The sequence below is a fragment of the Crinia signifera genome, chromosome 3 (genome assembly GCF_055691185.1).
Source record: "Crinia signifera chromosome 3, ASM5569118v1, whole genome shotgun sequence".
In the NCBI taxonomy this organism is placed as follows: domain Eukaryota; kingdom Metazoa; phylum Chordata; class Amphibia; order Anura; family Myobatrachidae; genus Crinia; species Crinia signifera.
The window spans coordinates 186,245,460-186,389,638 of record NC_139219.1 but is presented as its reverse complement, the minus strand read 5'-3'; the positions used below and the strand labels follow the sequence as shown (position 1 = coordinate 186,389,638).

Genomic DNA, 144,179 nt, shown 5'->3' with positions numbered 1-144,179 from the left:
AGGATAAATGTCAGAAATACTGCCTGGTAACAATCCTTTTATCAAGCCTTGTTAACAGATGATAAAAAAAACCTGTGATATTCTTGTAAAATGACAATGAGCAGAGAGCTTTCTGATCACATTTGAGAGTTGCTGTAAGATTGAAAAGATTATCAAATCAAGTTAAAAAAAGAAATGTTGTTTCCTAGTGATACTGTAGCTATCCGTGGAGTTCTTTCTCTTTTTAAAACTTGCGTTTTGTGTGACTTTATTTCAAAGAATTCAGAGAAGGCTGTAAATGCAATTAACCCAAAGAGAAAACCATACGCTGTAATCTCACTGTTTGTTCTCAGGAAGAAGGAAGACATAGTCTTTGTACTTATTGGGATAAAATAAGTCTCTGTACTGTGGAATTAAACACAATGTAATGAGATAGAGATTCTAAAGTTCTCCTAAGTTTTCGGTATATAAAATATAAAATAAAGTCCCTGGTGAGCGTTTGTCTGTCTGTCTCCTGTGATGATCTTGATAACTGCTGGATGGATTTTGATGCGGTTTTCCCAATTTTCTAGATCTTTTGGTGAGGGAGGTTAAGCATACAAAACATCAAACTATGGCAAAAGGAAGCTGCACGTTGACTACTTTAGTAAGAGTGCAAATTTCAGTAAGAGAATGGAAGTGGCGCTGCAGTAGCTGTGCGCTCATAGAAAGTTTCAGACTTTGCAAACTCCTCTTAGCAAATCCTTCACATGTGCCCTCACCCAACTGTCCTTATTGCTCCCCATTATACTGCTTGGTACATCCCTATATGCACCTACCATCCACCCTACCCATATGTACCTCTGAACCCTGTCTCACCAAATGTTCCTCTGACCCAACTCCCCATGAGTGCCTTCCCATATGCACCTATTATCTCCCCTCCCCATATATACCTCTGAAGGAGGTCCGGAGCATTTTAATTGAGCGTGCTGCTATGCCCAACTAGAGCAGAAATCCGACTAAAATTATGCTGATTTTAGTGTGGCGAAACAACATAGCAGCCGGCACTTAAGAAGGAAAATGATGGTCCTCATGACTAAACAAGTTGCAAAAACCGGCATTCTATGACATAACAGTGACGGCCATAGGTGCCGAAACCGTGGGTGCTCTGGGGCCTGAGCACCCACGGAAAGTGAGGAGCACCCACGGGCCACGGCAGCAGAGTCCCAGCAGCTGATATGCTGTCAGCAGCGGGAGTCCCTGCGGCGGATGGGAACTAGTAGCGGTTTTAATACTGCTGCTTGTTCCCATCTACCGCAGGGACCCTGCTGATGGTATATCCGCTGCTGGGACCCAGCTGCGGCGCTGCTGCTGCCAGGATCCCAGACGGTGAGCAGCAGGTGAGTCCCGGGGGAAGGGGGTGTTGCGAGGGGCTGTTGGAGCACCCACCGGAAAAAAACATAAATTGGCGCCCCTTGTGCCGGCTATAGAATAGTTCTAGGAGCTCCTTCTTGCTGCTATTCATACTGTGCTGCATTGAATTGTCCCCATAGATAGATTACTCAGAATGATATAAAGCAAAAGGTAAATGTGCTCCTGCCCACATTAGATCACTGTCTCATAGGTTTGTGAACCTCAGCCACTTGATATATAAGGAAGCAGAATAACTATTGTACAACACGTGTGTGTCGCTATTAGAAAGAGGCAGCATTATCAGCATCCTATAATGAAAGCAGTGCTTGGTGAATGGCATATCTGTGCAGCTATCAGTGGTCTGACAGAGGTGAAATGCATAATGACAGCAGACGGTGGAGACAAAACAAGAACAACACTGTAGAAATCTCAAAATAATCATAAATGTCCTTATCCAGTATAATAGCGAAACCTCCATACTTTCTGTGGAGAAGCCTTTCTAGAAAATGCACCTTGTTTATATGCTATATAAATGAAAATCGGTCCTGATTTCTACAGAGACATAGCTCATATTTTAAATATCAAAACCAGCAGCTAATTTTGTTTAAGCGTAAGTAGTTGTGATGCTGACAGGTTCCAAAGTCCATTCACAAATCCCATTGCAACATTCTAAATGAGTATTTTTAAAATTACATAATCACAGGTGTTATTTATTGTAGAAATTCACTAATTTTTATGTGGCTTATTTATCATTGAGTGATAATACACATTGTAAATGATAAACCTTCTAGCGTATAATAAATAGTTATTTATCCAATCAGCTTCTAACTGTCATATATATGCACGGTGAAGAAAAATTCATCAGACTTTCATTTTTTTTGGTGAGCAATTGATTTGGATTTAACCCTGCTGTTTGGGGTTTTGTGCAATAACATTTTTTTGGTACTTTTTTTAACTGTGGAGAGTATGTTGACTAGAAGAAATGGTTTGGAAGTTCAAGACTCCAACTAAGGTGCAAAAGAAACCTTTATGTGGTTTCTGCCCCATAATTACATTGTGACTAGGGTACCCTGACCATCTTTTGTGATATTTAAAAGTGTCAAAGAAACCATTAAGTGTCTGATAGTTTTCAGATGTATCAGTGAATGGGGTATGCTAATATATCATCTACACTGGGTGAACATTTCTTTGGTGGTTGCTGGATAAACTGCATCTCATAGGACAAAGAAAGCTTGATCTACACAATCGTTACATAATAGAGTGTGAGTTTGGGTACGCCTATACTGCACAATACTCCTAACTGGGGAAGTATGGGTGTAAACCATTAATCAGATAGGATGATGTTATACAGTATTTGATTATCTAACATGGTACAATGAATGAATAGAGCTGAGGGAAACCATAGGATCACTGACCTCATCTTCGCCATAATCCATGAACCCATATACATTCATTCTTAATTTTACCGGGGCCCGAACGTCCTGTTGGTGCCCCTGTAAAAGGGACATACTGTTTACAATTATTTATTTTGTTAGGAGTGTCCGGGATAAAGTTTTCCATTAACGTGTGTGTTTTTATATTTGCTGGAATGTGGTAATGTTCCTTAATTAAATGTGACTCTAGGCTGCTCATATTGCACCATTTACTAGGTATCTGTCAGACCTCTTTTTATTTTCCAAACTGTCATGTAGTTAGTTTCGAGTTTTATCATTCACTAGTTTTACCACTATGCTTCTGGTGCAATTTAACAAACTTAGCTTTTTGGAGATTGTCTCCATTATCAAATGCCATCTACAGTATGTTGAAAGCCAAGAAAGATATGGCTAGAACTTCTCCCACTATCCTTCACAATTATATTTATTTAAGCAGGCATGGCCTAAAGCAAGGGTGGGGAACCTTTTAGGGGCCAAGGGCTGTTTGTATAAGGGAAAATGCCTCGGGGGCCATACATAAAAACAAAACACTTACAAATTGCCCTGTGGCAGCCGTCCCACGCTCCGGCGGCTGCCGCAGTTTAAGAGTCGCTGGTCTGTTTGGTCCGGCAGCTGTTCAGGGAGTCAAGTACAGGGGAAATCTTGCGAGAGGTCAGAGCTCTCGCAAGATTTTCCCTTTACTTGAATCCCTAAACAGCCGCCGGGCAGGTGGGCGGGCCACACAGACTGCCTGCTTGGGCTGTATACGGCCCACAGGCCGGAGGTTCCCCACCGCTGGCCTAAAGGCCAGGCAGGCAGGCAGGCAGACAAAGTGGTATGGCTGGGCATGAACCTAGCAGTTTTGCTATAACTATTAATATTCAATTACTTTTTGGCTGGGGCAGCATGTTATTGGATGTAATGCCCTGGCTGTGGTTTCTTGGTAAACTGTCCAGAAGCTTAATTTCATATCACGTGAATCAGGTCTGGCTTAAAGATGGAGATCATCCCCTTTCTGGATTCTCCCTCCTCATTGCCAATTTCTGTCCACCTTCTTCCTTCACAGCTGGAGCAGGTCATTCATTAAAGTGGGAGTTACTGAAGGAGAGTACTACTCCCCTCCCTCCTTCACTTCCCTTCCCAGCAGCACACATGGTCTTTCTCCATGTGACAGGTGTGCAATGGAAGAGAGGGAAGTAGTAGCCTACAGTTATTCAGGCCACAATGACAGCCTGGTCTGACGGCCTCTACTGGTGGGTCTTATGCAGTCTGTGACCATATTTTTGGAACCAGGACCAGTCCAAGAACCCGGGGCTGGTTTCAGAAATATTGGGGACCCTAAGCTTGTTGTCACCCATATTTTTGGAACCATTACCGGCTCAATGAGTCTGGGGCTGGTTTGGCTCAGGAGGGGGGACTCCACGACGTTTTATTTTTTCACATTTTTTTTTAGACAGAACCATGCACAGATCTCAATGGTCCATGCATGGTTCTATCAAATTCGCTAGTCTGAAACTGGTCTATTATTTTGCGGATTTTGGACTGAGTGGTCAGACAGCACCGAGTGTTCCAGACCACTCAGACATTTTTCCGTATGAAAGCAGGGATATGGGCGGGCAGCAGACATCCGGCTATGTCAGCTGGAAACGCCCATGAAACGCGTGGTGTACAGATATGGTAATGAGCCCAAACAGCCCTTCACGCCCCTCTCCACCCCCTGCTCGGATGGTTCCATATGATAATTTTCTGCACGGACTTCACGCCATGTTTGTACGTGTGAGGGTTCGCACATGCGCAGATACACCTCTGCACATGCGCAAACACCAACCATCGGCTGTCCGTCCACACTCGGAGCCATCACACTCAATCAGAATAAGGGCCCATGTGCTGTGGAATTTATTTTACAGGGTTTTTTATCACTAGTTATCCACCACTGCTGTCATATATTTTTTTTAAAACACATTTTTATTAAGAAGTTTTTCAATGTTACAAAATGTTAAATGAATAAAATAAACATCTGTACTGAAGACATCACAAAACTGTCTGTTTTTGTTACAATAGCGTTAACGTTAACACTGACAGCTTGGAAACATGTAATAAACACTGTTACATATCTTGTCAGCTCATTCCAGGAGGGTCTGTAATAAACGCTGTTACATATCTTGTCAGCTCGAACCAGTCCCAAAGTCAGGCGAATCAGCAATCCATTTTTTTCTCAAAAGTAAATTGGCCCACTGTAGTATTGGTTACGCGGCCATCATTGCTTCCATGGAGAACAATGATGTATAGTTCCAATATTTATATCACAACGTGTTTTATAAACTGAACACAGACATTGTAATGTTTCTAATATAAACTAAGAACTTCAAAATGGGGGGGAAGGAGGGGGGGGTGAGAGGGGGAGGGGTAAGACTGACAAACAGGGGTGACAAGGACTTAATAGCTTAACATTGTCTACTGTCCTATGTCTAAGTAAAGAGTGGGTACTCAGGTGGAACTGTTATGATTAGCATGCAGCACGCCAGCACTCGACTCTTCCAATGGGTCCATTAGTTCTATTCAGGGCTCGTCAGGGCGTAAGGCAATCTGGCGTAGCAAAAACCAGGTTGTGTTCTCAAAGATCTTCTGTATGGCCGTTTGTACGGTAATGTTTAAGGTTTGTATATAAATATCCCATTTGGTGTAAAAACGTGCCACACCTTTTTCAATATCACACACGGCAGCCTGGCGCTCAAACAAATAATATATTAAGAAGGGATTTTTTCAATTCTGTCATTGAGGGGGCAGTGCCATGGATCCAATGGGTCAAGATCAATTTTTTAGCCAAAACTAATATCAAAGAAATTAATGTTATGATTCTTTTTTTAGGTCCTAAGGTCCAATTACGGAATAGAGGAAAAGTATGGGGAGCGGGTTATACGTCAATTGTAAGGAGAATAGTGTGTTCAGGAAACCCAACAGCCTCCTCCAGAATTTTTTTTATTCTGCTGCACTCCCAGAAATTGTGGAAGAATGTGACGCCTCTCATTTTACATTTAGGGCATAGACCCAGATTGTCAGGGATAAAATGACTCCTCTGCTGCTGGGATACATAAGCTCTGTTGAGGAATTTGAGATGGGTTTCCTGAAGTGAGGCAGATTGTAAATATTTCAGTGTATTTGGGAAATTTTTCAGTAAGGTCAGGATCGGGGGAGCGGGGGAACTGACGTGATATCTGCCTTCCATCTAAGCTCGATTATTTTATGGTACAACTATCAATAGTTGACATAGGTTTTTGATCCTATATCACAGAATATTATGTGGCGCTAACAATGATAGGATCGGGTCAAGGGTAATTTAGGTAGTGTATGATTTAGATTAGGATTGGGCATAGTGCCGTGTCTGCAGGTACATATAGAATTGGACTGTTTGTGATTTAAACAGCGCTTTTGAACCCAAACATAGAACAAGCACACTTTCTCTTTAAATATTTAAACATTATCTTTTTTAAGAATAAATGTTTAAATATTTAAAGAGAAAGTGTGCTTGTTCTATGTTTGGGTTCAAAAGCGCTATTTAAATCACAAACAGTCTTTTTCTCTTTTCCAAAAGGGCTGAGCATCCCTTTTTGAAACAGCAGCAGGTTGAACCTTAAACAGGTTTTGTGCGCTCAGCTTAGAATATCTTGTTTCCTAGCTTTTGAATCCCACATATAGAATTGGGATCTATGGAGATGAAATTTAGTGGTCAGGTTATCAAAGGGTATAATTGAGCCGCCAGGGTCAAAGACATTACATATAGCTGATATACCCTTTTTTTGTCATTCCAAGTATAAGGGGTTATCCAGGCCTGGAGGAAAGCATGGATTGCCCCAGAAAGTGGGGTAGGGTGAGCTAGCCGGGTTCCTGCCAAACCATTTGTTTACTGTTATCCACATTTTATAGACTTCACGGAAGAGAAGATTGTCTATAAAATGTGGATAACAAAAAGAGAAGAGAATTTTACTCCGTGGAGCATGTAAGACTGCTGCTGGGGAATACGGGTGGAAGATTGCTTTCTCTAGATTTTAATTAGTATAAGACGAACGACATAAGAGCCAGCCTGTGGCATATCAAAATAGAGATGCTTGGGAGAATATTTGAGCATGGGAGACTAAAACCTCCCTCAGGTTTGGGAAGGTATATCCTAGACATTGGCATCCTTGGTTTCTTCGCTGACCGCTCACCAGATAAAATTGGATACCATTGTATCATAACGAGATAGTTTAGAGAGGGAGAGGGGCAACATCTGTAATAGATACGACAGTTTGGGGAAGATCACACTTTTAATGATTGGGATGAGTGGGAGTTTTGCTAGTGTTTGTAAAACAGGTTTGAAGTTGGCCACATATAAAGAGTCTAGGTGGAGAGGAATCATAATTCCTAAGTATTTAAGTGGAGAGGTACATATCTTAAATTGTTGTAGGGCTGGGAAAGTCTCTGCATAAGACGAGGGCCACGCCTGGGGTAGTATGTGTGATTTACTGTAGTTGACCTGAAATCCTGAGAATGTACCAAAATGGTCTATTATACTCATAACTGCCGGGGTGATTAGATTGTAAGCTCCTCCGAGTAGGGCCCTCTTCCCTCCTGTTGTCAAAGCCCACTTCTCTTCACATTTCACTCACAGCTCTCCTTTACTCCAACACTCAGTGACCATCTTCGTCTGCATACTCCTCTCCATCATTGGCATCAAGCCTCTAGTTGTATGTTGATTGAGTCCTCACTACTTATATCCAAGCTGTAATGTGTATTGATCTGTGGCGCTCTTTATTTGTACTGTATTTTTGTTATTTATTCAATGTTATGCCAAGTTTTGTTTCCCTGTATTGTTCCTTTGTACGGCGCTGCGAAACACTTGTGGCGCCTTATAAATAAAATTATAATAATAATAATAAAGAGGAGCATGTCATCAGCAAACAAGCTTAATTTGACTTCTACATGTCTTACTTTATTACCAGTGAAAGATGGTGAAAATTGAAGTTTAATGGCCAGGGGTTCCAGTGCAAGGGTAAATAAAAGTGGGGAGAGGGGGCATCCCTGTCGGGTACCTCTAAGTATGTGAATGGGGAAGACAGGTAATTATTGGCTAAGATCTGGGAGGATGAATTAGCATATAGGTTACGGATTGCATTGGTGAACACCCAATTTTTGCAGTGTTGTAAAAAATAAATAGATGGTCCCATGAGACCACGTCAAAGGCCTTTTCAGGAATCCAATGACAAAATAGCTTTTGGGTCTGGGGTTCCCAATGTCCGCAACCACTGCAACACTGATAGAAGCCAGTATTTTAGTGTAAAGTTTATAGTCCGTGTTGATGAGTGAGATAGCGTGGTAAATTGATGGGAGTGTGGGATCTCGACCAGGTTTTAAAATGATCTTTAGGAGTGCAGAGTTAAAGTATGGTGGTGGGGTCTCTCCTTTAAGGAGTGAATTACATAGGACAGTTAAGGGGGTAGTCAGTTTAGGGGCTAGTATTTTATAGTATTCACTGGTCAGGCCATCAGGGCCTGGTGCCTCCCAGGTTTTAACTGTCCAATAGCACGGGTCACCTCCTCTTCGATGATCTCTGTTAGTAGGGCGTTATTTCGGTCTGTTTCAAGTGTGGGCAAGGTGGTTGTGGACCAAAAGGAGGATTTGTGGGATTGGTCTGCCGTTAGGGGGGAGGGGAGGAATGGGGGTGAATACAACTTGGAATAAAATTTGCATAGTACTGTGGACACTTCCTGGCCTCTATACACTAATGTACCGCTGTCATCTTTGAGGGAAGGAATGTTAGTTGGAGGGTGTTGGCCTTGCAGTAGATTAGTCATTAATCTGTTCAATTTACCGCCGAATCTATGATATTTACTCTGTGTCTGCAAGGACAGTCGTATTTCTATCTTTGACATAAGGTTATCAAATATTGACTTGGCCTGATTGAATGCTATCCTGTTTGGGGTTGTGGGTGATGATTTGTAGCACTGGTATGCAGCAGTAACTGCAGCTTGAGCTTCAAAGTATAATTTAGTGCATTCTTTGCATACATGGGAGTTGAAGGAGATTATTGCTCCACGCATCACCGGTTTGGAAGCCTGCCAGTATAGGAGGGGGGGAATCTGATTCCGTTGTTAAGTTATTGTGTTTGTATTCCATTCATGTGGATTCTAAAGTGACTTGAATTTAGTGGAGCTAGCTAAATGAGAGGGGAATGGCCAGTGAAAATATGGGCCTCTATCCTGCGCTGAATGGAGGCTAATCCAACAGGCGGCATGGTCCGATACGGAAATAGTTTCTATACCAGGGTCATGCACCTGGGGAATGCCCTTGTGGAAAGTAATATGTAATCTATACGGGAAAGCGTGTTGTGGGCTGCTGAAAGACATGAAAATTCCCTCTCTACTGGGTTACAGGATCGACACACATTCTTCAGGTGGAGGCTGGACATTAGGAATTGCATGCCATGTTTGGGGGGTATTGAGTGAGCAGTCGTCTCACGATCTATACACTTGAGGCCACCACATTAAAATCACCCGCTAACACAATTGTGGTATCCATATAAGGGGTAAGTAGGGTAACAATATTGCAAAAGCACACCTTAGAAAACACATTGGGGCGTATCAGGATCAGCTGAGTGAATCTGGATCGGAGTCTATTTCCAGCCCAAAATAACTACTCCCCTGGACTTGGAATTATAGGGTGCCGTCGCCAGCAGCATCCACCCCAGCGTGTTCAATTTTAAGGTTTCAGGGGGGTGAAATGTGTCTCCTGTAAAAAGGCGACTTCCGCCTGTATTTTATGAAGATAAAGCAGGGCCTTTTTAAGTTTGGAAGGTACATGGAAGCCACCAACTTTCAATGTCACTATTTTCAAGTCATCCATACCACGTTATTGCATGGGAAAGAATGTACGGTCCCCGCACAATCCCAAAATACCACTCTGCAAAGTCATCAATGACAATTTATACAAGACTAAACAAATAAGGGAAGAACAAAGAGGAAGAAGAGATGGGAGCAGGGGGAAAAGGGAGAATCTGGGTAGCCAGGGCCAAGGCGACCATGACAAAGGTAGTTAAGGTTAGTGCGGTTATGGTATACATATTTGCCTGTCCTCAGCCCTTCAGCTGTGATTTTATATCTTGTACTGCTTGTTGCAGCTTGGTAGCATGTGCATCCAAGATGGGGTTAATTGTGCCCTGTATTGCCCTGACCATGTCTGCATAGGTCAGCAGGGCTTGCTGAGGTAGTGGGGTTTATGGGATTAAGAGTTCTGGCTGTGTGAGAGGGGGATTTGGCATCTCACTCTCACTTACTGTGGCTGGTACCTGCAGATGCACAGGGAGCACTTTCTGTGCTGCGTGGAGCAGCCGGCGGCCATTTTGGAGGTGGCACGCGGCTGTAGAGAAGGTTCGCGCTGCGGCTTTCCCAATGGTGGCATCGCCAGGAATTTTTCCATCGGTGGCTAGGGTGGTGCTCCAGGGGTCACCGGTAATCTGCGGCGGGCTTCTGACAGCTTCTGAGCAGCATGCTGGGGCTGGCTGGGGCAGCAGCGGAGCTCATAGCTTTGCTGCCGCTCCCATTGAAGCCGGAAGTCTGCTGTCATAATTTTTATCTCATGCAATTGATCTCCCATTGGTTATAATTTACTCTCATAGGACATTTTTATTCAATTTTTTTTTCATTCTACAGAGAGATATACAGTAATATAATCTGTGAGCAAGTTTCAAGTGACTATATACAGTGTCTCTCAGCTTTAATAATCTGGCAATGTCATAAAAATATGACAAGTCACTTCAGTCACTGACTGGTAATGCTGTAAGGCTATTTTTACCAAACCAGCTGTAATTCTATTGGTTTTAAGATTGTAATCTGCTATCTTGGTAGCCTGATCTGCAAAAATACATTGCAACAATACATTATCGTTCTGAAAACTGAGAAATCCTGACAGACGCCCCGGGGATTTCTGGTTCAGGTCATCTAAGAGCAACATAGTATTGATTTTGTGCTCTAATTCCCCTAAACGCAGTTTCATAATTGACTGATTATAGACTAACCACCAAAGATACTGCTGTCTATTGTAGTACTGTACATTGCTTCTAAATATTCTAACAAAAATTAAAAGGTCATGGGAAACACAACAAACTGTTTTGTATATTCAAAAATATAACTGAATCTTATTATACAGTGGGGCAGATGTAATAATTTGGCCTACACATGTAGTGATCCCCGGGCATTTTCTAAGAGATCTTGGATACAATGAATAACTATAAAGTGTAGTTTGGAATCTTTTAATATGATATAAAATATATATAAAAGCGAAGCGAATTCGCAGCTTTGGAAGTCCACCAAACCCCGTCTTGCGAATGGTTTCGCATGCACTGGCTGTGAATGGATGTTTTACATAAACATTCATTCGCAGCCTGCGGGGGGTACACCCAAATCATTCAATGGTCGTCGACCATCGAATGATGTGGAAGGCACACACACATCTAAGGTTGCTCAGAGCAACCTTAGATGTGCATGTTGACTCTGAGAGAAGTAGAAGGGCAGCTGACATCTGGTGACGTCAGCTACCCACATCCTGCACCCGTGTCATCTGTCCATTAGCATGAGAACGCCCAGCGTTCTCATGGGAATGCTCATGAAATGCTAAGCGTTCCCATATGCAAATGGATTGGCCTGCGCATGTGCATACGCTCTCCATCGATGCCCATGCGAATATTTTGGTCCATGCAAACAGACCAGAATAAGGGCCTATATCTGTGTTTAAGATTTTGTTTATGCTTACAACAAAAGTACTGTATGCGTCACTCTGTATGTGTGTGTATTTAAAATGCAGTATTATGCTTTTCAGATGATCGCTGGGCTACAGGATCGCTGAATACTGATCACACATGGTAACTAGAAATGTAAACATACAGTACAGTCTACCTTCCACATGGAAATTGCTTTAAATTTACTAGAATCGTATCACACATTCACTCATGCTTTAATTGTTGCTGTTACTATAAGGTACTGGGTGGTACAGTATGTCCCCAAGCTGCACAGGATGCTAAACTGACTGATCATAAAGTGGCAAAAAATAAATTAAATTTTTGGGAGGAAATGCTTGTAAAGCAGAGCACACAGTGAGCTCAGCTGCATCAGTTGTGAATGAGCTGCTATAGTACACTATCCATTGTGACCTAGCAGGTAAGGCTATGGCATGCTATGTGCATGCATTGTTCCACAGCAAAACCCAATGTTTTTTTTTCAAACTTTTTTTACACTTAATCAGCCCGGTGACCACAGCCCAGGGTCACCGGGGACAGCACCAGGCTTCAGCCTTGTCAGGTAAGTCCTGGAGGGGGGGCTTTATTGGGGGGGGGGGGTTCCCCACTCCCCGAGGACCCCTGGCCAGGCTGATTGGTCGATAGGGATGAATGCTTTGGCCGGGGGGACTTGTATAAAAAGTCTCCCCCCCGGCTGTGGCATTACCCTGCTGACTGGTTGGGCCTGGGGTTGGTTCTTAAAATACGGGGGACCCCTAGTCATTTTGTCCCCTGTATTTTGTGAACCAGCCCAGGCCCTGGAGCCTGGGGCTGGTTTAAAAAAAACGGGGAATCCCTATTTGCCGGGTTTCCTGATTTTTTATTACCAGCCCCGGCTCTTTCAGCCTGGTGCTGGTTACGCCCGGGGGGGGGGACCCCACGCCGTTTTTTTATTTATTTATTTTTCTATATTTTTTTACACAATGCAGCCTGCACAGATCTGACTGATCCGTGCAGGCTAAAGCCAATTACTCCAGGAAAATGAAGTGTATTTTTCCTGCCGTATTTGCCTGGCCATTTGCGGCCGTTTTACGCTTGGTAAATCAGGAATCACCATTCTTTTGAATGGTGATTCCTGTTGTATTCTATCGGTGGTGTATTCATTCCTATTTGTAAATACAAATACGAATGTCCCATCAATACGAATACGAAAATTCTTATTTTTGGCAAAAATAAATTCCAAAAATATGAATACGCCCCAAAAAATTCTATTTTCCTATGAAAATACGACTTTTTTCTACGAATTCATCTTAGTAAATTTCCCCCAAAGAGTATAGCACTTAAATTCAGCCCAACTGAAACGCAAATTTGAGTAATAATAATGGGTCAGTGGAAGGGGGTAGATAATCATATCTGGGAAGGAGGGCTTAGTGTCTCCTAGCACTGAGTGTTGTTACTCGTCTCTGCTCAGCAAAAGTTGGAGGTAAGATGTCATGAAGAGGGTTGTGCCTAAACAGTAGGAAGTTGACATAAGTGCTGGTTCTGTGGGAATTGAAAATCTGAGATACCATTGTTTCTAATTTGAAATCCCACTGTAGTTTGCTTCTAGTAGTGGGTTAATTTTGTACCAAAAGCATTTCTCAAAGATGGTCAATATGGTATGCCTCGAAGTTTCATCCCACGAGTTTAGAAAGCAGTCCCACTTTTTGTGAAAGGAGTCCGATGATGTGGAGTCATTCAGAATAAGAGTCCTTAAATCAAAATATACAAGTTGAAGAAGTCGTAATTGAAGTTCTTGCAAAGATGGAACTGATTTCTTTATCCAATGGCATAATATCAGTTTATTTGCCATGGTGAACATTGTGACCATAAAGGGGATATGTTTAGAGCCATGCGGGCCTAAATCCCATCTGTCAAACTTAACCCCTTCACGACATTTGACGTATATATACGTCATGGCCGGGAAGTACTTCCCGACACATGACGTATATATACGTCATGGCTTCTAACTGTCACTGCGTCTAGAGACGCAGTGACAGAGGGACGATGTCTGCTGTCCCTGACAGCAGACATGTCCCTGCATGCCCAGGGGGGGCTGCGATGCCACCCCCCCGTCGGCGATCGATGTGATTGGCTGTTCAGTGTGAACAGCCATTCACAGCGTTTTCTGTGTCACCGGCGAATAACGTTCGCCGGTGACACGGGATCGGAGGTGATTGGTGCTGTAAAGTACAGCACCAATCACCGCGGGGTGTAAGGGTGACACTGGTGTCACCCCACCTCACCCCGCCCGCCCCCAAAGGCCGTGATTGGTTCGTCGGACCGACGGACCAATCACAGCCATGGAGGGGGGTTTAAACTAACGGTGACTGCACTGCAGACGCCATTCCGGTCTGGAATAGCGTGCAGTGCGGTCACCGTGCCCAGCTGCCGCCATATACTGACCAGAACCTTGCTCAATACTTACCTGATCACTGCTTGGGATCTTGCTTCATCTTGTGACTTCCTGTGCTGTGTTGTGCTGTGTTGTGCTGCTGCAGTGTCATCGAGTTAGAGAGAGAGAGATAGAGAGAGAGAGAGAGATAGAGAGGCCTAGTGACAGAGAGTGCTATATTTTGTGCTGCTGCAGTGTAATAGAGTTATAGATAGAGAGATAGAGAGAGATAGAGAGAGATAGAGAGAGAGAGATAGAGAGATAGTGACAGATTGTGCTATATATTTTTTATATAACTAACTGCTGCCCCCCCTTTTGTGCTGATCAGTATAAATTAACTGATCAGCAACTTTTTGGGGGCGCAGGTTTTTTTTTATATATATATATATACCTGTCAGTGCTGCTGCTGCAGTGTCATAGAGTGATAGATAGTGAGAGATAGGGCCTTATTTTGGTTCATTCTTTCTGACAAAATCCTTCTTAGATGGGCAAAACCATGTGCACTGCAGGTGGGGCAGATGTAACTTGTGCAGAGAGAATTAGATTTGGGTGGGGTTTTACTTCAAAGTGAGATCTATATTGCAGTGTAAAAATAAAGCAGTCAGTATTTTCCCTGCACAGAAACAAAATTACTCACCCAAATCTAATTCTCTCTGCACATGTTACATCTGCCCCCCCTGCAGTGCACATGGTTTTGTCCATCTAAGAAGGATTTTGTCAGAAAGAATGAACCAAAATAAGGCCCATAGAGAGATAGAGAGATAGAGAGATAGAGAGAGATAGTGACAGAGAGTGATAGAGACTGCTATATTTTGTGTCTGCTGCCCCCCTTTTGTGCACCCCCAGCAACTTTTTGGGGGTGCAGGGGTTATTTTTCATATATATAACTGTCAGTGCTGCTGCTGCAGTGTCATAGAGTGATAGATAGTGAGAGATAGAGAGATAGAGAGAGATAGTGACAGAGAGTGATAGAGAGTGCTAAATTTTGTGTCTGCTGCCCCCGCCTTTTGTGCTGATCACTATATCTGAGGTGATCAGCAACTTTTTGGGGGTGCAGAGGTTTTTTTTTTTTTATATATACCTGCCAGTTGCTGCCAGTTGCACTGTCAGTTGCACCAAAGGTTGTGCACCTGCTGCCCCTCACTGGTAATCAGTGTCGCATCACTGATCACCTTTTTTTTTTTTGTGGGTGCTGTGGGGTCTTTTTTTAATTTTTTTTTTACACACACTGTGATTTTGTGGGTGTCCTGTGGCCACTGTGCGCTGATCAGTGACGTACATCACTGATCATCTTTTTCGGCACAGGGTTGATCTATTTTTTTTTTTTTTTTATCAAATTCCTGTTGCCTTTGAGCGCTGTTCAGTGACGGACGTTACTGACCAACATCTGTGCTCAATTTTTGGCGCAGGACCTTTTTTTTTTTTTTTTAACCCCTTCAATTTTTTTTTTAACCCCTTCAATTTTTTTTTTTTTTAACCCCTTCAATTTTTTTTTTTTTGTATAAAGTATTTTTTTTTTCTGCACTACATACACACTACACACTACATACCCCCCGGGTTGAAATAAAGTTTGTACCCCCCCCTACACTATACACGTGTTGAAACATTTCACTACCAGTAACACAAAAATAAAAATGTCATCCCAAATGTCATCCCAGTCATCCAGAAGAATGTATTCAGTGGAGGAGGCATATGCCATGCTTGCCTCTGACTCTGACACAGCCAGTGAGGCAAGCGGGGAATTTGAAGGATTCGTCTTAAGCTCCTCTTCCTCCTCTGGTGATGAGGGACCCCCTCAAAGACGCCCCCGTAGAGCAGCTGAGACCCCCCCCCCAATAATTGATCTCGTATGGACCCCACCACCAGACAATTTTGAGCCCCAGGTTCCTGAGTTTTTGGCCATGCCAGGAATCCAATTTGATTCCACAGGTCTCAGAGAAATTGACTTTTTCAAATTATTTTTCTCTGATGATTTTATAAATTTAATGGTGGACCAAACTAATTTATATGCCCAGCAGTTTATTGCTCAAAACCCCACGTCATCATTTGCTAGGTGGACCCCTGTAGATGCAGTAGAGATGATGACGTTTTGGGGTCTGGTGTTTCATATGGGCATAGTAAAAAAGCCACAAATTAGGCAATATTGGAGTACAGATGTTCTGTACAGCACCCCATTTTACCGTATGGCCATGCCCCGGGCTCGATTTGAGACGATCCATAAATTTATACATTACACCGATAATGCACAGTGCCCACCCAGAGATGATCCCACCTTTGACAGGCTATTCAAAGTCAGGCCGGTCATTGATCATTTCAGTGCCAAATTTGCAGAGCTATACATCCCTGATAAATGTATTAGTATCGACGAGTCCCTTATACATTTTAAAGGAAGGGTTAAATTCCGCCAGTACCTTCCCAGTAAGAGGGCAAGGTATGGCATAAAAATGTATAAGCTGTGTGAAAGCACCACAGGGTACACCCACAAGTTTAGGGTATATGAAGGGAAGGATTCAAGAATTGAACCGCCAGAATGCCCCCCCTCCCTCGTAGGTGTTAGTGGAAAAATTGTCTGGGATTTAATGCACCCCTTCCTGGATAAGGGTTATCACCTCTATGTGGATAACTTTTACACCAGCATCCCCCTGTTTAAGGCCCTTGGTTCAAGAGGTACAGCAGCTTGCGGTACTGTGCGCAAGAACCAAAGAGGCCTCCCCAAAACGCACATTGCCCAAGTACTAAGAAGGGGTGAAAGCAGGGGAATATGCACCGAAAATATGTTGTTGGTCAAATATAAGGACAAGAGGGATGTCCTTATACTGACAACAATTCATGGAGACAGTACCACCTCCATCCCTGTACGAGGTACCAGTACCCACACCTCAAAACCAAATTGTATCCTAGATTACAATAAGTACATGGGCGGAGTGGATCTTTCAGATCAGGTACTGAAGCCGTACAGTGCCCTGCGGAAAACAAATATCTGGTACAAGAAGCTGGCCGTGTATATCATCCAGATGGCACTGTATAACGCTTACGTGCTATTCCGTTCTACCGGCCAGAGGGGGACATTTATGCACTTTCAAGAGGAAGTCATAAAGGGCCTAATATTTGGGAACCAGCAGGCAGAGGGCCCCAGTACTTCTAGTACTGGCCCCCGTATTGTACCAGGGCAGCATTTTCCCAACGAAATCCCCTCCACTGCAAGAAAGGGCAGGACACAAAAAAGGTGCAAAGTTTGCTATAAAAAGGGAATAAGAAAGGAAACTATTTTCCACTGTGAAACTTGCCCCGACAAACCCGGCCTATGTATAAAGGAGTGTTTCAAAATATACCACACATCTATGGATTATTAGGTTCATCATTTCACCGTGCTTCGGGGGTCTTGCTAATGCCACATAGCACCCACCATTCATTCCACCAGAATCTGAGCTGCAAAATCCAAAAATCACTCCTTCCCTTCTGAGTCCTGCCATGCACCCAACTGGTATTTTTTGGTCACATGTGAGGCATTGCCGTACTCTGGAGAAATGGGGGCACAGATTTTGGGGTGCTTTGTCTCCTTCATTCCTTGTGAAAATGAAAAATTTTGAGCCAGAAGTACATTTTTGTGTAAAAAATGTAATTTTTCATTTTCACAGCCCAGTTGTACCAAAATTGGTGAAACCCCTGGGGGTTTGAAATGTACACTATACCCCTAGATGAATTCCCTGAGGGGTGTAGTTTGCAAAATGGGGTCACTTGTGGGGGGGTTCCACTGTATTGGTAATGCAACATAGCACCCACCATTCATTCCACCAAAATCTGTGCTCCAAAATCCAAAAATCACTCCTTCCCTTCTGAGTCCTGCCATGCACCCAACTGGTATTTTTTGGTCACATGTGAGGCATTGCCGTACTCTGGAGAAATGGGGGCACAGATTTTGGGGTGCTTTGTCTCCTTCATTCCTTGTGAAAATGAAAATTTTTGAGCCAGAAGTACATTTTTGTGTAAAAAAATGTAATTTTTTATTTTCACAGCCCAGTTATACCAAAATTGGTGAAACCCCTGGGGGTTTGAAATGTACACTATACCCCTAGATGAATTCCCTGAGGGGTGTACTTTGCAAAATGGGGTGACTTGTGGGGGGGTTCCACTGTATTGGTGCTTTGGGAGTCTTGCTAATGCAACATAGCACCCACCATTCATTCCACCAAAATCTGCGCTGCAAAATCCAAAAATCACTCCTTCCCTTCTGAGTCCTGCCATGTGCCCAACTGGTATTTTTTGGTCACATGTGAGGCATTGCCGTACTCGGGAGAAATTGGGGCACAGACTTTGGGGTGCTTTGTCTCCTTCATTCCTTGTGAAAATGAAAAATCTTGAGCCAGAAGTGCATGTTTGTGTAAAAAAATGTAATTTTTCATTTTCACAGCCCAGTTGTACCAAAATTGGTGAAACCCCTGGGGGTTTGAAATGTACACTATACCCCTAGATGAATTCCCTGAGGGGTGTACTTTGCAAAATGGGGTGACTTGTGGGGGGGTTCCACTGTATTGGTGCTTTGGGAGTCTTGCTAATGCAACATAGCACCCACCATTCATTCCACCAAAATCTGTGCTGCAAAATCCAAAAATCACTCCTTCCCTTCTGAGTCCTGCCATGCGCCCAACTGGTATTTTTTGGTCACATGTGAGGCATTGCCGTACTCGGGAGAAATTGGGGCACAGACTTTGGGGTGCTTTGTCTCCTTCATTCCTTGTGAAAATGAAAAATCTTGAGCCAGAAGTGCATGTTTGTGTAAAAAAATGTAATTTTTCATTTTCACAGCCCAGTTGTACCAAAATTGGTGAAAACCCTGGGGGTTTGAAATGTACACTATACCCCTAGATGAATTCCCTGAGGGGTGTACTTTGCAAAATGGGGTGACTTGTGGGGGGGTTCCACTGTATTGGTGCTTTGGGAGTCTTGCTAATGCAACATGGCACCCACCATTCATTCCACCAAAATCTGTGCTGCAAAATCCAAAAATCACTCCTTCCCTTCTGAGTCCTGCCATGCGCCCAACTGGTATTTTTTGGTCACATGTGAGGCATTGCCGTACTCGGGAGAAATTGGGGCACAGACTTTGGGGTGCTTTGTCTCCTTCATTCCTTGTGAAAATGAAAAATCTTGAGCCAGAAGTGCATGTTTGTGTAAAAAAATGTAATTTTTCATTTTCACAGCCCAGTTGTACCAAAATTGGTGAAACCCCTGGGGGTTTGAAATGTACACTATACCCCTAGATGAATTCCCTGAGGGGTGTACTTTGCAAAATGGGGTGACTTGTGGGGGGGTTCCACTGTATTGGTGCTTTGGGAGTCTTGCTAATGCAACATAGCACCCACCATTCATTCCACCAGAATCTGAGCTGCAAAATCCAAAAATCACTCCTTCCCTTCTGAGTCCTGCCATGCACCCAACTGGTATTTTTTGGTCACATGTGAGGCATTGCCGTACTCGGGAGAAATTGGGGCACAGATTTTGGGGTGCTTTGTCTCCTTCATTCCTTGTGAAAATGAAAAATTTTGAGCCAGAACTGCATTTTTGTGTAAAAAAATGTAATTTTTCATTTTCACTGCCCAGTTGTATCAAAATTGGTGAAACCCCTGGGGGTTTGAAATGTACACTATACCCCTAGATGAATTCCCTGAGGGGTGTACTTTGCAAAATGGGGTGACTTGTGGGGGGGTTCCACTGTATTGGTGCAACATAGCACCCACCATTCATTCCACCAAAATCTGTGCTGCAAAATCCAAAAATCACTCCTTCCCTTCTGAGTCCTGCCATGCACCCAACTGGTATTTTTTGGTCACATGTGAGGCATTGCCGTACTCGGGAGAAATTGGGGCACAGATTTTGGGGTGCTTTGTCTCCTTCATTCCTTGTGAAAATGAAAAATTTTGAGCCAGAACTGCATGTTTGTGTAAAAAAATGTAATTTTCCATTTTCACATCCCAGTTGTACCAAAATTGGTGAAACCCCTGGGGGTTTGAAATGTACACTATACCCCTAGATGAATTCCCTGAGGGGTGTAGATTGCAAAATGGGGTGACTTGTGGGGGAGGTTCCTAACTTTTAGCACTTATGGTGCCTAGAAACCTACATGGTGCCTAAAAAAAAATCTCATAAAAAGGAGGCTCCAAAATCAAGTAGGTGCTCCTTCTATTATGAAGCCTGTGGTTTGGTCAACGTGCACACTAGGGCCACATATAGGATATTTTTGAAAACAAAAGAATTGGGGGAATCAATTTTTAGTCACATTTCTCTAGTAAAATCTACTGTATTCGTTAGAAAAATGTATTAAAATTGAAACTCTGCAAAAAAAAAGAAATTTTGAAATTTCACCTACACTTTGTTTTAATTCCTGTGAAACACCTAAAGGGTTAACAAACTTCCAAAATGCTGTTTTGAATACTGTGAGGGGTGCAGTTTTTGAAATGGCATCATTTATGGGGGTGTCTCACATACAAGTCCCTCAAAGTCACATCAGAACTGAACTGGTCCCTAAAAAAATCAGTGTTTGAAATTTTCTTGAAAATTTGAGAATTTGCTAGTCATATTTGAAGCCTCCTAGTGTCCAAAAAAATGAAAAGGAGGTTGAAATAATGATTGCAACATAAAGTAGACATATGGTCTTTGTTAGTTATTAACTATTTTGAGTGGTATGATTATTTGTCTCACAAGCAGAAAATGTGACATTTTGCATATTGCTAAATTTTCCATTTTTTCACGATATTTTGGTATTTTTCACAAAAAAACACAGACTGTATCGACCAAAATTTACCACTAACTTGAAGTACAATGTGTCACGAGAAAACAATCTCAAAATCACTGGGATAAGTAAAAGCAAAAAAAAGTTATCCCCACTTAAGTGAGACATGTCAGATTTGAAAAAAAGGGCTCTGTCATGAAGGCACAAACTGGCTCTGTCGTGAAGGGGTTAAACATTAAACATGGTATTTGTTTCCTAGCAGGGCGCCCAGATTTCTTACGTACGAAAACGTAGTGAAATCGCATCTCATCGCATCGCATGGTAGGTTTTTACCATGCGATGTGTGCGATGCGATATTTGATTGTACAAGCACCCATGCCATGAGATATGATGAGTGCTTACAATGAGATGTGATGGGTGCTTACAATGATATGTGATGCTACGTGATGTGATGTGTGCATAGTATGTGATGTGTGCTTACAATTGTAAGCACCTGCACCTACGCCATTGTTTAGCATCAACCCCAGTATCCACGCCACCCCGAAGCGTGGGGAGCGCAGCGAGCCCCGCGAGGGGAAGCAGAATGCGTCCTCCGACCTTTTCATACCCCCACTATCCACGTCGGCGTGGAGTTGATTATAGATAGTGTCGGGAGTGCAGCGAGCCACCGAGCCCGAAGCGTGGCGAGTACAGTGAGCCCCGCGAGGGGATGCGGAATACATGTAAAGTTATCCGCGTCCGCTCGCCACGCTTCGGGCTTGGTGGCACGCTGCACTAGCCACACTTAATTTTATTCTGTTAAAAAGCATTTGGATACTTAAAAAGCAATCTTATAGCTTTGGTAAAGCATTTGTCAAGTAACAATAAAACAGGTGGTACTGTAAAAAATAAGAGCAAAAATATGAATAAAAGGCACGGATATAGTCACCCAGAGTTCGTATGGATTCCTGTCTAGTGTTCGTTCCTATATTGATTTTCCTTTTTGTGTCCCAAATAGCAGGGCCGCTTTTCCAGGGAAGAACTTTGTGGGGGAGACTGCGCTCTCCTGCCACGGGAACACTTGTTGATATGGGGTTCCACTTTGTAAGCTGGCTATTTGTAGTCCCAAATTGGGTGTTGGGTAATATTTTAGTTCAGTACTTTAATTTTGTTGTATTTACATGCACAAATACATTGGATTGCTGTTAATATAACATTCACAATGGTATTATTACTGTTTTAATCAAATATTTTCTGCTGCCTTTCATACACATGTACTTTTCATGGTTAGGTCATTGGATTGATATATAGGACAAAATGCACTGTACTGTGTATCAAGAAAACCTAATCTTATATGTGGCTCAATTGTAAAGCTAAGACAGGTTTACAGCTATACTATACATATAAACAAATAAAGTACACACACACACATATATGTTTTAAGATATATATATATATATATATATATACACACACACACACACATACATGTGTGTGTGTGTGTGTGTGTGTGTGTGTGTGTGTGTCCAAGTCATTCTGTTTTGGCATGCCATGACCATTTCATCTTGCCAGGATTCATATTGATTATCTACTTAAATGTTCTGGAGCATAGTTTAAAAATAGCAGCAATTTTCTGATTTCTTTTCTGCATGATGTATTTATTTAGCCTGAAGGTTTGTAGGCGTCCCCACAGCTGTTGTTGTAAAGAGGACATTGTGACATTTGCCATGAGCAGTAAGAGGGCACCAAACATTCATATCACAAACCATAGTAAATAATATAAACTGTATATATTTTTCTAATATATTATTAAAGTATCCAGCATGTTATTCATTCAGGAAAGAAAGGACAATCGTGCCTTCTACTGCAATAGCTGCCAAACACTCTTTCCACAACACTCTTTCTTCAATTAATCAAATATATCACATAAAACAATGCTAATAATGCATGAATGACATATGTAAGGCACACACCCATGTGATACAAAGAAGAGTGCACTTCAGTAGTATAAATTAAAAATGCTTACCTGTTGGTCTCAATTCCCTACCTTAAGATGAAGTATCAACACTTTTCTTTCCCTCCTACTCTACTACATTTGCTCTTGATCCTACACCCTCACAAATAAGTAAAGCTCTGTCTCCTGTTCTCATCCCTACCTTGACTAAAATATGTTCTCTCTCTCTCTCTCTCTCTCTCTCTCTCTCTCTAATTATACCTTTCCTTCAATTTTCAAACATGCAGTGATCTAAAAAAAACAATTCTGACCCAAACTGTCTCTCTAACCACTGTCCCATGTGTCAGCTTCCATGCCAAGCCATGCTACAGTACTTGAGAGACTTTTTCACACACTTTCTTAACTTTCACAATTTATTGGAACCATTCTATCAGGCTTTCGTTCCCAACACTCCACAGAGACAGCACTGACTAAAGTAGTGTCTAGATCTACATTTCTAATGCTTCTAGATTTCTTGCAGCACTTTATTGTACCTTCTGTGGTGTGCATCAATTTAAAGGCCTATACCAAACACTTCTGAATGAATGGTCTAATGTAGTTTAAAATAACATAAGGTTCGTTATGACTGCTACAAGTCCATCCTGGCATTAGTCCTTGCTTCTACTCAGTGGGTCCTATATGTATATTTGTTCACCAGGTGCTGACAGCTGTATAATCCTGGAATCAGCTGCTGGCACGGGATTGTATCGGCCTATCAGGGAAGGTTGTGACTTTGTGGCAGGCAGACAGGTGGGTGAATGTACATGATGCTGCACTATAAATAAATAAAATAAATCCTCAATGATAGTGGGGGCATGTGCCTTGGATTCCCCCCTAAATATGTTTGAGTGCATGTGTGTACGCGTGCATGCATGACCTCTGTGTGTTCAAACTTGTAATAGTAACAATAATTATTATTATTATTTATGTGGTGCCACAAGGGATTCAAAGTGCCTAACAAAGTACAAAAACAAATAAGCAAAACAATAAAACAGTACACAACATGGTAGAACATGGTTCATAAACACTGTACATCAGCAATCATACCACTCAAATAAGCAGCAGGGTGGCAGCAACTAAGGGTTAGGTGCCATTGTAGGGAGTTTGGAGTAAATAATAGTATACTGTACAGTAAGTAAGGGAATGAGAAACACATGAGAGAAGAGGGCCCTGCTAGTAAGTGTTTACATTCTAAAGGGGAGGGGCAGATAAACAGGAGTAATGGTGCTTATACACGGTGCAATAGCAGCGTGCATTCCGATGAGATGGGATGCGCGCTCCCGCAGGCATCCCATTGCACAGTACAAAAAGTATGTGCTGCACATACTTTTTGCACTGCTTTCGGATCACATGCACTTTGCATGCAAAACGCATGCCATGCGATGCGATCTAGCCCATAACGCATTCGATTCTCGCAGTGTGTATGGGCACCTTAACACAGATGGGGAAGACAGAGAGCTTGTAGCAGCCGTTAAGAATAAGAGCAGGGTTGCTTTGATGAAGAAGTGGGTCAGAGATGACTCTAGAGGCAAAAAGATATGATGAGCTCACCTAAAGCAGAACTACAAAGGGCAAATCAGAACAGTCCCAGAATTGACCAGTTTCGACCATACCATTTCTCAGCAAATTACCTTAAAGAAAATAAATCATAGTATACCCATTTTCCAAACTTTGTGGAATTCTTAAAAGTAAATAACAAACGCATGATAAAATATGACAAAATTGCATACAGTACAGTAAAATATTAAAAGGTACAGTATAGTAAGTTGCTGTATCTATTGGTTCCTCCTGCCATGATGGGATCTATTGAAAGCTAGCTACCTAGTAACCATTAAACAGGACTTTTAATTAACTTGTGGAAATCACTAATACATAAATTACATAAGGTTTAACACAATACAAAGTTCTTTTTTTTCATATTACATAATACACTGACATACAAACAGCAATTAATAACATAACACTATTTTTTAAAATATAAACAATGTTTTAATATGCAGCTCCAAATCGCAGCTCCAAGTACTAATATATTGGGACAGGAGTACAACCTCATTTATTCTCCAGGTAATAAGGAATTAATATATCTCAAATATAGGAGAAAAGAACACACAAAATGTCATTTTTTAAATTGCCCTATATAACATATTTAGTCTGGTCCAGAATGTATATATTAAACAGGAAAAAATGATGCGGTAGCTAGCAGAATAAGATTAAGCCCATTTTTTGTATTGAAATTTAAAGAGGACATATACATATTTAGAGGACATATAAATATATTAATTTCTCATCAAGAATTACTATATTCAACAAGGTTACAGTATACAGTAGAAATAGACAATGTCTAGGTTGGCAGTCACTAGATTGACCACTAATGGTCGACACCTATAAATAGTTGACATACCCTAGGTCAACAATGAGCGAAGGTGGACCCAAGCTTTAGGTCGATCATGTCCATGTCGGCCTTAAGCTTGCATCGACCTTCTGTCATTGTAAACCTAGGGTATGTCGGCCATTCTTAGGTGTCGACCATTAGTGGTCAACCTAGTGACTGTCAATCTAGACATTGTCAAGGAACCGAATACCATTCACACATTGTTACATTCAACAACAAATTAGCATGGCAGCTCCCAGTATAGCATTTGTGTAAACCCTATTATATGTGTCAAAAAGGACATATAAATATAATTAGTTAAATAGGTAGTGAGTATGAGCTGCCTTGCCGGTAATGTTTGTAAAGTGGTGAGTGATAAAAATGGAGAGTAAAGATGATGAAGATGAATCTGTTTGGGGAAAAAATTATTAAGGATACGGAGATATGGGTGAAAATTTGCTTGTATTTATTAATAAAATAATAATAATAATAATAATAATAGAATAATAATAGCAATAAACACAAAGTTATTTTGAGTGTGCGGGCTCTATGTTGGATACCTTATGCGGTTTAATTGGTGTTTCAATACACCTATATGGGGTCCCCAGTGCTGGGAATTTACCAAAACAAGTGTCAGTATGGGAGATTCCTGAACGGGGTAAAGGGGGTCTGTACTAGACGTCTTTAAGCTTCCGTAGGTCCTATTGGTAGGTCCTACGGTCTCCCGCAGTGATTTGTTATGAACATTTTGGTGGTGGGAAGTGGTAGTTAATTATGAGGCGGAACAAGAGGGGTGCCTTGTTGGCTTAGGGCGATTCTTGTTGAACCCCTTTACAATCCCATAGGTTGTATGAACCTATGTCCTCTCATTGTACTGCCTCTTTAATATGTCTTAATATGTACTGTGTATATGATCCTTTTAATGAAGAGGGTGGTCTACATTTGAAAGAGATAAAGTATTGTATGTGGGTAATTAATAGATGAAATGATGTATAGGTATTGGGTGGTCAGTATCGAGGTAGAAAAAAAGGTTAATGGAAAAAGAGAGGAAAGGGGAATGAAAATTAGGTGAGAGATACATTTTCTGGATTAGTATTAATATTGTTTTTATATTCTTGGGTATTTAATGTTTGCTTGCAATGCGCTGTTTGTGGTGACTTATGATTGGGGTGGTGAGTGAGAAGTTGTGAACAAGCACTCTGCTTATCAGCTTTCTCTGCTTATAGCGTCTATCAGCATCACCCCCATAGTCTCCTTCCATGCCTGTCAGACCCACTCTGTCACTAGTATTGTTAACCCCTTCCCGACATTTGACGTACATTTACGTCATGGCCGGGAGGTACTTCCCGACACATGGCATAAATGTACGTCATGACTTTAAACTGTCACTGCGTCTCGAGACGCAGTGACAGAGGGACGATGTCTGCTGTCCCTGACAGCAGACATGTCCCTGCATGCCCAGGGGGGGCTGCGATGTCGCCCCCCCATCGGCGATCGCTGTGATTGGCTGTTCAGTGTGAACAGCCATTCACAGCGTTTTCCTGTGTTACCAGCGAATCAGACGCTCGGTAACACAGGTGTCAATCACCGCCGGGCGTCAGGGGGCATGAGGGGGTCATCGGTGACGATGACACCTCACCCCACCCTCACCCCACCTGCCCCCAAGGCTGTGATTGGTCCGTGGGACCCACGGACCAATCACAGCCAAGGCGCGACATTTAAACTAACGGTGACTGCGCTGCAGACGCCATTCCGGTCTGGAATAGCGTGCAGAACGGTCACCGTGCCTGTCTGCCGTGAATACCGACCTGATCCTTGCTAATACTTACCTGATCCTTGCAAATACCTTACCTGATCACCTGCTCACTGCTTGTAGCGTGCTGGATGCTTCCTGGATCTGACTTCTTGTGACTTCCTGCTGCTGCTGCAGTGTGATAGAGAGATAGAGAGATAGAGAGAGAGATAGAGAGAGATAGAGAGAGATAGAGAGATAGTGACAGAGAGAGCTATATTTTGTGTCTGCTACCCCCCCTTTTTGGGGGTGCAGGGGTTTTCTATATATAAATAACTGTCAGTGCTGCTGCTGCAGTGTCATACAGTGATAGATAGTGATAGATAGTGATAGATAGTGAGAGGTAGAGAGATAGAGAGATTTGTGTCTGCTACCCCCCCTTTTTGGGGGTGCAGGGGTTTTATTTTATATATATAACTGTCAGTGCTGCTGCTGCAGTGTCATAGAGTGATAGATAGTGATAGATAGTGAGAGATAGAGAGATAGAGAGAGATAGTGACAGAGAGTGATAGAGAGTGTATATTTTGTGTCTGCTACCCCCCCTTTTTGGGGGTGCAGTTTTTTTTTATACATATAACTGTCAGTGCTGCTGCTGCAGTGTCCTAGAGTGATAGATAGTGAGAGATAGAGAGAGATAGTGACAGAGAGTGATAGAGAGTGTATATTCTGTGTCTGCTACCCCCCCTTTTGCGCTGATCAGTATAACTGTGCTGATCAGCAACTTTTTGGGGGCGCAGAGGTTTTTTTTTTTTATATATACCTGTCAGTTGCTGCCAGTTGCACTGTCAGTTGCACCAAAGGTTGTGCACCTGCTGTCACTCACTGGTAATCAGTGTCGCATCACTGATCACCTTTTTTTTTTTTGTGAGTGCTGTGGGGTCTTTTTTTAATTTTTTTTTTACACACTAGGGGCCTTATTTTAGTTCACTCTTTCTGACAAAATCCTTCTTAGATGGGCAAAACCATGTGCACTGCAGGTGGGGCAGATGTAACTTGTGCAGATATCATTAGACTTGGGTGGGGTTTTACTTCAAAGTGAGATCTATATTGCAGTGTAAAAATAAAGCAGCCAGTATTTTCCCTTCACAGAAACAAATTAACTCACCCAAATCTAATTCTCTCTGCACATTTTACATCTGCCCCCCTGCAGTGCACATGGTTTTGTCCATCTAAGAAGGATTTTGTCAGAAAGAGTGAACCAAAATAAGGCCCACTGTGATTTTGTGGGTGTCCTGTGGCCACTGTGCGCCGATCAGTGACGTACATCACTGATCAGCTTTTTCGGCACAGGGTTGATCTATTTTTTTTTTTTTTTTTATCAAATTCCTGTTGCCTTTGAGCGCTGTTCAGTGACAGACGTTACTGACCAACATCTGTGCTCAATTTTTGGCGCAGGACCTTTTTTTTTTTTTTAACCCCTTCAATTTTTTATTTTTAACCCCTTCATTTTTTTATTTTTAACCCCTTCATTTTTTTTTTTTTTATTGGTATAAAGTATTTTTTTTTTCTGCACTACATACACACTACATACCCCCCGGGTTGAAATAAAGTTTGTACCCCCCCCTACACTATACACGTGTTGAAACATTTCACTACCAGTAACACAAAAATAAAAATGGCATCCCAAATGTCATCCCAAATGTCATCCCAAATGTCATCCCAGTCATCCAGAAGAATGTATTCAGCGGAGGAGGCATATGCCATGCTTGCCTCTGACTCTGACACAGCCAGTGAGGGAAGCGGGGAATTTGAAGGATTCGTCTTAAGCTCCTCTTCCTCCTCTGGTGATGAGGGACCCCCTCAAAGACGCCCCCGTAGAGCAGCTGAGACCCCCCCCCCAATAATTGATCTCGTATGGACCCCACCACCAGACAATTTTGAGCCCCAGGTTCCTGAGTTTTTGGCCATGCCAGGAATCCAATTTGATTCCACAGGTCTCAGAGAAATTGACTTTTTCAAATTATTTTTCTCTGATGATTTTATAAATTTAATGGTGGACCAAACTAATTTATATGCCCAGCAGTTTATTGCTCAAAACCCCACGTCATCATTTGCTAGGTGGACCCCTGTAGATACAGTAGAGATGATGACGTTTTGGGGTCTGGTGTTTCATATGGGCATAGTAAAAAAGCCAGAAATTAGGCAATATTGGAGTACAGATGTTCTGTACAGCACCCCATTTTACCGTATGGCCATGCCCCGGACTCGTTTTGAGACAATTCTTAAATTTATACATTACACCGATAATGCACAGTGCCCACCCAGAGATGATCCCACCTTTGACCGGCTATTCAAAGTCAGGCCGGTCATTGATCATTTCAGTGCCAAATTTGAAGAGGTGTACATCCCTGAAAAATTTATTTGTATCGACGAGTCCCTTATACATTTTAAAGGAAGGGTTAAATTCCGCCAGTACCTTCCCAGTAAGAGGGCAAGGTATGGCATAAAAATGTATAAACTGTGTGAAAGCACCTCAGGGTACACCCACAGGTTTAGGGTTTATGAAGGGAAGGATTCAAGAATTGAACCGCCAGAATGCCCCCCCTCCCTCGTAGGTGTTAGTGGGAAAATTGTCTGGGATTTAGTGCACCCCTTCCTGGATAAAGGTTATCACCTCTATGTGGATAACTTTTACACCAGCATCCCCCTGTTTAAGGCCCTTGGTTCAAGAGGTACAGCAGCTTGCGGTACTGTGCGCAAGAACCAAAGAGGCCTCCCAAAAACGCACATTGCCCAAGTAATGAGAAGGGGTGAAAGCAGGGGAATATGCAACGAAAATATGTTGTTGGTCAAATATAAGGACAAGAGGGATGTCCTTATACTGACAACAATTCATGGAGACAGTACCACCTCCGTCCCTGTACGAGGTACCAGTACCCACACCTCCAAACCTAATTGTATCCTGGATTACAATAGGTACATGGGCGGAGTGGATCTTTCAGATCAGGTACTGAAGCCGTACAGTGCCCTGCGGAAAACAAAAATCTGGTACAAGAAGGTGGCCGTGTATATCATCCAGATGGCACTGTATAACGCTTACGTGCTATTCCGTTCTACCGGCCAGAGGGGGACATTTATGCACTTTCAAGAGGAAGTCATAAAGGGCCTAATATTTGGGAACCAGCAGGCAGAGGGCCCCAGTACTTCTAATACTGGCCCCCGTATTGTACCAGGGCAGCATTTTCCTGATGAAATCCCCTCCACTGGAAAAAAGGGCAGGACACAAAAAAGGTGCAAAGTTTGCTATAAAAAGGGAATAAGAAAGCAAACTATTTTCCAGTGTGACACTTGCCCCGACAAACCCGGCCTATGTATAAAGGAGTGTTTTAAAATATACCACACATCTATGGAATATTAGGTTCATAATTTCACCGTGCTTCGGGGGTCTTGCTAATGCCACATAGCACCCACCATTCATTCCACCAGAATCTGAGCCGCAAAATCCAAAAATCACTCCTTCCCTTCTGAGTCCTGCCATGCACCCAACTGGTATTTTTTGGTCACATGTGAGGCATTGCCGTACTTGGGAGAAATTGGGGCACAGATTTTGGGGTGCTTTTTCTCCTTCATTCCTTGTGAAAATGAAAAATTTTGAGCCAGAACTGCATTTTTGTGTAAAAAAATGTAATTTTTCATGTTCACTGCCCACTTGTATCAAAATTGGTGAAACCCCTGGGGGTTTGAAATGTACACTATACCCCTAGATGAATTCCCTGAGGGGTGTAGTTTGCAAAATGGGGTCACTTGTGGGGGGGTTCCACTGTATTGGTGCTTTGGGGGTCTTGCTAATGCGACATAGCACCCACCATCATTCCACCAGAATTTGTGCTGCAAAATCCAAATATCACTCCTTCCCTTCTGAGTCCTGCCACTTTTTGGTCACACATGAGGCATTGCCGTACTTGGGAGAAATTGGGGCACAGATTTTGGGGTGCTTTTTCTCCTTCATTCCTTGTGAAAATGAAAAATTTTGAGCCAGAACTGCATTTTTGTGTAAAAAAATGTAATTTTTCATGTTCACTGCCCACTTGTATCAAAATTGGTGAAACCCCTGGGGGTTTGAAATGTACACTATACCCCTAGATGAATTCCCTGAGGGGTGTAGTTTGCAAAATGGGGTCACTTGTGGGGGGGTTCCACTGTATTGGTGCTTTGGGGGTCTTGCTAATGCGACATAGCACCCACCATCATTCCACCAGAATTTGTGCTGCAAAATCCAAATATCACTCCTTCCCTTCTGAGTCCTGCCACTTTTTGGTCACACATGAGGCATTGCCGTACTCGGGAGAAATTGGGGCACAGATTTTGGGGTGCTTTGTCTCCTTCATTCCTTCTGAAAATGAAAAATTTTGAGCCAGAACTGCATTTTTGTGTAAAAAAATGTAATTTTTCATTTTCACTGCCCACTTGTATCAAAATTGGTGAAACCCCTGGGGGTTTGAAATGTACACTATACCCCTAGATGAATTCCCTGAGGGGTGTACTTTGCAAAATGGGGTGACTTGTGGGGGGTTTCCACTGTATTGGTGCAACATAGCACCCACCATTCATTCCACCAAAATCTGTGCTGCAAAATCCAAAAATCACTCCTTCCCTTCTGAGTCCTGCCATGCACCCAACTGGTATTTTTTGGTCACATGTGAGGCATTGCCGTACTCGGGAGAAATTGGGGCACAGATTTTGGGGTGCTTTTTCTCCTTCATACCTTCTGAAAATGAAAAATTTTGAGCCAGAACTGCATTTTTGTGTAAAAAAATGAAATTTTTCATGTTCACTGCCCACTTGTATCAAAATTGGTGAAACCCCTGGGGGTTTGAAATGTACACTATACCCCTAGATGAATTCCCTGAGGGGTGTACTTTGCAAAATGGGGTCACTTGTGGGGGGGTTCCACTGTCTTGGTGCTTGGGGGGTCTTGCTAATGCAACATAGCACCCACCAAAATTCCACCAGAATCTGAGCTGCAAAATCCAAAAATCACTCCTTCCCTTCTGAGTCCTGCCATGCACCCAAATGGTATTTTTTGGTCACATGTGAGGCATTGCCGTACTCGGGAGAAATTGGGGCACAGATTTTGGGGTGCTTTGTCTCCTTCATACCTTCTGAAAATGAAAAATTTTGAGCCAGAACTGCATTTTTGTGTAAAAAAATGTAATTTTTCATGTTCACTGCCCACTTGTATCAAAATTGGTGAAACCCCTGGGGGTTTGAAATGTACACTATACCCCTAGATGAATTCCCTGAGGGGTGTAGTTTGCAAAATGGGGTCACTTGTGGGGGGGTTCCACTGTCTTGGTGCTTGGGGGGTCTTGCTAATGCGACATAGCACCCACCAAAATTCCACCAGAATCTGAGCTGCAAAATCCAAAAATCACTCCTTCCCTTCTGAGTCCTGCCATGCACCCAAATGGTATTTTTTGGTCACATGTGAGGTATTGCCGTACTCGGGAGAAATTGGGGCACAGATTTTGGGGTGCTTTGTCTCCTTCATACCTTCTCAAAATGAAAAATTTTGAGCCAGAACTGCATTTTTGTGTAAAAAAATGTAATTTTTCATGTTCACTGCCCACTTGTATCAAAATTGGTGAAACCCTGGGGGTTTGAAATGTACACTATACCCCTAGATGAATTCCCTGAGGGGTGTACTTTGCAAAATGGGGTGACTTGTGGGGGGGTTCCACTGTATTGGTGCAACATAGCACCCACCATTCATTCCACCAAAATCTGTGCTGCAAAATCCAAAAATCACTCCTTCCCTTCTGAGTCCTGCCATGCACCCAAATGGTATTTTTTGGTCACATGTGAGGCATTGCCGTACTCGGGAGAAATTGGGGCACAGATTTTGGGGTGCTTTGTCTCCTTCATACCTTCTGAAAATGAAAAATTTTGAGCCAGAACTGCATTTTTGTGTAAAAAAATGTAATTTTTCATGTTCACTGCCCACTTGTATCAAAATTGGTGAAACCCCTGGGGGTTTGAAATGTACACTATACCCCTAGATGAATTCCCTGAGGGGTGTAGTTTGCAAAATGGGGTCACTTGTGGGGGGTTCCACTGTATTGGTGCTTGGGGGGTCTTGCTAATGCGACATAGCACCCACCAAAATTCCACCAGAATCTGAGCTGCAAAATCCAAAAATCACTCCTTCCCTTCTGAGTCCTGCCATGCACCCAACTGGTATTTTTTGGTCACATGTGAGGCATTGCCGTACTCGGGAGAAATTGGGGCACAGATTTTGGGGTGCTTTGTCTCCTTCATACCTTCTGAAAATGAAAATTTTTGAGCCAGAACTGCATTTTTGTGTAAAAAAATGTAATTTTTCATGTTCACTGCCCACTTGTATCAAAATTGGTGAAACCCCTGGGGGTTTGAAATGTACACTATACCCCTAGATGAATTCCCTGAGGGGTGTAGTTTGCAAAATGGGGTCACTTGTGGGGGGGTTCCACTGTATTGGTGCTTGGGGGGTCTTGCTAATGCGACATAGCACCCACCAAAATTCCACCAGAATCTGAGCTGCAAAATCCAAAAATCACTCCTTCCCTTCTGAGTCCTGCCATGCACCCAACTGGTATTTTTTGGTCACATGTGAGGCATTGCCGTACTCGGGAGAAATTGGGGCACAGATTTTGGGGTGCTTTGTCTCCTTCATACCTTCTGAAAATGAAAAATTTTGAGCCAGAACTGCATTTTTGTGTAAAAAAATGTAATTTTTCATTTTCACTGCCCACTTGTATCAAAATTGGTGAAACCCCTGGGGGTTTGAAATGTACACTATACCCCTAGATGAATTCCCTGAGGGGTGTACTTTGCAAAATGGGGTGACTTGTGGGGGGGTTCCACTGTATTGGTGCAACATAGCACCCACCATTCATTCCACCAAAATCTGTGCTGCAAAATCCAAAAATCACTCCTTCCCTTCTGAGTCCTGCCATGCACCCAACTGGTATTTTTTGGTCACATGTGAGGCATTGCCGTACTCGGGAGAAATTGGGGCACAGATTTTGGGGTGCTTTTTCTCCTTCATACCTTCTGAAAATGAAAAATTTTGAGCCAGAACTGCATTTTTGTGTAAAAAAATGAAATTTTTCATGTTCACTGCCCACTTGTATCAAAATTGGTGAAACCCCTGGGGGTTTGAAATGTACACTATACCCCTAGATGAATTCCCTGAGGGGTGTGGTTTGCAAAATGGGGTCACTTGTGGGGGGGTTCCACTGTATTGGTGCTTGGGGGGTCTTGCTAATGCAACATAGCACCCACCAAAATTCCACCAGAATCTGAGCTGCAAAATCCAAAAATCACTCCTTCCCTTCTGAGTCCTGCCATGCACCCAAATGGTATTTTTTGGTCACATGTGAGGCATTGCCGTACTCGGGAGAAATTGGGGCACAGATTTTGGGGTGCTTTGTCTCCTTCATTCCTTGTGAAAATGAAAAATTTTGAGCCAGAACTGCATTTTTGTGTAAAAAATTTAATTTTTCATTTTCACTGCCCAGTTGTACCACAATTGGTGAAACCCCTGGGGGTTTGAAATGTACACTATACCCCTAGATGAATTCCCTGAGGGGTGTAGTTTGCAAAATGGGGTCACTTGTGGGGGGGTTCCTAAATTTTAGCATCTTATGGTGCCTAGAAACCTACATGGTGCCTAAAAAATAATCTCATAAAAAGGAGGCTCCAAAATCAAGTAGGTGCTCCTTCTATTATGAAGCCTGTGGTTTGGTCAACGTGCACACTAGGGCCACATATAGGATATTTATGAAAACAAAAGAATTGGGGGAATCAATTTTTAGTCACATTTCTCTAGTAAAATGTACTGTGTTCCTTAGAAAAATGTATTAAAATTGCAAATCTGCAAAAAAAAATAAAATTTTGAAATTTCACCTACACTTTGTTTTAATTCCTGTGAAACACCTAAAGGGTTAACAAACTTCCAAAATGCTGTTTTGAATACTGTGAGGGGTGCAGTTTTTGAAATGGCATCATTTATGGGGGTGTCTCACATACAAGTCCCTCAAAGTCACATGAGAACTGAACTGGTCCCTAAAAAAATCAGTGTTTGAAATTTTCTTGAAAATTTGAGAATTTGCTATTCATATTGTAAGCCTCCTAGTGTCCAAAAAAATTAAAAGGAAGTTGAAATAATGATGGAAACATAAAGTAGACATATGGTCTATGTTAGTTATTAACTATTTTGAGTGGTATGTTTATTTGTCTCACAAGCAGAAAATTTAACATTTTGCAAATCGCTAAATTTTCCATTTTTTCACGACATTTTGGTATTTTTCACAAAAAAAAACAGACTGTATCGACCCAAATTTACCACTAATTTGAAGTACAATGTGTCACGAAAAAACAATCTCAAAATCACTGGGATAAGTAAAAGCAAAAAAAAGTTATCCCCACTTAAGTGAGACATGTCAGATTTGAAAAAAAGGGCTCTGTCAGGAACGCAAAAACTGGCTCTGTCAGGAAGGGGTTAATGTCAAACCACACTGTGCATACTGCATAATTTGTGTGCAAGAAGCTGGTCCTCTGTATTTCTTCAGAGTCCCGTAAAAAATATATTTTCACGTATATGATAACAGTTATTACTGCTGCTGCTCTGTTGGTTGTGATTTACAAATAGAAACTATTTTTATGAATCAAAAAATTATTATATAAACTGTGTTTCTCTACCACAGATTATCTGTAGGTCAATTTTTGGAAGTAAGAAATAAAATAAACCAGAGAAAGGATTGTTGTTGAAAACACATTCCATGTAGTACTTCAGTTCTTATTTTGTTTCTTTAGCTGTGATCTGAGGGTTGGAACAGCAGCCTTTGTGATACACGACACAAGCTGTTGTAAACTGGCTAACACGTGGTGTGTATTTTCCCTGAATTGCGCAGTGTACTTTAGCATGCCAGATTCTTTTTATAGTCGAAGAAGAATAATGATTTAAGTTGAAATCCATTGCTCTCATGTAATTCAGTTAGGAAATTACAGGGTAATACCATTTTTTTAATGCATTGGTTATACTGTATGATAAGGGACCTCAAGCTTCGCACTGTATAAAGTGTCCATTAATGCATAAAGTAATTGTACTGTAAGTCATATTCACCCACTAATTGCATTCTAGAATAATGGTCATGATAGTATTGGTTAGAACAGTTATTTTCACCTTCAGTCATAAAATGGGTACTTATGTAATATCTGGGCTCACGTTTTTCATATGAGACCGCGTCCCCTCGCGGGGCCTCGCTGCGCTCGCCACGCTTCGGGCACGGTGGCTCGCTGCGCTCGCCACACTATATAAAATCAACTCCATGCGTAGTTGGATAGTGGGGGTATGAAAAAATGGGGTGCATTTAACATGGGAGCCCAGATAATACATAAGTACCAGAAAATATATTACCTTACCAGTGATTTCTTCTAAACAGCACATGTGGATTAATTAATAAGTATAATATCATTATAACATGCTTGGTTAACTGTTGACGGATCTACACATGTCCCTATGAGACCATCCAAGAACTTGGTCTATTGATAAATTCTTGGAGCACAACCACTCACATAGGGTGTACGATAGCAATGCCTTATGTGAGAAAATGATGGGGCAAGGTCACACAGACACTATGGAAACTTGTGAACCTCTGATGCTGGAAAATCAGTGCTCTGAAGCAGTGACATGCTCAGGGTAGCACTAAAGGTGAAGACAGAAAATTAATCTGGTGTCATGCCAGGAAGATTAGTGAAAATGCGTAACTATTTAGTACAGTACTTTGGAAGTGGAATAGCTGTGGTTCACTGGGAAAACAGCATTTGCTATTCACTTTAGACATCACCCTTGTAATCCTAGGTACATCTTACAGCATCAGAGGCAGAACTCTGAGAGACAATGGAGTCATCTGCCACCGGGCTCCTGCTCCCAAGGGGGGGCACCTCTCCTCCCTTGTAAGCATAGGCACCGATTCTGTGGGTGCTCAAGGGCTTGAGCACCCACGGAAATTCCTGAGCACCCACTGGCGGCCGCACCCCCCAGTCCCGCCGGCCGCTGCAGCACTGCTGTATCTTTAATTAATAAAAGAGTTCATACGGTACCTGCAGGCGGCCGCCCTACTACAGGACACTTCCGCCCTGTGAAGTCCAGGCCCTGCGCACTATTACGCATCATGCGTGAAGCCGACACTGAGCTGACCCACCTGGCGCCTTCTCCGACGCCTACCTCATCCCCCCACCCTGCTCGCTCTTCTCCGCGCGCGTGACGCATCAGTCACACACAGTGCGCCTTGCCCTGCCACCTGCTGCAGCGTGCAGCCGCGCCAAGAAGGTCTGGAGGGAGAGAGCCCAGTCTGAAGGCAGCCGCGGCACCAGCTTACCAAGTCCCTGGTCCCAGTCAGAGTCACAAACATTGGGCGGCAAGTATTAACATGCAGCATATGCACCCCAGATGTGTGTATATATATATATATATATATATATATATATATATATGTAACTTGTTTAGTTCATCAATAGGCCCGATGTAGCCTATACTGTTTATTTGAATATTGGAGACAACTTTGCTGCGTAATGTAAATTGGTATTATTTTGTGGCCACGCCCCTCCCCCATGAAGCCACTCCCCTATAGTTTTGGCTTGAGCACCCACCAGCAAAAACATAAATCGGCACCTATGCCTGCAAGTTTGAATCAGTTAATTGAAAGCCATTGATATTGCTCTGTGGCTAAATCCCCCGCCTAGCAGGACACTCTTTTTTTAAAAACATAATACACATCACATAACATACATACATACATACACACATGCATACATACATATATTTATATAAAGTGGGGTGTTTGGGACCAATATTTATCTTGCCTCCGGGCAACTGTGACAAACTTACACCCCTGTACAGCATTATTGGAGATAAAAATAAATACATACATCCTTTAAAGACTAACTATTATTGTGTGTATACACTGTTATTTCCTAATAACCTGATGTAGTGTGAATTTCCACAGTTTTGTTTACTGCGATAAATATCTTCTAATAGTTTATGACTCCCCAATCGCACAGCCCTTACTAACTTTCTGTCAACCATTACTAGTTTAAATCTTAAATAGCTCAAATAAAAGCATTGTTTGACATTTTTGCTGATATATAGAGATGGATTTGGATGCAGATAATCCCTGCGATTACTATTTGATGTCTCATGCGCCACAGAAAGCAATCGCACAATGCATACGCATATCCACAGAGTATACAAGATCACCGGTTGCACTCTATGCAAGGCCAGATCTCTCCATCCATGAATTGGGAATTTTAGGGCAGCAAGTGGGGAACTACATTCCAAGGAGTGGAAGTGACATGGAAGTGTCATGGGTGTGTAGTCACATGTCCATGCTAGTTTGAAGCATGCACACGGATGCCTGTTCTTTTGCATCCTGTATTTGGCTGGTATAAGTACTACATACTAATAATTACAGATATTTGATTTACAGTTACATGCTAAAGTATGGGCCACTAGATTAAACTCTCTTTTGGCATCCTTAATTTACCCTGACCAGGTGGTATTTATTCCAGGGCAACAAGCTCCTGACAACACCAGGAGGACTATGGACCTGATACACTCCCATCACGATGGCAAAGTTTCCTTTCTATGTCTCTAGATGTTGCAAAAAATATTGATTGAATCTCCTGGTTGTTCATGTGTGGTGCCCTTTGGTCATGAGTATGAGGAGGCGGCTCTTGCTGGGCTACTGAAGCCGGCTGAACTTCTGCACACTTTCAGACAGCCAAGCCGGGGGAAAGGAGAGAGCGAGCGCTGCGGCGCACAACCTTCCACTCAGTGACAATCTGAACTGCCAGCAACATCTACTGGTAAGAGCTCACAGGGAGACAGGACGGACACTGTTTCCTACAGCATAAAAACAGAAGTCCTTGCTCCCAATTTGGCTTTAAACATCGGTTATGCCAAGCATTATATTGCAAAACCTATAGTGTGCACACTAGCCAGTTGTATTTCCATTTTGGTCTCAGTACAAAAAGTGGACACTGCCAGCCCTATTTAAGGAGTTGAACCCGATATACCTGCATACAACTATTATGCTTGACCCCAAAAGGGTATAAAGAAAAGACTCACTTACGCAGAAAATTTAGGAAATTATTCTCTATTGAAGTAAAACGGATGTGTTTTTATTATTGTTCATTTGTGTGTCATTTGTAATTTTGTGTGTTTTAATAAATTGGTATTCATCTTGGTACCCAAGAGCGCCCCACGTCTTTGTTTGTGTACCCGTAGTTTTTTAGAGGCTGGCAATCCTCTTACGTGGTGGCTGCAGGGTGGCAAGTTACACCTTTGTAATCTCCAGCGCCTAAGGCAATTTTCTCTTGTACCCTTTGGTCAATGGACTTCTCTGACAAATTCCTCCAGGGTATCTCTGCTCTGTATTGCTCCCCCTCTGCCACTGTCTCTGCTAATGGTGTGACCTTAGCTGCATTTAGATTCTGTAACGGTACATGTCAGAGATGCTGCTGTCGCCACTTATTTTTACCCTCATTATTGAACTTATGGCTTCTAGAATTCAGCCAATTCAGAGGTATGTGAGGTTTGTGTCAGGTCCATGGAGCATCGATTGGCTTTATATGATGATAAGGTATTATTGTCCATCGCAAATCTGCTTATCTCTCTCCCACCCACACAGAACTATAATCATATAATTACTTCTCTGGATATGATTACCTTGATAAGACAGCAGTCCTTAACTTTTACATTTCACAAGATTACAAAGCTCCCAAGGAACATCTTTTTCCTATCAATTGGCATCTTCAGAATATCAAATATTTGGGTGTATAACCAATTAACCACCAGCTTTTTAAGGTAACTTCCCTCAAATTAAGTCAGATCTTTCTCTGTGGTTTCACCAATTTATATCCTGGATAGGTTGGATTAATACTATTAAAATTATATTTCTCCCTAGGCTCATCAACCTCTTCAGACCCTTCCCTATGTTTTTACATTTATTCAATTCCAAACCTCACATTTTATTTGAGCAAGTAAGAAAGTTGTGTGCGTTTCCACATCCTCCAAAGACCCACTCAAAGGGGGGTGGTCTAGGTATCTCCAATTAGTGATATTAGTTCTTTGCACAGCTGGCCTAATGCATCCTGTGGAACAGTTCCGGTTTCTCGAGAGTTTGGGTTCTCCTTGAGATGGAGGCTCTTGGGCTGCTTTTTCTCACTGTTAAATACAAAGATTCCCCCCTGGAATGGTACCATTAGATTTCTCCCCTTGTCTAAAGGATGGTATTAGATAACTAAAACAAATAACTAATATAACCACATTTTTGAATTTGTTTTAAATAACTAAAAATTAATACTTAATACTTTCTCCAATACCTACAGCAACAAAACTTTCATTGCTCAGTTAAACACCATCTTGTGCTACATCCACTGACATTTGTTTAATTGCTTTGCCTGTGTCAGTCTTCCACTACCAGTCTGACATTATACCCTGCTAAGCTTTCCATAGCCTCTATGCCCATTGTGACCTACACAATTTGGCCTGGGACAGAGACCTGGATGAATACATAAATTCTGAGATATGGGTTAAGAATAAAAGTGGGCTCGGGGAGAGGGGGGGGATGGGCTATCTCTAGCTCATTCTGCATGAGGATATAAGAGTATTTTTATGAAATTCTCAGTAAGTGATACCTTATCCCCTTCTGGCTCAAACAAAATGTGCCCTAATGTATCCAATAGATGTTTGCAGGAGGGAGGGCCCATTTCTCCACATTTAATGGAGTTGTTCAAAGCTTTCTGGCTTCTATGCAGATATAAGAAATTTTATTTCTTCGATTCTCTAACTTTTGATCTATCTGGAATCTTCATTTTTTCTTCTTCCTCTACCTATACCTAAACAACATACAATAAAAATAAACTTGAAAGGCAAATTATCTCATCAGCCTCCTTTCCCTTCCTTTTCCCCTGTCCTTTCTTCTAACCGTTTACCACAAAATGGATCTCAAAGTAAAACATAACACTGTCCATTTTTTTTATTCTGCTATGTTTGTGTGGCTATCAGGGCCGGAGCTAGGGTGTCCGGCGTCCTCCTGCAAACCATAAATGTTGCGCCCTTTCACATTGCCATTGCAACAAGCTGCAGCCCGATTGTGAAAGCGTATGCAACATGCGATCCTATTTAGGATCTCGGGTGCATGTACATCTCGGGTGCATGTACATGTATGCATACACCATCAGTGCTCTCAGTGCTGTGTCCGCAAAATGTTGCAGGCACTAAAGGTGCCCATACACGCTGCGAGAATCGCATATGTTATGGGCTAGATAGCATCGCACGGCATGCATGCAATGTGTGTGTGATGCGATCCAAAAGCAGTACAAAAAGTATGTGCAGCACATACTTTTTGTACTGTGCGATGCCCGCAGGAGCGCACATCGCATCGCACGCTGCTATTGTATGCGATGTGCGCATAACCCAGCCCATTATTTAAAAAATGTCTAAATTAATATAAAAAAAATCTACAATTATTAAAAAAATTGTTATAAACATGTACAAGAAAAGACTCACTGCAGTCCCTCCTCTTCTATCTGCGTAGGCAGGACGCTGAGGATGCCATTACACCCCTCTCATGACTGAGGGGGAAAAGAGGGGAGAGAAGGAGGAGATGGAAGAAGAGGTGAGGAGATAGAGGGGGCATAGTGTTGAGGACTGGCAATGGCACTGGCACAGCACACTGAGAAGAGGGAAGGAAGGGCGGCGCTGCTGCCTGTTCGTCATTTGATTGACAGCTGACAGGCGCAGGGAGCAATGGGTAGGGGGCAGATCCAGACATGACATGTCATCCAGGCATTCACAGACAGCGCTACATGCCTCAGTGCAAGTGTCCGTGAGGAAGAGGGGGCAGGTCACAGGAGGAGGACAGTGTGTGCGCGGTGTAGGGAGCAGCTCAACCTCTCCATACTACTGCCTGCTGTCAGACAGGCACTGTGGGTGGCTTGCAGGCTGTGTGCACTCGCGGTGCAGGAAGCAGCTCTTTATACTGCCGCCTGCCCGCTGTCAGACAGGCACTGCGGGCAGCGTGCAGAAGGCAGTGATAGTGAGGGCTGAGGCAGCTTTAGCAGAGCAGGGTGGGAGACGGCACCTTTTCAGCATGGCGCCTCCCTGCTTTGCAGGAGCTGCTGAGTGGGTAGCGCTGGCCCTGGTGGCTATTTAATATTTTGTAATGTTGTCATTGCTGAACTTCAATAAAGATATTGTTAAAAAAAGCACTTTGCAGCTGACTCAGAATAAGGCCCAGAAACTGAAGCTACAGTATGTGTAATGCTGTCCATTCACTGAAAGATTTTTCCAGGCAAATCTGGCAAATGAGTAATGGTCTCATAGATGAAAAGGGTTGGGCAGTGACCCCATAAATTCAAAAATAGGCACCAAATTTATTTTGATTCCTTAGCAAATATGTGGCATTGGCCTGCTTGGTAAAGCATTGTAGCGGATATAGAGTGGGCAGAGCCCTCTGATTCATCCTAGACCCATTGTAGACAGGCCTCAATAAGAAGTGGCTATGCAGTTTGTGACCGCAAATCAGTTCGCTTTTGGAAATCTTCATGTGTTGACTTTCTGGGTACATATCACCAACGGTCATGCTATTTGGAACAGACTTGGAATAGAATTAGTGAATAGAAATATAATAACAATGTAAACAAAAAGTTAGAATGCGATGCATTTGACATTTTTGCAATGTACGTTGGTTCTTTCTTTCTGGGCATCATCCAGGGGAGGCTCCAGATGAGGAGTGGGGGTGGTGGGGGCCTGCTGCACAATTCAAAATTAAAATAAGGGAGCCACATCCGCTGCTACTAACTGCCATTCCAAACTGACTCACTGGCAGCTGGTGTGGCTCCTCTAATTGAATTTTGGACCGTGATGCAGCCCCACCTCTGGAGCTGCCACTTGCAGCAAATATTTGATGGCAGCAACTCCTTTTCCTCAACTTAGCGATCCATGCTGAGAATTAAGACCTATGTTACCCAGTATTATTATTTAAAAACAATATATACAGCCCAAAATATCTAAACTTTGAGTAGAAATCTTTATAGCATCAAATTTAGCATATGAACTTTGCTATATGGGACACAATTTAGCATCATTTTAGCTGAAATCTGCCTTTTATATAATGCTATTCTAACCTACATAATTCTAATTGATATTCTCTGTTTGTTGTTTATAGGGACTGGGGCTGCTTTAGTAGTCAATGTTGCGACTAATGGTGCATCAAAGGTAGCGTGAATGGATGCACCAGCGCAGTTCAGCACTTCTCACGGAATGCTCAAACTAACATTTGCATTTTTGCGCACTTGCAATTCCGTGAAAAATGGCAGCAGCGCATGATTTGCTTACTATTAAACAGATCCATTTTACTTTAGAGACATAAAGCAATTTATGCTGCGTTCTCATTGCCGCCCCTACAAAATCCCGGGTTTATCTTGCCGGATTTTTGGCGGGGCACAGAGCTTCTCAGCTCAACAGACCCCCTTCATACTGCACCTTAGACCTGGGAATTTCCTGTGTCTGCCCCTTTCACACTGCTTTCCATGGTCTGCCTTCCAACAAGTGTTGCAGCTTTGATTGGGTATTGGGCAATTTGTACAAATTGCTGTGATTGGCTGTTTAAAAAACAGCTTTTATTGGCTGGCTGTCACATATCACATGATTACATCCCCCAATGAGATTATTTTTTGGCATCATGTGTGAAAAACACGGGTCTGTGCTGTTCACACTGCCGTACACTCGACTCGCATATTACCCAGGAAGAACCCTGCAAAAAACCCGTGTCTAATTCCCGGGGCATAACACCTGGGAATTTCACAAAGACCATTTCACACAGAGACGCGACACAGAAAATTACTGCTCGCCCTGGCAAATACCCGGGTTTTTGCGGCAGTGAGAACGGGGTATAAGTTGAACAATTAAATAAAACATTTTGAGTAATACTGGGATTATTTGCTAACTTTATGCCCAACATATTTTCCTGAGTCATTTCAATATTTGGTACTTGTGTAGTTTCACGGCGCCAGCATGGCGTCGTGCTACTTCCGGGTGTATGCTCGCCACTAAATATGTCAAATAAACTAACTTAACTCCATGCCAACATGGATAGTTCATGCCTCCACTATCCATGTTGGCATGGAGTTGATTTTAAATAGCGTGGCGAGCGTAGCGAGCCACCGAGCCCACAGCGTGGGTGAGCGAAGCGAGCCCCGCATGCTGGCGCCGTGAAACTACACAAGTACCCAATATTTTTCTCTGTACATATAAGGATGACTTTTGAAGACAAAATGAAGACATCACAGCACTTCAGAATGATTCTATGATGATCACCCTCTTTGACTTGGCAATGCATTAATAAAAAAGAACACATTAAGTAAATGAACACTTCATAAAAAGCTGAAATTAATTTGTTTATACTCAAGGTAATTAGTTATTTATATACTTAAACATGAAGCACTCATTGAAAGGAAATCTCACATTAAAAATTGTGAATAATATTAATCTTTTTATATTAATAAAAGTTATTGTATATTATAAAAACCTATTTTTTTATTTTATAACTTACAAACAGAGGTAGAAGACTGCATTACATGTCAGGACAGAAAGAAAACACAGATCTAAAAATAATGTTGTTTTTTTGTTTTGTTTTAATTACCAGCTCCCATGATTCAAAAAACACAATCTTTTTACCTTTAAGGCTTATAAGACAATCAGATGTAGTACATGGATACTTTACGAGTGCTCTTTGCATCTGATTAGTTTTTTAAAGGCTATCTTGAAGTCATCATTGAAACTGGTGTAAAGAAGTGGATTAATTAGCGAATTCACATAACCCAACCATGTTAAGAAGTCAGCCACTTCCGGTGACACACTGCAGAGCTGGAGTCCGACAGCAAGTTCCTTGATGAAAAATGGCAACCAACTTATCATAAAAGCACCCAAAATGAGTCCCAATATACGGGCTGCCTTCCGTTCTCTTGTACTAGATATCTGTTGTTGACGATCCCAGGCAAAGTCAATGTCATTATCATATGTTGGGGTCCTCACACAAGCATTGATCTTCTCAAACTCCATGGTAGGATCTGAGGTGGAGAATTCAGACACACAGAACGTCTGTGTAAGTTTGCAGTGGGCATATGAATTTTGGCTGTCATTACTCCTGTTGCTCAAGTGTCGACTTGATCCTCTTTTTTGGTAAAGGCTCTTTGCAGCATGGTATATTCTATAGTACAAAATAAGTATTAACGTCAAAGGGATATAAAATGCCCCAAATGTAGAGTATATTGTATAGATAACATGGTCATGTTGGATTATACAGCTACTTGGACTGTTTATGTTATGATGATTTCTCCAGAACAAAGGTGGAATGGAAATGAAAATAGAAATAGTCCATACAGTTAAGATCATTATTCCAGCCCGCTTAGCTGTTCTTTTTCTGGCATATTCAATAGCATCAGTAATTGCCCAATAACGATCCAGCGCAATCACACATAAGTGAAGGATTGAACAAGTACAGCAAGTCATGTCAATACTAAGCCATATTTCACATATCACATAACCAAGGGTCCAAGTGTCCATAACGATATAGGCAATGCTTAAAGGCATAACTAAAATGGCAACAAGAAAATCAGTAACTGCTAATGAGCATATTAAATAGTTTGCAGGTTGGTGTAATTTCTTAGTTGTGCAAATTGCAATAATGACAGCTGAATTTAACAGTGTGGTCAGAGTAGTGATAACAGCTAATGTTAAGGAAATCAGCATTTTTTCTGTTACCGTCTTAGATTTGTTTGCAATTGTTTCTGCTGTGCAGTTTGTAAAATTCATTTTTCTCATTGAAGATGTAAAAGAATTTTGCGCAGTTAGATGGTTCTCATCCTGACCCCGTCCAGTCTTCTTCCCAAGGAAACATTCATTATGTGCATGATTCTGGAAGCCTGGAATGTAACAGTAACCTGTATTTCTTTTCTCTTCTTACACATGGCTAGCCTGCAAAATATAATGATTTATTACTGTCAGTACACTAATTATTTATTTTTGTATATGAATTTACTGTATACTGTATGTGCTAAAATATTGACTTTCACATCCAGAATTAGTGTCATCTGACTTTAATAGCTGAATTTAAGAGAAATTGCTATTACAGGTGCTAATAAAAATAAATAACATATATTTATTGTAACATTAATGTGTAATTGTATTCTGAAGCATTTCTTCTACTCCAGCTGTGGTAAAGAGAACAGATTGTGTATAGGCGGAGAAAGTTAGCAGTCAAAGAAATGAGTAAAGAATGATGAGAGAAAGATATAGCAGCAAAATAACACATTTGTAATGAAGGCTACAGGAAATTCTCAAACTGTAGGATGCTTGGAAAATATTACAGCTTTATCCATTTTAATAGCTTGTAATGCTGAACAAATAACCAGATCTTGCAGAAGAAAACCTTTCCATGATCTTGAGGTGTAGAAATGTGTCTGGTGTATTTTTATTTGTATATATATCTGTATATTTGTATCTATGCAAATTTCATAGATCCAAAATGCATCAAAACCCAGTGTGAATGAGTCGCAGTTCAGATCTTCATGCAGTTCAGAATTTGGATTGCAAAATTTACTTTACTGATTTTGACTTTTGTTGAATTTTCTCAATAAATCGATTTTTCAACTGGATTTAGCTGATCCGAAATTTGAAGCCGACCAAAATGCTTGCAGGTGGTTTTGCAAAAAAATAAAAAATTATGAGGAAGAAATGAGAACTAAAACCAAAATCCACAACACGACCCTAATATTTATTTATTTGTTTTCTCTTTATACAGTTTATTTTTATTGGGATTGCCATAACAAAACATTTAGGGCACTAAGATTTAAAAGTGATAAAATGGAGAGTGATAAACCGCCAGCCAATCAGTTCCTACCTGCCATGTCACATGCTGTGTTTGAAAAATATCAGGCAGGAGCTGATTGGTTGGTTGTTTATCACTTTCCATTTGATCACTTTTGAAACTTAGTGCATCTGGCCCAAAGTCTCTTATTCCTTGAACTTTATTAGGGATTGTTTGAAAAAGTACAAATGTAAGTTTTTTCACTATTAATAATATATTTATTTAATACATTTGTGAATCAGATTATTTAATATAAATACATTTGATGTAGCTCATACTTAATTCTTATGAATTAAGCTTTCCTGTCACTTTTTCTAGTGAAATTACAAAATAAATAAGTTTATTTTCTCATATTGCTCCAGCTACAGTACATATTATTGCTGACAATATAGGCAGCTGTGCATCCAGAATTAAACAACAGGGGGCATCATGATAGGGGATATGGGTGGGGTGTGGTTAGTTGATTCATGGACATTTGTGCATGCCAAAGACAAGCGTGCTCCCGAAAAGCTTTTTGGACAATTGTAATTCCAGACAATTGAGACAATTGTCTGAAATTACATATCCTGATGAAGGAGTCACCGTACCCTGAAACTTTGAAAATGGATCTTTAGGATTAAAGAGTCCACACTTTCACCTTGCTACTTGCCTCTGAGTGCCACTTCATTTACCTTGTATTTGGGAGGACCGCCATATCTTCTCTAAAAAGAGGGCACCAGAGCACAGTAATACTGTGTCCTAAACTGGACGGACGCTAAGACCTGATTGCCGGGTCCACCTGCTTGCTATATATATAAATAGGAAGTGCCGGATCATCAGGCTCAATATATCTATCTATCTATCTATCTATCTATCTATCTATCTATCTATCTATCTATCTATCTATCTATACACACAATGCTGGGGTCTGGCACTCTGAATGACAAAAAGCAACTTGCTATATATATATATATATATATATATATATATATATATATATATATATATATATATATATATACATACAGGTAAATATACACAATTGTGTTGTACTAACAGAGACTAACTAATACCAGCATGCGAGCTCGCTACCTTTTTCCCACTACTTAACTAACATTAACCCTACGGGGTGCTTGCAAGTATCACTGCCTCACTGGCTGTTCCATTGAGGAATTCTTTAATAATAAGTAACAGCTTCAATATTGAGACAATTGACTGGAACAAAGACACGGTGTCTGGGTATACTGTATGTACTAGCAGGATCACTACAACTTTTATGTATAGTGCTTTTTAATTCTAAATAGGTATATGTAAATACCTTTTAAAGTAACCTGAGTTCATATATCGTTTTTTTTATGTTTAGCTTACTTTCTTTTATGTTTAGCTTATTGGCCGGTCATTAGCTTTGTGTAATCATTGAAAGAATCCTTTTATTTTTTTTGTATATTGTATATTTTATATCTTTTTTTTCTTCTTTTTTTTGATATGGAATAAAGTAAAAACATTTGCTTATGATATCTGTGTTGGCGTAAATTAGCATATTCCATGCAGAACTTATATCGCTGTTTCAACATCGTTACTAGTTACTGCTGTTACTACTACTACTTTATATTACTTATGTCCACCTAATATTATAAAAGCCCAATCTCTTCCTCTAGCTCAGGGGTTCTCAAACTTGGTCCTCAGGACCCTCACAGTTCACATTTTCCTGGTCACCTGGCAGGTGCACAAGTGCATTCATTACTCATTGACACATTTTAAAAGATCCACAGGTGGAGCTAATTATTTCACTGTGATTCTCTGAGGAGACCTGCAAAACTAGCACTGTGTGGGGTCCTGAGGACCAAGTTTGAGAACCTGTGCTCTACCTCCACCTTCGCTGTTCTCCAACAGGTTGCGTGAAGCCTCCAGGCTCAGCCTCTTGTTGAGTAGCAGGTCTCACGGAAAATCAAGACCCTTGCCCAAGAGGAAGATTTTGGGAATTGGTGAGATTGGACTGCAAGATAGAAGTAGAGGGTCTGATTTAGACTGCAAGGAAGAGATTAGTGTTCAACTATCAGATAAGTGTTCACACCTTGAACTTCATAGTACCCATACACTATACATGTATACACAATACACACCTCCTACAGTGCGGTTGGCTTATACTCTGTGCCTGGGAAGACTGTATTATATTTATAGGTTAAATGGGTGGGGTGTAGCGCGCTGACAGTCAGGATTCCAACAGTCATTCGTTCGACTTAGGAATCCTGACTGCTGGGACTCAGACAACGGGGCGAGGGCAACAAAGCCCCTTGCAGGCTCAGTGGCGAGCTGGGCTTGCCACCTATTCTGTTCTTCCTCTAAAGGAGTTGTGGACCCCCAGGAGGGAGGATAGCCCCTGTCAGTTGGGATCCTAACTGTCTGGGTTTTAACAGTCAGGATTCCGATGTCGGTGCAATGACTGTAATGATAAATAGGGGCTTTGGGCTCTGTAATATTCAAGCCAAAGAGCTCACAAAGACATAGTGAAACACAAATTCTATTCATTGTTTAGTAGAACAGACATAAAGGATAGAGGATAGAGTGTTAGGGTATTATAAGTCAGAGAGTAAGGCAATAACTACATGTCACATTACAAAATTAGTAGTTGATCATCACTGCCAGAATAGTAAATCAAAGGTTTATTATCGCGCGCACACACATACACACACACACACACACACGTTCACAGTAGATAGGAATACATTAAATGATAAAATCCAAAATTTCACTGGTGAAAAGCAAAAGTATGACAGTAAAAGTTAATGCAGGTAAACCGATTGTCTCGATTGTACTGAATAGTTGCTTGGTATAGCAGAATGTACAGACAAGTGGAGGTAACTGAAAGCATTAAACTTTAATGTATAGAGCAGTGGCAAACGCAGGTTTTTTTTGAGAGGGGTTTCCAAATGTAATCCAAATTCTGCCACTCTGCAGTGCACTGGAGCAAGGCCCTTATTCTGGTTCACTTGCAAACTCCTTCTCAAATGGACAAACCATGTGCACTACCGGTGGGGCAGATGTAACTGGTGCAGAGAGAATTAGATCCCCATTCTGTCGGATCCCTCCACCCGTCTCCCCCGCTCCTTGCCCATCCGCAGCAGCCTGCCCCCATTCCCTGCCTGTCTCACTGAAGCGAAAACGGGCAGGGAATCCACGATCACCGCCACCTTGAGATGGGGAGCTCACATGTCTCTGTCAGATGTAGCTGACGGCTGCTCCATCTGTATGTAGACATTCATCCCAGTGCAGCAGAAGAGGGGGTGTTACACATCTATCCCATAGTCTCTCAATGGAACATCTTCCTACTACTTTGAATTCTATTGCATGACGACTCTCTCCTCTGTCCCCCCCTCCACCTTTCTCTTGTCTGTTAGTTATAACTTGCTTATACAAATGTAATCAAAGATGTATACTTAATTTGAAATATTTATATTTTTCCATCCATACTGTAAATTAAATGATTCCTATAAACATGGGACCAATTGAAATAGCCTCCGAGTCCCGCGGCTATTTCAATCACTTACAAGGCATGGTTTTCCATTGTAAATGATTGCCCCTTTAAAGAAAACTTCCATGTTCGTCCGGCATCCCACACATCTGCCAGATTCGGAGGCTATTACATTTGGTCAATGGTCTCAGTTATTTTTGTTTGAGTTGGATACAATAGTAACATTGTGTATGTTGGCCATTTAAAATAAACATCAAAATAAACATTTTAAATGACAACAATGTGTCTTCCTTTTGCATTTGTTATCTGTACTCATAGCGCCACATCTTGGAAACCTATTCCACAGATCAGAGCCCTCTCATCACAACAAAGTAGCACAAAGAAATGTTAATGTTGTGAAACAAAAGAAAAACATACTGTACTGTGAAAAGTTTTTGGCATGTGTGGAAAAAATGTTGCAAAGTAAGAACGCTTTCAAAAATATAAGTGTTAGTTTATTTGGTACAGTACTTGTATCTGGGCGCCCGCTAAGTTAATTGCGCACCATGCTATTCTCCGTATCAAAATCGGATCGCATCGCATCTGATACCACAAATGCACATACACGATATAGAACGATGCGATGCGATCCGATCCGATTTCGTTCCCGCTTTTATGGTTGGCCCATAGGATGGGCCATCTGTAACACTACTGTATTTATTAATCCTTCAAAGCCCTCCCCTTGTCACATCTGCACAGAAACACAGTATTGACGTCAACCCGAAGCGTGGCGAGCGCAGCGTGCCCCGCGAGGGGCGGCGGTACGCGTCCTCCGACTTTTTCATACCTCCACTATCCACGTCGGCGTGGAGTTGAGAATAGAATAGTGTGGCGAGCGCAGCGAGCCACCGAGCCCGAAGCGTGGCGAGCGCAGTGAGCCCCGCGAGGGGACGCGGATACTTCACAGGTATCCGTGTCCCCTCGCGGGCTTCACAGGTATCCGCGTCCCCTCGCCACGCTTCGGGCTCGGTGGCTCGCTGCGCTCGCCACACTATTCTATTCTCAACTCCACGCCGACGTGGATAGTGGGGGTATGAAAAAGTCGGAGGACGCGTACCGCCGCCGCTCGCCACGCTTCGGGTTGACGTCAATACTGGTGTGGCGTTAACAATGGAGGCGCATTTTAAACCATCAGGGGGGGTTTCCTATACAAATCGTGGGTTTGCGGGGTTATTACATTGAAATCAATGTAAAATCGGGTCTCAGGGACCATTTAACATTGATTCCAATGTAAAATCGGATCGGATCGGATAGCATCGTATGCCATCGTACATCATCGAGTACCGAATCCGATGCGATGCGATCCGATTTCATTACGGTGCCGTACGTAGAAAACCTGGGCGCCCAGATAGGAAACAAGTACCGTTTATTTTTAGCAGTTAACAAAATTCAAAGTGAATGACCAGAAGCGAAAAATGTAAGCGACGCTGGCATTTTCAGCAGATATTTTGAACATCTCACAGAGATGTTGGACTCAAAGGGTTTAAAAATACTTACAATTTATAATTTCATCCTACTGCCTACTATAAAGCTTTTTACACTGTCTAATATCATTTGTCTAACCTTAGTTACTGTATGCATTTTGCGGACTTTAAGGAGACATTGGGCCCACGGGCCAGTATACAGTCCATCCAGGATGCCTACTGTCGGCCAGTGCAAGTAAGTAGAGTAGAGAAATTAAAACGTCCACTAAAGTAGAAAATTTTAAAGTAGAAATACATAGTTAACTTCATCAGCCTCTGTGCTGCGCTTTACAGTCCCTGGTAATCCGTGTGATCTCTCAAATCACCTAACTTCAAAGTTCACAAGTGAGGATTAGCCACAGCGCTGCTACTCTCAGACTGTCAAATTGTAGCAAATCATTGGGGAATCTGCTGATTTGTGTAATCTCTGCATTCCAGGCACGTAAACCTTTGTATTTTATGTTAGCAAAGTGAACTTTACACAAAATTGGCTTGTATAAAAAGAGACAAGGAAGGGCAAGGAATGACACTGTAATCATGTCACTCTACAAGCCTTAATTAGGCCTTGAGTTCAGGGTGCAATTATGGGGTGTGGTATGGCGCTCCGACAGGGGGGATCCTGATGGTCAGTATAAGGATCAAGTAGCCCCTTGCAGGCTCGGTGGCTTACTATGCTCACCACAGGTTCTATTCTCCCTCTATGTGGGTCGTGGACCCCCCCACAAGGGAGAATAGTCCCTGTCAGTCGGGATTCCCCCTGTAGGAGCATCGGCAGTCGGAATTCCAACGTTGGGATACTGACTTTTGGGATCCCCCCTGACGGAGCATCATCCGGCACCCTAATTCTGGGCTCCACATTATAAAAAGGACATGGAAGAACTGGCAAACGTAGGGAAACCAAATGAATTAATTAAGGGAGTCCTTAAACTACAGAGAGAGATTAGCCAAATTGGAACTATCCGTGGGATTGGTTAATTGGAGAAGCGGCACCGTACTACTATTGTGATCAAACATTCCTGTATATACTTCGGGACTCCATAATGCATTTCAACCCGGAGTGATGCTGCTTTCGGAATATCTATCTATTATAAGTGGCATCCCCACTTGGAGCAAACACCTGGGCAGGTATCATTTCTGTGTTTTTTTATGAGTGTTATAGCGCCAGGGACTTGGACTGTCAGTGAGGCACCTTTCACAAGGAGCGCTGCTTGTAAAAATACTGCTGTTAGTTTCTACAAACCTTATGTTATAGTGAAGTGGAGTTGTGGCATGTAGGCTATTAAATACATGCCCAAATACCAGGAACTGCCTACCGTGTCCTGTTGAACGGCGAACCTGTTACAATATATATATATATATATATATATATATATATATATATAGTGTGTTGTAGAGTCGGCACTCAGTTTAAATGAGGTGCCTCCGGGTGGTTGTAGGTAGACATAGAGTGAATAATCTGCTGCACTCTTAGGGTCTTTTTGTAGACTTTTTTTTTATACAGTAGAAGTAGATAAAGTAACAATCAATTACATGGTCTCGGTCCAACGTTTCAATGCTGTTAAAGCAGTTTTGTCAAGGACTCATGTACAGGAATAAGATATAGTATTTGTCGGGGGGTGGTACCTGCGCACTGAATCTTGTTGGGCTAGCTGCCGCACTTACGGATGACTGATCCGTTGGTTTTAGATTATAGAACAATTCGGTTTTAGTGCTGCGCTCTGCCCTTGCTTATGGCTTTGAAAGAATTGTGTTTGAATAAATGAATGAAAAAGGGTGTGTTTTCCTTTAAATAAAACAAATGTTTACTGGTGATTCACAGAGATGATGCTAAAGATCAAAACAATGATTCAATTAGTTCAATACTCTGATGCGTGCATGCAATAACAAACTTACAAAATTACAATATTACAATGAAATACTTAATAAATGAAATGAGGATCAGGAACTCTGTAGTTTCAGAGTTACGTTTCCTGAAGTGCTTTGTAGTTGCAGTTCTGCTTGTTCTCTTCACAAGTACAGATACTGATTGTCTCGTTAGGTTCAATTTATACTCATTAATAAACTGGAAAGAAACATATAAAAGCGTCACCAGAGTGCTGGTTTTTAAGTCTGGTAAAGGTGATTTGGTGTCCTGTAAAGGAAAAGATCTGTCTGTCACCACGGCGTCCCGTTAAGTGACAAGGTTTTACAGTGTGTACACAGTCCTTTCAGTGTTGATTCTTCTGGTACCTCTTTAACATTGGTGGTCAGACACAACCGCGGACCATATCGGCACCCGTGGTAGTGTTCTGTAAGCCTCCAAGACAGGGAGACGCAACAGCGCGCGCACCGCAGCACAGGGAGCAGTGTTAACACACAGCCCCGAGTGCAAGCGGTCCCGCTGTACAAGTCTCCTGAAGTCCGGGTAACCTGCGGCGGAAAGTGAGTACGTTCCCCCGAAAACCAGGCGCCACTGACCACCAATGTTAAAGAGGTACCAGAAGAATCAACACTGAAAGGACTGTGTACACACTGTAAAACCTTGTCACTTAACGGGACGCCGTGGTGACAGACAGATCTTTTCCTTTACAGGACACCAAATCACCTTTACCAGACTTAAAAACCAGCACTCTGGTGACGCTTTTATATGTTTCTTTCCAGTTTATTAATGAGTATAAATTGAACCTAACGAGACAATCAGTATCTGTACTTGTGAAGAGAACAAGCAGAACTGCAACTACAAAGCACTTCAGGAAACGTAACTCTGAAACTACAGAGTTCCTGATCCTCATTTCATTTATTAAGTATTTCATTGTAATATTGTAATTTTGTAAGTTTGTTATTGCATGCACGCATCAGAGTATTGAACTAATTGAATCATTGTTTTGATCTTTAGCATCATCTCTGTGAATCACCAGTAAACATTTGTTTTATTTAAAGGAAAACACACCCTTTTTCATTCATTTATTCAAACACAATTCTTTCAAAGCCATAAGCAAGGGCAGAGCGCAGCACTAAAACCGAATTGTTCAGGAATAAGATATAGGATATATAGATAGATAGATAGATAGATAGATAGATAGACACCAGTAGTGGAAGAGCACAAAATAACTCCTTATTTGGAGAATAACCTGTCTGGTTCTTAATAGTCCATAATCAATTAAGTACAAAATCAATGATTCAGAAGATTTATTGAAAACTTGATTGAAGTGGATTCATACAAGCAAAATGGAAGTATAGTAACCCTACGCGTTTCGTCTTAATCAAGACTTCATCAGGGGTATTTCTAAGGTAATAAATTCAGAGGATCAACAAATCAATTTCTTAAAAAACATTACACAGACATCAAAATGGACATTAAAAATACATAAGACGGAAGTAGAAGCAATATAAGATATTATAGAAATAGAAAAGGACTACAGTATATTAGGGATCCAGTAGAGGAAATATAGGAGCGAACATAGAGGACAATGGGAAGAAATATAAATAGTTAGTATCAATTAAATAAAGGATTGTACCTTCCAGAAACAAAGAGTTATTATCTTTGATCAGTGGAATGGGATTAGGGTAAAAGTTAATGTTACAGATGCCTTTGAAAAAGTGACAAATAATTCTAGTAATTACGTGTTCCATATGAATAGAAACATGGATCAAAGGTGGAATTACATAACTAGTGAATCAAAAAAATGAGGGTGAATTCACTTTGAGTGCAGACCAATACCTGTGTAAATTTAATATTACGTAATAAATATTACTTCTGTAAGTACAAAATAAATAAGTTCATATTAAGTAAAGGGAAAAAACGCTCCTTTACATTAAAAATAAACATGATATATAAAAAATCAGGAAAAATATCTGCTAAATAGCATAAAAATTAAAGTATATATATATGTATAAAAATCTGCATTTCATAGATCTTTGAATTAGGACCATAGTAACTAAAACAGTCACAATTTAGAAATATTTACAATTTTAAGGGGAAATTTACGAAGATGGGAGTTCTATTTCAGATGGGATGTTGCTTTGGGCAACCAATCAGATACTCTCTATTTGTTACAAGCCAGGTTGTCAGAGCAACCTAAAGGCAGCATGACACAGGGGGGCGTGGCTCTAGCAAGGGAGAGGACGCCGCCAGGATCACCATGGCAACTGGGTAGGGCGCACTCCCTGATGTCTGCAGCAGCACTCCCTTTATAAGGCGTATTAAGAGAGCAGGGGGTTGCTGCTGAATTTGTATGCCAGAGCTCTGCTGTGTATTGTACCGGGATGCGGTCATTTGGTCTACTGCATTATGGTCGACAGTCATTAGGTCGAATCCATTAGGTCGACATGCTAAAAGGTCGACATGACTCTAGGTCGACATGGGAAAAGGTCGACATGATTCTAGTTCGAAAGGTCATTAGTTCGACAGGTCATTAGTTCGACAAGGTCATTAGTTCGACATTGTCTATGTCGACATTCACAAGGTCGACATGGAGTTTTTCACTGTTTTTTGAGCCAACATGTGCCGACAGGCGGTATTTCATGCCCTACCATCCACTAGGGCGTGGTGGGAGAATAAAATAGTGTGCCGAGCGTAGCGAGGCACCGTGCCCAATGCATAGCGAGTGCAGCGAGCGATGCGAGGGGATGCAGTGCACTTTAAACTGTGTCCATGTCGACTGTGTTGACATTCAGGTAAAAAAACAGTGAAAAACCCCATGTCGACCTTGTGAATGTCGACATAGACAATGTCGAACTAATGACCTTGTCGAACTAATGACCTGTCGAACTAATGATCTTTCGACCTAGAATCATGTCGACCTTTTCCCATGTCGACCTAGAGTCATGTCGACCTTTTTAGCATGTCGACCTAATGGATTCGACCTAATGACTTTCGACCATAATGCAATAGACCAAGTGATCCCAACCCATTGTACCTGTTAGCCTGTGTTAGAATTGTATTGCCATTGCTACAATATAGGTGATTGAGTCAGTGACGGGTTTCCCCCACTGGATTGCAACACCTAGTAGCAATATTGTAAATTCAATCTCTGTTTATTCCTAGCTTCTCTTTTCTGTGCTGGTTTTTCCATCTGGCCAGTACAGGAGAGTGGAGCAGGATTTGGAAAGGATTGTCATCTTCCTCCAGAGACTGAACTCTGTCACTTCTGTGTATTGGTTTCTGGTCTGATTCTGGACGCTGCGATCTCCTATCTTCATCTTCAGAGCCAGTGTTTCAGCTCAGATTCCACATCCAGAGGTTCAGCTCAAATACCATCTGAGAGTAGGTGTCTGGATTGATCTTGTGCACTGGGCTCTGCTGTTCCCTCCTGCAAAGTAAGTGCTTCCAATCAGGGCTGGATTAACAATGGGCCTGATGGAGCTACAGCTCCATGCCCACTCTCCAACTTTTGTAACTGAGGGCCGGGGCTTTCCAACGAGCCCAGCCCCGCGTCACTAGCCCCCCGGGAACCGGAGATACCGCCAGGAAAACCTGGAACGTTTTCCCCATAGGATAACATGGGACCCGCTAATTCTGACCTCCACCCGGTTCCAACAGCTGCCAGTTTCCCCTCCGGCATCATAGAAGCTTGAGGTTGATCTCAGTCGAACTCAAATTGCTGGGCCTTCAGTCTGATACCTGGTCCATATGGGTTTATTGGTTCTAGAGATATTGTGGGTAAACCAATTTTTTTTTCATTTCTGAAATGTAATTTAATGGCTGTTCATGTTGTTTGAGGACAGATTTCTCTGGAACCAAACAGCCCAGTTTCACGGGACCAAAATCATTTGAAGCCTACATGTAAAATGGGTCAGTTGTTTCCGAAGATATAGCTGCTTGTTTAAAGGGGTGGCGGGGGTGGTTTTCTCTCCCCCACACACCAGAAAATGCAAGGACTAGGCTGGTGTAAAAGGGGCCAGTCCGGGAATGTCCCTGCATGATCCTGGGACCATATTCCCGGGTAAATACCTGCATTTTCTGGTGTGAAAGGGGTATTATTTCAAATAGCAGTGCTCTGAATACAGCCGGGCAGCCCCCTGCTCTCTGCCCAGCTGTCAATGGCTGTCATTTCTGCCTGGCGGCGGCTGTCCCCCAGTTACCACGAGCATGTATTCCCCCTTGGCAATGAGTGTGTAACCCCACATGGCAACGAGCATGGTACCCCTGGCAATGAGCATGGAACCCCTGGCAATGAACATGGAACCCCTGGCAATGAACATGGAACCCCTGGCAATTAACATGTAGGGAAGCAACACTTATGTAGCATAAATTTTAATAGGCATTATGGTGTATGGCATAATGCATAATGGAGATTATTGTGTTTGTCTTAACATGTAATGGGCATTATGGTGTAAATTTTTCATGCGCGCCAATGCCCCTATTTATGAAGCATATTGTGCATTATTGCTCAATCTTTTTGGTATAGCGCAGGCATGTCCAAACTATGGCCCTCCAACTGTTGTGAAACTACAAGTCCCATCATGCACAGTTTTGCTATTAGGGAATGCTAAAACTATGCAAAGGCATGCTGAGATGTGTAGTTTCACAACAGCAGGAGGGCCACTGTTTGGATATGCCTGGTGTAGTGTGTATTTTGGCTCAATCTATGTGGCACAATGGGAATTTTGCCTTAATCTATGTGGCATAACATGAATTGTGACTCAATCCGTGTGCCATAGTGTGAATTTTTGCTCACTCGTTGTGAATTTTGGATCATTCCATGTGGCATAATGTGTAAGAGGCAAGTACAGTATATACAGTATCCGCGTTTTCGGATAGTATCCTTCTGATTCTGATGAAGGATACTATCCGAAAACGCGTTTAAGCGTAACACTATCCAGCTTGACGCTTTGGACCTGTTTGGACAGCTACATTTTGCCGAACCCTGGACTGAGTCCCCCTTGTTTCCGGGACAAGACTGAAGGAGGACGCTTATACCATCTTTTGTATGCTGTTTGCCTGGTTCATCTTGTTCATGCTTTTACCAAAATCACTTTATTGTAAGTGCATTTTATAGATTAAAATTTGTTTTATAGTATTGACCTGCACTGTGTTGCTTTTTATTCTGTCTCCCCTGTATGTGTAATAGGGGAGCAGTTGTTACAACCATTGGACCGATTGGATTTTGGTCATCTATGTGATACCGGCTAAAGCTTCATTTGGTTTTGTATTATTTGCAGTGGCCTCAAACACCCTGCTACAGTACATAGATAACACTGAGCGCTATTATTGCCTATCCACATCTTTCTGTTCTATGCTGTATCTCGAGTAGTCTCAGGTGTTTCTACTCTGTTGATTGGCTTATAGCTGCACTGTGTTTTAATTGCGCACTTATCTGGTTCATACCTTTTTTTACTTGTATATATAATTAGTTGAAAGTATTTACACAAATAGAGACACACCCATGAGCAGACCACCCAAACAGAACACTGGTCACATCCCCCACATTATTAGGTGCTGGCCACAACCCCTATTATTGTACATAATAGGCCCTTGATTATTCAGCTCCAGGCCCATTTAGACCTTAATCTGGCTCTGCTTCCAATCCAGACTCCATCCCGTGATTTACTTCCAGCCTGCCTGCGGTTCAAGTGTGTCAGTTTCATCTCACTTTTACACTTGAACGCAGAGGGATTTCTTCCTGGCTAGGAAGTTCATGGTTTTATTATTATTATCTCCTTCCTGAGCATTGTTGCTCCTAGTGAAAGCACATTACATCTTTCTAGTTCACTTATCTGTGTGTCTGTTTGTTCCCCATTTGTCCCCAGTGTTTGTCTGTCAGTGACACTCATAACACTATTATCTTCTAGAAGGTGCTAGATAAATAAGGACATGCTGATTGGTTGCCCATATAAACAGCCCATCTGAAATAGAGTTCCGATGTTCGTAATTTCCCCCTTAGGGCTAGATGTACCAAGCTTGAAAAAGTGATGAAGTGAAGATTGATAAACAACCAGCCTATGAGCTACAGGCCTCTGAGGACTAAGGGGGCCACTGCTGCCCCTGTCACCACTCTGCCTTCGCTGGCTCCTCCTATTACCATCTGCCTCTACCTGTCACCCACTGCCATGTTGCATATTGTGAACTTGGACAACCCACAAGCTCTACTACTGTATTAGCTGTATATGGATTCAGTATTGAATCCCGGCGGTCGGGATCCCGGCGTTCAGAATCCCGACGCCGGAATCCTGACAGCCGAAATGCCGACAAGGGGGGGACGTGGATCGCCCCCCCTTGCGGGCTCGCTGCGCTCGCTAAGCAGCGGGCCCGGTGCCTCGCTACGCTCGGCACACTAATTTATTCTCCCTCCAGGGGTGTCGTGGACACCCATGGAGGGAGAAAGTGTCGGCATTTCGGCGGTCGGGATTCCGGCGTCGGGATTCTGAACGCCGGGATCCCGACCGCCGGGATGGTAACTGCATCCCCTGTATATTATCGCACAGCTGCTTCCCTGTGGATGTGCAATACCGTACAACCTTGAATCAAGCCCTTAGATATTTGTTGCTGTGACAGTTCTTTATGTACTTTCCAATGGCATATGATTGGAATATTTGAGCTGACATAGGGCCAGATTCTCTAAGCTTCAAAAGTGATAAAATGGAGAGTGATATACAGCCAGCCAATTAGCTCCTACCTGGCATGTCACAGACTGTGTTTGAAAAATGTCAGGCAGGAGCTGATTGGCTGGCTGTTTATCACTCTCCATTTTATCACTTTTGAAGCTTAGAGAATTTAGCCCACTATGCACTGTAGCACACTCAGCTGAGACAAAACTTGGTTACATAATGTTATATAACTAATTGGTTTTGTTTCATGATGGCATTTCATGAAGCATTATCATATGTTCTTCTTGTGTACATACATATGGTATCAGAAAATTAGCTGCAAAGTGTAAATGTCTCCCATGAAAGAGATAAAGAGCGCATGCACTATTTGTATGTGTACACAGTATACATGTGATAAATATAGATTGTAGAGGCATCTGGGTTTGGCGATACCCAGTGTGCATTCTCTAATGACATTCCCTACCCCCCTCCCACCACCACCACACCAGCAATGAGCATGTCCAAAAAGGGTGTGTGGCCTATTATAAGGGGGCATGGCCTCACAGGGACTCTTTTTATTAACCCTCCCCAGAGATGCTGGGTCCCCAGGAAATAGGCCTATCTTCAGCACTGGCACTGTGGTGTAACCCCATTTGAGGGTAAAACCTGGGTGGAGCCTGCATCCCTCACACCCGGCTAGTTACGCCACTGAGACAGGGCGAGCATAGGGCATGCATAGTGTAAAAAGTTGAAGCATATTGAATAATTCAACACTATTTGCAATGTACATACATTAAGGAAATAAAATAAGCCACATCAAAACTCTCATATAAAAATCCCCATGGTCCCTTCATGGGGTATATTTTAGAAATTGAGGTGTTGCCCATAGCAACCAATCAGATTCTAGCTATTATCTTCTAGAACAGTGGTTTTCAACCACGATCCTTAAGGTGCCCCAACAGTACATGTTTTCCAGGTCACCCAGCAGGTGCACAGGTGCACTCATTGTTCACTGACACATTTAAAAAAAATCCACAGGTGGAGATAATTACTTCACTTGCTATTCTATGTGGAGACCTGGAAAACCTTAACTGTTGGGGGTCCTTGAGGCCGAGGTTGAGAACCACTGTTCTAGAAGGTCCTAGATAAGAAGAATCTAATTGTTATGGGCAACATATCCACTCCTAAAAGCCTAGATTTTAGTAGATAGTCCCCAATAGATCTGTGGTACCTGTAAATAAATTATAAGCCACAATGGACTGTGGCACAGTATATTATATGTACATTAAAAATACAGACAATTATAATATAGAAACGTAATACTGCCTCTTGTTTTTTTTACTGCTCCTCTCCCTGATCTCATATCGAGATATAGTAATACTGTACATACCTAGTGTTCATTCTAGCACCCGCTATCTTTGAAAATCCATGCAGTTCCTCTTCCCTGCCTGGGGTGTCGCTGTCTGCTGTGGTGTTTCTAGCACAGGTCTGGTTTGCATATCAGTGCTGATATACAGACCTCACTGTGCTAGAAACACTACAGCAGACAGCGACACCCCAGGCAGTGAAGAGGAACTGCATGGTTTTTCAAAGATAGTGGGTGCTAGAATGAACACTACATACCTCTGCTTCTTTCTAGGTCATCATTAAGCTATACCATAATGACATCCTGATCAAAATTCATACAGTTTTATAACTTACTCAAATCTAACTCTCTCTCTCTGCACATAAAAGAGATGGGAACCACAAGTGCAACTACAGCTGCTGTATGGGGAGGGCGTAAAACTCCCCTATATAGAAAATTTTGAAGAAAAAGAGGTATACAGCGCTTGGGTATTGCTGAATGATGTATTGATAACACAATTGTGAAAGGTTATAAACATTTATTCAATAATACCAAAGATTATGTAAAATCAGAGGTCTCTAAGAAAGAAAAAAAATATGTAAAAAATAAATGATAAAATAAGGAATGAAGTTCCAGCTATCAAGGTGAGTCCATGGTACCAAGGTATAGTATATTTACCAGACTGGGTGGGTAATGAAGTCTCCTTTGAATGGAGAGAAATGTTGTAAAGAGTTCTGGAAGAATACCCTGTGGAGGATCCAAATTAACTCAGACATTACAGATGCAGTAAACAGTTTTATGGTATATGAATACCTGGCTGGTCGCTGTGTGTAAACTGAAGTTGTAGGATCCAATATGTTGTCAACTGTACTGGTCCGGATGAGCAATGAAGAAAGGTCTGGTTTACCTAAAGCTGGAAGCTGGAACAATAGGAAGCTGGCTCAACGCGTTTCAACGTCTTCACATGTCTTCATATTTTTTATCATTTCTTTCTTTCTTAGGGAATTCTCTAATTTTACATAATGTTAGTTATTATTGAATAAATGCTTATAACCTTTCACAATTGTCTCTCTCTGCACGTCACATCTGCCCTACCTGCAGTGCACATAGTTATGTCCATTAGCAAACCAAATGTGATTTGCAAACCAACCTGGATCACCCCCAAAATCCCTAGATAAGCTGCAGGTGCCATAAAGTTGCCTGAGGAGACCCACATCTACAAGTTTGAGTCAGCCCAAAGCCCCATATTGAAGATGCAGGGTGAAGCAGAGGCAATGGAGTTATCTGCTGCTGGTCTCCTGCTCCCAAGTGGGCACCTCTCCTCCCCTACAAGTTTGCATCAGTTCATTGGAAGCCGTCGATAACACTTCTGTGGCTGACCCCCCCTCCTTGCAGGACCATAGACATTACACTTTTTTTTAAATTTAAATATAACATGCATAAATACATACATGCATACACACACACACATACATATATTTATATTTGATGCTCTTTGTGTATGGGTGGAGGGGGCACCAATATTTATCTTGCCTCTGGGACAAACTTACGCCACAGGAGTGTAGTATAATTTAGTCTGTAAAAAAAATAAAATAAATGTACAGGAAAATGAGACAGGGCAGCTGAGGAGCCTAGTGACACAAATAGGCCAGTTAAGGCTAGGCCAACCTCTTCCATGGGTGTGTTCAAAGTAGAAAGTAATTACCCTCCACGTGTGTATCTTTGTGAAAAACAAAACAATGGTAACAAGCCTGGATCATACTTGGCTGTTTGAGTTCATTAAATCATTTGCTGGGATGGTATGGATGCTAACTATACTAAAAAGTTTAGGTTGACACCAAAAGATTGACATAGGCAAAAGGTTGACAAAAGTAAAAATTCAACATGACAATTGTCGACACATGATAAGGTTGAAATTAGTTTTTTTTTTAAATTCACGTTTTTAGTTTTTTTTTCATATTTTACAATCCACGTGGGCTACAATTGGTCGTTACCAATTGTAGCCCACGTGGATGGTAAAAGTAAAGTGTACCAAGTGAAGCGTCAGCAGAGCGAGGCACCAGGCCAAAAGCATGGCAAGTTAAGCAAACCATGAGAGGTTACGCACTACACTAATTAAGTGTCAATGTAGACAGGTGTGGTTATTGCCACAAAGAAAAAACTGGAAAAAAAACAACTCATGTTGCTCTTTTCCAATCATGCAGAACCCAAATATCTAACTAAAATGGTATTGTTAATTTTGTTTATTTTATGTAGATTTCATATTTTGTGTGTGTGTTTGTTTTATCATTGTGCATGTATGTATTTGTTACTATCATTATCATCATTGGTACTATACTTTTGGGAAGTCGTTCTAATGGAAAACAACTGTATTAGCCTAACCTGATGGCAGTGAGAGGTCTCCATCTTGATTGACTGTGTGTCCTTTGCAATAATAAGAAATGAGGCAGCTGTCAACAGTGGGGTCACATTTTATTTGATATACCTTGATTATATATCCATTTAGATGCATTGCTGGCTTTGCGTTTCCTGAAAAACCTTTCATCTCAAACTTGTAAAGAATCATTGAAAAGCACAAGGCAAAAAAGCAATGCTTTTATTTTCATAAAAACAAATATAGATTGGCAACATCCTGCCATGCTACTGTATGTACTTTGAAACTGTGATAGTTGGAAACTATTCTTAGAGACTGTGGTTTCTTCCTTGCGGATTCCTTATAGCTAAAGGCCTTAACCCCGATAAGAGAGATGTGATCTGAAGGCACTGCTAAGCAAAGGCTTTTTCAATAAGACATTCTGTAGGAAATATGGTGTGTACAGCAAATGTGCTATAGGGATAATGCCTTGCTTTGAACTGTTTCAGTAAATGGACAAATATTACCAAGCCCACATCATTGTCTGTTCTACTAATGTCAAACAGAGAACTAGCTGAAGACGCATTGTGGAAATGTTGTTGTGCAGCACTATTTAAGGTTTTCTTTTACAATGAACAAATGCTGGAAGCAGATCCTCTCCAGCAAAGAACATGTTATGTTTGGATTTATCAGTATATAGACAAATGAGATAGTATTCAGTATTGAAGGGCTTATTTACAGTATCAAATATGCCTGAAAAGATCTTTTATTCTATTTCGACTCATTATGTAGGAGGACAGCTGTCAGTATATATACCACCGCTGTCTTTGGTTATTAATGTATTACAAGCTTCCTTTGCTATGTATCAGGAATTTATCCAGAAAAAAATATGACTGGGAGGCCTGATAACCCGAATGGGATAGCTGTAGAAGGATATTGAGGCCAAGCATGTGAGAAGATGTAGCCACACACCTGTAGTGAATATAGGGTCTGCCTGTACCTTGCTGTGCTGCCATAAAGAGGTGGGGTACAGTCATTATTGGTCCATCACTCTACAGGGTGAAGATTGTGATAATTTACTACAGAAAACTTGAATGCATATTTGCCTTATATTGATCCTTTAGTTAGGGAATCCTACCCTAAACATATATTGTAATGGTGCAAAAGAGGTAAAAGAAATTTGGTGCAAAAAGAAAAGTCACCCACTGTCCTTCACACAACCACCAACTGGGACATATGGGGTTTCACAATGCTAGAACACCATATTACCATACAGCTAAGAGAGCAGCAGCAACCCAGTGATCAGCAAACCATATGCACAACATAACAGTGTATTCCATAGAGCACAGAAAGCCTTCTGATGACCACAAAGGGCATCCATGTGACCACCATATAATACAGCATACCTCCCAACTGTCCCTATTTTCACAGGAGTCCCCCTGTCCATCACTGCAGCAGCACACAGAGCGCTGGCCATGCCCCGTATGTGAAGGTAAAGGGGGACTTTACTTGAGGCCGCTAGAGCAGTCCACACCAGCAGAGGCCACGCCCCATTTCCAGGTGCTCATCCCGATTTCCTAAAAGAGAATGTTGGGAAGTAGTGACTGCCACACAGTGCAGACAGGATATCAGTGACCACCACTACACAGACTCTTACCCATCCATATAATAGAAAAGTGTTTATTAGGGCAATATAGTTATTACTTTCAATATATTTGCATTTGCTGATCCTGCCCATCTACTACATAGTGCCTACATGAAACTTGAGAGCTGCTTTTTACAAATGACATATACTGTATATGCAGAAGCAACTCATTACCTGTTTGGTCGTGGGGTCTGCATTGGCTATAGATATGGATGGACAGGATTTCTGTGAGGCCACACTCTTTCAGTGGCACAGCTGGTTTGTGTCACTGCATTCCCTTTGCAGTTGGAGTACTGATGTCATCAGGAGATGGGGTTTAAGTCTGCCGGGAGGCAGAGTCTAAATCCAGGGCAAGGCTTACATTAGGTACTTTTAGCAAGCAGCCTGGAGTCTAGGGACGGCATCAGCTGCTTGAATCCATGTAAATAGAATATGCTAGGTGCAACACATTACATTAGGGTGTGCACTGCCAGAAGAAGAAACATATTTCTAGCCCTGAACAGAGTGTATTTCTGATTCATTTAATCATTTGATCATTGAAAAAAAAAATTATTTAAAAAATAAGTACATTTCTAAGTGACCCCAAACTTTTGAACGTTAGCGTACTAGTCAAGATAGATAAGTATGTATAGGTGTTGTGTGTAATAGAGTTATATTTAATTTGTGTGTGTGTGAGTGTTATTTGGGTATTGTTTCTGTAGCAGGACTACAAGTCCCAGTGGGCCAAATAATGCACTGCATGCTGGGACTTGTGGTTATCCAACTCACCGCATGCGGGGGAGGCTTGATGAAAATGTACTCCCTCTACTAACCTCAATACTTATTTATTGTATTCTTTATTTTACACTTTAAACATCAGCCCAGCATCCACTGCCCAGGGGTGCTGGGGATAGCCATGGCTTCAGCCTGGGTCGGGGGTTCCGTGGAGGGGGGAGACCCCTTCATTGGGGGTCCCCAATCTCCCACTGACCCAGCCATTGCAGACCAGCCAGGGTGGTCATACTTTGGACGGAAGAACTTGTGTAAAAAGTTTACCGCAGCTGTGGCATGACACCACTGGTTGAGCACGGTGCTGGTTATAAAAATATGGGGGACCCCTATTATTTTTGTCTCCTGTATTTTTGAAACCACAATCGGATAAAGAACCCAGTGATGGATTTCTGCAACCAGCACCATCTCAAAGAGCCCACACAGTTTTTTTATTTATTTTTTATTTTTAATAACTTTTACACATAGAAGCCTACACAGATCTGACTTATCCATGCAGGCTTCATCAAAATTTGGATCTAAAATGTGGTGAATTTTCCTGTTTCCAAATTAATTCAGCAGCACAAATTTTAGTAAATTTACCGATCAGATAGAACTTTATGGCCGTATATGGCCGAGTTCTATCAATAGTGTACTCATTCATACACTAGAATTCGGCTGAGTTTGCCGTACATATATCAGCCGGATTCAGCTGTTAGTAAATTAGCGGTACACAGGGTTCTGGACGTGATTCAGTGCAAATGGGTCAAATGGGTGGATTCGTACCCATTTGATCTTATTACATTTCCTACCCTGTGTCAGAAGTAAACAATGAAATTCCTGTTCAGTAGTTGCTGAGGTAAGTCCCTTGAGATTTTAATGCTGCAGGACTAGTTTAAGATAATGAACACTTACAGACATGTTCATCACAAAACTGACATTAGAAAGTGCATTGTAATGGTAAGGTTTAAGATTGCGTAGGCAATTGCCATGGAAATGATATTATCTGCTGAAGGCACTTACTGAAAACTATTTTCACTCATCTTACAGAAATGTTAAAATCAGTAACTTGGAAAGTCTTTTCCCACAAAACACATACATACGTATCTGTGTGTGAGGTGTTGCTGGAAAAGGTGTTCCAATGAAAGTATGGGCTGATACTTTACACTACCATGAGGGCATATAAAACAAGTCATTTTGTTCAGTTTACCACTTTTTAATTTGCACTTAAGCATAAAATGTGGCACACAAGTCATTGTCATTCATCATCCAGCTACACCGAACAGAACATGCAATAGTGTGGATTAAATATTCAACAGTATATAGATAGGCAGTCAATCGGTTGACAACAGATGGTCAACAGGGTCAAAAGGTTGTGTAAATTTTACACAATCATTTGTTATCTTAACTTTAATCATTTACCTATACCTAACCTCCTTGTGCCTAATCCTAACCAAGCCCTTCCACAGCCTTCCATCATGGCCCTCTCCTGACGCCTGCATTTTCCGTACCTATGGCCAAGAGGTACGTGGTACAGCAGGTCATGTTACACAGTTACACATAGATGACAAGGGTAAATAAGACAGTGCTTCTATCTGGGACCGTACAACATCAGCTTCTAGGAAAAATTGGGTTACTTAACAATGTCTCAGCTGTTGGAGTTTAGTTACAGGCTGCTGTAGGCTACGTGTCACATGATTGACTATCTTGGGGCAACAGTAGCTAAAGCTATACGTTAAGCTGTCATTGTGATAGCGTGCACCCTTCTTTTTTTATTTCTAGTTGAGTTTCAATAGTCTCAGCAAAGTTTACCTCACATGGGGCAGATGTATTAAGACTAGTGTGGAGATAAAGTGGAAGGTAATAACTCACCGGCCAATCTGCTGTAGCGAGCATTCAACTGCATATTTTAAATGCAAATATTTCCGATTATGAAATGTCTGGAAATGTTTATTTGCAAATGTTATTAATAACATAATAACTTGTATTTTGGGATAAGTGATTCTTAATGTGGAAACACAGTAATGTTCATATTTAAAGATTTTCCATTTGATTTCACAGCTGGCTGCTTAGAAACACCTATAACACGGATATAAATATTTGCTGCAAACCCAGTCAATGGAAATGAGTTAACTTTGGCATAGGCAACTGATGTATAATAGCCATCTCTAACGCTCTGCTTGATGTTTTATCAAGTGTTCACTAAAAAACAATCAATATTTGTTTATTATAATGGTGTCATTCTTTTCAAATTCTAAGTCACTATTATCATTTGTTTTGGTTTGTGTCACCATGCTATGGTCCTGTTGATAGGGGCACATAATGTTCATTTTATGCCTGCTGTTACTTTGTTAGTGAATGTTGTGTGTTTTTATAGTGTTTATATTTAGTAATAATAGTATGATATTATTCCTATGATTGCTATTACTGTAGTAGCCAAAATACAAATTATTTCATTATAAATGTAATCTCTATATTCCACAAACCTTCAGATTGTCCTCATTTTAGCAGAGCATTCCAATTAGATGTCTCTTTCCCAATGTCATGATCAAGACTGCATTATTCTGACCACCAGGTTTTTCGGCACATCTGTATGTCAACAGCTGCTCCGCATACCAATTTGTGCTTGCATAATTAATCAGTAGTAAGAGGGGGATCAGCAGACAAGGGACGAACTAGCCTCTTTTATCACTAGGCTTTGCCATGGGGTATAGCCATGACCTCTATTACGCGGACACACTCCCTTTTTTGGGTCCACATCCCCTCTCCCATGATGACCACCTCTGATTTTGAGATCTGTGTGTACTGTATGTTTAATTTACAATGCTATGTAGTTTACAAATATTAGATATCTTCTGACATCAAATACTTTGGTTCTAAATTTATGAAACTGGAAAATCTCTCAGGGCAGATTATGGGTGGTATCAATCTGGCATTCCGACTGTCAGAACGTCCCGAGAGTCAGAATCCTGGTCCATTTTCACTCAGCTGGAATTCAATGTTCTGGATGTAAAGTAGGCTTGTCGGCAAAAATGGCTTTTTCTAGGCTTTTTTACAAAAAATAAAGATATGTAGCTGCTTTTTATTACCCCTACCTTGTTATCAAAGTAGGGTATGTGCAACCCACTGCCCAGGGATGTAGGTAAGGTGGAGCACCTGGTGCAGTTGCTATGTCAGTAACAATGTGGGCTGCACTGTCTTAGCAGCCATGATTTGACCCCTGTAACACTCCTCATATTTAGTAGCTGATCTCACTTATCTACAAGGCTCAAAGTGGTCCTGGAGAGGTGGTGGAATATATTTCTCTCTGCCACCTAATTCCTCCCCCTCCACCCATTAGGCAGAGACAGTGCCAGTTGTAGGGTTTTTGGCAAACTATAATATATGCTTTCTTTTAGAATTATTGTGCAGGGCCGAGGTAGAGATTGAACTACTTCCACCTCACCATTACAGGTGGTGGAACTCAGTTCCACCCTGTCCCCCCCCCCCCCCACACTTTACCCCCTACTTATCTACAACAGAGACTTGAACACATAAAATTAGTGACTTACCCTATGATGAGGTTTCCTGGACATGATAGTAAGATAATTTTGGCTAAGATTATACAAAAAAATCTATTCAAATTCAAAATGTATTGCAGAATGTATTTTAATTGTAATTAGTAATGTTTCTAAAGTTGCCCTGAATGGTCGGCCTGCCTCTTCCAGGGAATTGCCTCATGAGCGGAGATCTTTTTTTGCCATGAGGGAAGAACTTATCCTCTTTGATAGTATTCTCTTGGCAGGGCAGCAGTTTGTCATCCCTCATAGTCTCTAGACTGTCCATAACGCCCAAGTCAGAAGCAACACTGTTTTGCCCCTTTTTTCCGTGACTGTTTTGCACCATTCTATATTAGCCGTGTCAATTAGTAATAGATAGTCTTCCAGTTTCCATCCTTGCCTTTGAGCACACCTACCCACACTCCCCATGAGGAAAAAGTGACCACAAGCATATCAACACCACTGAGGAAGTCACAATGGGACGAAGCGCGTGTAAAGTAAAGACGCGTCTGGTATAAAGCATAATGATGCCATTGCCGGTTTACCCTAGATTGTGTATTTTCCCTCAATTCTGTTACTTTTCCGCAAAACAGAAATAAGGGACTGACTATCCCTCTAACCCAAATTGCTGCTAATTGAGAGGAGTGCCAACCTGTAATTATCTGTTTGGATATCCACATACTTGCTTACAGTGTACTTGGTATTTAGGATTACTGTCACTGAGCCCTAATTCAGGCTATTTAGTGCAATTTAAGGATAAGTATATGTGGCCACATACAATTATGTGACAACAAAACATTATTATTAAATATACTATTATGTATGTACGTGCCTATACTATTATGTATGTAGGGGTGGAACTAGAACTTTGTGGGCCCATAGCAAAATTTATAATGCCCCCCCCCCCCCTACACACAATGCGCATTACACATTATGCAACACACTGCAATGCCCCTTACACATTATGCACACACCACAATGCCCATTACACATTATGCACACACCACAATGCCTATTACACATTATGCGCACACCACAATGCCCATTACACATTATGCGACACACTGTAATGACAGGCCACCAGTGCGGGGGGGGGGGGAGTTTTTTTTTTTGACTTGCACGGTCCTCACTCTCCCCGCAATGCAGGCGGCTCCCGCAGTTTCTTCATATAGTGTCATTAAAATAGTAAGCGGGTGCAGGGGATAATTTTTACTTCTGTTCATGGACCCCCCCCCCCCCCCAGCCTCTGGGCCCCATAGCAGCTGCACCCCTGCACCTTCGGTAGTTCGGACGGTAGTTCGGACACTGACAATGTTTTGTTATAAAGTTGGTTCATCGCATATAATTGTCCAGTATTTTCAGAAACAAAATAAATAAGATACTTATGCAAGAGAAGTACATACTCTGCCTTCACCTAAGGATAGCAGAGCAATTATTTTCATACAAGCAGGTTATCTTTAAAAAAATGTAAATCAATACATATTGTACTGCAATTGTGATTCATTCTGGTCTCAAGTAAAAATGAATCACCACGCAGCATTACTGTCATTTACATTTTAGATTTTTCAACTAATATGAAAGAATTTTGATATTTTGGCATATACAAGTTATGATGGAAGGAGAAACTAGCATTGCCATCAGAGTTGGAAAAGCATAGTAAAGTAAATGAAGCCAATAGATGTATTCCTACAGCATACAGTATTTGCATGTTGGGCCAGTAATAATGAAGTGTTATTGGTATAATCAGATGCCTGCAGCCAAACGCTGCATACACAGCCAAGAGGCCAGTACAAGTAAGAGGTTATGTTATGAAGCATTATGTGCCGGTTTCCTAGTGGCACGATACCTTGCAGTAGGGATAGGCATCTATAGTTCATAGTTTACAACCATCCCTGTTTTTTCCGTTGCTAATTTTTTTATCCATTTGATGTAGGCTTTCCGATGGTTATGACCATCAAATGGAATGGAAGCTATTCTGGCTTCTGAAGATGTAAAAATTTGGAATGGTTTCGATGCATTGATAGTTATCATTGCATCCAAGATTCAGTTCTGGAATTCCATCCACCATTCCTACCTTGCACTGTGTTTCTCTACACTGGTTATGAAAATCAATGTTAATTTAATACCTCTGGTGTCAGCATTTAGCCATGTTGAAAACCCCTTTCAGCGGGGTAATTCAACAAGGATATGGGTCATTGGGTCGACCAGAGGAAGGTGACATGCATTGGGTCGACCACTGAAGGTCTACATTGGCCTAGGTCGACACCTGAAAAGGATGACATGGGCTTAGATTGACAGGGTCATTAGGTCGACATGGGAAGGTCGACAGTCAAAAAGTTGACATGCGTTTTTCTAATTTTTTGGCCCAATTTTCAACACAGTCGACATGGACAGCATATGGGTTTACCGCTGTGCTCGCCATGCTTTGGACACGGTGCTTCCCTACGCTCTGCATACTACTCTAGTCTCCATCCATGCCCTAGTGGATGTTAGGGCATGAAATAATGCAGGTCGGCTCCAAAAACTGGGAAAAACCCATGTTGACCTTTGGACTGTCGACTTTCCCCATGTCAACCTAATGCTTGTGTCGAACTGATGACCCTGTCGACCCAAGCCCATGTTGACCTTTTCAGGTGTCAACCTAGGTCCATGTTGACCCAATGCATGTCAGCTTAGGCGTGTCGACCTAACGGCCGTGTACGTTCAACAAAATAGCCTGTAATCCTCAGTCACAAGTATTACACTGTGTTAATTCATTCTTGTGCAGTCACTCAGATCACTTTCTCAAGCACCAGAACAGTGCAAGCAAAGAGAGGTGGGGGTACAAATGTGCATTTACAGTAATTTAAGTCAAAAGATTGTGGGCCAGATGCACTAAGCTTTAAAAGTGATAAAATGGAGAGTGATAAAAAGCCAGCCAATCAGCTCCTACCTGCCATGTCACAGAATTTTTTTTGAAAAATGTGAGTCAGGAGCTGATTGGTTGGTTATTTATCACTCTCCATTTTATCACTTTTGAAGCTTGGTGCATCTGGCCCTGTGTCAACTGCTTCAAAAGCAGGTCAAACTGTTAAGAAGCATAGAACATATGTCTGTGTGCTCCAAAGATTTTGCCAGACCTTGACAGTTCCCATGTACTGTATGAATGTCTGCATTCTTCCCCACCTGTGTATCTGTCCCATGCTGTATGTGCATCTGTCAGCTCCTGATTTTTTTTTTTACCTTTTTGCTTCTCTCTATCCCCTGCCAGACAATGTTGCAAAAGATGACAGAACACAGCAGACTAATCTAAATGCATGTTCTTAGAAGAGTTCAGAAGAGAGAAATAATTCTATGGAAATAGACAGGTAGTTGGTTCATTTACAAATAAATATAGCAAAGTGTAATTTGCTGGTGCAAAGGAGCATGCATAATATGTAAGAGTGCTGACATTACTAAGGCCAGCATCTGTAAATAACATTTACATGCATTATGCAGAGTCTGACAGTCATCAAAAACATAATAATTTATCTTGACTGACGGACCCAAAAGCAGAACTTGATGGATTTACCTTGAAGGCACTATGAAAACAACACTCATTGGCTTTATCGTTAATAAAAAGAAAACAAAAAGAAAGTTGCAACATTGAAATGGAAAACAAAAGGCCAACAATAATGTAGCTTTCACATCACACTTTTAAAACGGTATATTGCCGTTTTTTTGCCTTTTAAAACGTTTAAGGCTGCAGTGTGAAAGTGTCATAGTTGAAATACCATTTAAAGTTAACTGGTATTTCAACACGTTTAAAAAGCAGAGTCCTACCCGTTTTAAAGCCAATTCAGAGCCGTTTTTTGTGCTGTCTGAATGGCACTGAAATGGTATATATAATAAAGGTTAGAGCACTGTGATAGGCTGTCCCTTGTCTTGTGTCCCTTCCCTGAACCAGGAAATAAGCTGTGGGTAGAAACGTGTTCAGAGGTTAAACGGCTTGACTGGTGATGTGAATTGTACTTAAACGGTATTTTTAAATGGTAATCTGCTGCAATATGAACACTAGACCCGTTTAAAATACCATTTAAAATTACAGTTTTTCAAAACGTTTCAAAATGTTTTATGTGATGTGAAAGCTACATTAGAGAATTAAAACAATGTATGTAATATTATGTATCACTAAGGTTTCTTTTTTCATGTTACATCATAATATGCAGCACTGTAGCACATGCTTTCCTACTCTCCCAAAATGCCTGGTATACTCTTGACTTTTGTGGCGCTCCAGTGGCCTTGCTGGAGAGTGGAACGGCTTCATGGATTCCACCCACTTCCCAGGGAAGGACTTGTGATGACATGATTTATATAACAGTATGCAGGGCCGGCTAGAGGCCTAATAGCAACTTGGGCAAGATTTTTTAAAGGCATCCCCCCCCCATGCAGCGAACGTGCTCCATTATACATATGCCACACACAGTGATGCCCATTATATATGCCACACACAGTGATGCCCATTATACATATGCCACACACCGTGATGCCCATTATACATATGCCACACACTGTGCTGCCTATTATACATATGCCACACTCCTTGATGTCCATTAAACATATGCCGCACACTGTGATGCCCATTATACATAAGCCACACACCATCATGCCCATTATACATAAGCCACACACCATCATGCCCATTATACATAAGCCACACACCATCATGCCCATTATACATATGCCACACACTGATGCCCATTATGCATATGCCACACACCATGATGCCCATTACAGATATGCCACACACACTGTGATGCCCATTATATATTATGCCACATAAGTGCCACTTATCTACATGATCATTGCTAGGGGGTTCTTTCTCAATGCCAGGGGTTACATGCTGGATTCCAGGGGTTACTTGCTCAATGCATGAGGCTTCCTGCTTGATGCCAGGGGCTTCATGCTCAATGCCAATGGGGGATTTAAACTTGTTGCCAAGGAGGTTTTATGCTCATTGCCATGGGGGAGCCAGCTCTGACGGGGTCTGCAAAAGGCCCATTGAACAAACTGCCCAGCAGAACTGAAGCATAGCCAATAGGAGCTTGTGGCCCAGCAGCCAATTAGGAGTGGCAGTGGTGGCTCCTGATTGTCTGTTGGGCCACGAGCTCCTATTAGCTGGAAACCGAGTGCTAGATTTCAAATAGCCACAGACCGACTCTGAAGACAGCCAGGCAGGCCATCACCCTCTGCCTGGCTGTCACACTGGTTCAAATCTGCTGCTACGGACTGCTCTGAAGACAGCCGGGCAGCCCACTGCTCGCCACCCTGCTGTCAGACTGCTTCAGTTCTGCTGCAGACTGGACTGGCTTCAGAGTGCCTTTTAAGGGTGGTACCCAGCGCAGCCGCTCCTATGGAATGTGACTGGAGCTGGCTCTGACAGTGTGCTAGCTCTACTCTCCTGGAACAATGAGGCAAATTTATGACCACAATAGCATTAGTACAATATACAACTACTAGAGCTGCCCCCACTTCATGCAGTTGAGGGACAGAGTACACATGCCCAGTGGTAGCAGCTTCTTCTACCAAGTTTGATGTCTGTGTATGTGTGTGGATCTGAGCCCTCAATCAGTTCACTGGACCAGGGAGTAGCTACCCAGAAGAAGAGACAGGAGCCTTGCCATGAGGTGGCAGATGCCGTACTTGTTCAATTATGTTTTTGTATTTATTTATTATGGTATGTTTAACCTTTTCCTGACCACTTATTTATATTATTTAAATGTTTGATACAGTCTATACCAGTGGTCGAAGTGGGCCGGTATGCGTCGGTATGGCATACCAGCACTTCTTCCCACTGACTCGGAAGTATGGAGATGTGGAAGGCAGGGGACTGCACGCTGCTCTGCATATGCATGCTGTTGGAACTTGTGCCTGTTACTCGCAAGAGTAACAGGTCCGGCGCTTATTTTCCTCCCATTAACTCTTCCGCTGCCCGCATGTAACCCCTGCAGTGACAAGTAAGAACCGGCGGCCCCAGAGTGAGAGGTAGCGAGGAAGGAGGGGGCAGAAGAATACAGTGGAGCGGATGCTCAGAGAGGACAGTTAGCTGCAACATTGAGGAAGGCATAGCGTGGTCTTCCTAACGGTGTGCAGCCACCACGTCTCCTGGCCCTGGTGGGATTCTACTCACTCCACAACCCATTAATTGGCAGTGTATATGTGTCCTTCTTACACGGGGTCAGTCACAAGCACAGCAGAGACGAGAGCCGCGGCTGTCAGAGCATCAGAGCATTGTGCGGCTTCATTAACGCCAATAAGCTCCCCTGTCTCCATCACGCCGGCTGCCCTTTCCTCTTACAGCCCACCAGTGTCTGCTGCGCTTACATGAGCGCGTTTATCGCATAGCCATGAAGTTTATTTTTTTTGCCCCCCCCCCCCGACCAACACCCCCCCTATCTGCGATACCCTGCTGGTGCATACCTCCCAACATGACCCTCTCCAGGAGGGACAGAATGCTCTGCTCCTGCAATTCCCTCTTGATTTCTTATTAATTAACCTGTTCAACACAGGTGATGGTAATCATACATTAAGAGGGAAGTCCAGGAGCAGAGCATTGTGTCCCTCCTGGAGAGGGTCATGTTGGGAGGTATGCTGGTGGTTAGTAGCGGGGAGCCACGCTCCCGCACAGAGCAGGGGGCAACATTCGCATTACTGAGGTGCGCGCCCGGCCAGTAGTGTGGCACATGACCTTTCCCCGCCAGCTGGGGCTTCTCTGCTCAGATGCACCCAGCAGTGCCGCCTGAGCCTCCAGCTGCAGCAGGTCTGTGCTGCAGTCCCACTTCCCGGCCAGGGCATCCCGCAAACCTGCCTGTAACTGACTTATTATTACTATCTCCCTCTCAGGCTGGCAAGCCTGGCACCTCGTCCTCCACCCTTTGAACTAGGGGAGTAGAAGTCCCGGGCGGGGGACAGAAGACGTCAGCAGCAACGTCCCTGAGCGGGGGAGGTTGGCTCCAGTGCTGCGAGGCTGTGCGCACTGTGATGCTCATTATACATATGTGGCTGTCCCTGTCACTTTCTCTCTGTGTTCCCGCTACCAGTCTCTCTCTGCTGTCACTGATGCAGTGTGGCACAATGTGCAAGGGGCACTAGTACTAGATTGTATAGGTGGTCCTACTAGTGTGGTATATAAGGGGTATGTGGTATTGTACGCTACACTTAAAGACACGCCCCCCCTTTTCAGTGACCACACCCCCCTTTCTGCAGCGCACGCGCCTTCGGCATAAATAAATCCTATGTTTTTCCATACCCCCACTTTAAAATTTCCACTTCAAGCATTGGTCTATACTATAGACCATCTAAAATGTTAGATATTAATATTTTATTCCATACAGTATACAGTGTATAAAAAGATCAATGTTTACATTAATGTCCAGGGCTGTTGCTAGGTTGTTCTACCTCTCCTCTAGACTCCCATTTTTGCCCTAATATTCTACAGGGATGCAGTCAAAATCCCGACGGTCAAAATCCGACAGAGTCAAAATTACGAATGGGTCAAAATACCTACAAGGACAAAATACCGACAAGGTCAAAATCCCGACATTTAAAATCCCGATAAAGACAAAATCCCGACATTTAAAATCCCGACAAGGTCAAAATATCGACATATAGAATGTACAGGTAAAACAGTCAACATGACTTTGTGTCGACAGGTCGCGAGGTCGACATGGGTTTTTTCACTGTTTTTTGACCCAACATGTGCCGACAGGTGGTATTTCATGCCCTACCATCCACTAGGGTGTGGTGGGAGAAAAAAATAGTGTGCCGAGTACAGTGAGGCACCTGGCCCGAAGCATTGCGAGCGAAGCGAGCGCAGCGAGGGGCTGCGGTTCACTTCCAACTGTGTCCATGTCGACCGTGTCGACATTCGGGTAAAAAAACAGTGAAAAACCCATGTCGACCTCGCGACCTGTCGACACAAAGTCATGTTGACTGTTTCACCTGTACATTCTATATGTTGGTATTTTGACCTTGTCGAGATATTAAATGTCGGTATTTTGTCCTTGTCGGGATTTTAAATGTCGGGATTTGGACCTTGTCAGGATTTTGTCCTTGTCGGTATTTTGACCCTGTCGGGATTTTGACCGTCGGGATTTCATACCGAATCCGTTATACAGAGTTGAAAATTGTGGACTGCATTTGGAAACCCTACTTTAGAAATTCTGCATTTGCCACTGCCTCCCGGGAACCCAAGTGTCCCGGGCTGAAGCCCAATAAGTGTACAAGTGTAAACCAAAAAAATGTATATTATAGCCATGAGCACTGCTGTACATATTACTTACATATTGCTGTACATATTACTTACTGGGAATCTAGACTGGACCAGCATGGCAGTAATTGCCTTAAAACTAGATAAACACAAGGGTGTTATAGAGTGATACACGCCCAATCAGCTCCTAACTGTCACCTTATAGTTGGTGTTGGAAAATGTCTGGACATTTATCACTCATTATCACCCTTGTGTTTATCTCTTTTTAAGGCTTAATACATTCATCCCACGGTTTGGAGGCAGCAGCAGTAATGTAATAATTGCAAGTAACACTGGGCCATGTTCTCATCCACAGTATCCACAAATACATGGCCAAAACAAGGCAGCAGCGCAAGCATTTTAGGATGTTGCCATCAGTACAGACTCTGCAGTGGCAGAGCCTAGAGTGGCAAAGGAGCACCAGATGACCAGGGCATGTATAGGATGCACAGGTAAGTTATTCACATGTGGGGGAGAGGGATATATAAAAGTTCAGTCCACTCTGGCCTGGGACATATGATCATCATCAGTATCAGTGTCCACATCATCAATTGCATTAGGGACAACCCCGTCTTGATCCTCCTTAGAGGTATCATCATCTGTATCCTGTAAGAGGGGCTGAGGTGGTCTGTGAGTGACAGATCCTGACAGAGCATTTTAAAGAGATGATGAGACCTGCACCAAACCCTGGACTGACTGTGCTAGCCCTGCTACCCAGGAAGGCTCTACTGGCTGGGGTTGGACCTGAGGTGCAGGGGGAGCAGCGGGGTTGCATGACGCTGCCAGCCCAGTCCGGTCTGCAGGGAACATCCACAGTGGGCTGTGAACTAGGCCCCGGCTGAGAGCAACGGTCACAGAGGCCTGCGTGGTTCTGCTCAGCACTAGCAAAGTTTTCTTTGCATACGCTGCATGTATATGCGTGCAGCGCTGGAGTGGGGCCAGACCTGCGGGATCTCCCTGAAACCTTTGCTGACATGATTTGTGTGTGTGTGTGCTAAGCAAAACAACTGGAATTACCTAAGTACACCAGTGATATTAGGTATGAGAGACTGTATCAGTCACTAATAAATGAATAAGTGAACTTATACTGCGCTCCCTGTCAGGCCTACAGAGAGAGATGTGGCATAAAAACACTCACATCAGATTAACATAACAAACTGTTGAAAATAAAAAAGACAGATAAAATACACTGCAGTATATCACAGTCTCCTCACAATCCACACACAAGGAATCGGCACTTTGCTTCCAACACCTACACCATATAAGTGAGGTGAGGATAATACAACCTGTCACTGATAACAGTGGAGGTAAAGGGGGGCGATTTCTGATGCTCCTCTCCATCTGAAGCCAGTCAGCAAGTGAGCTAAAATGGCCCCCGCTGTGAAGGAGGGGGGAGGAGAGGAGCGCTCTCGGCGGGAACCCAGGACAGGCCATTGCCGCGAGCTTGAGGGCGGAGTTATATACAGCTCCGTACCCTCCTGGAACCACCAGCTTAACCCACATACCGTGGGAGCTGTTATGATTTTCACCTAATCCCTGGTGGTCTAGCGGTTTCTCAGCATGAGCTGAGTACTGCTGCCAGGCCCCCGGTGGCGCCCCCCACCGGCGGTGTAAGCCGCGATGTCAGGCTCCCCGCAAGCGGGAAGCCGCTTACCTGAGCTTCTCCCAGCCGCGGCTCCCTCCAAGTGCTTTGAGGTGTCTGGTGCGAGCGGCCGAAAGGTCCATCCACCAGACGCCGGGAGATGCTTCTGCCGTCAGCCGCAGCAGCGCTGCGAGTCTGATGCAGATAGAGAAAACTTAATAATAAAAAAAAAAAGTTTAAATAAGGGCTAACAATGCCCTCTCCTTAGCGTGGTGCCTGTTCCTCAGAGCACCAAGGAAAAAAACTGGTCTCTGAGGACAGAAAGGGGTATTAGGGGGGCGGAGCCTGGGGCTGCACTAGCCAAAAGAAGTTCTACTCCTTGGTGCCCGGACCTCCAGCCCCGGAATACCCACATTTCCCAGCATCCACCGCAGGCCGTAAGAAAAATGTAATTAAGGACATACTGAATTAACATTGGTAGGTGTCTAAAGATGTAATTCCTTAAAAACCTCAAATACATTTTTAAAAAGCTTTCCTCTGAAGAATTATTTATTTCCTAGAAGACTGCCTGAGAATATAATGGAGAATAAGTAGCTGGGTTTTTCCCAAAGATTTTTCCCAAAGATTTTTCCCATGTAAGCATTCTAAAATGTGGCAACACTGCCAAAGAGATACAACAAAATTCTGTACTTTTTATAACCACAAAATAAATTAAAATGGAAATCGGAATGAATTGTTTATGAAAAACCTTCTAGGCTTAATGACTTAATGACATACAATTTTTAATGTACATAATGTATGTTTTAATTTATTAGAATGATTTCATTTTTCTATAAAAAAAGTTATAAAAAGAAATAAATAAATTGTCTTGAATTTATATATTTTATTTAATTATATTATTACTACTATTTTATGTTATTTATAGAGCTCCAGCATACTCAGCAGTAATACAGGCATAAAAACATCTGTTTTTTTTTCTAAAAACCAATCAGAAATTGTTTTTTTTTTTTATAATTGAATTATGTAAAGAACATATTTAAACTTATCCAAAACTATTTTAAAAACAGAAAATACTTTTTTGGGTACTTGTGAGTTATCTGGACGCCCGATTTTTTGATTGTATGCCTTAAGTTAAGGCATACAATCAGATACGATGCGATGCGATATCGCATCGCATCGCATCGCATCGCATGCGACCATCGGATGCGATGCCCCGATTTTTCCATAGGAATCAATGTTAAAATGATTCCTATGGAAAAAGGGGTCCTTTTCATACCCCTACTATCCAAGTGGGCATGGAGTTGGATATAAACCTGTGGCGAGCGTAGCGAGCCACCGAGCCCGAAGCGTGGCGAGCGAAGCGAGCCCCGCGAGGGGACGGTATTCCGTGTCCCCTCGCGGGGCTCGCTACGCTCGCCACGCTTCGGGCTCGGTGGCTCGCTACGCTCGCCACAGGTTTATATCCAACTCCATGCCCACTTGGATAGTAGGGGTATGAAAAGGACCCCTTTTTCCCATTGAATTCCATGTTAAAATGGACTCAGTCCATTTTAACATTGATTCCTATGGAAAAATCGGGTCATCGCATCGCATCGCATCGCATCGCATCCGATGGTCGCATGCGATGCGATGCGATGTGCCCGATCCGACCCGATTTTGAAATCGGGCGTCCGGATAACTCACAAGTACCCTTTTTTGTGTATTTGTAAAAAAACAAAAAAAACTAAGCCTTCTTTTAGTCATCAGAACATTGGACAGTCACCATCGGAACAATAGGAACAATGTGACCATCTCGCCATCATTTTCTCAGCAGCTGCTCATCTGCGTAGCTACCAGATACAGCCTAGTTTCTGGGTTGGAGGTCCCACTGTGATGACCATTCAGCAGTGAATGGCAGTGATTGGAAGCATTGCAGACACTTTGGAACGGTGCGGGGGCAGGGAGGCCTCTCTGACTGTACCAGCAGTGAAAAAGTTCTCTTCCTGCAGCCACCCATGCTGTATATCTGACTGGTCACAGATACGAACAACAAAGTATAAACTATTAATGGAAAAAATAGTGTGGGGTTCCCTGCCAAATCAGTAATCAGCTTCAGACCAGGACTGGTATGAAAAAATTGGTAGGAAAAATGTTCCGTTTATTTGGGACTGTCACACTGTTGCATCCACATTGATGATGGGGACAGTTGGGAAGCCAACAGTCAATCGCTGCTCTGTTTAACGGAGCAGTGGTGAATAGAAGCATTGCCCATGCACACAGCATCTATTCATGGGAAACAGAGGGACTGGGGGCATGTCAGCTGCTCTCAGAGTACTGGGCATACCTCCAAAGTGATGAAAACGGGAGGAGTGGCTCGAGATCTTGGAATTTCTGTGAAGCCAAGCCATTTGCTGAGGCCACACCCCCTTTTTGGCCTGCACAACTTTGCAGTGTGCTGTAGTCCCGACTCATTCGTTTAGAATGTTGGAAGCCAAATAATCGAGTAAATAACTTTCCTGGTTTTAATTATATAGAATACTTTTCCCTTTATACAGTAGTTCCTAAATATATATTACACAGTGTTTTACAGAGACAGGTTAAACATTCACAACAGTCTCTGTCCACTTGGAGAAATAAGTCTCAATAATCTACTGAATAAACAAACTGAGGTTTAGTCAGAAACCAAATAACCTACCTATATGTTTTTATAGACTGTGAAGAAAACTGCAGCACCCTCTGGAAACCCATGTAACAAGCAGAATAAACAAATGCCAATTGAAATCGGGCAATTTTGTGATCTTAGTGTTACTGTAAGTGTATAATTATGTATAACTATTTTGTTAAAATGGTGTATCTGCCTGCATGTCTAAATTGCTAAATTGAAATGTTGATGCACACAGGGCATTAAAATAGAGCTATAAGTTGTGGAAATCTATTTTGCTGGCAGTGAGCTGGCAGCTGTAAACATTCCCAAATGGAAATAAAATTTCATATAGTAAATGCAACACATTTGCAGAGCAATTACCACTAAATAAACACATTATTAATAAAAAAATTTAAAACAACCATTGATATATATATATATATATATATATATATATATATATATATATATATATATATATATATATATATATATATATATATGTAAATTTTAACCAATTAAAAAAAATAAAAAATTCTGATTTTCATGGTGAAATTATGCAAATACAAATTCATTAAATTGTTTTTTTTTTTTGTAACACGAGTCTTGAAATTGCATGAGCGTCATGAAGGTCATAGAGGGTCATAACTTCATTTTAATGAGCCATTTCACAGTTCCTGTAATTGCAACAATTTTATCAAGGCTGAAAACACATGAAATAATAGTATAAATGATGTGTTATTTAATTATCCAGTTGAACTATTTTTATATGAACTACATGCAGAGGCATTCTCTGTTTTACAGTATGTTACATTTAAGAAACTACCACTAATATTAATACTTTTACTACTACGACTTCTGGGGATACTATTACTATTACTACTACTACTGCAACTACTACTACTACTGGTGAAACTACTACTAGGGATACTATTCATAATTCTTTTGGGCATACAACTACTACTGCTGCTGCTACCACTATTGATACTACTACGGCTATTACATTTTCTACTACTACTACTACTACTACTACTATTCTTAGAGATACTTCTACTATTAGTGATATTGGGGCAGATAGAAATATTGACTTATATGGGGACAGTCCCTGTCTGGACCGTGCGACTCTCCATGCCGTGCAGGTAGCTGTTAGCAATGGGTTATCTAAAACTTTGGGTGGAAACTTAGACGGTCTCATGTGTAATAGGCTATTTAGTGGGATGTCTGGACAAAGTGCTCGTTCTAAGGCTACATTTGCATAGTTGTCAGTATTGTTTATCCAGTCTATTGCGTATCTATAATTAGCCGCTAAGACATAGCTGCGTATGCAGGGCAAGTTTATTCCTCCTAGATTAGCTTTTTGACTTAGCTTAAACATAGATATCTGGGTTTTTCCCCCACCCACATAAAAGTACTAAATCGCTGTGTTTAGTATTCGTAGATCTGTTTCCTTTAATATATATATGGTAACATTTGTATGTAATATAGTAATCGTGGAAAGGCCACCATCTAGACCAAATTGCATCTTCCAATGTATGATAGTGGCAAACATCTCCACGATTTGAAATCTTTCAATATATGTGTTATTATAGGTTGAATGTTACTATTGTATATATCTGTCATATAGTTTGGTAATTTAATACCTAAATATGTCAATGATGATGTTGCCCATGTAAAGGGAAAGGTGTCAGACCAGCCATATTTTGCTTTGGCATGTAGTCTTTATTTTATTTATCTTGTATCCTGACACTTTTTCAGAGTCAGATAATGTTTGTATTGTTCCTGGAATTGCTTCTTGTGGGTTTGTGGAATATAGAAAGAGGTCATCGGCATATGCTGATACCTTCAATGTCTCCCGACCAAACTGGATGCCCTGCCATGTTTTATTTAAATAAAAGTGTATGAACCTTATTCCTAAATTTTAATCATGCAGCACTCTAAGAAGATGTGACCATGACACACGGTCAAAGGCCTGATCTGCATCGCAGCTGACCAATACTGATCTCCCCTCGGGGGTTAGATTTTGCTTGGACTATAGCTGCTATTGCTTGACGTATAGTATGTACTGACGATCTGCCACGTAAAACCCTGATTGAGAAGAGTGAAGGAGTTTGGGCAATACCAATTGCAGTCGTTCTGCCATAATAGGCATCCATATTTTAAGATCTTGGTTTAATAAAGAGATAGGGCGGTATGATGCTATTAAGGTGGGGTCTTTACCCGCTTTGGGAAATATAATAGTTCTTGCCTTATTAAAATATTTATATGGTGGCTCTCCATCTAGTATGGAATTAAATGATGACTGGAGGTGTGGTGTCAAATGAGGTCTCAAGATTTTATAATATTCAGCATTCAGGTGCTTTGCCCTTGGGTAGTTTCCCGATACGCTCCCTAATTTCCTTCTCTGAAATGGGTCTCACCTGATCTATATTTTCATATATATTAGTTTTGGAGCATTAGCTCTTTTAATTAAGTCCATTCCCAGAGATGGATTATCAGCTGGTGCTTCATACAGTTGGGAATAATATTTTAAGAAAGAGTTAACAATATCAGTTGTTGTGTTTAATTGTTGTGACCCTGCCACTATTTTGGGTATGTGTGTCATTGGGCGCTTACTTCTTACTAGAGAGGCCAGTATTTTGCCTGCTTTATTCCCCCCTCTGAAATATCGTTTTTTTGGGCAATCTAAACTACTGTATGTTGCGCTTTCTCCGTGCAGACTGCATCATACATTGCTTTTGTATCTACAGTACGTATGATTTACGAGACTCTGGTGTGTTGTTACCCAGCATGCTGGAATATGCAATAGAGACCTCTCTGCTAAGTTCCTCTAACTTTTTAATTAATTGCTTACGCTTGTCTTCTACGTATGCAATGATGTGGCCCCGAAGGATTGGCTTAGATGTTGCCCAGAACAGATTTATGTCTTCTATATGTTGGTTAATATCTTCCACATAATTTAAGAATTGACGTTCTAAATATGTCTTAAATTCCGAGGATTCTATAAAGTATGTAGGAAATCTCCAATTAAACGAATAAGGCTTGGGAGAGGGGAGTGTCAAGGTGAACCACGTAGGAACATGATCCGTGACTACTATGTTCTCAATTTTTGTGTGTCTAACCCTAACTAATAACATTGTTGGTATCATACAGAAATCAATTCTGGAGGACGTATGGTGTGGGTGGGAGTTAAATGTATATTCCTTGTCAACTGGATGTTGGAATCTCCATGGGTCAGTAAGGTATAGGGAATCCATTATTAAAGATATTGCCGGAGGGAGATTATTACTAATAATGTTATTAGACTTGTCAGGCCTCTGATTTAGAGTTCTATTAAAATCCCATTCCAATATTATATGTCCTTCGGCCCATTTCTGTAACATATAACTTAGTAAAGAAGACTGTATTAGGGCCGGTAGGGGCATATACTGTGGCTATCGTATAAAATTCGCCTTCTAATTTTATTTTCAGAAACAAAAATCATCCCTCTGGATCCCCTAATTTATCCATATTATATTGTAATGATTTATTAACAATAATCAATACCCCTCTCTGTTTAGTGGTGTATGATGCCTGTATAATAACTGTAAACCAGTTGTCTCTAAATGTATTCAACTCCCCATCCTTCCAGCGAGACTCTTGAAGTACTGCTTTATCAGGTTTTAATCTTTTTAAATGTTGAAGTATTTTTTCTTCTTTAATGGTTAATTAAGACCCTCTATATTCCGTTTGTCCTATTAGCCATTTCCCATTTGGGAGAGGGTAATGCTGCATGGTTCCCCCCTTATCCCCTGATCTCCTCTATCCCTGTTAGCAGAAGGGTCCATATCTTGTACCCCATAACCTTTGATATTCCCTAAAGAGTATGATATTACTCTCGATATTCTCTATTTTGTAAGCCCATTATCCTTAGCTATTTTGACCGTTTATATCCTATCAAGTTTTTATATTGTGAATGAAACATATTAAAACCATATGCCTGTAAAGAAATCCCTGCCTGAAACCTCTTAGACTTTAACATACTATATGCATGGTATAATGACATTACATTTATCTCAGTTTTCTATTTTAAAGACCCAGTACATTGGCCCAATAACCAATTCAATTTTAAAAAAACTTTATAATATGAAAAATAACTGTGAAAGAAGGCTGTACGTATTTTTGCAACATTTAACCTTTAACGTGACTGCAATAAGATGGAGGGCCCTAAAGCTCTTAAGTGACCATGGGAAAAACAATAGTTACTTATTTTTGTGCCATATAAAATACTGTAATAAAATAGTGGGTCCTAACCCTCTTAAGTAATTAACCAGAATTTGTAAAAATCAGGAGGTGCATATTTCTATCCAAATAATTTTCTAGTTGTGAACTCCCCCCCCCCCCTCCATTATCGGATCTACTATGTGACAATGAGGGAGGCCTATCCCTCTTTTGTAACCGTGAAGCAATTGTGACAAAGAAGAAAGATACTGTATATGTGCTTAATAAAATTGTGTGTGCTTTGTAGATGTCTATACTTTTTCATTATTACCACTAGTAAATTTTGTGCAGGAGAACCCATTCCTCCTAAATAATCATCATCATTTTTTTTTTAAAACCTCTATTAGTGAGTATAGAGGGGTAGTTAGCCTCCCATTCTATTGATTGTTGGGTTCTATCAATCCAATTTACAGTATATGACCTAATAAATTACTACATTGTTGTTCCCACCCCCTAAGTGAAACAAGACCTGAAATATTTTTCATTATTATTTCTTATTGTTATGTTATACTTGCATGTCCATGTTTTAATTATTTTGTGTATCCCGGGCACTCTGTTTGCCTTTTTATCACAGAGGCCAAAACAGAGTGGGCTGATGGAGCGATTTCAAAAACATGTTGCTTCCCGTTGTGTTGCATTCTTAGCTTTGCCGGGTATAGAAGTGAAAAACGTATTCCAGCTTTATAAAATGAACTGCATACAGATGTGAATTCTTTCCTTCTCATCGCCACTTGATATGAGAAGTCTTGTAATAGTAGTCGTTTTTACCCTTTATATTCCAGGTCCCGGATTTTCCTGAATACATCCATAATCTTAACCTTGTCTGTGTAGATTAGAAGCTTGAAGATCACTGGACGTGGTCTGCATTGGTCTGGTTGTTGTTCTGGACCAATGTGATGTGCTCTTTACACTTGCATGTGGCCACTTGTTGGTAAACAATGTAATTCTCTGGGGAGCCATTTTGAGACTAGTTCCATCAAGTCCTTATTTTTAACTGATTCAGGTAGACCTATCAGGAGTATATTATTTCGAAGATTTTGATTTTCTAGTTCTTCAAGTTTTTCTTGAATAGCTGTAAAATATATTGCTTGAGCCGCTATAGTGGCCGTAGCCGTGATTAGTTCTTCCTCCACTGCGGCTATTCTTTGCTCTGCTTCTTTGCTCTATGGCTTCTTTCAGGTCTGCCAGTTTATTATCCAATAGAGGAGCCAGGATATCGGATATCTCCTGTGCCTTAAAAGTGGATATGTCTTCGCCCAATAAGGATAGCGATGGGCTAATAAAAGACTGGCCTTTGTTTTTGTTGCCTTTTGACCATTCCCCTTTCCTCACTTTTGGGATTTACCCACGTTTTTATCCATAGCTGGGATAATACTTGTGTATCACTTTTACAAGGGGTTTGGCCATCTGGTGTCTCTCTTCTGTTGTCTTTGTTTAGAGTCGTATATTAGAGTCTCTACGTGCCTCTGTATATCACCCTCTTTTGCTGCTGGTGAGGCCAATAGTAAGTTTTCATCTCTCTATATGGCTCTTATTTGTAATCCACGAAGTCTAGTGTTAACCCAGTTATTGGATATATGTGGGTTTTACTGGTTCTCTATTGGCATTTGCCAATGGTCACCAGTCTCCTTATGTTCATACAGTCTCCGAAATGTGGCTGGCCAGTACACTGCCTGTCTTGCATGAGAATAACAAATGTCCTTTAACCAGTAAAAATATTATTACTGTTGATCTGCTGTGTCCACAGCTGAGTCTGGTTATTTTGATAGCTGCAGATGGATTTTACTGCTGCTAAATATATTAGCTAGTCTGAGCTGTCCGTAGTTGAATGCTAACTACAGCTAGTGATATTTACCCTTTCAGCTGGACCAGGAGATAGTTGATTATACTCAATTGCCAAGAAAATATAGTTGATACTGCTGCCTGTCTGACAGGGATGTCCTCAGTCCAACCAAAAAGGCACTGTCATATGGTGCCATCAACACCAGCCATCTATACTATATCCTCCTGTCCCCTGAGAGATAACCCCTCCTCAGCACGTCCTTGAGTCAGTGCACCTTTGCTGGGGGGCCTACACCAGGCCTTTCTCACCTCCTCCCTGCCCAGACCACCAGTAACTTCCTTGACCGCTCAAACTCACTGTCAATAGCATTCCACAGAGGGTGGGGGGGGGGGGTGGGGGGGGCAGGATGTCCCTTGATGCTGTAGTGGTGTACTCACTGCCCCTCTCTCCCTTCACCCACCTCCACCGCAGTCCTTCTGTCCGGCAGAGCCCGCTTGTCTCCGGGCATACTGCCATGTTCAGCTAGCTGTGGTAACGGCGTATCAGTCAGGAAGCGGGACGCCGGAACCTGCCATCACCTCACATCTGCTCCAGGCGGCGATGTGAACGATGTTCGCCAAAGCGCCGCGGCTCCGATCCCCTGAAGCATGCGGCTGGGTGAGTGGGTTTGTTTTAGGCACCTCTGTGTGAGCGCGCCTTGTTTCCGGGGGGGGGTGTTGGGTGTTAAGCTGTTACTACGTATTTTTTGTTGGCACACAGATAGGGCTAAAAATTTATATTATTTCATTTGTGTGTGTATGTTTTAAAATTGGATACCATATTATACAACTTATTAAAAACTGTCAGATGTGTGAAATATTTTCATATTTTGAACAGATAAACAAACAATTAATATCCTTGTGTCTTATTGATCTGCAATCCTATGAAGTTTTAATAAACAGTTATTCACAATTTCAGGGAGTTTTATAGTAGGACTGAGTTATTTCTCAATAGTATGTTGAATGTTTGTATACCGTTTGCTACAATTTATGTAATCAGTCAATTCACTCTCTGGGCATGTAGCCAAAACAGGGTTCTTTGCAACTGTTTATACCTGAGGTAGCCAACTCCAGTCCTCCAGAGCTACCAACAGTTGATGTTTTCCAGGTCTCCTCACAGAATCATAAGTGAAGTAATTAGCTCCACCTGTGGATCTTTTAAAATGTGTAAAGCAGCCCATACACGCTGCGATGCGGGCTGTGCGTTCTGTGCTTTGAGGTGCGCGCTCCTGCGGCACCTCATCGCACAGTACAAAAAGTATGAGCTTGCACATACTTTTTGTACTTTGTTTTCATCACATTGCATCGCATTGCATGCACAACGCATGCACAGACAATGCAATGCAATGTGATCCGTGCTTGTTAAGCACAGAACGCACGCCCGTATCGGCATTAGTGAGCAATGAGTGCACATTTGCAGCAGCTAGGTTGCCTGCTCTCGAGGACTGGAGTTAGTTATCACTGGTTTATACAGTATGTACTTCAAAGAGGTAACTAATTAACTGATTCTGTGCCTACACCAATTCACATATAAAATATTTAATGTGAAAGTCCCTGGATGAATTGTGGTGCTACTCCAAATAATATATTGGGTAATCTATTAGTTTACAATTATGTGTACACTCCCTCTTTTTTAAATATATAAGCTTAAGGATTAAATAATTTTTTTGTAGCCTGTCTTTAGCGTAATACAGCTTAAATGTATTATTCAACAGAGGGTTTAATTTGTTCGTACTGATTAGTATTGCTATTATGTTGTTATTCCAAAATTATGCTAATATATTCCTAGGAGACATATATATTGGATTAACAGTATCGGTATACTCTTGGCAGTGGTGTCTCAACGTGACTTTTCTTTATTGGATCAGTGTATTAGTCTCCAAAAAATTGTGGATCAATGATTCATACCATGGTTTTCCACTTTCTGCAGTAACTATACAGATAGGTCAGAGTATTTGTATATAGTTTATTAATATACGCAGGGTTGGGCGATATGTTATTGCGATATACAGATGGGGAAGGTCCCATCTTTGCAAGGGATGGTGATGGCGGCGCCAGCCGCCATCCCCCGCCAGTGCCATCTCTATAGCGAGAAGGGGACACGCGTGCACGAGAGGCACGCCCGTCCCCTTCCGACGGCGCTTCCAGCACTTCCCCGCTGCCTGCCCGCACCCCCCCTAACCCTGTCCGTCTCCCTGAAGCGGAGACGGACAGGGTTCCCGTCGCCCCGCCGACGGAGATTGAGACACGCGTGCACGTGAGATGCACGCGCGTCTCAGTCAGATGGTGAGGCAGGCTGCTGGCGGATCGCCAGCGGTGACGTTCTGGCGATTCGCCAGCAAAGAAGAAGCCTGCCCCATCTGTACTTATATTGCAATTTTTTGTATCATCAGGCAGTTTGAAGTTGTAGGATGGGATTCTCTTATAACCCCGACCGCACATCGACGGCATTCGCTTTGTTAATAATCGCATATGCACTTACTGTACATATGCAATTATTAACGCAAGGGACAGCTCTTGCGATAAGAGCTGTCCTTTGCATTGTGGCCGGCGATGTGCAGTGTGTCCCCCCTTCCTCCCTGGACCCTTACCCGGCTGCCAGGGCTCCGCTTCCTCCTCCCTGCAACCGAAAGAGGTGCAGAGAGGAGGTCACTGTTCTGGGTAGCACAACAGGAGGCTGCCTGGACACAGGTGAGGGGGAGCGGCGTGGATTGGCAGGGGGCGCGTGGGGCGGCGGGGGACATGAAGGGAAGCCCATGGGATTACACCATCTAGAACTGAAGTAATCCCTCACAGTGAAGCCCCGGCGGTGGGGCTTTGGTGCATATCAAAATGAGGTAAAAAAACAGGGTTTTTACTGCATTTTTTGTTTGGAGCATCTCGCCTGTAATGATTGCAATTATATATGTACGGTCCTTACGGCGCCTCCCTCCATCTCTGTACCCATCCCCAGAAAGAGACACAGGAAGGACCGCACAACGCAAACAGGACAGAGCAAGGGTAGGTGAGTCCCCCAACTCAAGGGACATGGACAATCCAGGCGCTCCCAAGGGGATTCCCCCTCCCTCACGGCAGCACCCTGCTACCTCCACGCTGATCAACAATGTTGCCCCCAATCATCCTTTACTCTCCCCAACATCACCATGCGTGTCTCCACACATGCCGGGCACCATTCGCAACATTCAAGGGAATACAAGGATAGTTCAGGTACAGGCGAGCGGGATGCCACAGCTCTACCCACCGTTGGGTGCGTCTGACCCAGACGGGTCACTAACAAGCACCCAAAGGAGCTCTGGACTTTATCATCACCAGCCCGCACCCAGCAATGAACCCATTCTGCACTCCCACGAAGAGTTAATCCATCCAACCACCCCCCATTGTTACCATTGTACACAATAAGATTGTGATTCATCGTTATTAATATTATTGTATCATATCACGAGTGTTTTGTATGTAATAGACACTGAATCAATTAATATTTTTGTATTTATTTGTATTTATTTGCATTTATCCACTGAGTAAAAAAGTTTATATTACAAACAATGGAACACAAAATAAACAAGTCCCTACTCATCTTTTCTGCATACACAAAGGAGCAGAGCGTAGTGCAGCACTACCAAACGTTAAAACCACTTGAAGAAACAGTCCGGGCCGGTCCCCAGGCAAGCGCAGCAGCTAGCACAGTCCAAACAAATCCAAGAGCCCAGTGCGCAGGTCCCACCAAAAAGCTCTCCTGTACAGAACACCCTTTGATCTAGGCATCACACATGTTCATTTTAATGAATCATTCAATTATTCATCGATCACTTTTGTATTCTTTTATGGCCTTTTATCTTTTAATTTGCTGCAATGTAGATGACCGCATAGTCCCTGGCTCAATTTTAATTTTTTTTACATCATTAATTTGACCAATCTATGATTCTTTTACCTGCCTTCCACAATTTACTCCACCTCCATTTCTCAGGTCTCTGAACTATTTGTTCATTAATGAAAACATTCTTGGTTATTTTCTAAGGGGTAATATAGTTTAATAAATTATTAACCTCCTGTCAGCCTCTGCTGTGTGGCAATGTTTCATAGATATTTCATATTCTTTTACACTGCTGTGTGCTTGTGCCAATATTAACCACAATAACAATATAACCAGCCAGCTTGCTGCATCCTTTGTCTGATATTGGTGAAAACAATGAGTCTGATTCAGGTTTACTCGGTCAATGCCAAATTTGGGCCCATTTCTGATGGTGGGTCTGAGCGTGTGCGAATATACCCATGTGCAGACCCTCTGTGCAACTGCCTCCGGCGAGTATCACACTCGCCAAGGGATTCACACAGGCAGGGGAGGAAAGGGGTTGGACAGTGCAGTCAGGTCGATGCCTGCTCGGGGCGGGCCATTGAGGTCACATGATGTCAGCAACCGCTTACTTTTCGGCCATCTCCTTCAGAAATAAAAGACAGTCTAGAGACTAACTTTTATTTTCAAACTGGAAAAAACTGACTCGGTGGTTGGCGACAATCAAATTATATTTTTTGTCCGTTCGGCTGCATGTGAGGGGATGTGGCAGCTTGGGAGGCAATGTGTAAGCGTAGACATCCCCTTGCATGCAAATGCGGGGATTTGCAAGGCGCGGGGGGGACAGCTGGTGGGCAGCGGGCAGCATTTACCTGTTCGCTAGGCTGCAAACATACGCAGCCTAGCCAACAGGTCTGAATCAGTGTCAATATTGTAAGCTGTGAGGTGGTCAAAACTGACTGGAAGTGACTGGAATTGATGTTATTATTATATAATATGTTCTTAAATCCAGTACATGGTATAAACTTAGTATTGTAACTAAAATGCCTCACAATATCTAAAACATTTTTTAAAAACAAACTGCTATGTGGTTAAACAAACTGCTAAGTGGTTAAACAAACTGCTAAGTGGTTAAACTGAAGTAAAGAACCACTGAAAGCATGTGGAATCTCAGTGTAAGAATCCTGCAACAATAACAGCATTATAAGCACATATAATAATGGAAATGTCTGTGGTAAGGTTCAGTAAATTTAATGTAACTATCTGTCGATTTCAATGCAAAAACAACCTGGCATGAGTAGCATTATGATGGAATGCAGTCAGTGGTGTAACTATAGCCACGCAGCCCCCGCGGTGGTGGGGAGACGCTGGGGGGGGGGGGGGGGGGCTGCGGGGCTATAGTTAGCCGCTGCCGTCTGTCCCTGCCGCTGGCGATTCTGTCTTGCAGGTCCCGGCTCTCCCGGCTCCTGGTGCTTATAAAAAAAGGTGACATTCGGAAAATGGCTGTCCCCACACGAAAGACCGTTTTTGAGGAGGCAGTCTGCAGTATGGGGGCAGCCATTTTCCAAATGTCACTTTTTTTTTAACAAGCAGCAGAAGCCAGGTGGGGGCGCTGTTAAACCTATGAGGGGGAAATGTTAACCATACCGGGGGGGGGGGGGGAGCCGACACATTTATTGGCAGGGGAGCGCATAATTAATAGTTACGCCACTGAATGCATTGCAACAAAATGCCAAAGAACTTTACTGAGGAAATAAAATCAAAACATAAAACTAAGGAGGATCTAGAAAGAATGGTTATGTTTATTAATTAGTGTTTCAGAATATTATTAATGAGGCCTTTGAGATATAATAGATGTGACAACATTTGTAATACTGCTGGGACAAAGCAAAACAAATTTGTAGAATTTTGACACAACTATGGTATGTCAAGTTAATTAACAGTTTGACATTGTTTTAATTGACAATTATTAATGGTGTGATATTTTTAATATAGTTGGAAAAAACAGTAAAATTGTTTACGGGTGGGTATCTAGTTTTTAAAGATGGTGATGGATCCCCAACACCATTGCTATGGCCTGCATATTCAGCAATAATAGTATACTGTCAGTGGCGTAGCCATCGTGAGGCAGCCCCCGCCGCTGCTTGGAGGAGCAAGCGCCGCCAGAGTCTGCGGGGGGCGTCGGGTTCAGGATGCAGTACAGGTGCTGTCAGTCTGAGAGGTGCAGAGGCGGCCAGAAGCAAGATCAACAAGGTGCAGAGAGGGACCTTGTTGATCTTGCTGCCGGCCGCCTCTGCACTTCTTACACTGACAGGCAGCAGCGCCAGCAGCAGGAAGCAGGGGCGAAACTATCAGCGGTGCAGCCGGTGCAGCCCAAGAAGATCACAGGTCCTGCCACCATATCCGTTTTATTAATCTTACTGCGGGGTGGGTGCGCAGTCCCACGGATGGGAGGACCGCGGATCTGATGGGATGCTGCGGCGGGGGAAAGCACCATCTTTGCAGCCCCTACGTCTGCATCCATGCCAGGGGACATAGGACGGTCCTGACTCCTCTCAGTGTCAGCCCTCAGACAGCCAATCGTGAGGCTGCCTGTTGCTGAATGAGGGCCCAGAAGACACTGCTCTCAAAGTCAGACAGTAAGTGATTCCTGTCCTGATCTGAGCACTGCAGTGAGGAGCCGTGATCAACATGTGGGAGGCTATGTGCAAAGAAATGACGGTATAATATAAATGAATATAAAAATGTAAAATCGTAATTACAGGAGGGGGGGGGGGGTATACTGTGGTGTGATCTCTGTCAAAGTCACTCATGGAAATATAGAACTTTGTGTCCATCATGTCAGCTGTCAGTCACAGGGTAGGTAGAGTAGAAGATTAAGGGTCTTATTCTGGTTCACTCTCAGGGGCAAATTCCTTCTCAAATGGACAAAAAAAATTGTCCCTGCAGGGGGGGGGGCAGATGTAACATGTGCAGAGAGAATTAGATTTGGGTGAGTTATTTTGTTTCTGTGCAGAGCAAAAACACTGGCTGTTTTATTTCTACATTGCAATATAGTTATCAGTTTGAAGAAAAATCCCACCCAAATCTAATTCTATCTGCACATGTTATATCTGCCCCACCTGCAGTGCACATGGTTTTGTCCATTTGAGAAGGAATCACTCTGAGAGTGAACCAAAATACGGCCCTACAGTAAGTGTGGGCCTTACTGTGGTAGTGCAGGAATGCTGACTAGCTGCATTGTGAGTGCACGTGGCTGAGCGGTAGGTGTGAATGCATCTTATCTAATACTCCACTGCAGAACGTGTTGGGGCATAAATCTTTTTTTTTTAAAAGGTGGGTTTTTAGCATCAGATGAGGCACCCAGAGGAGGGGAGGCATGACATTTACTATACCCTATTGTCCTGTTGGTGATGGGGAGGACAAGTGGCAATATTGTTTAATGAGAAGGGGTGATTGGTTAGGGGTTCCATGTAAAAAGTCTCTGGATTGCTGAGGTGGGCAGTGACCCCCATTTTGTTGAGAAGGTAGACAGCTTTGATGTGCAGAAGCTCCTACTTACCAGGGGCAAATGCAGGATTTTCAGAAGGGGGTTTCCAGAGGGGCGGAGCAAAACACGGAGATGGACACTTAGGTGACCCAGTATATGCCGGGTCAGTTAAAGTATTATAGACCAAATGTATATAAATAATAATAAAATATATATATACTGTACATACAGGGGCGTCAACAGCAGTGTAGACCCCTGGGCATAGCAATGTATTGGGGCCCCTACCGATCCTCCAGCGGTAGAGGTGGGAGAGGCTTTGATATCCCGCGGGTGGTAGGGGGTATTATATCAACCGCTCAGCATGTAGGGCCTGGATCAGTAATTTCCACTAATTACCTCTATATTGCACAGATGGTGGGAGATGGGTTGGGAGAAGGGGGCATTCGCCTGAATGAAGGGGCCCTGATACATAAATTCCAGGGTGGTAGAGGATGTTTAATATGCAGAGGAGGGGTGTATAGTGGAGTGGGCTTATTATTTATAATTTTCCGGTCGGAGCACACCTTGCTTGACTGCAGATATCTCCAGTTCCCGGAAATAGATTTATTTTTTAATGTAATTAAAAACTAGAGAATCCCACCTACCAAATGGTATTGGGGACTAGGGATCAGAGTTCAGGAGGCAGAGCAATCTGTCAACGAGTATATAAAACTACATACCAGGTGTGTGTGGAGCTGGAGCAGTAACCAGCTGCTGGAAGGCTGATATCTCTGGTTATGGGAACAGTAGAGACAAGCTGGTAGTGTCCCTCAAAGGGGGAGAGGCCCAGCTTTTGGAATATACCCCCAGAAAAACTCTAAGTCAGACAGAACCTGAAATATCTGACTGGGAAGAGCAATTAACAGGCTTGGATGGGAAGCACTGCTTTGAAGTTAGATATCTCCGGTTCCCAAGGACCAATTTTTTAAATTCTTGTACCCATGGAAAGAGGGGACCCTCAGCTTTCAGCCTGGGGCCCTTAGACTCTTGGATGGTTTTCTGAGTACTCAGAAACCCCCTGCGTGCACCACTGCTTACCTATCATTCCTTATCCATTCTGCTGTTTATACAACAATAGAGTTTCAGGAACTTCCCTGCACCCAGATCCTTCCCTATGGGAAGTTGTCCCGGTTGCAAAGAGACACTGCACAGAAACACTGCTCAGCCAGACTCTGCAGTGCTATGTTTCGCTTCTACTTTAAGTCACTTTTAGAAATCTGATAAGGTCCTAAAATATCATAACCATGGGTTGGGGAGAAGGGTGAATGTGTCAAAGTATTAAAATTTGTTTATCAATATTTTTTTTAAGATTGAAACAAAGAATGAGAGAGAAAGTATTCTCCGTATGATTTGCATATATTGATATTAGGGTAGAGAAACTTAATACCCAAGTCGGATATATGAGGCAGCACTCCAGGTTCAAAAAAGAGTTTTTTACTTCATGGAAAGTGATTCAAACACATACTGGGATTGCAACTGATAACATGAAGTTAGGCATGGGTTTCAGGGTAAAATAACATAGTCACCACAGCAGTAAGGTGGCAGTCAACGAGCCCCGTTTCGGCTTATCCAGCCTTCATCCTGGACTGACCCATTAGGGTAAACGTGTTACATATTTTCAAGAATCTGTTCCAGCGTGGATGCCAGGCTACTTGAGGTCATTGTTCTATATACTCATGATCCATCACATTCTTATCAGTCACACTGTATTTACACTAGACCTTGCAGGCTAGCCCCACCTTCCTACTGCACTATCTAATAATTACATAAGCATACATGGTATATAAAAAAGGGCAACATGTGGTTAACAGCAGGTACATTGACACACGTTGTGCTGCTAACAGCTTTATCTGTTATGAAGCTGCTAATGGAATGGCAGTAGGGGGTAAGCGAGAACCTGCATCATGCTGAGATTCTGTAGAAAACAAGGATGTAAATAGCCCCTGATAAGTAGCATACTGTGAGCAAGATTGTCGGTTCACTAGGGGGATGTCCTGATTGACCATATTTATGTATATGGGAGAGCCCAGCCGTAATAGCCATGTCTTCACAAAGTACCCAAATATCAGAGGGGGATTCCCTTGATATTGGTACAGTATGTAATGTGCAGTGTGTCTGAATAGACTGGTAACCCACTGATTAATTGTTAAGGCTCACTGTTCAGGTCTTGTCTACTCATGATTCTGTAAGGCTCGGTAAGCACCGGAAAACACTGCTTAACAAGCACTGAAAAGCCGCTGAGTTGAAACCCCCCCCCCCCCCCAATACCAGATCTGCTTGGTACCATGTAAAGGGATGTGTTCGCTAACACAATCTGCATGCGTTCGCTATCAGGAGAAATCTTTCGATGGTTGCGACCATCAAATGGGGCAGTATGGATGGTGTAATGGTTAGCATTACTGCCTCACAGCCCTGAGGTCATGGGTTTGATTCCCACCATGACTCTAACTGTGCGGAGTTTGTATATTCTCCCCTTATTTGCCTGGGTTTCCTCCGGGTACTCCGGTTTCCTCCCACAATCCAAAAATATACTGGTAGGCTAATTGCCTCCCAACAAAATTAACCCTAGTATGTGTGTACATATGGTAGGGAATATAGATTGTAAGCTCCACTGGTACAGGGAGTAAATGTTCAAATATTCTCTGTAAAGCTCTGCAGAATCTGTGTGCGCTATATAAGAAACTGTGGTACTTGTGTAGTTTGTTTATTAATCCAGACAGCTGTGTTTACAGTTTCTTAGAAAATTTCCAGCCTGCCAGAGTCCATGTCCTGTGGTTAGTTTAACTGTGAAACTTGGCTGGTTTCCAGACTCCTACACTGTACTAGGCTAGTGCGCTCTCACTCTGTGCTTAATCTGTGTAACTGTACAAAGGTACGTTATCGGTGAAATAGCGGGGTTTTTTTTTGCGCTGCAGTAATGTCACAGTCACAAACAGGGGCTGTAGTTGCAAACTGCGCCTAGTTGTCCGCAGTCAGAATTTGAGTCCCAGTCACAAACACACTTTCCACCCCAGCCCAAAGGGTGGCGAGCGCAGCGAGCCCCGCAAGGGGACATGGTACGCATCTGACCAACCTTTTCATACCCCCACTATCCACGTCGGCGTGGAGTTGACTTTATATAGTGTGGCGAGTGCAGCGACCCACCGAGCCTGAATCGCGGTGTGCGCAGCAAGCCACGCGAGGGGACGCGGTACTCGTCCGACCGACCTTTTCATTCCCCCACTATCCACGTCAACGTGGAGTTGATCTCATATAGTGTGGCAAGCGCAGCGAGCCCCGCGAGGGGACGTGGATTACTTCACATGTATTACGCGTCCGCTCACCACGCTTCGGGCTCGGTGGCTCGCTGCGCTCACCGCACTATATAAAATCAACTCCACGCCGACGTGGATAGTGGGGGTATGAAAAGGTTGGTCGGACGTGTACTAGCGATCTCCGATCTCCACAGCGTCTGCATTCTCTGCCTTGATTATAGGACGCAGGCCTGCTACTATCAAGCCAGAATTCCCTCCAGTACAGACATGGGCACAGCCATCTTGGACTCATGTCCCATGACACTCTGCAGCCAACCCTGCAACTCCAATCATGACATCATACCACTACAGTCTATCTGCTGTACAGACACTATAAGTATGTTGGGAAAACACTACCAACTTGCAAGTTTAATGAAGACTACAGCCTACCTAGCTTCAACCTGTGTATCCATTATTGTGGAAATCCTTCCTTTCACAGACTAATCACCATCCTGCTGCAGTCTGGCTCTCACCAATGTTCACTGGTATTAACCTTTTTAGTTCCAGCTGATTCCAAGTACTCATGTTACCATCCAGTATTAACTTATTCAGTTCCAGCTGATTCCAAATACTCCTGTTACCCTCCATTATTGACCACCATCGGTGACTAATGACTCCTGCATATGCTTCCAAGCATTCTAGCTCATTACTGGTGAGTCATCGGATACCATCGGTCACCATTGAATCACCATCGAGGTACCATTGATTCCAGCCGATCTCCAGATACTCTCCCTAGCTTCTAAGCTACTCCCTGTGGATTCTAAAGTTTCTACCAATACAACATCGAATCACCATTGATTCATCATCAATACTCCATTGGTTCAAGACAATCTGTGACTGCTGTTATCATCTTAGCTACTCCTGGTGGGTTCCAGCTCACCATCGACTCAGCATATTACCATCACTTCACCATCAATACTCCACTGGTTTCAGCCGGCCTTCTGATTTTCATACGTTTCCTAAATTTTCCCAGAGGTCTATATTAAGTCTACCAGGGCCAGATGCACTAAGCTTTAAAAGTGATAAAATGGGAAGTGATAAACAGCCAGCCAAACAGCTCCTTTCCAGGATTTAATTGGCTGGTTGTTTATCACACTCCATTTTATCACTTTTGAAGCTTAGTGCATCTGGCCCCCAGTCATCACCATCAGTTAATCATCGAATCATCATTTGATCATCTCCTACTTCAAACCTTTACTGCTCATCACCTGCTACCGTGCATATCTAAGAACCATCTGCTTCTACCAGTCAGAGAGCGACATCGATATTATTCACCATCGGTGTTTTAAACTTCTATCAACATTAGTGGACTCCCTCTGTGTCTTTGTTAGTGGTTCTTCCCTGAGCTCATTTACTTACCTGCAGGTTTCACTCCATACCAATCTTCCATCAATGTTCCACACCAGCGACTTTAGTACCATATCCGGGTATTCTCAGTTTCTGCAACCTTTTTGTTCCAGCCGATTCCAAGTTATCTTTTTGGATCCACTCTGGTCACAGTCATCTCTCAGTTATACTGATTCATAGACTTTATCTTATTCTTCAATAAAAACCTTAAACTTATTTCAGTTGTCCATCATACTCTCAGCCAAGCTTTCGGGCCCTGGTATCTACCTATCTCCATGAGGTCCACCCACTTATATTGGTAAAGTCTGTCAATAAGCCAAGCTTCCACTACGTTCCGGCCCCAGACTGATTTCTTGCCCCAGGTAAGTACTACAGTCAATTGTCTTTTGATCGGTTTGTTAGATGGTTCATGAAAAAGTCAGCAAGTGATTAGTAATGAGTGAGGTTTCACTCTCCACACATAGACATATTCTCCATTGTCTTCTCTGTCAGAGAACATCACATTACATTATTTCCCTTAATTTACAAAGGGCTTCAGCTTATCATAAATTAGTGGTGTTTATGCAACAAGTTTGATTGTACTGCTGCAGGTAATTAAACCCCTAAAAAGTCTCACATGGGCATCACTGAGTACATGGCCCAGCTATGTACCTGGTGGTCTGATTGGCATATGTCCTGTAGCGATGGAAAGGAAGAGGTTGTGAGCCATGCACAACTGGCTCACTTGATAAACTCTGCTGTCTTGTTGTGTCTCCTGCTGCTGCCACTGGCAATCACCAAAGTGAAGGTAAGGTACTCCATTTTCGTGCACTGCTGATGCTGGCTTGTCAGCATGCTGAGCAGAGGTCCCGGTGTAAGGTGCTTCCACAGATGTCAACGAAAGGTAGTGGAGGTTTACGATAACACTGACTGGCTAACTCTTGCAATAGCTGTTAATACCACCAAAGAGCAGTAGTGGATTGACTGCTGGGCAATCCAGCCCTGGGCAGGCCCCCCTGGGACCCACCAGGCCCTAGACGATTGTCTTTTTGACTAGCGGTACATTTGTTACTGGTCACACTTGAAAAAGCCCAGTCCCACATGTAGTCAAAGAGGGGTTTCTCCAATAGCCCTCTTCCTTTCAGCTTAATACCTTTCAAATGTCATAGGCTCTTCCTAGGAAGCATCTGAAAACTCGTACAGTAAATATAACAAATAAAGTATTCTATTGAATGTGCATGGAACGTTCATGGGGTGTAGGATAGCAATTATTGTGTTTAAAATTAATATTTGGAGTATTACATTTTTAAGAGAGTAATTTGTATAACCTAGACCATGATACAAACAAGAGAACTGAATTAGTGGCATGTGCTAGTGCTTTAGGCTGTCACTGAGTTTACCTCTGGACATTAAATATGCATGCAGCACAGACGAAAACAATTTAATTTAGATATTTTAAAAATCCAATCCAGTCTTTTTGGCCTGGATACAAGCAGTGGTGTAAATAGAGGGCTGGAGGCATGTGGCAAACTCTCAAGGTGGGATTCCTACATGATTTTTATCAATTCCTAGGTATTTATGGTGGGAGGGCAGTTAAGACACATAAATCTTTCTTCAATGTTACATACAATGGCCCTCATTCTGATTAACTCACCTGTGCGTTCGCATGGAGAGTTCGATGGTGAAGATCTGTGCATGCACATAAGCAACTATGCACATGTGCAGGTCTTCACTGCAGATGCCCTCGGAGACTTGCATAGTCAACGGGGCACTCGGAACGGGTGGGGCTGCCTGCCCTGTTCTCGGAGCAGAGTGCCGCTAATCTAAGTCACCAGAGGACCATCGAATGATTTTAGCCACCCCCGCAAGGCTGAGAATGGAAGTGTATGCAAGACATCTATTTGCAGTGCTGCAGTGAAAATTGGTGAGTAGCGGAGGTGGGGGGCAGGCGTTCGGCATCCCAGCGGGCGTTGTTACAAGGCTCGCGAAGCAGCAAACTAACTCTGCTTTGTGAGCGAACAAGAATGAGGGCAAATATGTGCTACAACTCCTGGGTTTGGCAGTGCTAAGTGTAACAACAGCTGCTGCTTTCAGTTTCTCCATCCTGTACAAGCCCGCCCCCCAGACTGCTACTGGTTAGTTCCACAGGATTCTGAGGGTGGGCTTATACAGGAAGGAGAAACTGAGTGCCGTGGTGTCTGGTAAGCACACAGTGCTGCCAATCACCGGGGCCAGTATTTAGTGGCCTATTGTGTTGTGGGCCCCTAAAGATTTGCCATTCTAACCTCCTTGTAGTTAGGCTTCAGAATATAAGTAGAAATTGATCACAAAGGCAATGCATGTTAGGCTTTGTCCAGATGACCATGCCTACAAGCTACACATGGTCTTATTGACAGGGCATCTGCTCGCTTTACTATGGGCTCTTTACATGTCATGCTCAGTTTTAAAAATAAAAGTGAATTCCATTGGGCTTGCAACAGCTGAATCATTTCTCTCAAAGCTAACTGAATTTTTGACACTTCTCTCAGCAGTCTGGAAAGGTTAATCAATAAGTAAATCAAATTTTGTACAATATAACTGAATTTACAGTGCCCTTAATCTCAATGACATTACATGTTTGAAAATTTCAAACAGTAAATTGTCTCTGACATTAAACTTCATTTCATAATATTTAGGGTGGCAAACAAGCAGTATTTTGTGACTGGCTTGCTAAATGTTTTGCTCAATTATTCAAAATACTGCACAGTTCCTAATATAGGGTGACAGCACCATCGTTACATGTGGCCCTGAGCATAGACACTTGTCATCCTAACACTTATTGAAAGAGAGAGATCTGGGGGGAGGTTAAGGGAGAGATAGACATATGGAGAGGAAGGGGGAGAAAGAGAGAGAGAGAGAGAGCTGAAGGGAGATAGAGGGGGAGATAGAGATAGGAAGGGAAGTGAGACAGTTGTCGGGAGATAGAAGGGGGAGCTAGAGATAGGAAGGGAAGTGTTAGAGAGAGAGAGTTGGAGTGAGGGAGATGTAGATATATGAAGGGGAGAAAAGAGCTGCAGGGTGGGAAAGAGAGATATGGAGGGGCATAAAGAGAAATAGACAGCTGGAGGTAAGGATCGGGAGAGATGGAGGGGGAGAGAGATGGATAGAGGGATATGTAGATATGGAGGGGAGGAGAGATCTGAATGGTGGGAGAGAGATATTTGGAGGGGCAGAAAGAGAGAGAGAGAGCTGGAAGGAGATGGTGAGATATGGATGGGGAGAGAGAGAAAGTGACCTGGAGGGACAGATAGACATATGGAGGGCTGAGAAAAAGAGAGGGAGCTAAATGGAGGGAGGGAGAGATAGAGACAGATATATGGAGTGGAGAAAGATAGCTGGAGGGAGGTAGAGATGGAGTTATGGATGGGCAGAGAGGGAGAGCTGGAGGAAGCAAGTGAGAGGTATAGAAATTTGGAGTGGGAGAAAAAGAGAGAGAGAGAAGAGAGAGATGGAGGCAAAGATAGAGATATGGGGCGAAATGTAATAGGGTGCGATTTTTTTTAGAAATGTGCGATTTTTGGTAAAAAATGGCCAAAAATCTGACATGTAATAGGGTGCAGTTCACGGTAAAAAAAAAATCGCACTTTTTGACGCGAATTCGCATTTTTTGAAATGGCGATTTTCATTCACGCTTCAATTCGCATCCAGATGTTTTCCCATTATAAAGTATACAACTCGCAAATGTAATGGAGTGCGATTTTTGGTAAATGTCACCAAAAATTGCCAAAAAAAAATAGACCAGGTTCTGACAGGCGAATTTGACAGAACCATGCACAGATCATTGAGATCAGTGCATGGTCCTGTGTAAAAAAAATGTGTAAAAGTTTTTTTTTTTTTAAACGGCATGGGGGTCCCCCCTCCTGAGCATAACCAGCCCCGGGCTCATTGAGCCGGACCTGGTTCCAAAAATACGGGGGACAAAAAAATCTGGGGGTCCCCCCATATTTTGAAACCAGCACCGGGCTCCAACAGCCCGTGGTGACATGCCACAGCCGGGGGACCTTATATAAAAAGTGTCCCCCGGCTGTGGCATGTCACCATGAGCAGCCTTGGACGGGGTACCTGGAGGAGTGGGGACCCCCCCAATAAAGGGGTCCCCTCCAGGCTTCACCCGTCTAGGGCTGAAGCCCGGGGCTGTCACCGGCGTCCATGGCCAGTGGACGCCGGCCTGATAGGGTTAATTCTCACATTCCTAACATTGCCTTATGCAGGAGAACTATAAGTACCAGCAGATCTCCCCCACATGCTGGGACTTGGAGAACCACAAGTTTCAGCATGCGGGGCATTAATGGGCCTACTGGGACTTGTAGTCCACCTGTAAAAAGAATGTTAAAAGAAAAGACACACACAGAGAAAAGTATTACTTTATTTCACACACAAACACACACCTCACTTTTACACCAATATACTTACCAATCCAGGGTCCAGCGCTGGTCTGTCTGCAGCATAGCCGGCTCACTCTGCACTGACAGTGGGGTGAGCGGCTTTCTCAGTCGCAGCTAACAGCCTTTGTAGCGCTCTCTTTGAAAATCTCTGAAATTGCGCTAGTTTTAGATAAGGTGGTTGCTGTTGACACTTAGGGCCTTATTGTAGTTCACTCTTTCTGACAAAATCCTTCTTAGATGGACAAGACCATGTGCACTGCAGGGGGGCAGATGTAAAATGCTTGTACAATTAAATATCGCATAGCATCGCATGCCAGAAAATGGGATGCAATGCGATTTTCAATTGAACAAGCACCCATGCCATGAGATGTGATTGGTGTTTACAATGAGATGTAACCCCCTGTATCCACGCCATCCAGAAGCGTGGTGAGCGGCGGCGGTACGCATCCTCCAACCTTTTCATACCCCCACTATCCACGTCGGCGTGGAGCTGATCAACGATAGTGTGGCGAGCGCAGCGAGCCACTGAGCCCGAAGCGTGGCAAGCGCACGCAGAATACGAGGCCCGCGAGGGGATGTGGAATACATGTAAAGTAATCCGTGTTCCCTCGCGGGCTCACTGCGCTCTCCACGCTTCAAGCTCGGTGGCTCGCTGCGCTCGCCACACTATCTAACATCAACTCCATGCCGATGTGGATAGTGGGGGTATGAAAAGGTCGGAGGACGCATACCGCCGCCGGGATGGCGTGGATACTGGGGGTTACATCTCATTGTAAGCACCCATCACATCTCATGGCATGGGTGCTTGTACAATTAAAAATCACATTGCATCGCATCGCATGCATCGCATGCTGCAATATTCCAGGGGGATGTGATGAGATTTTTAGGAGCCCATACGATGGAAATCGTGGGCGCCGTTCTAGGAAACAAGTACCTTTTATTTTTGTTTTCAGAGAGCTGCAATCAATACCCGACGCTTTTTGTCTCCTTCAGAGACTTCATGTGGGTTTTTTTTACAATCTCAATGCTATTTGTGCTTTTCTCAGTTCAAGCAAGTCCAGGTCTTTTGTATTAAGACTCCAAATAATTGAATCCGGCAAAGGATCGTTAAGCCGGTGGATTTTTAATTCATATAATTGGATATACTACAAGTTTTGAAGAGCAACTAGCTCCACTTGGGTGTTAAAATCACTCTTCAGATTTCACTCTTCAGAACCGTTCTGGAAACAATACCACAAGTATTACTTAGGTGTGTGTGCTCCTTGAAGTCCAGCTAGCAAGTGAGGTGTACTCAGGGCCGGCGCCACCACTAGGCAGGACTAGGCATTTGCCTAGCGCGCCGGCCACTGGAGGGCTGTACTGAGCCACCGAGGTACCATAGAGAGGTACCAGGAAGAAGGGAGCAGGTGAGTCTGTGATCCTCCCCTCTCCCCCCCATCCTGCTGCCTGTGAATCAACGCTGCGCCGCCCGCTCCCCGCTGGGGGGGATTTCAGCATGGCACTACCCGTGCTCCGGGGGGGGGGGGGGTTTGCGGGCGCCTGCTGCAGTATCGCCCGCAAACCCCCCGCCCCCCCCCCCCGTGCCACAGTATCGTTCACATCCTTCCCCCCCGGGCGGCGCGGGGTTTTTTGCCTGGGGCGGGTGGTCGGCTTGCACCGGCCCTGGGTGTACTGTGTATGTGCAGGTCTCAGGAATCATGGCACATGCCCTATTCCCAGAGAATAATTTCACTAGTGTTCATGTGCGGTGGCCATTTTGGAGACAATTCTTGCCCTGAATGCAGAGCCTGGCACAAAACTCCGGAAAGGCGAGCATTAAAACATGGCTGCAGTGTGTGCTGTGTGGGGCCCCCTGGGCTCAGGGGCCTGTGTGCACCACACACATTGCACCTATTATAGAAACGCCTACAGTATGTTGCAAATATTGGAAACTACAGTATATTATAGCATACAATATATTTCATGCTATATTACCTTTGTTAAACATTTAATTTGCCGCAATATTCATTCTAGACAAACTATGGGAAGGTTACTATAGTAACGAAGCATACTGCAGATTGGTGTGACAATTCTGAAGGGTGAGTAAACTCTTCTGTTTATGTTGCATGTAAACAAAGAAACATCATAATGCCATGTTTTTTTTTTTGTTCTTTTTTTTATAAAACTCTCCATCCACAAGGTAGTTCTATATATACTGTCCTTGGCCTCAACAATGACCCCTCATTTTTAGTTCTGGGAATATAATTGTTCACCATACAGTGCTCTTCTGCATTTGCAGATACAATAAGTATTGCTTCATAAAGCTCAGCTATGTGAAAACACTTTCATATATAAAGAACAGCAATTGTTTATAAGTACTAATACTACTACTACTAATAATAATATTAATAATAATAATAATAATAATAATAACTAGCATATGTGGTTAAAATGGGCAAATATTTGCTGGAAGGGAACATTTTACCCCTTTTCCTCCCCAATAGGAGTTGACACATGCCTGCTTAGTGGGTGGCTGCAAATAACTGTCACAGTTTCCAGACCACCCAGCAGATCACATGTTCCAGGTCACCCAGCAGGTGCACAGGCAGACCAACTGTCACATTTTCAAAAGGGCTTTTTGCACTGGTTTCTCAATAAAAAATTGGGTACTTGTTTCCTAGCACGGCGCCCATCGCATACTGTACTTAGTGGTGTGCGATGCGTGCGATGCGATATTCCCGCTAAATTAACAGGAGTGCTTGTACAATGAAATATCGCATAGCATTGCATGCCAGCAAGTGCAGCGAGCCACCGAGCCCGAAGTGTGGCGAGGGGACGCGGAATACGAGCCCGAAGCGTGACGAGCACAGCGAGCCCCGCGAGGGGATGCGGAATACATGTAAAGTAATTCGTGTCCCCTCGCGGGGCTTGCTGCGCTCACCACGCTTCGGGCTCGGTGGCTGGCTGCGCTTGCCACACTATATAAAATCAACTCCACGCCGACGTGGATAGTGGGGGTATAAAAAGGTTGGAGGACGCGTAGCGCCACCCCTCACGGGCTTGCTGCGCTCGCCGCGCTTCGGGTTGGCGTCGATAGTGGGGGTGGCGTTGACAATGGGGGCGCATTTAACATTGTAAGCACCCATCAGGTGCTTGTACAATTAAAAATCGCATCGCATGCATAGCATGCCGATATATTGCATGCGATGCAATGTGATTTTATAAGATGTACTACGATCAAAATCGTGGGCGCCGTGCTAGGAAACAAGTACCAAAAATTGTTTAACTTTGTGACCAGCTTCTGAGTGCCTCTACCCCTCTTTATATGTATGTATGTATGCAGGGCCGCCGAGAGGGGAGGGGAGCAGGTACATTTTACCTGGGCCCGGGCTTGGCAGGGGGGCCCTGGTCCCGGGCTGGGAACACACAATTTTTTTTTTTTTTATATGATTTTGCCCGTGTGTAGTGGCGGGCGCGCAGATGGGAGAGCGTGGCGGGCGCTGAATGTATACTGGAGGAATAGGAGAGCGGCGGGGTCAGCTGTCACTTACAGTGTGTACAGCGGCAGCTTCAGTGTAGGAGAATTCTCCTGCTCTCCGACTCTTGACTCCTCTGCGCAGCTCAGCTAAGAAGTGGCAGGCGGGGCTAACAGAAAATGACTGCCTACATGCCAGGCTCCAAAAAAGATGGCCGCCGTTGACCAATGGGGAGCCAGGTTTCCTTTCCAGGAAACACAAGAGTGAAATAGGGGGCGGGGCTTAACGGAGTCTGCTGCAAATGAAGGAAGAAGAAGAGAAGCTGCATCCTGGTCATGAAGAGAGACCCATGGACTGGAGCAGAGAGACAGAAAGGTAGAGAGAGAGGAGGGGTGCCTGCCTGCCTGTCTGCTACTCTTGCATACACAAAAAACGTATGTACCTATATTGATGATTGTGTGTCTAACTCTGCTGGGGGGGGTTAAAGGTCGACATGGCTTAAGGTTGACATGGTCCAAGGTCGACAGTCATTAGGTCGACATGAGTTTTTCACAGTTTTTTTACCCGACATGGATGCAGTTGGAGTCGAACCGCAGCCCCTCCCCTCGCATCGCTCGCTACGCTCGGCACACTGTTTTATTCTCCCACCACGCCCTAGTGGATGGTAGGGCATGAAATACAACCTGTCGGCACATGTCAGCTCAAAAAACAGTGAAAAACCCCATGTTGACCTAATGACTGTCGACCTAAAACCATGTCGACCTTGAGCCATGTCGACCTTTAACCATGTCGACCTTGGGGACAGTCGACCTTCCGTGGTCGACCTAATGACTGTCGACCTAAGTCTGGTCTGACAGATGACTGTATCCCTATAGTGTGGGGGAGCAGGTGCAGGGTTAGCGGCAGTATAGTGTGTGGGGAGCAGGTGCAGGGTTAGCGGCAGTATAGTGTGTGGGGAGCAGGTGCAAGGTTAGCAGTGATAGTATAGTGTGCATGGGGCGCAGGTGCAGGGTTAATGGTGATAGTATAGTGTGTGTGGGGAGCAGGTGCAGGGTTAGCGGTGATAGTATAGTGTGTGTGGGAAGCAGGTGCAGGGTTAGCGGTGATAGTATAGTGTGCATGGGGCGCAGGTGCAGGGTTAGCGGTGATAGTATAGTGTGCATGGGGCGCAGGTGCAGGGTTAGTGGTGATAGTATAGTGTGTGTGGGGAGCAGGTGCAGGGTTAGCGGTGATAGTATAGTGTGTGTGGGAAGCAGGTGCAGGGTTAGCGGTGATAGTATAGTGTGCATGGGGCGCAGGTGCAGGGTTAGCGGTGATAGTATAGTGTGCATGGGGCGCAGGTGCAGGGTTAGCGGTGATAGGATGGTGTGCATGGGGCGCAGGTGCAGGGTTAGCGGTGATAGGATGGTGTGCATGGGGCGCAGGTGCAGGGTTAGCAGTGATAGTATAGTGTGCATGGGGCGCAGGTGCAGGGTTAGTGGTGATAGTATAGTGTGTGTGGGGAGCAGGTGCAGGGTTAGCGGTGATAGTATAGTGTGTGTGGGGAGCAGGTGCAGGGTTAGCGGTGATAGTATAGTGTGCATGGGGCGCAGGTGCAGGGTTAGCGGTGATAGTATAGTGTGCATGGGGCGCAGGTGCAGGGTTAGCGGTGATAGGATGGTGTGCATGGGGAGTGGGTGCAGGGTTAGCAGTGATATACTATGCAGCGTTGGGGGCGGTGGCACTCAGAAATAAATACAAGACTGCAGGCGGTTTGAGTTACCGACGCTTCAAAGCCTGTGGGCTTTTTTATCAAGGTGCTGGCAAGAATGTTTCTTTGAAACGTCGGTTTGTATTTATTTCTGAGTGCCACCTACCCAAACGCTGCACCATATATATATATACTGTATAGGAGACACTCACCAGTCTTGTAGCAAAGTCATATAAATTTAATCAGGCAGTATATATATATATATATTAGCTGCCACTCAGTAAGCACCCACCTAGGAAGCATTGGCATAGCGAAGGGTCCGCAGACTCTGCGGTGGCTTGGGGGAGTCCGCGCCGGCGGAGTCTGCTGGGAGCGCCCTCCATGGGGGCCCCGGAAAGTTGTTGTACCCGGGCCCATGATTTCTCTTGGCAGCCCTGTATGTATGTATGTATGTATGTATATATATATATATATATATATATATATATATATATATATATATTATATCTCTTATATATTTGGCCAGAATTGTCAATCTGTGAGTGTGTGTATAACGCTGGGCGGAGTTATAGAGTGACTCCACCCAGCGTTATACTACACAGTCACAGAGAGACAGATTTGAAGATCACAGAGGCAGCACAGCACTTCCTCTGCATAACAGCCGCACTCACAAATCACGTCATGCACACCCCTGTCTAATGCCACATACCATACCAGGGGCTACAAAAGGTCCAACGTGCACCACTCACTCCCCGCCCACAATCAAATCTTCTGCCAATCCGCGGCATCCAGCCCACAGCAAAAACGCCCACCCTCCACAGTGCGGGTTCCATCTCAGTGAGTGGTTGGCTGGAAACCGTGAGGCAGCGTTTGCCCTTCACAGCCTGATGCTGACGCTACACCCCCTTCTGCACGCCACTCAGTCCTCACTCACTCCGAGTCAGGGTTGTTGATAACGGGGTGTGTGGTTGTTTTTGGGAGGCTACAGACACTCGGCAACACAAGGACTTGCCTAGCACACCCGATGTATGTGCTGCAACATGTCCACACTATATATATATATATATATATATATATATATATATATATATATATATATATATATATATATATATATATATATATATATATATATATATATATATATATATATAAGGGTGGAGTGAAAAAGTTGAAAGTGAGATATTCAAAATTAGCTAAGGTGGAAAAGTTGTGACTTGACCTGAATAAGAAACATGCAAAAGCATTTTGCTTTGAGTCAATGGGGGTTATTCTGGTTCACTCGCAAAGTCACAATCACTCTCTAATGGACAAAACCATGTGCACTGCAGGTGGGGCTAATGTAACATGTGCAGAGAGAGTTAGATTTGGGTGTTTTATTATTTCTGTGCAGGGTAAATTCTGGGTGCTTTATTTTTACACTGCAATACAGATATCAGTTTGAAGTACACCCCCCACCCAATCTAACTCTCTCTGCACACGTTACATCAACCCCACCTGCAGTGCATATGGTTTTGTCCATTAGAGAGTGATTGTGCCTTTGCGAGTGAACTAGAATAATCCCCAATATCTTCTGTTCCGGCAAGACACCTAAAGTTTCACTTTTTAGATGAAAATAACGAAACATATGAAGAAGATCCGATCTAGTTAAAATTAGCATAGTGAAAAGCGTACGAGCTTGTCCTAGTGCGAAGTTACTGACTTTGGTGTGAGAAAAAAAGGTACTTGTTTCCTAGAACGGCCACACCGATTTTGATCGGGTCGGAAAAATCGCGTAGATCGCATCGCATGCGACCAAATCGCATGCGATGCGACCGACGCGATGGACCCGATTTTTACATTGAATCAAATGTGAATAGGGTCCCTGGGACCCTATTTTACATTGGATTCAATGTAAAATTGTCCCCAGACCCCAATTTTAACCCCCCTAATGGCTCAAATGGCCCCAATGGGAAGGACACCCCACGATTGACGCCAACCCGAAGCGTGGCGAGCGTAGCGAGCCCGCGAGGGGCGGCGGTACGCGTCCTCCGACCTTTTCATACCCCTACTATCCACGTCGGCGTGGAGTTGAGAATCGAAAGTGTGGCGAGCGCAGCGAGCCACCGAGCCCGAAGCGTGGCGAGCGCAGCGAGCCCCGAGAGGGGACGCGCACTACTTCACAGGTATACGCGTCCACTCGCCACGCTTCGGGCTCGGTGGCTCATTGCGCTCGCCACACTTTATATTCTCAACTCCACGCCGACGTGGATAGTAGGGGTATGAAAAGGTCGGAGGACGCGTACCGCCGCCCCTCGCGGGTTTGCTACGCTCGCCACGCTTCGGGTTGGCGTCAATCGTGGGGTGCCGCTCACAATGGGGGGGGGCATTAATTTATGGGCATGACGGGGGCATATACAATGAGAAATGGGCCATATTGGCCCATTTCCTATTGTTAGCTATGTAAAATGTGCTTAATCGCGTCCATCGCATCTTGTGCCATTATAATGGCACAAGACCGACGCCATGAACGCGATTACAATGTTAAAAATATTTTAACATTGAACCCTATGGCAAAATCGGGTCCATTGCGTCGGTCGCGTCGCGTGCCATGTTAATGCACGCGACCGACGCGATCAACGAGATTTTGCCTTCGCGGGCAAAATGGACCTGATTTCAAAGGAAATCGGGTCCATCGCGTTAATCGTGTACCTTAAGTTAAGGTACACGATTACTCCCGATTGTGGCCATTCTAGGAAACAAGTACCGAAAAAAATCCCGTTTTCATGGTCACAATTGTGAATATTGTGTGTTTTCACCAACAAGTGTTATTTATTTTTATTTTTTTGGAGAGGATGCTCTGTAATTGAAGTGACCAAGAAAGAAAACTTGGGGCAAAAAAATCAGGGTAAATCCCTTTTGTTTGCCCTTAATAGAATAGTGTACCTCTGTGTCTTCTAATGTCCAACTCTTTACTGAATGTTACAATAAGTTCAGTAAACAATGCATTACACTCTGTTATTTAGGTACAATATTTTAAGCACTTCTTTTTATTGTCTTTAATTGTGACAGTTATTTTTAAACATGAATTGGTCTGAAAAACGGTTTTGCATTCAGTCAAAGGCCCTTATTCTAATCGGCACGGTACGGCCCGCGTGCGGCCGTACCGCCGATGTTTTGACACTGCACATGCACAGAGGTAATTCTGCGCATGTGCAGCCCCCTTTGCCGCAGACGGATTTCGTCCGCCGCAAAGGGGGCGTATAGGGGCGTGAGGGGCTTCATCCCCTCATTTCCCTATGTGTACGCCCCGCGTTTCATGGGCGTTCCCATGCAAACGCGGGGCGTATGCATGGTAATGAGGGCATGACGCCCTCATTACCATGACATGGGGGCGGAAAGCTGACGTCGCCGGATGTCAGCTTTCAGCCCCCATACAAGCTACCACACGGACGATTGTCCGTGTGGTCTCAGCTTGCGGGGCTGCCGCGGCGTGCGGCCCTGCCTTCGATGGTCGACGACCATCGAAGGCAGGGGGCAGCTCCCACCATGGTGGAGGCGTACGCCTCCACCATTTTGATGCGGATCGCCAGCCGTCCGTGTACGGACGGCAGTGGCGATCCGTCGGGTGGGCGGCCCTTGGTTTGTGCGGTCGGAGCCCCGTGTGCGGCTCTGACCGCACCAACCAGAATAAGGGCCAAAGTCAGCAACTTTGCACTAGGACAAACTTGTACTCTTTTTTTTTACTATTCTAAAGTATATTAATGAACCACTCCAAGACACCCTGACATAATTTTTACTAAATCGGAGCTTCTTCATACGTTTTGTTATTTTTATCTAAAAAGGCAAACTTTAGGTGTCTTGCCGGAACAGAAGATATGACTCACAGCAAAATGCTTTTGCACGTTTCTTATTCAGGTCCAGTCACAACTTTTCCACGCTAGCCAATTTTGAATATCTCAAATTCAACTTTATATATATATATATATATATATATATATATATATATATATATATATATATATATATATATATATATATATATAAAAATTATTATTATTAATATATATATATTTTATGTAACTGTGCTGTGTGCACAAGGTGGAGAAGAGGCACAGCTCTACACCAATGACTGGCTGCGCACTCTCTTCCCCTTCCAGGCTGACACACGTGAGCCTAACACTGTAGGGGGGTGCTGAGTCCAGGGGATCAGCAGTAATCACCACTGACACTATGGGGGTGGGGTCTCTGACAGCTAATTAGCAGGGACCCTGCTCGCAGTGAATAATCATGAGCAGATCCCTGCTCTGGTGCTGCAGGGACAACCGCATAAGAAATTTTTGGGAACCCAGCTCACAGTGAATATTAATGAGCAGGTCCCCGCTCATTACTTATGTGCATAGGCGTGCGCACGGGGGGTGCCGGGGGTGCACAGGCACCTCCTAATGACTGCCAGCATCCCCCACACAGGAGTGCACACAAAATTGATTTGTGGCCGGCGGCGGTCAGGACAGCATTACTTGCCTGTCGTCGCCGGTCTCCAGCCTGCACCCAAACAGATCACGGCGCCGGGTGTTGCCAGTGTGGGGGACAGACTGACTGGGCTCCAATGAAGTCAGCCCCCGGCCCTGCCCCTATATACATCACAGTGCACAATGCAGTGATGTCACAGCGCACACCCGGGCCATCCTCTCATTCCGCCTGCTACAGCCTTTCAGAGCCAGCAGCATGCCACTGCGCCGTCACTCACTCAGCACCTCCAGTCCTCTCCAGTTATAGTCATGCTGAGCAGGAGCCAGCCTGAGCTGTTAGGAGGAAGCAAGCTAGGTTGCTATTTGCTTGGTGAGAATGCCACTGCCTGATTTGCTTGGTGAGAATGCTATTTGCTTGGTGAGAATGCCACTGCCAATGCCAATCTTGGGGGGAGGGGACCAGCATCAGCAAGTGAATACACACTTGACTATGCTGGCCGCAAGGGGACAACGGCAGGTATGAGCGACGGTCATGCTGCAGCATGACCGTCATTAATGAGGACTCCCTTGTCCGTTTTGGATGAGGGAGAGGGTCATTTACGATGTACAGTGTACACACTACATGATATTGGTCACAATATTGCTCAGAAAGCACTTTCTGAGCGATATTGTGACCAATGTTGCCTAGTGTGTATGGGGCTATCTGATATAACTGCTTTGTTATATACAATTGAATCATGTGCGTGAGTGCCTGCCAACACTGTATACTCTATTTAATATAATTTAGTTTGCATTGATACCTCAGCTCCTGGCTCTTGCTTCTGGTGTCAGCTCCAGGCAGCTTTGAGGGTCAGGCTCCTGCCTCTACCAGGCTCCTGCCCGCGAGGTTCAAACTCCAGCTCCCGGCTCTTGCTTCTGGTGTCAGCTACTGACTTAAACTAGATTTAAAAAATAATCACCTAAAGGATGTCCCCCCCCCCCCCCTGAATCCGCTACTGGTAATACCCATTACAGAATATACCACACACCATAATGCCCATTATATATATATATATCTCTTATATATTTAGCCAGATCTGTCACTCATCCCGTGTAGCTAACGTTCCCGCCCAGCGGCATACACAACCCGTGTTTTATGTGTATAACGTTTTCATGTGTATAACGTTCCACCCCCTTGACACCACCTCCCCCGCTCAGCCAGGGCTACAGTACACGCCCACCCATCCACCATTACTCCACAGCCACCATCCACTATTACTCCTTCCTCTACCCCCCCTCTGCCTGCACCCCCCCCCGGACCCCTGTGACCCCCCCGCGATTTGCGGGACCCCCGCGACCCCCTCCCGTGATTCGCGGGACCACCGCGACCCCCCCTCCGGCGATTCGCGGGATTCCGGCGATTCGCGGGACCCCTGCGACCCCCCCTCCTGCGATTCCCGGGACCCCTGCGACCCCCCCCTCCGGCGATTCGCGGGATTCCGGCGATTCGCGGGACCACCGCGACCCCCCCTCCGGCGATTCGCGGGATTCGCGGGACCCCTGCGACCCCCCCTCCCGCGATTCGCGGGACCCCTGCGACCCGCCTCCCGTGATTTGCGGGACCCCCGCGACCCCCCCTCCCGCGATTTGCGGGACCCCGCGACCCCCCCTCCCGGGATTCGCGGGACCCCTGCGACACCCTCTCCCGTGATTCGCGGGACCCCCGCGACCCCCATCCTGCCATTTGCGGATCACCACCCCATCCGCGATTCACGGCACCCCCCCTCCTGCGATATGCGACCCCCCCTCCCGCAATTCGCGCCCCCCCTCCGGCAATTCTAGCCCCCCCCACGATTTGCGGACCCCCGCCCCCTCCCGCGATTCGCGTGACCCCCACGACCCCACCCTCCCGCGCCCCCTCCCACGATTTTCGGACCCCCTCCCACTAATCGCGGATCCCCGCACACCCCCTCCCTTTCGCAATTTGCATACCCCCCCTTCCGGCAATTCCACCCCCCAGCGGACCCCCGTGACCCCGCTCCCGCATTTCACGTACCCCCGTGACAATGGGGGATCCTGTACCGCCACAAGCAGGTGCCGCCCCTAGGTGGGAAATCCGGCCCTGGCTGCTGCGCTGCAGGTTCCCCACTGCCAGAAGCGCCACAACTTTTATCAACGTCTTGCCCACATACCACTATTATACAGCCTCCTGCTCTCATGCACGCTCACTCCCTCCCACTGCCGGAAGCTGCATACTGTCCCCCACCCTCCTCCAGTTCTAGGGATGCCCATCGACCATCAATGATTTCAAATAATCGATGGTTTATGGCTGATGTTGAATACTTTTGCCATCGATGTGGGAGGACCAGATGGTTTCCCTACATCGATGGCAAAGGAGAACCGATCAAGTTTCAATTTTTTTTAAGGTGCCGAGAAACTGAGCATAGCTCCGCCCCCACACCCGCCACTAAGTTCTGATTGACCCATGGCCTATTCAGTCAGATATAATGGATGACCATCGATAGCTACAACATTCGATGGTTATCCAAGTAATATGTTACTACTATCGATGGCAGGGTGCAAAAATCGCCATCAATGCCAACCATCGATGGCGTCTGCACCAATGCCTATCCCTACTCAGCAACAGCCAAAAACCTTTACTACCCCTAATGCCCACACACCTCTATCACTGCCCTGCATCCTGTTCTCCTGCCCTGTAACTTCCGCCAGTGGGGACCCGCTCACCCTGTGTTGCCCACATTCCCCTATCATGCTTTACCACCCAGCCTCCTGCTCTCATGCACCCTAACTCCCACCCAGTAGGAGGAGACACTGACTCAGGGGCACCGTCCTGTACTCCTGTGCTGCCACGCTGGACCCTCACCCACTGGCAGAAGCTGCACAGTGTCCCCCACACTCCTCTTTAGTCCCCCGTATGCCACACACCCCTTTAACTACCAGCTTCCTGCTTTCCTGAACCATAACTTCCACCACTGGGGAGTCGCTGACGCTGTGTTGCCCACATATCCCTATCATGCCTTATTGCCCAGCCTCCTGCTCTCATGCACCCCAACTCCCACCAAGTAGGAAGAGACACTAACTCAGGGCCACCGTCCTGTAGTCCTGTGCTGCCACGCTGGACCCTCACCCACTGGTAGAAGCTGCACAGTGTCCCCCACCCTTCTCTTTAGTCCCCCTTATGCCCACACACCCCTATCACTACCCAGCCACCTGTTTTCCTGTGTCGTGACCTCCGCCAGTGGGGAGCCGCTGACTCAAAAACACCCTACTATACTATTGCACACACACACACACACCTCAAAAACACCCATGCACACACCCCCCCCCCCCACAAATGTCACTGTACCCTCCACACTATACTGGCTCTGGTGCCCTCTGGCAAGAGGGGGTGAGGCCTCAGCAGTATGTAGAACAGAAAAATAAGTGGCACTCGGAGACTTCGGGAAATGGTGTAGTGAAGAGGATATTTAATCCATGTGCATGAAAGACTAAGTTTCGGAGCTCGAGGGCCCCGTCGTCACATCAGGTCTGTGTTTTCCCTGACCTGACGACGGGGCCCTCAAGCTCCGAAACGTAGTCTTTCATGCATATGGACCATGCATATGGACCATTTCCCGAAGTCTCCGAGTGCTGCTCATTTTTCTGTTCTATATATATGTATATATATATATATATATATATATATATGTATATGTATATATATATATATATATATATACTCACCAGCACCTTGATAAAAATGTCTACGGACCTTGAAACGTCGGTTTCTTAAAACCCTGTCTGCTGTATTTATTTCTCTCCGAGTGCCGCCGCCCCCGTTCTTCTATTGTATGCGGAGTCGCACGCGCACCTCCACAATGGAAGGCACCGGACGTACCAAGGCTTAGACTAAAGCCATTACAGCACTGTTTTCCAGGAGTGCCACCTTAGAAACTTTGTATGTATGTATATATATATATATATATATATATATATATATATATATAAAGACCAAAAAGACTCACTCTCCAGACTGTTTGATGCAAAATAAAAAGCAGACAGCAGGTTCCTACAGCGTGGTCCACGCTGTGCTTCACCCCAAATGGATGCCCTTGTTGTCTAACTCCTGAGGAAGGTCCTATAAGGACTGAAACGCTAACGTTGAGTACCCTTCTTTTTTACATTGATGTCTATGTGAATACAAATACACAGCTTTTTATTTTGCATCAAACAGTCTGGAGAGTGAGTCTTTTTGGTCTTTATATACATGGACTTTTTTCTTGTGAGAAAAGTTCTAGACGTCACCCCAGCGGTTGTACATTTGTTGTATGGAGTGCGATCCTATATCATATATATATATATATATATATATATATATATATATTATATATAAAAACACACACACTATCTATCTATCTACAGTATCTATCTAACATTGAAAAGGGACTTGGATCACATTGAAATTTGTAAAATATATAAAAGGGGACCAGACTCTCCCCTTGCTTACCACCACCACCACCCGACCCAGAGTAGCAGAGAAACGCATCCTGGATTAAATGTGCAGTCACAGTAGCAGAATTTTTACCTGTGGGCTGGGTGAAGCGGCCAGTTCCAGCAACAGAAAACATGGGGCCCCATACACTGTTATCCCTGTCCCCTTCCCCATCAAACGTCATCAATTCCTTCCCATGCTGGAACATAAACTGGACACACTACCTCCCCCTTTGGCCTGCGCTCTATTACACTGACCCTCACCCTGCATTCTATCACGCCGAAGTGCTCCCTAACCCTGAGGCCTGCTCTCTATCACATTGACGCACTCCCTCACCCTGCGCTATATCACATTGACGCACTCCCTCACCCTGCGCTATATCACACTGACGCATTCCCTCACCCCACGCTATATAACACTGACGTCCTCCCTCACCCTGCGCTATATCACACTGATGCACTCCCTCACCCTGCACTATATCACACTGACGCACTCCCTCACCCTGTAGCCTGTGCTTTATCACCCTGCACGATATCCCACGGCACACTCAATTGCCCTTCGCCTGCGCTCTATAACGCTGATGAACCCTGTGGCATGTGTACTATTATGCTGATGAGCTCCCTAACCCTCCGTCTTTGGAACATCCACAGAGTGCAATCTGGCTGGTTCTGGGCAGGCCTGGAACTGTGGTTGCACAGCACTGCAGCATCTCCTTTCCCTCTTGCTCATGCAGCAGCAGCCTATGTAGCTTCGCCCATCGACCGGATCCTATTTAGCTCCGCCCGCATCGGGTTCCACGAAGCCACGCCCACCCATCGAGCGAGGGTGCCAGGCAGCTGAGCACTGAGTAGTACAGTGCAATTAAGTGGGGTGAGGGGGGGCTGTTTTGGGGACCGGGCCAGCTGGCTACCGCTCTCTAATGCAAGCAGTGCAGAAGGGGGAGTGGCGGCCACAGTGGAAGGGTAGCGGGGAGCCCAGTGCCTGGCAGGGTGGAAGGAGGGGCAGCAGGCAGTGAGGAAGGGGGAGCGAGCAGACTCTGGCTGTCTGTGTGAGGACGCTTAGTGACCCTCCCCCCCAGAGGTAGAGAGAGAAGTATGCTATTGGCTGCTGCTGCAGCAGAGCTAAAGCCTTGTATAGGACTCCTACCTCTGGCTCCGTGCTGCGCCCCGCTGGGGCTGGCTACCCCCGGCCACCGCTAGGGCTGCGGAGGCATAGCCACGCCACTGCTTGTAGCAGCATAACTTTTATACTACACATAAAACACTAAAGGGCCATACACACTGGGCGATTATGCCGAGCCAGGGCAGGATCAAGGTCTGTGGGGGCCCTGGACAACACAAGGCCCAGCCCCCCCCCCACCCTTAAGGAGGCAGGCTCCTGCCCCCCAGCCCAGTTAGAGGCAGCCCCCCCTTGAATCGGGGCAGCATGGTCCGACCGTCTGTGCTGTGCTAGGTCCCTGCGGAGGATGTGAAGTCAGTGGCGCTGACAAGGACACTACGCTGACTACGTAACTAACTACACAAGTACCACCGGCACCCCACAGGGTCTGTTGCTAGGGAGCTCCCCATGTACACACTATGTTAAGTGTGTACCTGGCTTTACAGTCAACCAGAATGCAGTTATCATGATGACATTTACAATTTCTACAATCATCATGTTGACACCACAATGCAGAAAGTTACATTAATAGTGTTCAAAAGTCAACAAGTGACATGTTAACATGCAGTCAATGTGCTTTCGATGTCGACATGTGAAATTCGGACATTCTCTGAATGATGCCTTTTACAGGCCACAGGATGGGATGACCACAGGATGGGATGGTTCGGTATTAGTGAAGGGTTAGGGTGAGGCAGCAGGATGGGAGGGTATACTCAGGCACTAGGGGAAGTGCTCTTGAAAGCATACAGAATGGGAAGTTGAGGTTGCGCTTGATATACAGTATACTACTCAAAAGCATATTGGTTGCCATGGGCAAGTTCTCCACTGGCACACTTCTACGCTCTTTTCACTGCATACATCTACCAGATAAAAATGACCAAATAGTGAATTTGCCTCAATATTTCCCTAACTACTATATCACTATTAAAGGAACTAGTAGCAACAAGTTTCATTTACCTCATGAATTTTTATTTCTGAATGAATTAAAACAAATGTATTAACTTGAAAATAAATATTTTGACTTGGCATTCACCACAGATATGCTACTAGCATCTGTATAACAATCTGTGGTTTTGATGTTCCACTTCCAATGTGATGACAAGCTTTTCCTCCAGTATTACTGGACTGTACAACCAATATGCATGTAACAAACAATTCCAGTATACCCTTTTCTTTCTACTGTACAGTGTTCCCAATTATGAAAAAATATATATATATATATATTCAGGCAAATAAATAAGAAATGTGAATAATAATAATAATAATAATAATAATATTAAAAGTCTTATTTCTGAAATAGCAAATCAATAATGATGGGCATACAGTATATATGTAATTTCAGTATTTTGATGAATTCATTTAACAACACAATCTTCTAATAGTGTGTTTGTGTAAATATAACATGGACTGCGAAGCTTGTTCTCCCTTACAGTTAACATTAAAAATACTAATAATACTGTACCATATTATAGGTAAAAGAAAAAAAACATTGGAAGCAAACATTAAAGGGAGAATTCAGGTCACATACTCACTGTAGACTACAGTACAATGATATTTTAAGAAAGTGAAAGGCAAAGCATTAGCACTTGGCCCACTAGGGTGCCAGTCTTATACTGATTATTAAAGATCCATGGGGAGATTTACTTTAAAAACCTTGAATGCATTTGGTGCCCTGGGAAGACAAGCACATACTTTTTGTACTGTGCGATGAGGTGCCGCGGGAGCGCGCACCTCAAAGCACAGAACACACAGCCCGGCATCGCAGCGTATATGGGCTGCTTTAGTTCTAAATCTCAACTGCCATATTAGTCTTCATCACAGGTTCTAAAAGTCAGTCATTGGGACCCCACACAGTGCATGTTTTGCAGGTCTCCTCGCAGAGGGGCAGATTTATTAAACGCGCCGCTATAACACTTCCAGTTTCGCCTCATTAGCGAGGCGAAGCAGGAGGGGAGACCGACAAGATGTGAAAACATCTTTTCCGCCAAAGCGGGGGAGCGCTTACTCCCCCCTCTGGCGATGTCCCCTCCTGGAGACAGCGCATCAGTTAATACTGATGCGCTGTCTCCTTCCCCCGGGCCGGCGCACTGCGCATGTGCGGGATCTCACTACTCTCGCGAGATCCCCAGTGCTGTCCCTGCTGTGGGCATAGAGCATCGCCGCTGCAGCTGTCGAAGTGGATAGCTGCAGGCGGAGGAAAGGTCAACCGTGCATAAATTAGGCAGGTGCGCAGTACAAAATATCGTCCATGCGCTTATGCCTCCTGCCCCACACCATCGTACGTTAGACACCCGCTCAGCGGGTGTCATAGGTCAGGGGAAGCGCTATCCCTTGCCTTAACGCAGGGGGATAGCGCATATTCCCCTGATCGAATGTTAATAAATCTACCCCAGAATGAAGTGAACTGTGGATCTTTTAAAATGTGTTAGTGAATAATGAGTGCACCTGTGCAGCTGTCGGGTGACCTGGAAAAAGTGAACTGTGTGGGGTCTTGAGGACCAAATTTGAGAACCCCTGGTCTAAAACTAACTTTTGCATAAATCACAAACCTGCATTTGTGCAATAGACACGTGTTTTCCATTATGTTTTGCAAATAATAGGTACTTGTGTATTTTGGCGGCGCCCATCGCATCGCATACCATAACGCATACGATGGTATGCGATGCGACGCGATATCGTACGACGGTGCACGATGGCATACAATGCGATGCGATTAAACATTGTATAAGCACCCTAATGGGTGCTTATACAATGTTAAGCACCCTAATGGGTGCTTACAATGTTAAATGCACCCCCACGCCACCCCCCCACTATAAACGTGAACCCGAAGCGTGGCGAGCGCAGCGAGCCCGCGAGGGGCGGCGGTACGCGTCCTACGACCTTTTCATACCCCCACTATCCACGTCGGCGTGGAGTTGAGAATAGAATAGTGTGGCGAGCGCAGCGAGGGGACGCGGATACCTGTGAAGCCCGCGAAGGGACGCGTTTACCTGTGAAGGTATCCGCGTCCGCTCGCCATGCTTCGGGCTCGGTGGCTCGCTGTGCTCGCCACACTATTCTATTCTCAACTCCATGCCGACGTGGATAGTGGGGGTATGAAAAGGTCGTAGGACGCGTACCGCCGCCCCTCGCGGGCTCGCTGTGCTCGCCACGCTTCGGGTTCACGTTTATAGTGGGGGGGGGTGGCGTGGGGGTGCATTTAACATTGTAAGCACCCATTAGGGTGCTCAAAAGCACCCTTTAGGGTGCTTATACGATTTTTGATCGTATAGGGGGTCAAAATCGCGTCGCATCGCATCGTATGCCATCGGGTGCATGGCATACGATGCGATGCGATCTGTTCGTCGTACGACGACATCGGGGGCGCCGCCAAAATACACAAGTACCTAATAATATGATCTATTCAATGGGACCATATTGCTATCTGTTAATATAAGGACGATTAGGAAAATTTAGCAGATCAGCACTGGATATACTGACAAAAGTATACATTGAGATAAGATCAACCTTAGTTCACCACATAATAGTGCAGTGGTTCTCAACCTCGGTCCTCCAGTACCCCCAACAGTGCATGTTTTCCAGGTCTCCTCACAGAATCACAAGTGAAGTAATTAGCCCCACCTGTGGTTCTTTTAAATTGTGTCAGTGAGTAATGAGTGCACCTGTGCCCCAGCTGGGTGACCTAGAAAACGTGAACTATTGGTGGACCTTGAGGACCGAAGTTGAGAATCACTGTAAAAGTGCATTTAATGGTTTGCTGTTTCAGGATTTAGTTTTATTCTGCTATATACAGTGCTATAGGGTGGTAAGCAAACAATACAGAATACTGTTATTATATAAATAGACAGGTCTTAGATTCAGGTAAGCCAGACATGTTGCAAAATAAGGACAAATAACTAAATGAATGTGAAGCTAATTCATTCTATGCCAGATACTGTAGCCTGGAATGGATTATTGTTCAAGTTTAGCAGCATCTATGATATAGAAGACTAATGGGTTAAATGACATCAAGACTGTGAGATAACTAAGACATGATTTTGTTTAAGTAATAGAATAAATCTTAGTGTGTTTAAAGTTTATTTAGTTGTTTCCATATTGACAGTGGATAACTTCATTATTCCTCTATTATTGCTCTGAAGCCTTATAATATAACACAGCGTCAAGTCCACCTACTATGCATGGAAAGAGTGATAAGACTGCACAGCACAATGCATACAATAAAAACATGGAAACTAAATTAATCAAATCAATATTTAACCTGCTGACTAAATAAACTGGTTACTCAGCTGCCCATACCTGAGATTACAATGTGCCCAGCAAGGGTCACCTATTGACACACTGGGTCCCAAATAAACATCATGCACTAAGGAGACTTGTATGCATGGTGTGCACATGCAGACACCGGTGGATGTACAGTACCTGGGACAGCGCAGCACCTGCGGCTACAGCCCTCCAGCGTGGTCAGCACTGATCCTGGAACCCGCTGTGTGCCCCACAGGCGGCAGCAATCTGTCACATCCTGAAGGACTTTGTAGACTTGTTGAATAATTAATCTGGAGTTGCTTGATTAAAAATGATAACTATTAACCTATTAAATCCATCTTCCTACTAGCAATCCATGAGGAGGAAGGGAAACACAATAAGACTTCATAGTTTTTCCTTCAAGCAGAACAAGGGATAACATCAGTAGCTAAAAGAAGCAGCAGCAGCAGCGCAGGGTTCAGTGCACAAAAGCTGGAGCTGAACTGAAGCAGGATGAAGGCAGCCGGGTGATACAGTACGTTAGCAAAAGATTAAGCACAAATTGGCCACTAGGGGGCTGGGAAGTACAAAATCAACATGATAAGGGCAAGGTGTCAGCAGGAATCCTGGCAGAAGGAAGCAAGTGTTTAATCCTGGGCTCCCTGTCCTTGGTTTCCCCAAGGACAGGCACAACAGGAGAGTTTAGGTTCTGGTGTAAAACTGGAAATGAGGGAAGAAATCACTGTAATATGGTTATGTGTGAGCATTATATCCATGTAGGATGATCAGTGAGAGCAAAGAGATGACTTGGCAGCTATTGTCTCCTACAGTCAAATTAAAAATGTTTATAAAAATATTATAGTTTATTCCCAAATTAAATTGTATCAGTCCTCTCCCTAATGCTTCATCCAGTGCTCTTTTGTGGAGGTACTCAGAGGTACACAGTAGTGGCGCCTTTCCTTTGGGGATAACCTTTGATTTTTATAACTACTGTGGTTCCAGAACAGGAAGAAATCTGTGAAAACATTTAAGGAACATATAAAACATGCATTCACACACACTCAACCAGAACATGACAGGTAATATACATTATGTATCAGTGTGCTACTTTAGTTCTTAAAATGTTACCTTATTGTATGTGGATGTGTTTGACATTGGATCCAATCCAATGCGTAGTCCTGTGTGCAATGTATTGGAACTGGAGATCGGACCTGTTTGCACATCCGAACTCCGGCTCGGGTGGCCTCCTGGTAGCTGGGAAGAGGATCGCATGTGATCCTTCTGCTCGGGAAGGTCCCGGGTGGCTCAAGGGGGAGCAGCTGTCGCAGTAATGTATGGGCAACTTTAGACCATCTGAGAATGGCATTATATTAGGAAAATCCTCATTTCAGCCTAAAACTGCAGGGAGAGGTGGATCTTTCCAATCAGTCCCTGCAACTCTCCTAGCCTCATTACATTGACAGTGCTACCGGCAACATAATTGTTACTAAGAAGGCAGCAAATTCCATAACACATTATTCATCGTACCCAGAGTTGCCAAGAGGGGATTGGATACCCATTTCCTAGGCCCAGGCTTGATGAAACGGCCTGACGGGATCCTTTCCAGACATGTTTCATCTGCTAATAAATGTCCCCTGCCCGGTGCCCTGCTCCCGCGCTGTCACCGGAACAGCTTCAAGTTCCTCCTGCCCGGCTCCCTATGCAGCCTGCCCCTGCTACCCCTGCCTGGCTCTCTATTAGCCGGCATCCCCCGCTGCCGAACCCCGCACGGCTCCCTCCTCCTGCAGCTCCCCGGGGACTGCATATGATAAATCCATGCGATTTATCATATGCAAACCTTGGCACATCAAGTGCCTAATTGTGTGTCCCCCTCCCGGGGAGCTGCAGGGGGGAATCAGATCTGACTTGTCCCTTTACTCTTAATCTATTGCTGTGCCTATGGCTGTAATTGTGCTGAGCAGATATCCTGTGGATAATACATTCCTATTTATCTGTACACTCTGCATCAGGTCAGTGCGTGGTGTGCTAGCCACCACCATTTCACTTCACTATTTGCAGTGTAGCCTGCATGCACTATTTCAACGATGTCTAATCCTTGAGGCCATTAGTGCCTTTTACGCAGAGGATCCTCGCTGCACTTGGCGATGTAAATAATAACTCCACAAATCCTGTAACTTCTGAATCCTCTGCATCTGCTCCTTTTCCAGATCTGGTCTGTCGGATGGAGGGCGACCCTAGTACCTGCGCTGCTGGGTATGAGGATGATTTGTCTTTGTATACTGACCCTGTGAACCCTCCAGATTTACCCTGTCAAGTAGTGCCATCCCTTAATATTTCCACTGGGGTTTTGCCTCCTGATCTGGCAGTCTATATGAAGCACTATCCTAAAGCCTCGACGGCCGTGCTTTTGTTAGGAAAATGCTTCTTTACATTTTCGTTTCTGTATCCTTGGCTGGACGGGAAGATTCTGGAACCTTTGTCTCAACACTACCGACTGATGCACGTGTGTATTTCGGTATATGATGGTGGGACTGCAATATATGTGGCTTCACAGGGGAGGCGAGTCTGGCCGGACTGACTTTCTTCACTTTTTGCTGATGATAGAGCCTTCTCCCACCACATTTGCCATTTTTGGTTGCTCCTTTGTTGACATATAACCAGGGCCGGTGCAAGCCTCCCCCCTGCCCTAGGCAAATCCGCCGCCCGAAGCACCCCCCCCCCCTCACCCCACGTGCTCCGGGGGGAGGGCAGCATTGGCGGAATTCTGTCAGCGCCCGGGAATTGTCAGTATCTTTTCTTTGTATATTGTTTTCGTATGATTGGTGTTTTCATACCACTGTACAATTTCATAGGCTGCGACAAGCGCAAAGGTTTTCTTCAAATTTGTCTCTGTTATTAGTCTATTCACCACACAGAAGTTAAACCTCTGCTGCTATAATGTTCGAATTCTGTCAGCGCCCGGGAATTGTCAGTATCTTTTCTTTGTATATTGTTTTCGTATGATTGGTGTTTTCATACCACTGTACAATTTCATAGGCTGCGACAAGCGCAAAGGTTTTCTTCAAATTTGTCTCCGGAGGGCAGCATTGATTCACAGGGGGGATGGGGGGGGGGAGCCCTCTGTGTTACCTGCTCCCTGCTCCCAGCTTTCTATGGTACCTCTATGGTACCTCTCCTCAGCGGCTCATTACCGCCCTCCAGTTTAGACACTTTTTAAATAATGGGCTGGGTTATGTGCCTAAAGGTGGCCATACACGCTGCAATAGCAGCGTGCAATGCGATGTGCGCTCCTGTGGGCATCGCATCGCACAGTACAAAAAAGTATGTGCTGCACTCACTTTTTGTACTGCTTTCGGATCGCATCGCACACACATTGCATGCATGCCATGCATTCTCGCAGCGTGTATATGCACCTTTAGTGCCTGCAACATTTTGCAGACACGGCACTGAGATGGTGTATGCATACATGTACATGCACCCGAGATCCTCCATAAAATTGCCTGTTGCATACACTCCTACAATCGGGCTGCAGTTTGTTGCAATGGCAATGTGAAAGGGCGCAAAATGTACGGTTTGCAGGAGGGTGCCGGACACCCTAGCACCAGCCCTGTGTGTCAGTGGATTATGCGGTGCTGTGGGGGGGACAGATGGTTACGTTTCTAGTTTTATTTTGCTGATGGTAACCCCTGAACCGGACCCAGACGAGACCCCAAAATGCAGGGTGTACCGTCCAGGGGAGTGTCACAGGTAGCCCCCCAGATAGGACACCTCTGGACAGGTAACCCCCGGACACTACAAGCATCTGAATTACAGATATTGATGAATGGAGCCTGTCCAGTCGGGTTCAGGTTTTGTACCCATACACCCCTGCTCAGTATTAGTATAGCTGTTAAGGTAGGTACAGCTATGTTACATCTGTAAGGCAGCAAGAACTTTGCGATTGTGCTGTCACTGACAAGCTGTAAATAAAGATTATAACTAGCTACAGCCAGAGCCGGCCCTAGCCTAAATGATTCCCTAGGCAAGATTTTGGCTGGTGCCCCCTAGCACCGCCACTAGTTCCGCCTCTGATCCTGCTCTCCTTTCCCAGCACCATCAACCCTCATCATAGCAGTCATCATTTTGGTACTCCTACCCGCAATATTTTAAATTGAAACAGTGCACACATTCGGTGCGCAGCCCAAACAAGGTTGTGTTCTTGCTGGGAAGGGGCATGGCCACACAATAGTACCCCCAATTCATATTAAGTAGTGCAATTTTATTCAATTATATCATGTGATGGTGTCCCTTATTCACGTTACATCACACAGTAGTACCACTTTACCTTATATACATTACTCCTCACATTATTCACATTATACCCTTCCAAAAAATTCCTGAGAAAATTATGTATTTTAAGCACCTCCGTGGCCACACTGACACCCAGCACAAAGCAGTGTGTGCTGAGCAGAGGAGAAGAGCCACAGCTGCTGCTGTCACTTAAGGGGAGGGAACCTGGGGCCCCCACTGGGCCCTTCCATCAGACTTTGGCATGGGTAATTTGTACCCCCTACCCCTTTCTCTTGGCACCCCTGATAATACCACAAAGTAATCCTTACACATGACACACATTATTAATGTGTGTCATTAGCCCGACGTCGGGATCCTGACTGGCCTGGACTCAGACAGCGTGGTGAGCACAACAAAGTCCCTTGCGGGCATGGTGGCTCATTGCGCTCACCACCTATTCTATTCTCCCTCTATGGGGGTCGTTGATCCCCACGAGGGAGAATAGCCGGTGGCCGTCGGGAACCCATCCATCGGTATTTTAACAGTCGGGATCCAGACGTTGGGTAAATGACTGTCGAGATCCCAACTGTTGGGACCCCATCCCGCACACTTATTAATGTCCTTATAAACATAATGCCCCTTACACATTATGCCAGCCTTTATTAATGCCCTTCATTCACATAATGACACACATAATGCCCCTTACACATATGTTGCACATTATTAATGCCCTTATACACATGACACACATAATGCCTGTAACACATATGTCCCACATTATTAATGCATTTATACATGACACACATAATGCCCCTTACACATATGCCAAACACTATTGCACAACCAACCCACCCACTGACAGCACTCGCACAGCCGCTAACACTGTGACCTCTACCTCAGCTTGGAATCAGATGTTTCCTCATACATCTTGCCTAAATAGGCCATGCAGCTCCTGGCCAGTTCTGCTAACGTTGGGTGCCTTTTTTGCTGAAAATTCGTCTTATTTGCAATGATATGTGACCAGGACACACAAGAAGCTTCCGATGATTAAAATGATATGCGGCATGCCTATATTCTGTGTGCGACTGTGGCTGAACCTGCATACGGAATGCTATGTTACAGTGATTTCCATGAATACACTATTTCATATGCAGATACAGCCTCACTCACACACAGAATATAGGCATGCTGCATATAATTTTAATCAGCAGAAGCTGCTGGTGCCCCTAGGCATTCCAAATGCCTAGTTTGCCTATGCCCAAGGCCGGCTCTGGCTACAGCAGCTGGGAGGATAGCAGACAGGACATGTGACTCCTGGGATGCGGTCAGTTTCCCGGCGGTCGGAATCCCGGCGTTCAAAATCCCGACGCCGGAATCCCGACCGCCAAAATCCCGACAGCCAAAATCCCAACACTTTCTCCCTCCATGGGTGTCCACGACACCCATAGAGGGAGAATAAATTAGTGTGCCGAGCGTAGCGAGGCACGGGGCCCGCTGCATCTGGATTTTGAACGTCGGGATTCCGACCACTGGGATTCCATACCGAATCCGTGACTCCTATAGGAACACCTATATTACACAGCGCATGCACTGATTCTGCCCTAAATTGATTTCTATAGGTGTATGGCAGTTTTAAAGCACATGCAGAGTAGGACAGTCTTTTAGGACACATGAAAAGACTGCTGGCGGAGACTTTGCAGATGAATAAAGTTCATGCAAACGCTGTCCCTGAAAGGATGTTCCTGCATAGCAGGAAAGTAAAAACGCTAATAATGGCAACAATATTGTACAAATATTCAAGCCAATCTCTTTCTCAATCTAACTGATGATAAGCATGAGAAAAATCCTAAAACTACCTGTGTATATTTTAATAAATGGATTTGGAAGTCTTTGTTTACTTTAATCCTCAACATTTTTTGAACTTGTGCCATTTAATTAACCCTAACAATATTATAGTGCTTCAGTGCTCTCTGTATTTTCTTTTGTTAATCTTAGATGAGATGGCCAATATTTACATAACAAAACTGTTATGCAGAAAATAAATATGAACACAATGATGGTGACCCTGAGTGGGATGTAAAGTGGCTTTGTTTGGCGCTGTGCAAGCCAGATTTACTGGTTTATGCTAATTCTAGTTCCTGTAGGGCTGGTGTGAGTAGGGTGACCAACTCATCCATTTAATCCGGGACACATATTAATTACACAGGTTCTGTGGCTGGCTTTCACCTGGTTTTAAACTGCCACACCTCAAGACTCCATTTCACCTGGTTTTAAACTGCCACAGAACCTGTGTAATTAATATGTGTCCCGGATTAAAGGGTTGAGTTGGTCACCCTAGGTGTGAGGATCTGTGTGGCTCCAAGTGTGAACCTGCTCTACACATTCATTACATACACATGTGTCCTCATGCATCTAGCCTCAGCAAAATGTCTGGCATGGGTGAACTGACAGGCCCCATGCAAGTCTGCTAGCATTAGGGGTCATAAATTAAGACACAAAAGTAGACTCTACTGATTAAAATGATGTACAGCATGCCAGGGGCGTAAGTTCATCCCAGTCACCCAGAAGCAAGTTGAAATTTGGTGCCACCCTCCCCTTCTAAAAAGGTGTGACAGTGGCCAGTTGGTCAAGGTCAGACTCACAAGATTTAGCCATCTGCAGCAGGAATTAGCATTCATCAGCAGCTGGTGCACTGTTACTTGTTGCAGCACAGGTTCAGCTGAACCAGACAGGAGCTGTCCTTTCATCTATTGCAGGTGTAAGCAGGGCTCCAGGGGCAGAGCTGATTAACTTTGCAGCAGCAGCATATGCACTGCAAAGCTCCATTGAAAGAGCTGTGGTCATACTTGGACCCCATTGTGAACCTGCAGAGGACCCTTTAGGGCAGTGGTAGCCAACTCCAGTCCTCGAGAGCTACCAACAGGACACATGTATTCCAGCTCACCTTGCAGGTACACAGGTGCACTCATTACTGACTAACACATTTTAAAAGATCCACAGGTGGAGCTAATTACTTTACTTATGTTTCTGTGAGGAGACATGGAAAACATTAACTGCTGGTAGCTCTCGAGGACTGGAGTTGGCTACCACTGCTTTAGGTCTATTTCACATGCTCCGGCTCCTGCCGGGCGGCGAGAACCCGCACGGCCAGGAAGCCGTGCCGCACACAGCAGTTTACAATGGTGGTGACCCTTCCAGTGGTGGGATCCTCCTGTGGCGGGGTTTCGCCGTCCGGCAGGAGCCGGAGTGTGTGAAATAACCCATAGGGCTGTTCGGGGGGGGGGGATGTGTGCAGACCCGCCGATTGGGGGTGCAGACCCGCTGACAGGGGGGTTGTGTGTTTGTTGGCGGACCTGATGATCCGGGGGGGTGCGGGCAGACCTGCTGATCTGGGGGGTGCAGGCAGACCTGCTCGCAGGGGATGGGATGGGGGTGAGGGTGCGGGCAGACCCGCTCACAAGGGGGGGGCGTGCGGGCAGACCCACTCTCATGGGGGGGGTGCGATTAGACCCTCTCGGTGTGGTGCGGGTGGGGGGGAGTGCGGGCAGACAAGCTCGCGGGGGGATCGAGCAGACCCGCTGATGCGGGGTTGTGCAGATCCACTGATGGGGGTTGGGTGCGGTCAGACCCACTCACCGGGGGGGGGGGGGGGGGGGTTGCGGGCAGACCAGCTCTGGGGGGGGGGGTGCAGGCAGGCCTGCTGCTCTGGGGCTGGGGGGTGCGGGCAGACCGGCTGGTGCAGGGGGAGAGGGGGTGTGCTCACAGACCCGCTGCCCTGGGGGAGGAAAGGGGGATGGGCAGCAGTGTTGGCAGACCTGCGGCTCCGGTGCGGGGTTGCAGGCAGACCCGCTGATCCGGGGGCGGGGCGGGGGTGGCAGACTCGCTGCTCGTGGGGGGGTGAGCAGGCACACCCGCTCGCGGGGGGGACGGGCAGACCCGCTCGCGGGGGGGACAGTCCCGCCGCTCACCTATGGTGTATAATGGTGGATGGTGGTTGGTGCTGTAGCCATGGCTGTGGGCGGGGGGAGGTGTTTTCCAAGGGGGTGGGGATGTGTATAATGCTGGTCTATCCCTAGGGGTATGGGTTTGTGTATAATGCTGGGCAGGGTGGGAGGCAGAAACTATGGGGTTTATTCCGGTTGGTACGGTGAAACGTGCGTACGGTCCGTCACACCTTGAGTTTTCCGTATGCTCACGGTGAGCGCAAGTCTGCCCACAGAACAGCCGCACACGGATGGTAACAGACACCGACAATGGGGAGTGGCGTACACTTGAGCGTACGCCACCATGCACAGATGGATCTCCCTCTTAGCCACCGATACCTGGCGTACATCTGAGCCTTTTTCAATGGAAAACTCAGCGTGTGTCACCGATCGTGAGAGGAAGCGTACGTCCTTTTTCATAATAAAAAACTGGTATGTTTGTGTTACAGTGAAAAAGTTGACAGCATTGCTTATTACATTCAGGTGTATGTGTTTGACTAGTAATCTGCGTTAATTAGCAGACCCAGGCGTCCGCTCTCATGCGGTAGCTCTAGGGGTGGTCAGGAGCACTCTTTGGCATCTGCCTGTTTTTGGGCCAAAATGCACGGTGTGCTCGCCGATCGAGGCACTGTGCATTTTGTGTGCACACCCCCGTGTACGCCCATGTTTACGCCCAGTTTTCCTCATTATTCCGGCCGCTCCCATAAAAACTCCCACATGCCACCCACAATGACCATGCTCTTGCGGACAGGTTTTTTCGCACGGAGAGACCCGTCCGTGAGCGGTGTGTGGTCGCTGCACATGCGCATTGCGAAAGATACGCATGTGCAGATGACAAAAAAGCCCGATCCGACCATGTACGGTCCAACCGTACCAACCAGAATAACCCCCTATGTGTGTATAACGCTGTCAATCACTCTTGTAACCCCGCCCAGCATTATACACACAGGGGATGAGTGACAGATCTGGCTAAATATATATGAGATTGTTTGCACTGCTTTGATTTCCACTTTACTTTTTTTCTGGGATCTCTGCCAATTGTTTGTTACTGTATTTTATTTTACTTTGTTTCTATTTCATTACAGAAACTGTTGCCTTTCTTCAGTAGTTCTCTTGTGGGGCAATGTGTGTGTTTATTGGTTATAGTTCCACAGCAGCCTGATACTATCTCATCCCCTAAATGAATTCCAAATGTGGTATTAATCTATTTGGTTGTCAACTTTTATCAATTGTATTTCACATATTTAACATAATTGTTGTTTTAACTGGGTAGATGATATTGCCAATACTTTTTTTTATACCTTTTTCCACAACACATAGGCTAGATTGTTTCCCCTTATTTATGAATATTACAAGTGACCCTCTTTCTATATGTGAGGCTCCCTCTGTCAGTGGCTTAACCCAGGACAATTCCATATTTTGTTTGTCTGCCCTATCAGTCCAGGGGTGCTGCTGCCTATATGCTGTGTTGTGTACTAACTAGTTTAGTGGTTGAAGACAGACTTGAGTACACTCTGAACTATTGTGGGGATAACCTTGTCAACTGAAGCTGCAATCAGTAGTCCTGGAGAAAGACTAAAGGGACAGGTGCTGTCCTGTGTGCGCCATCGAAATAATAATACAGGGATGCTAACCTGTGTGCTGTTGCTGTAGAGGGGGCTGTCCTGTGTGCTGTTGCTGTAGAGGGGTGTTATCCTGTGTGGGCCGTAGAAATATACAGGGATGATGTCCTGTGGGCTGTTCCTGTAGAGCGGTGCTGTCCTGTGTGCTGCTCAATTTGACCTCTGACTGAATCTCAATCTTGCCCGTGTTGTACTCTAATCTGTGTTCACCAACTACCAGCCTCTTTTTTTAAGAATCATCTTTTTCAAAAATCATCTTTTTTTGACAGCATCATTTTGAGGAATCACATTTTTCTTTTTTTTTTTTTCTTTTTTTTGTTGAGAAAATTAGTTAATTTACTTTTTCCTTTCTTAAAGTACAATAATAATCCTGTTTAACAAAGCATATGAGTTTACAGCGACAGATAAACCCACAGATTTGTATCTGGAAGAAGCGATCAAATGGTGAGTGAGACAGTGTCAATGTTAAACAAGGATTGCATGTATCTGCACATGCTCAAATACGTACTTGCGCATGCACAGACCACCTAACATCGGAACGGGGCTGAATTCGTCCCCTTCTGATCATTACAGTATTAGGCCCTATGTGCTCTTTGGGGCCCTAGTATTTAAAACTGCCATCCTGTCTGCAGTGCCACTCCTAAATGGGCCAGGTGTTGTGTTGTCCACTTGTGTCACTTAGCATAATCATCCAGCTAGCTAGTTGCAACCTTTTGACCTAAAAACAATATTGTGCGGTCTTTAGAATATACTGGAAATGAGTGGAAATGAATGTTATTGAGGTTAATATTACTGTAGCAACAACTCCCACCCTATACTGTGATTTTAGCTGTTTTAATGTTTTTTTTTTTTTCAAATACAGATCCAAAACCCGAAGGGGTGGTTTTAGCAAACAAGAGAAGCTGCTCCTTTCCAGAACTATTTGGTTATCAAAAACCATCTGCTATTAATAACGTAGAATCTTTATAAATACAAAACACGAAAAGTGTTCAGTGTACATCTCTAGATTTTTTCTGCTAACAAAATAATGATTTTACAGTACTGTAATAAACAGATTACCATATAAAATAAGGAGAAATGTCAACTAGAGACAAGAGATTGTTGGGTTTTGTATGCAGCTCTGACAGTCGGGACTCTGAAGGTCCTTATACATTGGAATCCCGATTGCCTGTACTCTGACAGTGGGTGAGCACAGAGAATCCCCTTGCAAGCTCGCTGCACTTTCTGTGCTCGCCGGACTCACCATAGGTTCTATTCTCCCTCTATGGGGGTCATGGACCCCCACAAGGGAGAATAGAACCTGTATGTAGGGATCTCGACTGTTGGGCATTTTACAGTCAGTGTACTGACTGTCGGAATTCTGACAGTTGGCGCATTATCCAGCAACAGAGATTTTTGACCCGTGTATCAAGACAGCTGTGACTAAGGCAAACTCCTGTTTGTAAACTATAATCAGAAGGTTCACACTGCATACTGCTATAAGGATTAGTACATTACAGCTTATTATTTTTTATACTCTCCATAGATATGCTGTGTAGTGCTTTTAATTTGCATCATCAAAGGCTTTGTCTGAAGTACAGAATGACGAGATGATTACTAGTCACAAAGTACTAATTTTTCCAACTAGGACACTGAAGTTAAAAAGGAAAGGTCTTATATATTTCATAACAACATGAACAAAGAGAAGTAAAATCTAACACTTATTCACCAATCAGCAATCTGACATATAACAATACTGTATTCTGTGAAAGAGCATATTTGCTTACTAATATGAATGCCTTTCTGTATATACAGTACTTTTGCTACACTAGCTACATTGTACAGAGGTGTTTGTCTTTCTCTTCCTCTACACCCATCCTGATCTCCTGCCTTCCCCAGCACTCTTCCTGATCTCTTGCCTTCCCCTATACCCTTCCTGATCTCCTGCCTTCCCCTACACCCTTCCTGATCTCCTGCCTTCCCCTACACCCTTCCTGATCTTATGCCTTCCCCTACACCCTTCCTGATCTCATGCCTTCCCCTACAACCTTCCTAAACTCCCACCTTCCCCTATACCCTTCCTGATCTCCTGCCTTTCCCTACACCCTTCCTGATCTCATGCCTTCTTCTGCACCCTTCCTGATCTCATGCCTTCCCCTACACCCTTCCTGATCTCCTGCCTTCCCCTACACCCTTCATGATCTCCTGCCTTCCCCTACACTCTTCATGATCTCCTGCCTTCCCCTACACTCTTCCTGATCTCATGCCTTCCCCTATACCCTTCCTGATCTCCTGCCTTCCCCTATACCCTTCCTGATCTCCTGCCTTCCCCTACACCATTCCTGATCTCCTGCCTTCCCCTACACCCTTCCTGATCTCCTGCCTTCCCCTACACCCTTCATGATCTCTTGCCTTCCCCTACACTCTTCCTGATCTCATGCCTTCCCCTACCCCCTTCCTGATCTCATGCCTTCCCCTATACCCTTCCTGATCTCCTGCCTTCCCCTATACCCTTCCTGATCTCCTGCCTTCCCCTACACCCTTCCTGATCTCATGCCTTCCCCTACAACCTTCCTAATCTCCCACCTTTCCCTATACCAGTGGTTCCCAAACTGTGTGCCGTGGCTCCGTGGGGTGCCTCGGGACACTTGCAGGGGTGCCCTGGGTTGGTGGTCAAGTACCAATTCAAATTATTTATGGTTAATTATTTGTGGGCAAAACCAGTGCTGGTGGCTGCCAATCATAAAATGTGTACAAACAGAAGCAAATCCTGCCCTTTACCACATAACTATCTCATATAAACCCAAACTACTTCATGTTATATTTATTCTGCTTTGTTTGGGTGGGCCTAGGGGTGCCGTGAAAAAAATTCTTAAACTCTAGGGTGCAGTAATTCAAAAAAGATTGGGAACCCCTGCCCTATACCCTTCCTTATCTCCTGCCTTTCCCTACACCCTTCCTGATCTCATGCCTTCTTCTGAACCCTTCCTGATCTCATGCCTTCCCCTACACCCTTCCTGATCTCCTGCCTTCCCCTACACCCTTCCTGATCTCCTGCCTTCCCCTACACCCTTCCTGATCTCCTGCCTTCCCCTATACCCTTCCTGAGCTCCCGCCTTCCCCTACACTCTTCCTGATCTCCCGCCTTCCCCTATACCCTTCCTGATCTCCTGCCTTCCCCTATACCCTTCCTGATATCCTGCCTTCCCCTACACCCTTCCTGATCGCCTGCCTTCTTCTGCACCGTTCCTGATCTCCTGCCTTCTTCTGCACTCTTCCTGATCTCCTGCCTTCCCCTACACCCTTCCTGATCTCCTGCCTTCTTCTGCACCCTTCCTGATCTCCTGCCTTCTTCTGCACCCATCCTGATCTCCTGCCTTCTTCTGCACCCATCCTGATCTCCTGCCTTCTTCTGCACCCTTCCTGATCTCCTGCCTTCCCCTACACCCTTCCTGATCTCCTGCCTTCTTCTGCACCCTTCCTGGTCTCCTGCCTTCCCCTACACCCTCCCTGATCTCATGCCTTCTTCTGCACCCTTCCTGATCTCCTGCCTTCTTCTGCAGCCTTCCTGATCTCCTGCCTTCCCCTACACCCTTCCTGATCTCCTACCTTCTTCTGCACCCTTCCTGATCTCCTGCCTTCCCCTACACCCTTCCTGATCTCCTGCCTTCTTCTGCACCCTTCCTGCTCTCCTGCCTTCTTTTATCTTTCCAGCTTTCTTTGCGCTACTTTTTTCTCATAACCTACATATGTTTGCCCCTTACTTTCAGTCTTTCCTTGTTCTGCCCCTTCCCTACCATCTTCTACATGTTCTGTCCACTTTCCTATTCTCTTCACCTTTCCTTTCCCTTTTCCTCCCATCTCCCACTGTTTTTCTTTCTTTCCTTCTGTCTTCCTCATATTCTTCCCTCTTTCTTCTCAAATTGTAATGTTGTTTCCTCCTCCCGCTATTCTTTCCCCTTTCCTCTCATCTCCCCTTGTTTTTTATGATTTTCTTCCCTTTTTCCAAATTTATGTTGTACAACCATGCAATGATCTGAAGCTATGTTATTCCTTAATTCATTATTGTTTGCTATTTAGTAGAAATACATTTTCTAAACAACTTGGATTTGACCTGTTTCTTGCATTTTAATAAATGCAAAGTGCCCTCACTTGACCCCCCCCCCCCCCCCTTAATGTCAGCATAGCAGGGGAATCCTGATGGTCTAGCATCTAACTCTTTTAAAATGTGGACTTTCCAAAACCTACCTGCCTTAACTTTAGGTCAGTGCCGAAGTGCCAATATGCCATGCCACTGCATACTGGCACAGTTCCAGCCACCAGAATCTCCCATGATATTATACCAGCAGTAGCAAATAAATGTATCCTTCAACAATTGGGCAACACAGATATTGTAATGTTAGCATTACTGCCCTACAGAGCTGAGGTCATGGGTTTGATTCCCACCATGGCCCTAACTGTGCAGAGTGTGTATATTTGACCAGTATTTGAGTGGGTTTACTCCGGGTACTCCAGTTTCCTCCCACAATCCAAAAATATACTGGTGGGTCAATTTGCTTCCAAATAATTAACCTTAGAATGTCTGTGTGTGTGTGTATATGTGGTAGGGAATATAGATTGTAAGCTCCACTGGGGCAGGGACTGATGTAAATGTTCAACTATACTATTTAAAGCACTGCGGAATATGTATGTACTATATAAGAAACTGTTAATAAATAAATGGATACACACTACACCTTCCACTCTTAATAGGTTTCAAGAAAAAGTATTCCTTGCCGTTAACTAGTTTTTTTTGGACTGCCTGGAAATGTATCCGCATAAACTCCAGAAAACTGAATTCTGCTGTATGGGAAAGTTATACGGATCTGAAATCAAAGAACAGATTAATACATTTTCAATCCACATTGTGCCATTTATCCATTATTATATTTTTATATATAATCCTCATTATAAATGTGTGGTTTTACTACTAAGCTGATTAGTGCACATATAGAAGTTATTAATAAGATGAACAGTGTTCATTGACAATATGAATTATTTATAATAAAATCTATTGCCATAATCCTGTAGCAGAGAACAATAAGCATAAAAGAGATTTATTTCCTTTCCTTTGTGTTTAATATAGAATTAGTTTAATTTCCATTTATTTATTCATTTATTTTCATTTTGTCTCTAAAGAGTAGAATCATAAAAGGAACAAAGAAATAGCAGCGCTATACCTTTAAACAAAAACTTGATGAAGGATTGGATCATCTTCACAAAGAATTTAATAATTAAAAAGAAAAGTAAAACAAGTAGAAGGGTCCTCCAGCATAGATCGCATCTTCTACTGTCCATGTAGGCACCCAGGGACTTGGCAAAAAAGCAAACCGGCACACGCGAAACCCACAAACTAAGGAAGGAGTCGCACAATGAGTTTGTTTACTTTGTGCGGGAGACAATAAAGGAGGAGCTATTGTGTCATGTTGCACTTCAGATGACAATCACCTGATCAGAAGATCTTTGAACTGCTGCAGACTTGTGTCCTCCGAAAACAGAGATACAACATAGGCTTTAAACTGAGGATCAAGCACGGTAGCCAAAATGTAGCGGTCAGATTTCAACAGACCACCCTCGAATCATAGCAAGGCAACAAGTCCCACATACTTAGTGGAATCGCTCCTTTTTAGCTCCTCCTTCACTTTCTCCAAAAGCCTGATGAGGGGAATGACCTGACTCATTCTTGCAGTGACTGAAATGACTTCACATGTGGCAAGTTCAAAGGGTAGGAGCAGGGCAGCCAAGAGGAATGCTGGGCCCCGGTAAAATTTTAGGGGTGTGGCTTAAGTGTGGGAGGTGTGGGCACTTCCCGCACTTAGGCCACGCCCCCAAAATTTTAGAGAGGGTAAAAGAAAACTCTAAAAACTATAATCTCAGCAGCAGCACACACCTACAGCATGTGCTGTGCTGACAGGAGGCTCAGCATCACCTCTCACGCTGCCAGTGAGACACTCATGCTGAGCCTCCTGTCAGCACAGCACATGCTGTAGAAGTGTTGCTACCTGGGAGGGACGGAGGGGGAAGGGAGGGGTCGGACCAGGGCCCCTACGGGGCCCCTCCAGCAAGCCTGGGCCCGGGTAATTAGTACCCGCTCCCCCCCCCTCTCGGCTGCCCTGGGTAGGAGAACCTTACACTACACAGAAATTCTTCTCCACTGTGCTTGAGTCAGGTGCATCCCCCCTCCTTTGCCTATGTCATAGGTAAATGAGTAGGCTTGAATGGACTTTTGCTGCTCCTCCATCCTCTGAAGCATATAGAGGGTTGAGTTCCACCCTGTCACTACCTCTTGCTTCAGGTGATTGCAGGGCAGGTTCAAGAGATGTTGCTGGTGATGCAGTCAAGGGCACGCATTGGCTGAATGTTGAATGTGGGCAGAAATTTTTCGGGCAACCAAAAGCATCTCCTGCAGCCCCCTGTCATTTTTCAAAAAAATTTGCTCCACCAAATTAATTGTGTGAGCAAATCATGGGATGTGTATGAATTTGCCCATATGTAATGCTAGCACAATATTCCTGGAATTGTCAGATATCACAAATCTCCAGCAGATTAGCGTGGTAAGCCATTGTATGATGTCTTCTGCAGTTTTTCTTATGGAAACCGTTGATACACAGCATAACCTGCCTAGGAAGATAGTAATCACCATCTGAACTGGCTTGCTTCAGTACCATCCAGCCATTTCCAAAGAATTATGAAAAATTGTACAGATGATACTATGTATCAGCAACAGGTGTCAGGAATCAAAGAGACATTTTTGAATAAAGGGTACAAAAATAAATATCTATAGTACAATCTTCCCCAAATAAAATGAAGAGCATAGACAGGAAGGAGATGCTTAAGGTTAAAATACACTTGCACAAAACCAATGAGAATAAAAAAGACTATCTATGCTCATTTGTACAACAGTAAATATAAGGGCATATAATCCATGAAAGTAATAATGAAAGAATGTATTATTATCTGATCCCATTTTTAGACAAATATTACCTGAAAGACTAGTGGTTATTTACAAGAAAGCTCCCAACATGAGCCAACATTTGGTTTGGAGAGCAATACCTCTTAAAACGCGGGTTTACACCAGAGTAAAATCCACTGGTTTCTTCATGTGTGAGCTATATATAGCCTGCAGAAATTGTCTAAGTAGTGAAGGGAACAAAATAGAAACCTTTTCATCGTGTGTTACCAAAAAGGGGTATAAATTGAACAATTTGCAACTTGAAACAGTAAAAATGTTATTTATCTGTTGCAGTGCAAATGTAACAAATAGTATATGGGAAAAACTTTCAAAGTAAGAATGGGCGAACATTTGAGGAATGTTAGAATTGGAGTAGTAAATCATTGCATGTCCGCATATTTTAAGCAAATGTCAGGCACACGTTCCAGCTGTTGTCTAGCAACAGGCAGACCAGGAAGGTTTAGAGCTGCTGCAGCTGTACTCAACTGTACTCAGTTGCTCATTAGCTGCCTGGCCTTTTTAGTCTCTGGCTGCCACTCCCCAAGTTGCTGGTGATAGTTCCTGTTCCTGTAAACTTGTCAGCTCTGGTGTCCCTGGATGTCTGAAACCTCGCCTTGTGCTCCAGTTTGTCCCAGCTCCCCTTCAGTTCAGATTCTGCTGTGAAGCTACTATCCAGGCTGGTTCTAACCTTTTTTCTCTGGTTTTGCATTATTTCACCTGCGTTTGCAAACAGTCTCCAGCTTTAGCTATTATAACATCTTATGTATTGCTGTACCTGTGTTTGCAAACAACCTTTTGTCTAGGTTATTTATAACACCTTATGCATTGTTGCATCTGTTCTTACAAACAGTAAATTGCTTAGTTGCTTATAACATCATATGCATTGTTGCTTTTGTTATTTAGTTGCTTATAACATCTTATGCATTGTAGCTTCTGTTATTTAGTTGCATATAACATCATATGCATTGTTCCTCCTGTCATTATAAACAGTGTTCTAAAGTATTTGGTTGCTTATTCCATCTTTTGCATAGTTACGCTCTGCCTTGTGATTACTTTAGTAACATACCTGGTGCACCATGACACTTTCATACTGTGGATTTCTGAGCACTTACCGCGGTGTACAATTTCTCCTGCCCAACCTCCAACAGTCACTTTGTCTTTGTGGAAGACCTGGGGGCATCTGAGTATGGGGTGGACCTAATTCATCCTGGAAAGGTGGCTGCTAAAGCTGAAGCCTTTAGGTGCAAGAGACTGGAGGATTGCTGGGCAGGGTAGAAATTGTGTGGGCGTGGTCAGAGGCCGTTCAATCATTACAGCCCTGTCTACCGGTGAGACAGCAAACACACAATTGTTCTATGTAAGATTTGGTCAATTTCAAAATCATTGAAGTAGTGAAGAGCAACTGGTGCAAGAAAAATAGCGAAGTTGCCTTGGCTCAGGAAATGCGCTGGATCTATGAGCTTAAAGCTCTGAGTCCTTTAGGTTTAAACGGAGACTTTAAACTGAAATGGTTCATGTAGAAATTATGATAATGAAGTATTCACAGCCTTTGTTTTATTAAATGATTATTTATTAGATGGTTTTAGACAAAATAGGCAGGGGTTCTTTAATTAGGACCCGCAATATGTATAAATGAAGTGAAAATGGGAACTTGGATGTTGGGTATCCAATACTATAAATAATGACCACGTGACCACCTCCACCTGTGCCTTTACAAAGATCCCTAGTGGCTTGAAATGTGTCAGCAGGCTTCCCAGGTGAACGTGGTCATCTTATGTGCCTTGTGCACGAATATACAGAGACTGAACCTTTTTCTTCTGCTTTAATTCTGTCTCCCAATTCCTGTTGCCAATTGGGAGGAGGAGAGGTGTAGTGTTCTACTGTTCTCTATTGAAATATCCATACAAGCAGGCAGCGGTCTCAGCAGCACAGCATGTTCAGTGGATAAGAGACATCAATCAGAAAACATGGAAAGTGTGTAAGTGGTGGACACCTCTGGCTTTCTTATCAGTGCAGAATGTGTCAGTGTGTCACACTTGAGAGGAGTACAGTCATTGGGAACATATTGGTGATCCAACATTAAGGATCCCCGTTGGGCTATCCTTTGTTTTATGAAGTGCGTGTTTATCCATTTTTGTGGATTTTGAAACCCTTTTTTTTTACATTGTTAAAGCTTTGTTTTCGTGAACAATGAACTGTGAATTTTTACATAAGAATTATTGTTTTTCTACATCTGATCCAGCACCGAACTGTGCCTTTTTTCCATTTGCCTGCAGTCTTTGTCAGGCAGTCATTGAATGGCGAAAGTGGCCTGGATTTTTCGGGCCACCGAAAGCATCTCATGCACAACCCTGTAATTTTTCAAGAAATCCTGCACCACCAAATTTATTGTGTGAGCAAAACATGGGACATGCTGGAATTTTATCAGATGCAATGCCCAACTACCAACTCTAGCTTAACATATGGCGACACATTTGTTGTCTCGATTGCACCCCACCGACAACTGTCTTGCCCAGTGCCTGATTTAAACAAACCACATCACCATCAGAATCCTCCTCATCAACTTCCCTCTGAGAACCAGCTATATCAATATCTACATCTGGTACTTATATGTAAGTTGGGTGCCCACTAAGCTATTTGCTTAGTTTTCCGCGGCCGCTCGCCACGCTTCGGGCTCGGTGGCTCACCACACTATATAAAATCAACTCCATGCCAACATGGATAGTAGGGGTATGAGCGTACTAACTATATTGGGCGCCCAACTAACATATAAGTACCCTACATCCTGCTGTTCTTCAACAGTGACATCTTCAATGTCAATATCAGCAACTGGACTGTGGGTGCTCCTTATAGCACTTGTAGAGGGCATGCAAATGGTGGAGGGGGTCAACCCTTCCATCCAGGGTTAGATCCGGCATTGCAACCGCTGATACACTTGGCCTCTCCTTGGGAATTTGTGATATCTATAAGTCCTCAGTAGAACGCAGTTTTTTGCAGTGCTTTTACCAGCTTAATTTTTTCCATCGTCATGTGAAGAACCACTAGTCATGATCATAGGCCAAAGCCTTAGCCGTTCCTTATCAATCCATGTCATAAATTTACATTTCTCCTCCAACAATT

The 144,179-nt window shown here is 43.9% G+C and overlaps 1 protein-coding gene across 1 annotated transcript; it reads right to left on the bottom strand.

The window, feature by feature from the left end:
- Positions 1–44,466: 44,466 nt before the first annotated feature.
- HTR1E (5-hydroxytryptamine receptor 1E) lies at positions 44,467–124,741 on the bottom strand. Its single transcript, XM_083174708.1, has 2 exons — positions 124,393–124,741; positions 44,467–45,855 (listed from the first exon to the last, which is right to left on the bottom strand). Exon 2 carries the CDS (start codon positions 45,700–45,702, stop codon positions 44,599–44,601), a length of 1,104 nt encoding a protein of 367 aa, XP_083030834.1. The 5' UTR covers positions 45,703–45,855; positions 124,393–124,741; the 3' UTR covers positions 44,467–44,598.
- Between the last annotated feature and the right edge of the window lie 19,438 nt (positions 124,742–144,179).

Coding starts and splice junctions, on each gene's coding strand:
- HTR1E (XM_083174708.1), bottom strand. CDS start 45,702: ATGAGAAAAATGAATTTTACAAACTGCACAGCAGAAACAATTGCAAAC.